Source organism: Calidris pugnax, unplaced genomic scaffold (genome assembly GCF_001431845.1).
Source record: "Calidris pugnax isolate Ruff unplaced genomic scaffold, ASM143184v1 scaffold13, whole genome shotgun sequence".
In the NCBI taxonomy this organism is placed as follows: domain Eukaryota; kingdom Metazoa; phylum Chordata; class Aves; order Charadriiformes; family Scolopacidae; genus Calidris; species Calidris pugnax.
In genome coordinates this window covers 5,190,859-5,333,155 of record NW_015090810.1, presented here as the reverse complement: position 1 = coordinate 5,333,155, position 142,297 = coordinate 5,190,859, and the positions used below count along the sequence as shown (strand labels likewise).

The 142,297-nt window shown below is 40.6% G+C and overlaps 7 protein-coding genes across 10 annotated transcripts in view; 4 read left to right on the top strand and 3 right to left on the bottom strand.

The window, feature by feature from the left end:
* Nucleotides 1-3,466, top strand: part of LPCAT1 (lysophosphatidylcholine acyltransferase 1) — a 67,377-nt gene extending 63,911 nt beyond the window's left edge. Inside the window, exon 14 of the mRNA XM_014938644.1 lies at nucleotides 1-3,466. This exon is cut by the window's left edge and continues 5,512 nt beyond it. The gene's annotated coding sequence lies outside the window, so the exon portion shown is untranslated.
* Nucleotides 3,467-4,699: 1,233 nt separating this feature from the next.
* On the top strand, nucleotides 4,700-32,833 carry CLPTM1L (CLPTM1-like). The gene is made up of 17 exons (XM_014938656.1): nucleotides 4,700-4,912; nucleotides 5,754-5,854; nucleotides 7,655-7,844; nucleotides 9,050-9,192; nucleotides 11,157-11,235; nucleotides 15,048-15,165; nucleotides 16,860-16,954; nucleotides 18,301-18,385; nucleotides 19,933-20,036; nucleotides 22,067-22,132; nucleotides 22,582-22,632; nucleotides 23,265-23,347; nucleotides 25,159-25,193; nucleotides 25,505-25,560; nucleotides 25,641-25,685; nucleotides 29,131-29,246; nucleotides 30,545-32,833. Exons 1-17 carry the CDS (start codon nucleotides 4,736-4,738, stop codon nucleotides 30,627-30,629), a joined length of 1,629 nt encoding a protein of 542 aa, XP_014794142.1. The 5' UTR covers nucleotides 4,700-4,735; the 3' UTR covers nucleotides 30,630-32,833.
* Nucleotides 32,834-38,619: 5,786 nt separating this feature from the next.
* TERT (telomerase reverse transcriptase) lies at nucleotides 38,620-69,118 on the top strand. Of its 3 annotated transcripts, none has more exons than XM_014938744.1 (16): nucleotides 38,620-38,981; nucleotides 40,005-41,901; nucleotides 44,525-44,729; nucleotides 46,272-46,461; nucleotides 49,835-50,017; nucleotides 51,333-51,494; nucleotides 51,882-51,977; nucleotides 54,000-54,085; nucleotides 56,776-56,889; nucleotides 59,392-59,463; nucleotides 61,328-61,513; nucleotides 62,974-63,100; nucleotides 63,434-63,495; nucleotides 65,136-65,260; nucleotides 65,641-65,778; nucleotides 68,627-69,118. In XM_014938744.1, the coding sequence occupies exons 1-16, from the start codon at nucleotides 38,754-38,756 to the stop codon at nucleotides 68,728-68,730; spliced, it is 3,975 nt and encodes a 1,324-aa protein (XP_014794230.1). In that variant the 5' UTR covers nucleotides 38,620-38,753; the 3' UTR covers nucleotides 68,731-69,118. The 3 variants fall into 3 exon arrangements, with proteins under 3 accessions (XP_014794230.1, XP_014794228.1, XP_014794229.1); XM_014938742.1 differs by having other exon boundaries at nucleotides 38,620-39,095; XM_014938743.1 differs by having other exon boundaries at nucleotides 38,620-39,095; nucleotides 46,272-46,407; nucleotides 68,627-69,086.
* A 3,920-nt stretch (nucleotides 69,119-73,038) lies between these two features.
* On the bottom strand, nucleotides 73,039-99,627 carry LOC106885942 (sodium-dependent neutral amino acid transporter B(0)AT3-like). Its single transcript, XM_014938467.1, has 12 exons — nucleotides 99,471-99,627; nucleotides 91,038-91,178; nucleotides 89,249-89,386; nucleotides 87,128-87,309; nucleotides 86,680-86,790; nucleotides 81,426-81,538; nucleotides 81,012-81,140; nucleotides 79,864-80,020; nucleotides 78,032-78,236; nucleotides 76,286-76,445; nucleotides 74,363-74,525; nucleotides 73,039-73,251 (listed from the first exon to the last, which is right to left on the bottom strand). Exons 1-12 carry the CDS (start codon nucleotides 99,625-99,627, stop codon nucleotides 73,039-73,041), a joined length of 1,869 nt encoding a protein of 622 aa, XP_014793953.1.
* A 3,946-nt stretch (nucleotides 99,628-103,573) lies between these two features.
* Nucleotides 103,574-127,938, bottom strand: SLC6A19 (solute carrier family 6 (neutral amino acid transporter), member 19). The gene is made up of 12 exons (XM_014938464.1): nucleotides 127,682-127,938; nucleotides 118,467-118,607; nucleotides 116,774-116,911; nucleotides 115,226-115,407; nucleotides 114,351-114,461; nucleotides 113,475-113,587; nucleotides 111,043-111,171; nucleotides 109,035-109,191; nucleotides 108,113-108,317; nucleotides 107,537-107,696; nucleotides 105,006-105,168; nucleotides 103,574-103,808 (listed from the first exon to the last, which is right to left on the bottom strand). Exons 1-12 carry the CDS (start codon nucleotides 127,881-127,883, stop codon nucleotides 103,599-103,601), a joined length of 1,911 nt encoding a protein of 636 aa, XP_014793950.1. The 5' UTR covers nucleotides 127,884-127,938; the 3' UTR covers nucleotides 103,574-103,598.
* Nucleotides 127,939-136,613: 8,675 nt separating this feature from the next.
* On the bottom strand, nucleotides 136,614-141,480 carry CCDC127 (coiled-coil domain containing 127). 2 transcript variants are annotated; one of them, XM_014938559.1, is made up of 3 exons: nucleotides 141,342-141,480; nucleotides 140,781-140,909; nucleotides 136,614-140,133 (listed from the first exon to the last, which is right to left on the bottom strand). In XM_014938559.1, exons 2-3 carry the CDS (start codon nucleotides 140,899-140,901, stop codon nucleotides 139,460-139,462), a joined length of 795 nt encoding a protein of 264 aa, XP_014794045.1. In that variant the 5' UTR covers nucleotides 140,902-140,909; nucleotides 141,342-141,480; the 3' UTR covers nucleotides 136,614-139,459. The 2 variants fall into 2 exon arrangements, with proteins under 2 accessions (XP_014794045.1, XP_014794044.1); XM_014938558.1 differs by lacking the exon at nucleotides 141,342-141,480 and adding an exon at nucleotides 141,302-141,331.
* A 103-nt stretch (nucleotides 141,481-141,583) lies between these two features.
* The window catches only part of SDHA (succinate dehydrogenase complex subunit A, flavoprotein (Fp)), a 15,319-nt gene continuing 14,605 nt past the window's right edge, over nucleotides 141,584-142,297 (top strand). Inside the window, exon 1 of the mRNA XM_014938557.1 lies at nucleotides 141,584-141,731. Within this exon, the coding sequence (XP_014794043.1) occupies nucleotides 141,666-141,731 (66 nt within the window). The 5' untranslated portion in view covers nucleotides 141,584-141,665. The remainder of the gene's footprint in view (nucleotides 141,732-142,297) is intronic.

Here is a 142,297-nt window from a genome sequence, read left to right as displayed (position 1 = left end):
AAGATCTCCTTAAAGGTAAAACTCTCCAGCACCACCTCAGAGGAAAAAAGATGATTGTTCTGTGCTATAGCTAAGGCAGCAAACTGGGTATACGCGTTAGTCGTGATCAAAACGTGCATAAATTATACAATATTGAGGTAAAACTACTGAGAGAATGCAGCAGCCCTTAGGCGTGCCTGGACCTGCACCTGGGAATATTTCCTGCATCTTGTAGTAACCAAGACAGTTTCTTTCTCTAGGAAACCCTTCAGATTTATTTCAAGATATTAATTATTTTGTCTTCCATGAGTAGAGCTGTTTGCTTTGTAGAAAACAGCTTCTTTTTCCCCAGATGGTATCGTGTGCTTTATCATGGGTAATGGGATTAAATTCAAGTGGGTGATATGAAGAGAGCGGAGGATTTGAGAGGCTTATAAAACGGAGGGGCTGTGTTTCTGTGAAACACACTGAGACCTTTTCACAGCAATTGACACTCTGTCTTGTAAATTCATTAGGCAGAATAATTTTGCTGCTTGTTGCATTTTCTTTAGCAAAGTGGCAGAGCAGAGAGCACTCCTGTGCGGGTTAAGTGCGGGAGGCAGTTAGATGTATTTGCAGTTTCCTAATGGTCAGTCTCTGGGAACGGAAACAGTGGAATCACCTTAGCACAGGTCGCACCCAAGTAAGTGATTCTGTTAATTATTTTAGTTGGTTTCAGGTTTGGTTTTTTTTTTTTTACCAATGTGGTTGTCATAATTCTGTATTCTGAACTAAATTGCACATGGCCATACAAACATCCCGGCTTCTTTGAGGTTGGCTTGGGGATCTCGGAAAAGGTGCTGTATGATGATCTGTGGATGTAGCACTAAGCTTCAGCTCTCACTTTGGTGAAAAAATGTTAGAAGCAAGAAGAAAATCATAATGACTTTTGTTATTTTAATAATAAAATGGGAATATTATTTTGATACTATGAATGGGCTGATATTTGAGAGTTCTGAGCCAGAGTCAGCTGGAGAAAAATGAGGTCGAACTTCTGGTCCTGAGCCAGCAAGTAGTAAAGCCCATCAAGGCTCGTGTGGCAGCGACACTGTCACTGTGCCGCTGGCCTTGTCCCACAGTAAAGAAGGACCTTTTCTGCCCCTTGGGCTGGTGAATTGGGTTGTGTGTGTCCCTAGCTCGTGCTTCTGCTGCCTGTTCTTGTAGGTGTGCTGCAGCCTGAGGGAGGCCTCACTGCCTCTTCAGCTGAAGTGACATTCGTGGACGTTCCTCCCTGAGCTGTAAGGAGCTGGTGGATATTAAAGTCACATCCTGGTGATGCCACCCAAAGCTAAGGGCTCCTTACTGCTTCAGCAGTTTCCTTTTCCTGCACTTTAACCATTGCAGGTGTGTCCAGGTGACAGCAGGTCTGAAAGAGCTTAGGAGATTCTCCTTGTTCCTATGAACAATAAGAAATTAAATTTAGAAATATAAATAGATTAAACTGGACTGACTTCTGACTCACTATGTCACTTTCAGTGTGCACCTGTTTACTTCCAAGTTCAAATGCAGCATCTATAAATGTGATAGCAAACAAAGTCTAAGTCTCCTCATGGACACTGAAGAAAGCAGAAGTTCAGACACTTTTCATCCTACCATGGTACTGGAAATTAAATTCATCTGACAATAGCTTATTTCTAAGTCTATGAATGTATATGGGGAAAACCCAAATACATGTCTTTTATTCGCTATCCAGCATGAAGACAATTTTGTATTTTAAATGCTGAAGAAATAAACTTGTAAAGATCTTGTAAGCCCTAAGTATATATTTTTGTCCTACGTTTTCTTTTATAATGAAGTTCAAGCAAAATATTTCTTATATTTCAGAAGGGAGGTTTAGGTTAGCCAGTGCTGTACTTTCCAGACTACAAAAGCAGTTTTTAAGTAAACATGTAAAAATGAAATTGTATTTTTCAATATGTGGATTAGCACCCTTAAGTTAAACATTTCTCCTTAGCAATTGTATATACTTAGACAAAAAGCAAAACCGTTGCGGCTGCTTGTCTGTAGTTGTTTGTGTTTGGTGATTTGTTTATATTGCTTCCTCTAATTGCTCTAAGGGTATTAAGAGCTCCGTTGTACATCAGTAACGTTAGAAATAGAAGTCAGAAGTACATTTCTTTAGGAGTGATAGGTTTTGTTTCCTGGAGGAGGACCAAGACGAAGCATCTGCTGACTTTGTATTCCGTACTACGCGACTTGGATGGTGCGGCATTGTGCTGGAAGTACTTGGCATCTGCTCAATGGGACCATTTTCTAAACCTTTTTGTAATTCCCAGCGTTTCTCCAGGTGTGCAACACATTTCTAATTTGATCACAGGTACTAGTTCATCTTTTTGGAAGAAGCAAATTGAGCTTTCAACAAGTTGAGAAATAATTTAGAAAAAATAAAAATGTTTTTGATCTCTTGAATTATTGTTAAACTTGCATTGAGGATATAATTTATATATTTTGGAAAAAATATTGCTATGTTTTTGAATACACTTGAGAATTTAAATGCAGAAGAAAAAAAAAAGTTAACCTTTTAAACAATCAGATTTTGGAATTTTCTCTGAACGGCTACTGACTCCCAGGTAGGCACTGCCATGAAGAGGATGCTTTTAGCTGAAGCCCTGTGCCCACAGAGCAGGCAGCTGCTGTGTGGGACCTCGCTGGCAGGGTGTTGTGTGCTTGTTCCATCCCTGCTGCAGCTGCTGCCGGCGTCCAGGCTGCTCTGGCAGCCCTGCGCCGCTTACAGACGTGTACTGGCCGCAAGCTTTTTATTAGAATAGCCCTTGGATATGCAGTGTAAATCTGTAATGATACATAGTGCTACTGGATGATGATGATAATCTGAATGCCTATTTTCTGCTGTAAATTTCCCTCCTATGGTTATGTGTACATAGACTATTACCTTTGCACTGAACTGCCTGTACTTCGCGACTGAAAAGCAAAACCCAGTAATGTACTAAAGATGGCTGTAGCTTGTGGTTCCAATTGGGGAAATACTTCTGCAGAATGAAAAGTATAGCTTCAGTGCTACAAATTTGATTTTTATATTTTTTATTAGCATGCATGGAAGACTAAGGATAATATTTTTTAAAAATGAACTTGTTTTTGTACATTTTTCAATGTTTAAAACTCTATGATTTAACATTACCTCTGAATGCCAGTGATCAGTAAATTCTTCAAGGAAATACCTCAATTTGAGCATTCTTTTCTTGTTAGTTGTCTGATAGGTTGAAATGGTCTATAGCGCGTGATGAACTGAGCCAAATGATGTAGAGGCTTGACCCATGCTAGATGAGTCATATGCTGATTTACATAAAGGGAACTAAATGATACACTACAGGTGTTGATGTGCAGTATACAATCATGGCTCATTCTGCCCAACTTGGACCCATTTTCCTTATGAATGGCTTGTAAATTGAATTTTCAGCGTGAAGCCAAATTAAAAATGAATCAAAAAAAAGTTTGGATTCCTCTGGATTTATTTTTTATTTAGGTTTAAGGTTTTCTTTTTTTATAAACAACAAGGTTTGCAAATCGTAATTGTGAATGAGACTGAGTCTATATATGTTTCGCTGTGAAGAAGGTATCCATCTTTAACTTACCCTGTGGTATTTCCAAGCTCTGTGCATCCTGCAATGACTTAGGCTAATGCCCCAGACTGCTCCGGCCCTTCGCGGGCCCCTGTCTTTGCTGGTGCCTGTTTCCCCACTTGTCTGCGTTGCAGGGCAGCTCCCTGGTGTGCCACCTTGCTGGAGCTGCCGGGGCAGTCATCTCAAACCCACACTTGTGCCTTTTCTGCCCCCACACACCTTCTGTCCAAAGAAGATGGACACACACACTTGGCTGTGGTGTATTTGAGGTATGGACCTGCATCACTGCCTTCTCCTGGTTGGCACCACATGAGCAGACAGGTGAAAACAACCAGAAACGCTCAATTTTTACTCCCAGCAAAGGGCCTGGAAGAACCTTCCGAGCTCCCCTGAGGGGCTGCATGTGTCAGCTCAGGTTTTCTGAGCCCAGGGCGGGAGGGACAGCCCTGCAGCAGCACTGCCCCTGGACTGCTTCCATCAGCCCCTTCCTTTCTCCTGGCTGCTGGCACCCCCTCAGGCTTCGCTCCTGCTGCTCCTTTCCTTTTTATAAATCATATTACACTACCTTTCAGTCTCTGTATCAGAAGTAATTTCTCGTTGGACTACTGAAGGATTTTTTTTTTATTATTATTATTAATCCTTTGCATTAAGTCCCAAACTGCCTCTTCCACTCTCCTCCAGTTACTGGCTGCCGGCGGCGGTGGGGGCCCAGTGCCGCACCGGGGCCTCCTCTCCCCCTTCCTAACCTGGGCTGCCCGGCCTCGCCTCTCCTCTCCTCGCCGGCCCTTCCCGGACCCAAGCCGTTGTCAGGGCCCCAAAACGCAACGCGCGCTGCCACCACGGCCCTGTCCCCTCCTGGAGGAGCCGCCGGGGGAGGTAACATGGCGGCCATTCCCCCCCCACCCCTACCCGCTCCCTCAGCGCCCTCTAGCGGCGGCGGGGGCGCCGCCCTCTGACATCCCGCCGCGACGCCCGGCGGTTGCTAGGCAGCGAGGCGGCGCTTCCTCCGGCGGCCGGAAGTGACGGGCGGGTCGATTGGCTGCGTGGGGGATGCGCGAGCGGCGGCGGCGGCGGCGGGGCGGCCGGGCGGATCCCGAGCGGGGTTGCGGGGGCGGGGGTCGGGGTCGGCGGCCGCCGCCATGCTGAGCCGCAGCTCGTTCACCAGCCTGGTGGTGGGGGTGTTCGCCGTCTACGTGGCGCACACGTGCTGGGTGATGTACGGCATCGTCTACACGCGGCCCTGCCCGGCGGCGGGAGGCGGCGGCGCGGCGGCCGGCTGCGTCTGGCCTTACCTGGCGCGGCGGCCCAAGCTGCAGGTGAGCGGGCGGGTGACGGGCCGCGCCCCGCCTCGGCCCCTCGGGGCGGACCGCAGGCGGAACGGGCCGGTGGCGTCCCGCGGGGAGCCACGGCGGTGCCCGCTCGGGCCCTGTCGGCGCCGCGGTGACAGCCCGCCTTCTCCCCGCGGCGGTGGCGGGGGCGGAGGGCTGCTCCGGGCGGCCGGGCAACGTGGGCGGCGGAGGGAGGAGGAGCGCGTTGGGTGTGCGGGTGGCGTGTCTCTGTCGGCGCGGGCACCGGGCGGAGGAGCCGGGGGGGAACGGGGCAGCTTGCTCACGGGTCTGGGACTCCCACCTATAAAGGCGTGCTATAAACACGGATTCGGGGGCCGTGTCACGGTGCGTTTCTGCCCCCAGAAGGAGGGAACAGTTAACTGAAAGCTATTTTAGACTTGTTCTGTGTGAGTTGTTTTCCTTCCCGGTGTATATAACCGTCACGTGACTAGGAAATTGGCAAAGCTGGGACACATACAGATCTATACTTTAAGCCTAACGATGCATGAACTTCAAATGAGGGGTAACGGTTTTAAACTGAAAGAGGGCGGGTTTAGCTTATTAGATATTAGGAAGAAATTCTTTACCGTGAGGGTGGTGAGGCACTGGAACAGGTTGCCCAGAGAAGCTGTGGATGCCCCATCCCCGGAGGTGTTCAAGACCAGGCTGGATGGGGCTTTGAGCAACCTGCTCTAGTGGGAGGTGTCCCTGCCCATGGCAGGGGGGGTGAGCTAGATGATATTTAATGTTCCTTCCAACCCAAGCTATTCTGTGATTCTAACTTATTATTTCTGTACTCTGAATTCTCCGTGTTGTGTTTTGGTTTCAGTTAAGCGTGTATACTACCACGCGGTCAAGCATCGGTGCTGAGAGTAATATAGATCTGGTTTTGAACGTGGAGGATTTTGATATTGAGTCCAAATTTGAAAGGTAGGTACCCAAACTATGAATTATTTCTTTGATTATGAAGGTTGTATCCTAACTGGTAGTCACAGATACTGAAGTATACATGAAGCAAAGTGCACTGTTTGTTATAGTTGTGTTGAAAGAGTAGAGTTGTTGTTCTTGCATTCTTTGTTTTGGGGTTAAAGCTGGTTTTGCATGTTCTACAGGCTATTCGGTTCACACTTGTTTTTCATAAAGTAATAACCATATTTGCCATGTTAAGGCAGGAAAGATGTTAGTTGGATTCCAGCCTTAGAGTTGAGGACAAAGTGCTGCTGTTAATAAAAGAAGTCTTAGAATATTTCATTAATTAAATATTGGTAAAGTGCCCGCCTTGGTGGAAATGATATGCAAAGTTCACCTGGCGCCGAGGAATATGCACTTAGACAAACTTTTCTCACCTTGAAAATCACCTCGTAGTTGCAAGAAACAGAGCTTGCAAAACAAAGCTATACCAGTAAATACAGAAATGTTTATTTCTCTCATGTAGATTTTGCAAATCTTGAATGCTGACCTATATTGTCTATAATAATAATAATCTGAAAATAGATTCCACTCTAAACATTCATCTCACTAGCTGTGCTAGATCAGTAACGTACACATATTGTGCTAAACTTATGTATTGGTTAGTTTGGATCAGCATACTGTTTTCAGCTGCACAGGCAACAGTTTTACAGAAGTATGCTTTGCTTATAATAGTACAAATAACTTTTTATTGGGAAAATCAAAGTCAAAGTACCTGGAAGTGCTTGAGAATTTCCTCTAATAACTCGTAGCTAGTGTGCTAGCTGCAATGATGTTCTTAATAGCGGTGACTTCAGAATAGAATTTGGAAGGCAAACCATGTTCTTTTTTCTTGTTCTGTAACTGTTTCAGTGCTAATAATCATAAAAACAAACTTTTTTTTCTGGTAGTTCAGGGTTTCAAGATCTTCTGAAGGGGTGTTGCTGCTAAGATGGAATAAGATTGTGCTGTTAGACAAATTTCTGAGTATAACACCATGCTATACGTGTGCATCTATACAATTAAAATGATTAGAACTAATTGTTTGTGCTTCATATTTGCTGCCTCACTTTTTTTTTTGTTGAAGATAGTCGCCTTATTTTTGACTCCTCTTGCAGAGTCTCCCCGTTTCTTTCCCATTCTGCCTTTCCTGTAATTAAAGAACATGATGGCCTGCAGTTTAGGTCATATTGAACTTTATCTCTGACAGACTTGAAAATATAAGAGTTGTTTCACTGATACGGTCTGCTAAGCCATTGAAAGTATTCAGAGAAAGATAACCCGAGCAAATTTACAGGAATACAAGATGTATTATGCAAGGTTGCAAGTGGGATGATTTCTTGGCTTAACACAAGGGGAGTGAGTTCATGCTTTGGGGCTCTAGTAATCTAGAGTTCTGTGCTTGGCACACCATGGCTGAGAGGACGTTTTATTAATGCAAAACGCTTGGTAAAACTTGGTGATTTTTCTCTTTAAACTTTTTATTGTGTATACATATATACATATTCAGCACATGGAAGGATATTTTCTACAAGTGGTGTGATAATTTTGGCCCTATGACCTATTGGCAGGGGAAAACAAGAAAAGATCTGGTGATGCAGTCCTGTGTTGTCTGGGGTAATAAAGGATTAATTGGACAAAGATTAAAGTATCTTAAGATAATAGTGAAATTCAGGAAATGCAAGTATTATGATACATACTGGAGTATATAAATTGAAATATGTAAATAGAAGTTTCAGCATGTGCTATGTGATCTCATAATGTATTTATTTTGTATTTTAGGACAGTGAATGTCTCTGTACCAAAGAAAACACGAAATAATGGCACGTTATATGCATATATATTTCTTCACCATGCTGGCATTTTGCCTTGGCATGACGGTAAGCAGGTCCATATAGTAAGCCCTCTGACCACGTACATGGTACCTAAACCAGAAGAGATTAATTTGCTCACTGGAGAATCAGCCACACAGGTAGGTGATTTTTCCATCTGTAGATGAAGAACTGCAACAGAAGTAATTTCTGTTGTAGACGCTTCCAGTGTTGGTATCTGCTATGCTTGCATCTTTACACTAATGATGATATTAAAAAAAAAAAAAAATTACAAAAAACCAAATCAAAACTCTTGATTATCAATAATAGACCATTCAGCACAGCAGAGGTGTAGAGCCCTAACACTGACTGCTATTAAAAGCTTCCCTAGTTAACATTAGTTGCTACTTCAAGGATTCATTGCTTTTGGTAGAAACACTGTATTCTTTTGTGACAGTATGATGCTGCTTTCTATAGTGGGTTGGATTCATGTGAAATGATGTGCTTTGCTTTTATAAAACAGAGTTGCAAGCTTGATTTTGACATTGGTGAGTGACCAACGTGAAATTGCGCCTTTTCCTTTAGGATGTTCTTACTTTTCACTTCAATTCAAGAGAATAAGATAGTATCCTTTAACAAACACTATGATTACTCAGTGTGTGGGGGAAATGTAGTGTTACTTAACGAAATACTTGTGAATGGCTGTTGTACCTCTTGTTAAGTGGAGCTTGAGAATTTCACTGTTTTTCGTTGGAATCTGTAATACACCTGTAGCCAGCGGTGCTGTTTCTAAATCCTGTAAGAATAAAGTTGAAAATAAGTTGAGGCTGGAGTCCAACACTAAAAGTCAGAACATGTGGTGTTCATTCAAAGAAAAGCAAGTAGAATGCCTTGGTGATAAGCATCTGCTGAAAGCTAAGGTTGTACTTGGTTTCAGCACTGCTTTACACAGAAGTTCAAAGCAAATGGTCTGATCTGTTTACTCCCAAAAATTAATATAGTTGATCATCCCCATCCTTTTGAGTGTTTTGAAGTAGCATCAGATAACTGTACAATCCTTATGTCAAAGTGACCTTTTTTGACTAGAATCCACATTCCTAAGGTATTAAGGTTAATTACCTGAATATTCATTCTTGATGAACAAGGCTGTGAATGGACACTAAAGTTTTTTCAGAGTCAGATTATGGTAGGCCTTTACAATCCATTCTATGGTATTTGAGCAAAATACTCAATCTGCTCAAAATTAAGGTAAAGTGTTTCTTAGTGATATAGTTTGTGACTCTATAGTTTCTGCAATTTAGACCGTTATCCTATTCAAAATTCCATATTGTTTATCAATATGTACATATGTGTTGTATTTTTAAAGCAAATTGAAGCAGAAAAACAGACCAATGCTCTAGACGAACCTGTCTCTCACTGGAGATCAAGATTAACCTTGAATGTCATGGTGGAAGATTTTGTGTTTGATGGATCATCCCTTCCTGCTGATGTTCACCGTTACATGAAGATGTGAGTTGATGACTTAATTTTGCTAGATCTGTTAGTATAAACTTACTGCACATTTCTGCAGAAATCCTCCCTGGCCTCCTTTAGTATTTTATGTTTAAATTGGCACTTAAGACACAAGGATATTCTTAATGCTTGTATTTCAGTAGTGACAATTAGTAAGATATTACGTACTAGAAAACTTTATTGGAGATAGCTTGTTCCTGGGCAGCTCAGAGTTTAGAGTATGTTTTTGTATAGAGTTATCATAGTAAGAGAAAACAGAACTACAAAGAGGCAAGTAAAATGCTACAGCAGACTTCATACCTCCTTGTTCTCAAATCATACTCTGGCCTTCAAAGCAATTACTGTCCCTTGACTTTTCCACTTACACTTCATCTGCAAATTATCTATACAAACTGCAAGTGCAGAAGAGGAGCAGCTGATCTCCTATGTCATCTTTTTTTTCTCCCTTTATGATTTGCTTTATTTTACTTTGACAATATGTGTTCCTACGTTATGTCACTTTCTCAAGAAAATACTAAAAAGCAGGGATAGGTTTTTAGGCCACTAAATGCGGGCAGTAGCTTCTGTTCACAGCTTGTTTAAATTACTTCTGGCATTAACCATGTAGATAATGCTATGTTGACTTGTGCTGCTATATGTTGATGCCTTTCTCTCCAAGTATCCTGTTAAATCCAGAAGCAGTTGCTTAATCGGCAGACCCTGGGGTTCTGGGATAGCTTCCCAGCCAGAATGGATAAACTTAGCAACTCATAAGATAGGCCCATGACAGGAAGGGGTTGATGAACGAGGATATTTTTTCTGGTCGTGTTTAGATACTCATTAGTGCAGTTTTGTCATTGCATTGTACAGGAAATAGTTTAGATATGAAGTAGCCTGCTGCAATTCCGCTAGCAGTAGCTTTAATTGTAGTCGTTATACAGAAATCTAAACCTCTTCAGTTAATTAACCAAGCAGTGTTTCTGAGCATCAGTTTAGTACTTTTCTGTATCACTGTTGCCCTTTGTATATTTAATATGCAGTCTTTCTTAGCAGGCATAGAGACTTCTGTCTTTTGTCAACAACTAAAATTCAAATTTGGGCTTTAAAAAGCTCCATTATGCTAGTTCCATAGACTTTTGCCAAGATCATCACAGTGTAGATAACTGCCTTTCTAGTGAGGAACTTTAAGAATTTGTATCTCTTTGGGCATTAGGCTAAATACTTTCCTAAGACAGTGACAAAGCAATTGTATATAAGTCATGATTTGGTAAATACCTTTCCAGTGGTCAATTTTGTAGAGGGCTCGAAGGCTGGGAAGTTTCTACTGGTTCCATGTGGGTTGGTGAGGTGGTAGAGCAATCCAAAGAAGAGCTTCTGTCGAGGAGAAGGCAGAGAAGATTTCTGCTCCTCGGGCACTCTCTCCAGTAGTATGCAGCCTTCTGGTGTGTGTACCAGCCATTGTGTTCATAGTCCCAGTCTAGCTACAGCATGGGCTATTGCTGACCCGATGTTATTGGGGGTGCAGAGGAGTGGGGGAGGTGGTGAAGAGTTGACCTTGTTGCAGTAGGAGAGGGATACTTGAGACAAAGGATACACATATACGGTAGTAAACTTCAGCACATTTCTCTTCAATTAACTTTAAATTTCCTCTGCCCTTTGTCATGCAACAGCTTCAGCATCATCACAGCCAATGTCATTTCTCTTTCTTTTTTTTTTGCTTATTCTGTCTTTCTACAGAAAAGTAAAAACAAACTAAAAAGAGAAACGTGACATGCCTAATTTTTTGTACAGACTTCTCTCAGAGAAAGGCTCTGGGCTAGTGGCTTCTTTTTTCTTGTGTATTAAAGGAAAATGTGCCTGAAAAGGTGGTGGGAAATATCTACATGGGTAGATGTGAAAGTGATGAATGAGTGCTAATTTGAATAAAAGTAGTTTTCTTTTTAGATCACTACAGTCATAAAATCCATGTTTAAACATCCTAGGGTTCAGTTGGGGAAGACAGTGCATTACCTTCCAATATTATTTATTGATCAGCTAAGCAACAGAGTGAAAGATTTGATGGTGAGTAGTAGAATACCTTTAATTACATTTCACAGTTTTAATAGTAATCTTCAATGTTTTTTTAATTAAGATTTTGTCATAGGTTGTTTGCTGTAATGAAAAAGTATAAATTCACAAAAGGACTCTGCCAATGACTGTTACATTAATGTGGTCGAGTGTGGTACCTGCAGAGGGTGGATCTGAGTTTTGAAACTCCTCTCTGACAGAGGTTTCTGCCAAGCACTCCCTTGTGTTCCACCAAAAGGTGCTTGGATTCCACTGCTTTTGCCTTTTGGATAGATACAGAGGACATCACTGCAGCAGCAGCTGTGGTGGGAGCAGTCTCATGAGCAATTTTGACTCCCTAAGCTAAAGAAGTTCCTTTAGCATTGCAGAGCTGCTTCTGATAGCTTCTAGGGAAATGACCATACTGAGCACAGCTGATACTGGAGCTACACTGAGATAAGTCAGTAGCTGTTCTCTTATCTCCAAAAAATTCACTCATGGTTACATTTCCTGGTGGTGATCTCTATCATGTTAGAGTAACTTGGACACCTGACAGTTTGGTGTTACATCCAGTGATTTTGTTCACTGAAACAAATCAGGGCTTAGAAGTTTCAATAATGGAATTACAGCAGAATAAGGCTGAATGAGATTTCTGGGGGTTGTTAGTCTAACACCCCTGCTCTAAGAAAAATCACCTCGAGTGGGTTGCTCGGGACCTTCTCCAGTTGGGTTTTGGATGTATCCAGGGATGGAGATGCCATAGCCTCTCTGGGCAACCTGTTACAGTGCTCAGTCACTGCTGCAGTTAAAAAAAGGCTCTTTCATACATTTAAATAGAACTGTCTGTGTTCAGTTTTTGCCCAACTATTCTCTTGTGGGAAATTGTGCCATTCCTTTACTATAAGATCCCTTGCATCTAAGCTATGTTCATCTTAGCAGCTCTTAGTTAAGCCCTGCAGTTCTTTTCAGTTGCACTGACTAGAATTTAGCAATCAGAGTTTCTGAGACCAAAAGTCTTGCGGAATGTCTCAGAACTGTTACATGAGTATGCCTGGATTCAGCACCTTCCAGATGGAAGTCTTTCCATAGACCTCCTATGTTGTCTTTCCAATTCATTAATTTCAGCTCAGACAAAGAATTTTGTTACTTTTTGTTGGGGAGAATCTTCTTTAAGAATTGGTATCCTCACCCCCAAGCTTTTCAGCAAAACAAACTCCTGAGGATTTGTTGCAAATCTTGGTCACAGATAACTATGTCCAGTATTTCTTTGGATATACTTTTGTGATGTCTTTATCAGTGGTCATTGTCCTTTTTTAAGTTTCTTACCGCAACTTATTCAGTTCAGTACATTCATATGAACTTCTAGCTGGTCATGTAGCCTGTTTACATATAAAGGCAGTATTCTCACATTATTAATGACATTCCTGCAGTTGTCATGCATGTCACAGTTAATGCTGTCATAACTCATTGCCTTAAAGTTATTAAAGATCCTGGGAAGCACTGCAAAGACTATTCCACCAAAACCAGCAAACTCCCCCTTCAGCACTGACTTAACGTGACTTCTCAGCAGTGACTTGCCAAACTTTTTGCAAGCCCTGCAGAAGAGTGGTCAGTCTAACAATATGCATAGTGTGAGATAATGAGGGGAAAGTGAATAAGGGAAAGGATAAGGGAAAAAGGTGATACAGCTTTTTTTGGAGCAAGGTCAGCATTTGACTTTAAATAAGGGCATAGACCCTCTCTGTTTGATATGCCTGACCTAAAGTCATGGGGGAGAAGATGTTTTCTCTGCTTGTGCTAGGCTGTGTAGATTTTGACTGTTATTTTGACCCAGATAGTAGGTCTTCTGTGGTAAGTACTATAGTCTAGAGGTTATGTGTTGCTCATGTTCTTAAACGTTCTTGCCAATGCTGAGGGTTTAGAGATTGCACAGGATTCTGATTTAACAAAGAGAAAACTTGAATGTGATGTTCTGAGGCCATACTACAAGAGTAGATTGTATTGCAGAGGTTTGATAACTAGTTTTCAAAGGCTTAGCAACCATCACACTCAACTAGGCTGTCAGGCAGCACTTGTGGACTTCTAATCATTCATTGAGAGAGTTCATTCTTCTAAAATATATGTATCTGTTCATGTAATTTGTTTTTGGTGTTGAAGAATTCCTATCTCTGTCTTGTATTGCAATCTGATTTTCTCCCTACCCAGCCCCTAACCCCTTAGTAATGCTTTGTGTAGAGTACAGTTGCTGCGTGTTACTTACCCACACATTTGCAAAATTATTTTCTAGCTGTCCTGCACAGATAAAATTTCTTTCCTTTTCTCCCAGAAATGTTGATGCTGTCTTTGAGAGACTGAGAAATTGGAATGATAATGGAGGGATTACAGGCATCCTTTTAAAAAGGAGAGGAAGCCTGGAAGATGTTTATGTAGCTTTTGGTAAACAGCTGTAGAATCTTGCCAGCATTCTCTACTGTGAGCTCTAACCAGGTTATTTTCACCCTGTTTTGTTGTTGTGTTGTTTTTTTTTCCAGACAGTTCAGAGATCCCAGATACCATTCTGGTTTACCAAATTTCCCCCTGCTGTATTTATAAAACTTACTCCGCTTCCTTTTCTCTCCCTTGCACGCGTGCAGGCATGTTCTGCCACTCTCTGAAAAGCTTTTTGGGTCTTGGGAGGGTGGTGAGACTGACAACTGTTGGTACTCACTGGAGGAAAGAGTGAAGGGGAGAGTGAACGTAATCCCCAGTTCACACCTGACTGGTACGTGGCGAGGTTAAAAGCATGTTCTGTAACATAAGGATCAGAAAAAGCTTGTTCATCTCAGGTGTCAGCTAACTAATTACTGTAGAAACAGATACAGTGTAGAGTAGCAATTCTGAGATGGGAATTATGATTGGGTGGTAATTAGGAGCCGGGAGCAATAGATCTTGAACTGTTGCAATTCAGAGTGCCTGCCTGTCCCCAGTCTTGAGCTGTCCTTCAAAGTGTAAAACGTACTGCCTGAACTTGTACCTATTCTAACATTTGTGAGGACAATTTTATTTTTTTTTGTTTTAAACTTATTTGAGAGACTATCACCTATCGTGCCGAAGGAGCTGAGCTGAGCCAATTTAAGACCTTTTTTTTTATTTTTCTTTCTTCTCCCCAGCTTAAGGGTGCTCCAGGTAGTTCTCATCCTAACAAGTGTAGATGATAAAGAAAGATCAGCTGAGCAGGCAGGAGATTTCTGTGACACCCTGTATACATACACATACACACAGGGTAACTTGCATGTGGTCTCTCACCAGTCTAAGCAAGTAGGACCATCTTGCTTCTCCACCTTTTGTTTTGAGTTGCTGCAACTTTAATTTCTCTCAAAACCAGCCTCAATTTAGTAAAGTTCTGACTGTGGCCTTTGAGATATGATTTTTTTTATTTTTTTTTTTTTAAATCTTCTAGCTTAGGTAATCTTAGCATATATATTCAGAGAACTGTTAAAAGAGAGAATTACCTTAAACATGCTTTTCCTGCTTAAGCTAAAACCAGCAAATGTCAGACCATGTAAATGTCTCAGAGGTATTGTATAGAGTAACAGCGGGATTGCTGTAAGAACTTGAAGAGAACAAACTGCTAATTTAACATTTCTTGGCAAAAAAAAAAGCCAAAGACTTCAAGCCTAGTATAGAAGTCTAAGATTTTATTCCCTTTCAAGAAGCAAACTGAGCTCTTTAAATTGTGCGATTAAAGCATAGTGTGATATAATCACTTAATTTAAAAAAAATTATTAGAAATAATTGTTGCAATTTTTCTGCTATTAAAAATGAAACTATATCTTTTTGAAATACAGGTTATAAATCGTTCAACAACAGAGCTACCTCTTACGGTGTCATATGACAAAATATCTCTTGGAAAGCTCCGGTTTTGGATCCACATGCAGGACGCCGTGTACTCCCTCCAACAGTTTGGTATGTTTTTCATCTTTAATGATGTTAGGCCAAAAACCCCACCAACCCCTCATGGTTTTTTTGCTTATAAGTACATAGGTGACACTTAACCCTTTTTTCTGGTTAGCTGGTGAAAAGTTTTAACGCTACAAATCTTACATTGTTTTATCTAAAATAAAGATGGAAATAAAATGTTGACACATGGTAGGAAACAAGAATACAGAAGTGAAATAACTGTTTTTAAAATAGGTTTTGTTTGGACAGTACTACTGTAAAAGCATAAGAGGCCAAAACAGAGGAGAGGATTTTTGCCACAGGTTTCCCCTATCATCCATGGAACAGAAAAGCTGCATCAGTGTTACATAAACTTTGATATAAGCTATGTACAGGTGGTTGCTGTAGCCATATACCTACAGTGAAATATAGGCAGGCACAGCATAGTCTTTAGGCTCAAGCTGACCATGAAGCAAGAAGCTAGGTTCTTATCATACTCCTTCTGACACTTCAGAACTGCCTGGCTCAGTTACAAATTTATTTTGTAAGTAATTTCTCCATAAATTTCTTTGAACCTTCTCAGAGTGGTGTAATTGAAATTTTCATGTTCTGTGTCTTGGATGGACACGTATCAAGACCTGTGATCCTAGGAATACCTCCTCTGCCTGGAAAAAAAGCTTACCTAAGATGCAGCTTATTGTCTATAAGTATGCAGATAGTGAAATGTAAGGTATAAAATTTTCCTTTTGGAATAACTGAAGAAAAGGTCGCCTTAGCAAAACTGCAAAATCACTTGAAAATTGGAGAACTTCAGATTCTACTTGCTGTGATGAAGGACAGACAATACGACAAAGTAAATTGGTACTGAACTCAGCAGTGTCATAATTAGCATCATTTCTGTAAACACAGCATTGTGTATTTTCTGAGAACGATGGACTTAGTGACAGTGGCTGGAACTTTCTACTTCATGTAGAAAGCATCTTAACACTGTTTAAAGGAGTTCAAAGCGATGATGTGTATTCTGGAGAGCACACTTCTTGGTGCTGGCAACTGTATTTATCAGAGACAGGCTCTAACTTTTTTTGAATGGATAGTTGTCCAGTGCATAACAAGAAACCAGTGTTCCTCCTTTAGGATAATTGACAGTAGAGAATATGTATTCAGCTTACAGATAGTGATTTCTGGAAGATGCTTTTTCCATTTGTCAAAGAGAAGCTTCCAGGTTAATTTTGCAAGGGCTGTCAGAAGAGTTGATGCCTAAATTGGGGTCTATACTGTTGCATGTAGGGACATGTTTCCCGTTGACCTTTGTTGTCCTCCACAGTATAGTCCTTTTCTCATTTTTTGTTTTTAATGTGAAGCTTTCTTATGTACCAAATTAAACCTCAGAGGCCAAGTTGAATAATCGTTTCTCTTCCCACTCAGGCCAGAATGACAGTGACTTCCTGTGTCTTGCCATTTGTATTCAGCTTGGGTTGTAGTTACACAACACGTTAAAGGCACATCAGCCTGCTTGTAACTGATGGGCTTTGTTTAAGGCAAGCCAAATAACTAGCCCAGATATAGGTAGACTTGGGTTTTACCAATAAAGCTGCCATCTTGTTTGGGATTTATGATTCCTTCATGTGCAGGTGAAATAAGATTCTTTTCATACTGTACTCTAGCAGAACAGCAATTAACTGTCTAGTACTTCTTGCATAATTACTTGTTCTTTTTCTTAGGGTTTTCAGAAAAGGATGCAGATGAAGTAAAGGGAATTTTTGTTGACACTAACCTGTACTTTCTGGCTTTGACATTCTTCGTAGCTGCATTTCATGTAAGTAGAGAAATTCTGGTTTTTAAGAATTACAGCATAGGAAATTATTAAAAAAAAAAAGCGTGGGGGTGGGGGCTGAACTTCAGCTCTCTCCTTTATTGAGAACCGTTGTTGGAAATAGTAATTTCAGTAGAGTGATAGAAAAGGTTTCTGGTACAAGTCAGCTGTATTTCCAATGCCAAGTTAATATAAAAATCTCAAAGGAGATAGAAATATGAGAGAAAACTAGGTATAAACTAAACAGTCTTGACTGAGATACAACACATTTAACTTCATTATCATCACTGTGCTTTTAGCTGAACCAAAGCACCCAGAACTAATATGCCTGTCAACATTGGTTCACGTTTTCTGCTGTGTTATCACACAGTTTACTGCTGCAGTGGGCACCAACCAGTAGGGTTTGAGTCTCTGACTTCTAACCCCTAGAGAAATTTAGATCAGTTGATCTAGATTACTTCAAAAAATGTCACTGTAAAATGCAGAGCTTGTGGCTTTAGGCCTGGTTGGTTGTTGTCATGTCTCTCTGCCAGCATTGTGTGTGTCTTGGTTTAAATATGAATCTTTGTTTTAATGAACAATTTTTTTAGACTTCATAGGTCCCTTATGACTGAGCTATTCTATTCTGTCCTGAACAGAAATACTGAAAATGCTGGAAAAATACTTGGCACATATAAATTCAATGCCAAAATGTCCTTGATACAGATCAACTTCTTGGTGATGAAGTAGAGAGGAGAAAATTACTTCTGTATTTTAGGAAAGTTTTAAAAACTTTGTTACTATTCAAGCCTAACTTTATCAATTCTATAAAAGCACTTTGAATCTAATTTAGGGTGGCTTGCCCTGGTCTGTCAAGGAGGTGAGCAATTTCTCAGAGTCCTCAATTCTTCGTTCTCTATTATGTGTTACTGGTACTGTGTTTTAAAAACTTTGTTACTATTCAAGCCTAACTTTATCAATTCTATAAAAGCACTTTGAATCTAATTTAGGGTGGCTTGCCCTGGTCTGTCAAGGAGGTGAGCAATTTCTCAGAGTCCTCAATTCTTCGTTCTCTATTATGTGTTACCCTGTATTGGATCACTAACTTTTTTTTACCAGATGTAGCATTGTAGTAGTAGCAGTACCTGGAATTCCACCTGCCATTTTGCACTGCTTCTGAAGCGTGGGCTTCTAAAACAGTTTTTCTTTTCAGTTTTTTTTTTTTTTTGTAGTATTTAATTTTATATTTCTGAGGCTTCTAAAACAGGTTTTTCTTGCAATTCCCTTTTAAATGCATTTTTACCAGATCAGCTGGTAGTTTTTAACTACTGCACATTTGAACAAATGACTGTGTTTCTTTCTATTTGCAGCTTCTCTTTGATTTTCTTGCATTCAAAAATGACATCAGTTTTTGGAAGAAAAAGAGGAGCATGATTGGGATGTCTACAAAAGCAGGTATGGGCCAAATTTGGAGTGTGCATGTGCTATCTAATATATACTGTGTGTTTTCAGTCTTACTCAAAGTTGAAACTTTGTAGATTCACCAAGATGGTAAAATGAGATGTGTTTGTGTGTGAAAAGATGGCTAACAGGCTGGCTCTAACTTTGCTAGCACTGTGCTCAAGTATCACTTGCTTTTAACCACTCACGTCGCTTCTGAGGTTTGACTGTAGTACAATCAAGAATGAGTTTAATACTAAGTCAATCACCAAATTTATACATTGAGAAGAGAATGAGGACCAGAAAAAAAATCCTGTGGGTGGAGAGAACGTGCTGTCATGGGTAATGCTGCCCTGTAAGTCCTATGTGTTCCTTGTAGATAACTACAGGTTCCAAAATATTTGGGAGGGAAAACACAGTAGTGTAATGCTGTTTTGGAATTTGGGCTTCGGTGTAAACAGGAGCAGTAAAAGCTTCTGGGGAAGGGGCGGGGAGAATGGAAGGGTTGAGTTGACTGTAGGAAAGATGAGAGAAACTTAGTGGTCTGACATCCTGCTAACCCTTCCTAGAGACAGATGAAGGTAGCAGCCAGCCTGGATGCTTGAGGTTTTAACGTACCACTCCCCAGCCTTGTTTATTGTGCTAATACTTACTGCTAGTTTTTCTAATAGATTTTTTTTCTGTTCTAATTATAAATCAAAATGATAAATCTGGAGTCACTTGACATCTGAGACTGTCCTTCATTTTATCATATATACAAATTGATTAAAACATGTGAGGAGTAGCAATATCAGGAAAAAAATTAGGCATTGTAAATTATGATGAACAGCAAAATGCTTTTCTTATGTGGAAAATCTGTTGATTGCCTTTGTTTCTGTAAGGCATTTATACTGCTGTTGGCATATGTATGGCAAAAAGTTAGTAAAAATTAAAAACGGTCCATGAAATTTCAGAATTAAGTGTTGATTGCCAACTTAAAAAGTGAGTAAAGTCAAATTGGAAAGACTGAGTGGCAAAGGGTTTTTTTAACCTTACTATTAAAGTATCGCTCTTCAGTCTCCAGTAATTGATGGCTTCGTGCTGTCTTTAGCAAGCCTTTGTCACCTTTCTGCCTTTTCTCCTTCTTGCCCTGAGAGAACAGTGTGACAGGCAACTGTTCTGGAATGGTTCAGTGTAATTGTTGGTGTCTGAGTGTGTTGTAACTCTTCTTTCTTTCTGTTCCCGCTTAGGGGGGTGGATATTCAAATCTAAGAATTAGTTGATAGACACTTATAAGCATCCAAGGTTTTGCAAAACCTGAAAAATAACCTTAAAATATACTTTTTAACATTTACAAATATTAAATATTTTGTGGTAAGGATTTCATAAAATGTTTTTGTTCCTTATTTGCCTGGAGGTATATAGATCACTGGCTGTTTCTAGAACTGCTTGATATATCAAGATGTGTGTAGAAGTTCATGCTTAGACTGCATAAGATGGAATTACAGTAAATAGGCCAACAGTCTTTTGTGATCTCAGCTGTTCATTTAAATATTAATAAGCCTTTCATTTTTTCTGTCTAGTGCTTTGGCGGTGCTTTAGTACTGTGGTAATATTTCTTTTCCTTTTGGATGAACAAACAAGTTTATTGGTACTGATCCCAGCAGGCATTGGTGCAGTGATTGAGGTGAGTTCTTAAAGGTCTAGAACCAAATACCAGCATTTGCAGCAACATCCATAGTTTTTTGTAGAAAAAGAGTGTTAAAATAGTTACTGGAATACTATTGCTGTTATAGTATGCTACCTTAGCAACGTTGTTTAACTGGCTTTCAGTGGAAAAGGAGATTGTGCCCCTTTATCAAATAACTAAACAGCAAGTATCAGGTTTTTCTGGCATGGGCCAGCATGTATTAATGGAAACCAGAGTTACGCTGAAGTTCCTTCCTATCACAGGATCTGATAGGCATGGCTCCCAACCAGGCATGTATAACCATGTCAACAAGCCTTCACGCAAACATTTGTCAAAGAGCAGGCTGTGTGCCATCAGGCAGTGGCACAGGCCTGCACCTTTCTCCCGGGCTGTGACTGAGGTGCTTGGGGAAGGAGGGAAAGGAGGAGACTGCTGGCTGTGTTCGTTATTCCAGCAGACCATGTCTAGTCCCTGGGTTGCAAGTACTGCTTAGAAGCCTGCTTTATCTATAATAAAGCACAAAGTCAACAGTAATGGGAAGGGGAGATCTTTCTACCTAGCATTGCTTGCAGATCTAATCACTTCTCAGTATTTAAAAATAAGTCCAGGAGTCTCATGGGAAATTTTTGCCTACGCATCTGTTATAGTTGCAGATAATCCCTGTGGAAACAGAACAGTTGAGAATTTTTAGTTAGTGATTAAATTGTTGCATGCGAAGTCACAAAGTGATCCTTAAATTTCAGCTTACTGTAGAAGGCAGATTAAGGTCTTGTGAAAGCTACGAACAGGGGTGTCCTAAATAGTACCATTTCACTGACTGTAGCATTTTTCAGTAAGTTGAAATTTTTAAGTCTGGTGTATGTTAAGTTTTCTGTGTCAGATTTGCCAGTATGTTTGTTTCTATAAATAGAAATGTAGTCTTAGATTTCAAACTTTCTTTAGCTGTCTGAAATTTTAACAGTTTCGGGGATTGCTTTTGGATTGCAGGCTGGGGGAACTGGGTTGAAAGGATTATATAGGAACAGTGTGTGGGACACAAATGGAGGGGAAGTGTTCGGTAGGTTCTGTTGCAGTAGCATTGCTCCTTTCAAGTAATGGTGAGATAACATGGTTGTCTCAAGGTGAGAATGACCATAGGGACTACACATCTCCAAGGAATTTGTCTGATGGAAGAGCTTTTTTCACAGCTTATTCCTAACACCTGTTTCTCATGCAGTACTAATACTGACATTGCTTCTGTAGTAAGCCATTTTCTCACTTGCATCAAAGATCATCTTTACCATATTGCACTTTTTTGTTTGGAAGGTATGATGGGTGAGAATATTGGTGTAGTTAAAGTTTAACAAACCCTGTCCACCAAAAGTTTCATGAAGCATAGCTCTCCTGGTGAGCTTACTGCATTGCCTAAGTTGTTGAATCTATATAGCAGGGTGGGTACATGAGTAAATTTTCAGGTGCACCGAACCTTTGGTTACATTAGGGTCAAACTGCTGTGGCATTACAGTAAGCAGCCAAATAATTAAGTAATTCTTCTGTCTTTCGCTTGTAACCCACTACTGAAATGTAATGACAGTTTAAGTGCCCGCTTGATTGCTGCTAGAAGTTCTGAGGTACCTTCATCTTGCAGATCCCAGCTGACCTTGAGGGCATGTAAAAACTTGCTTGGCAGGTGGTTACTGGAGAATTCCCTAAATGCTTGACCTGGGGGTGCATGTTGGTGCCAAGAGCAGCTCACCCCCACCTGAGGGCTGCAATCCAGATGTCCTGGAAGGACTACATTATTTCACTTAAAGTACATCATCTGATATGGAGTTTTAATAGTGCGTGCTCCCAATGTTGTACTTGTGTGGTGACACAGGATTTGGTTTGTATAGGGATGCAGGCAGCGTGCTGAAGTCAGGCTGTTGCTGCTTTATGTAGTGGGTGCTTAAAATAGATATTCCAGGGTCTTGATTCTGAGTATCTGAATCCTGCATAAGACATTCCTTTGGATAATTATATGCACGTTTTGTTTTTGTTAATCACAGCTCTGGAAAGTGAAGAAAGCTTTGAAAATGACAATCAAGTGGCAAGGCGTGAGACCCAAAATTCAGGTATAGTAGACATTGGCCTGTTAACAATTACACTCTTGAGCTTTCCACCTGTTTCCAGATTAGTCTGCAACTTGGCTTTTAGTGAAATGAAGATTTTAAAAAAAACTGTAAAGGTTTTTCCTATGTATATCTTCTCTTTATTGGTGGCTTAATCCAAAAGTTGGCTGAGCATTTTCAAATTATGATTTTTTACGATTAATTTTATAGAAGAAAAAGCTATTTGTGTGTACTTATTGCAGGAGAAACTTCAGAACCCCTTTGTCAGTCCTGGTAAATCTTAACAGGTGTGAGTGTGCTCCTTCCACTGTGTTGGAAAGCCACTCTTATCTGGCATTGTGATTTCAAGTAAGAAACTGAGGTTTTTATGAAGCTGTAGGTATAACTTCTCCATTGTGGAACTAGTAGATGATGAGATTCTGACTTGATAATGCATTTTATATGTGTTGCAGTTTGGTACATACAATGACTCTGAAAGGAAAACTGAGGAGTATGATACCCAGGTAAGAGGGAAGCCTGTGACTTCTGATTCGTAAAGTTTACATTTGTGGCCTGTTGATTGACTTGTTTGCAAGTTGACTTGCTGCAAATGCATTTCCCATTTTCTCACAGTTGTCAAGAGGATCATCATTATGTGGATGATCAAATAGTGATGGTTCATTCTAATAATTTATGAAGAAAAATAGTGAAAGAGTTGTTAGCTGAATTAGGTAGAAACATTTCTCTGAGAAGCAGAATTGCAAGGGACTTGTCTGAAGAGAGGCATCTTGGAGAGTCTTCATTCACAAATTTGAAAATTTATATTTGTGCTTGTTACTTATACTGGAACAATGTTCATGTGCTTCCTGATTTCTGAAAGGAGTTGAAGACATCAGGAAGTTAAGCAGAGAGCTGCTCTGAGCTTCTGACCTTCATGCTCCCTCTTATTGCGTATGCTCTGAGATCCTTGGTGGTCTGAACTGAGCACTGGAATTTTCATTTCTCTAGAACTGGAAGCATACTGGAAATAATAGTAGATATTTGGAAAAAGAAAAGATTTTCAGGGAAAAAAAATGTGACTGTCTTGTAGTTAATGCCGTGACAAATCTGCTGTATATAAAATGTAAGCTAACAAAATATTTTCATTGTCTATTAGGCTATGAAATACTTGTCATATTTGCTTTATCCACTATGTATTGGAGGTGCAGGTTACTCCTTGCTGAATGTCAAATACAAAAGGTACTGTAAATCTATAAACGATCTTATACAGAATTGAAACATTCCCCACTTTTCCCATATTAATTAATTAGAGGTGACGGGTTAAAGAAATCAGTTTATTTTGCTTGATTCATAAGCTAGGAACTGGAAACTTCATTGCTCTATATGATCTAAAGCTGAAAATCTAGCTGTTTTTTTAATACCCTGTAAGCTACTGGCTGTTGTATTTAGCAAATAACCTGATATTACTGCAGTATGGAATTCAATAGCTTACCTACATGAGTAAGCTGTGAATCAGAAGAGGAAGAAGTAAGGTTCAGAGAACTGATAAGATGACAGGAGAGGTGAGAGGAATTCAGTGGTTAAACCTGTCCAATAACAGAGAAGAAAAAATGTCCCCAAATTATTTGCTCTAACCAAGAGGTTCCTAAATATGATAGCGAGGATGGCAACCAAGCAAAAGAGTTTTAAGAAAGGACTCTGTATTATTTCCCTTATGGGCCTTCCGCAACACAGTGATGCTTCAGCAGGAGCTGAAGACTCTGTTTCATGAAAAGTTGATACTCCTGTCCACTTTCACTCAGAATAGTACAGCTAGTTCATTTGGTATTGGAGAGATGCAAGCAAGTATGCAGCCACGAGACTGTGGTGTAGAAAAAAATCTGCAAATACAAGTGTGGTGATGGCCACGTAAACACATTCTTTAATAGTCTTTAGGCCCCGAAGGGATGGGAGGGAGAGCAAGCAATAGCTTGAAACAACATCAGAAAAGAGCTGCTGTTGCTGCATACATGGGCTGTAGCACTTGTACTAGAAACTGGGGCAATTTCTGGGCAATTAGGTAAATAATTTTTTTTCAAAAGGTTCCTGTCTTGGTAAGGAGCTAACAAATATGTAGTATTTAAAATTCCGCTTGTCTCACAAAATTATTAAATTCATTCAGTACTGCAAAATATTATATGCCAGGTGTTCTTAAGCTGTAGCTTAAGGAAGTGAAAACAATTGATATAATGGAATTTTTTTTCATTGTTAAATCTATTTGCAAGGAAATGTGATGGAACAAGTAATCTTAACAGTGGATTATCCTTTAATCTTGCAGGCGTTTTCGGATGCATTTTTTAAATGCTTGTGGATTAGTGGAATGCTGCTACAGCTGTAATGTTACTACTAACAAGTCACTAACAGAGCCTTGCAAGTTCAATTTTAAATGATGGAACTTGAGCATCACAATTGCTGGCTGTTCTTACTATAGCAAGCAGAAATATGAAATTTGACCGCTAACTGTAACACTACTCTTATGTTTCTAAGATTGTGCTCCATTGAACGTCTGGGAGGGGTTTTAGTTGTAAGGAGGGGAAAAATGTAGATTCCTTGTATTTACCTTTTTTTTAAGTGCCTACTATAGTGGTTTATACTGAATAGTATTTGTTGTTTGAAATTTGGTAAGTCCTTGCAGTGCCGTATTGTCCCTTTAGTATTTAGAACACAGTGTTGCCTTTTGCAAGCCTTAATGCAGTCAGGGTTAAGTGTGCAGCATTATCTGATGCCATTTTGGGTGCAGACACTTAAGCATTCTGACAAAGTCTAAAGGCAGTTGGTAAAGTGCTCCAAACTTGGTTGCATGCACTGATAGACATCCTTTGCTTCAACTGTTAGCACCTTCTCTGGAGCCCTTCCTAATCAAAGGAAGATGGAGGTATTTAGTTCTTGTGTAAAGTAATTCACGACACAGCCATTTCTTGGAGTAGTCAGCGTGCAGCCATGTAGAGGATTACAGGTACATATTTTGGGCTGAGGTGAAAGAATAACTGGACTGTCTTCTTTCTTTGTAGCTGGTACTCCTGGTTGATTAACAGCTTTGTCAATGGTGAGTCCCTTCTTATGTTTGTTTGGGTTTTTTCTGTTCATATTTCTTCAAATGGAGGTCAAGACTCAAAAGTAGAAAATTAACTGCTCTCAGCTGGATCATTGTAATATAGAGCAATAACTTCACTGTAGGTTCCAAAATTACTACAGTGATTGAGAAAGGGAGAAGAATCAACCCAAAGTGAAACAAAAGAGTTAGATGCATCTTCCCTCTTTAGGAAAATGAGTGTAGATCTCTGATTGTGAAAGTATAGTTGTGTGGTGTACTGCAGTTGTCAATTTGTCTGTAAGTTTTCCATCTTTTATCTTCAGGAGTGTATGCTTTTGGATTCCTGTTTATGCTGCCCCAGCTGTTTGTAAACTACAAGGTAAGATTGAAAAGTGATAAAAGTCTACTTTTTTAGTCTCCTCTTCTAAAAATATTACAAATTGTTATTTTTAATCCTAGATGAAATCTGTTGCACACTTACCATGGAAGGCTTTCACATACAAAGTAAGTAAAGCTCTAATTTAAAGATTGATGGAGTCATTTTGGAAATAATTTTCTGTGAGAAACAGTTTAGTATTATGTAGCTTAAAGCTGACAGTGCATTGTTTGTTTTAAGAACTACACTGACAGTAAAACCAAATCTGTTTGCAAATGTCTTTAAAAAAAAACCCCAACAAACAAACAAAAAAAAAACCAACACCCAAGCCAAAAAAAGAAAAGCTGATTTCCATTTTTCATAGTGACTTCCATATAATGAGAGTACCTGCATTCTAGTTTTGATGCTGATATTGTTTTTTCTACTGTCAGCTGTCTTGCCTGGGTGCAAAAGTTGGTCCTGCAAATAAACTAATCATTCTCAATTTAATACATTATTTTAGGAAGAGAGAGATTATATTAACAAAGGACAGTTTTCAAGAAAGAGATAGGACCACTAAGAGACCGTATTTTGGCAGGTTCCAGGAGCTACAAGAGACTGAAGTAATGTACACACTGTTCTGTGCTGGGGTAGTAATTCTGGGGTTCTGGGCAGTAAGTGACAAATGTGTGGTGGGTTGTTACACGGTGGGAAAGGGGCTGTGCTGTGGTGTCCCCGCTGCCTAGACTGCCCCTGTGGGAAATAGTGTGATGCTGTAGCAAAGCTTAACACCAGACCTTGGAGGAGGGGAAGGTGAATTCGTTCAAAACGAAGTCAACTTACTAAAACTTTGATACCTGCATACCCACAAGCTCCCGTGTGTGTCTGAGTGGTTTGTGTAGCATTCAGGCACCAAGATGGATGTACCTGAGTATCCTAGTCAGAATTCCCTGCACTGATACGGAGGACAAGGGATACCCACTCTTGAGTTCCTCTGTCTCCTACATTCTTCCTCACTCAACAGCCACGTGCTAGTTTTGTTCTTGTACCCCTAAAGAGCTGATGATATTTTGACTCCAACCTTTTCCCACCTCTGTGAGTCATCAGGATTTTTGTACTGTCATTTTGTACTGTTTTCCTGAGCATTGTGTTCTGAGAAACCCTAGATGGATACACTGGAATTACCAAGACCTTGATGCCTTGATCAACACATGCCATGTTTTCTTCTGCTTCCACTCAGTGTTTTCATTTACCCTTCCTTTGTGCCGATGTATTGGAGTTCTTCAGAACATCAGTACTTTAAAAGACACAGTGTTAAAAACTGCTCAAGACATGGTGTCCAATTCTGAATAGATGATCTGGGACAAGAGAACTAAAATCTTAAAATTTGAAGTGCATTTTATAGCTTTTCCATTTCTGTGAGCCTACAGCAATTGCCCAACGTTCTGCTTCCCTAATATTTTTAAGGACTCATGGGACATCTAGGAAAATAGATTGAAATATAGCTGACAGCAGAACAGCGACTAAACAGTGTTCAATATGGAAATGTTGTCAAAAATAAAAATAAACATCTAGTGTTTCAGACATACATTAGACAAATCAGCATGTTTCTTAATAGAGGGGAGTAAAAGGTATATTAGTGAAGTAATTTCACAATTTTACTCAAGCAACAAAATACAAAACTGAGCAGAGATATCAGCAGTTAAATAGACAACAAAGGGACAGTATTCAAGCAAGTAACCTTTAAAGAAGTAGCATTCTCTTGCTGAATAGCCTTTTCTTACAGGGCATTTATGGTTCCTCTTAAGATGCCGGAGGCTGCCCACAGCAAAGGCTTGTGTATATGTAGAAAGAAGTAGATGATGTTTAACGTGTATATGTAGAAAGAAGTAGATGATGTTTTCAATTATGTTTAATTTACTGGTCTTTGAAGCGGGTAATTTACTTTTTCCTAGCGGATATTTAAAGTTGCTTGCCCTCTTCTGCACTTTCAAGAGTGGAAAGAATAGTCTGAGGTCTCATCTGCAAATGTTTTAGAAAGCTTTGGGTTTTTCCTTAATTTGAACTCTTCCCTGTTTTCCTTGGCAAAACTGAAGATCAGTCTAATTTTCCAGTTTCTCTAGTCTTTACCATTATGCTCTTTATCATATTTGAAGGTACTCATAAAAATGTATAATCTCAAAGGAAAACTAGCCAGACTAAATACTGTGTAAGAAACCAACCCAGGACCTAACATACTGTTAGATGGGCAGCCTTGATGCATGCAGTCTCAATGGTTTATGAGGACTTGCCTGAGTGCCTGAAGGATGGAACATTAAGCTCTTTCTTCCTTTCATCACTGTAGGTTCACTCACTTGGGTGTTGACTTGGAAAGGCTGCCTTTTCCAACTTGCCAAGTTTTTTTTTTGTTCCATGACAAATCTTCTTTGCACAGGCATGAGAAGTGCCATCCATATTCTTTGATCACTTCAGATTGATGGATTTGTTTTGACTTGTCAGAAGGAGCTTTCCTGTTGTACTTAATAAGAACTCTCTCCTGTCCAGCACCCCCATCTTCTGATGCTTTGTTTCATCTTATAAACATTCATTCATTTTAAGGAGTGAGTCCCCCTTTGCTTAGAAAATACATCATTTTCCCCATTCTTATGGTATGGATTAACATAAGGATTGCTAATATTGAAAGAAGAAGCCATGTTACTGACTCTGTTAACCCAACAGTGAATATTCTTTGCTGGATTTGTTTCCTGCTGGTTTTAGTGAGTTGAAACAGTTTATTGCACCATATCATCAGCACTGGAGCTGCTGCACTGTAGGAGCTGATTTCTAGTCCTCCCTGTACGCCAGATCCAGAGGAGCTGTCCTTCTGTTTACTTTCTTTACCTTCTGTGACAAAATATTGTTGTATTTGCATGCTGGTAGCCTGTTTGTGTTGCTTTCCCAGCAGATGTCTGGGAATTTAAACTTTCTTACTCAGGAAGAAGTAGTGAGAAAATATTTTCATTATTGCTTTAGAAACAGAACCTTTAGTATGCCTACTTGAGTGGAAATGGTGTAGAAAATTGTGTCTTGGATAAGGGATGGATGTTTACTTCCAGGAGAGCACTGAAAATATTTTAAAATCTCTCCAAGGCTGTCAAGTTAATGTTCTTAAGGGCAGTAATTTAACAAGTTTTTACACAAATTTCAAGTTACTACAGAAAATGAAAGTGAACTGACATTTTGTAAAGCATTTGAGTGATGAATGAATGAAAGGGGTTTTTTTGCTGGCTTCTTGTAAAGACTTCACTGAAGTTGAATCCATGTTTTTCCCCTTGCGTGACAATACTCTCACTTACCTGAAGTAGTCCTACTTCCTTTTTACTTGTAACTATAGTTCTGGGATCTGGAGTGGGCGATATGGTCTTCATTAAAAGAAAAAACTTTAAAGTTTGCATTAATTAGTTTTTCAGCATAACCTCTAAGTATTGTTATAAATATGAAAGTAATCTGTGTTCCTACTGAAAAACGTAGTTCTAGGAAGCCTGTTTCCTGTAACTCTGTATGACAGATGACTTCCTTTCTTCACAGCTGACTGAAGTATGTTTTTATTTGTAGGCATTCAACACCTTTATTGATGATATATTTGCTTTTATCATCACTATGCCAACATCTCATAGGCTGGCGTGCTTTAGAGATGATGTCGTGTTCCTGGTCTATCTTTACCAAAGATGGTATGTCTTTCTTTAGTACTCGTCAGAGTTTTTGTAACGCTGTAGATGGTTGCAGTCTTACTGCAGTAAAGAATTATGAAATAGCTTGAGACAGACTTCAAGTAGAATTTTTATACCATAGTAGTACATAGTATGGTCTGGATAATGGTAGTTGTGTATATGCCTAGTCAAGAGGATGTTGAGAATGACCCTGAAAAGGAGAACTCAATACAAACAAGAGGAGCAAAAGCGCTTTTCTCTAATTGACAGTGTTCTTGGACCCTTTTTAGCATGTGAGGAGAGTAGTCAAGAAATTCCTCTTCTCACAGCACTCACAGAATTTTTGCCAGTTACCCCTTCTCCCTCCCCAAAGCAGCAGTCCTCCTTTTCAGCAGAGAATTTCACATTTGCAAGTTAACTAAAAAAAAAAAAAAACAAACCCAACCCTGAAACATGAATACCTGAAGTAAGGTGAAGGAGAGCATTTCTTAAGCTTGTATTCACAAACCCTCTTAGGAGTTCTGGGCTTCTAACCCTTGCTGAGGGGCTGTGTGTCTACATCTGAGGTGTGCTTCCTGAGTTGCTCTGCAAGGCGCTAGCCAAGGATGTTTTCTGATGAGGGATTGCCCTGCTCTGCTTTCCTCTTTATCTAGTTTCACAGGATCACACAATCACAGTTGTCAGGTTCCCTTGTAATTTGAGTATCTGGCAAGTCTTGGATTCTTTAAGTAACTAAAATCAGATGGGGAAGAAGGCTATATGCAGTAATCATTGAAATACTGTTCATAAGTATATTCTTGTTCCCAATAATAAATATTTATCTGTGGAGCGAACAAGAATTTTAAGGCTAATTCACGTTGTACTGGAGTATATGGATGTGTATGTCTAATCATTAATACTAAATGCAAACTTCAGTTTTAGGTTTATATAATTGCACATAATTGTAATAAAATAGATGCCCTTCCAGGGTATTATTCTAGAAGTTAAGAGCTCAACAGCTTCTGATAGGGGCTGGACACTGGTTTAAAGTTTGAGAGGTATCCAGGATTGTTTGAGAAATAGTCCAGCCAAGCTTTAGGGGACCTAATACATCTCTTAAGAGGCCCTCTTGTGAGACAATTGGTTCAGCCTTTAGTGTGAAGAAGCTGATGTATCTGTAGCTAATCTTTAAAACTGTCAGGGGTTTTGCCACAAATGGGAATAGAGAATATGATAAAGAAATTAACTTTTAAAATCAAGTAGCACAGAACTGCTTAATTCCTCCAGGTAGCAGACAATATTGTAGCTAATCTTTTTTTTTTTTTTTTTTTTTTAACCAGGCTTTATCCTGTGGATAAGAGCAGAGTGAATGAGTATGGAGAATCTTACGAAGAAAAGCCAAAAAAAAAAGCTCATAGAGAATAATTAAGAATTGAAGAAGATTCTGACCCCTGGACTCTTACTGACTTCATGTATTATCTGGTCTTAAGGAAGGAAAAACTTATTTAATAAGAGTATTTTTAAAGCTTATGACAGAACTACATGGACAATACATCTTCTATATTGCCAAAATCTAGTTTTGATATCCTCCTATTTCAAGATCCTCTTTCGTCTTCACAAGGTCCACAGTCTGCCAGGTGTCATTAAGTAAACTTCCTGCATTTAAACTTCTCTTTGCTGAAAACCTAAGTGTACTGACCACTGAAATTAATATCCAAGTCTATGTTTTTAAATCAACTCACTAACTGGAAGTGTGATGCCTGTACCACTAGGCTATGAAAAGTGGAAAAACAAGCCATTGTGTTACAACAGAATCAAGCATTATTGCAAAACTCGAGGCTGTCAAAAATAAAATATATAATATTGGATTATATGCTAATTACAAATCATTCTCATTTGAGAATGGAAATACTAGAAATCATGATTAAATTTGTAAGTTGTACATGGGCATTTTAAGTTCATAACTTAAAAAAAAATGTTTTGAAATACAGGGAGAGAAATGGGGTTGTTAAAAATCAAGTTCATGGCAGAGGGTTTCACTTGTCTTAAACTGAACAAAGATGTAAAATAAGTGTGATATGATTTCCTTCAATATGTATCAAAGTTTATATAAACCCTTCTGCATTGTTGACAAACTGGATTTCTTGGCATAGCAGGTCTTCATATAATGCAAATCATTGTTATGTGCTAGGAAAGTCTCTTAGCACATCTTAAATTATTCACCACGTGATACTCAGTGACCTACTGGACCAATTCTCTTACATTTCACAGGGAATAATTCCTTGGTCTTTCCCCTCACCCTCTCTGCCCCCGTCTATTTATAAGACAAAGCAGCCATCATTCAAGCAGAATGATTTTGTTCAAATACAATACAGGTTCAACATACTACCTGGAGACAGAAGAAAAAGAAAACAGCCTGGTGAAGAACAAGTATCTTTCACACAATTTAAAATCCATATTCCATGGGAACAGTTCATTGAGGGAGGTATTTTGATCTGTTTCTTTTAAATGAGTAAAAATCATCAGGTTGAATTATTATACTAAAATTCAAACTTCACAGCTATTTCTAGAAATAATGGTTCTAGATTTTTTAAGTAAGTTTCTCAGTAAGTGAAATAAAGTGCATTCCTTTCAGCAGCAAATAAAGTGGAATTTGAAAATATCCAAAAGGCAGAAATCTAGTTTCCAATTTGAGTTTTGTTTTGGTCAGTAAGTTTACAAATTAACCCCAATGATTTGTAAGTTTCTTTATTAAATTGCATGCTGTTTGTGCAATGCTATTTAATTTTAGTGTCGTTGATTGAAAACAGTAATTGAATAACCTTTTGAATTGAAGAACACAGATCTACTCCTACAGTCTGTAACTACTTTATGAAGTGTATTTTATCCAGTGCTGATTCTGCAGAAGTCTGAACATAGAAATACTTGGGTCCCAAAAACATACAGAAATGTGCCTAGTTTGTTTTGTCACAATCTATAGTCTTTCTTACACTGAAGTCCTCATTAGATGCTGCTGGCAATGGAAGGGAGTCTTGAAGACAATTTTTGACTTGTGTTCATGTTAAGGTCTCTTTGCACTGTTAACTGGAACTAAGGAGGACTGCTGATTTTAGCATTAAACATACATAAATGAGTCTATGCAAAACCAGAGTTGCATTTCCTATATCTTGTACCTGTTTTGAATTTGGAGGGAGCTCTTTGCTATTCGGCAAACTCATTGGGGACTCATATTTCATAATAATAGTTGAATGTACGCGGATGAAAATTTTTCCTGATATAAATAATGTGTATAACAGATTCCCTTTTTGTGCCATTTCAGAACAATCAAGTTATTGGTTCTTCTAGAATAGTTTCTGAAAGTCCAGAATACCACATTTGGGTATTTCTAATGTTTCATCACTCATTTTTGTATGTAGCTGTTGAAAAATCACTCTTGCACCTTTACATACTGTGAGTTTATTGGTCTTCTGTCTTGCATTTCTGATGTCAATGACCTCATAATATTGTATACAGTAGTCATAAAGAATATAAAATTAGAACATTTAAAGTCTTTAAAATGAGCAAGACTTTCCTGTTCAAGTCATTGTTTTATGCATTCCATTTCCAAATAAAAGACTTGGCATACGGGATAGAGAGTTACCTCTTGTTTGAAAGGTGGTGAAAAGCTACCTAAGCAGTGTAACTTTGGAGATATTAAAGGAAATATTTTAGCTTTCTAGTTGTGGAAATGACATCAGTGTAAAACAAAACGCAGTTCAATATGCAGTTAGTACTGGAGAAAAACTTCCTATATATAAATTTCATTAAACGTATTGCAGCTCATGCCAGGTTACCAGTATCTGTGATAGAATCATAGAATGGTTTGGGTTGGAAGGGACCTCAAAGATCATCTAGTTCCAACCCCCCTGCCATGGGCAGGGACACCTCCCACCAGACCAGGTTGCTCAAGGCCACATCCAGCCTGGCCTTGAACACCTCCAGGGATGGGGCATCCACAACTTCCCTGGGCAACCTGTTCCAGTGTCTCACCACCCTCGATCTATTTAAGAGTAACTTAAGAACTTCCTCACTTTTAATAAGGTTAACTGCAGCGAGCAGCTTGGCGGCCATCTCATGTTCTCATCGTTGTTAGGCTTGTAATGGCATTGGAAGTTAAAAGATTGCAGTGATTTGGGGGTGGGGCTGTTTTAGAGTTAATTGTGCAAATCACAGTATCATAGAATGCTTTGAGTTGGAAGGGACCTTAAAGATCATCTAGTTCCAACCCCTCCGTGGCCTCAGAGTGGGGAAAACCAGGATCCCAAGTCCTAACAGGACCTGGGCTTGCATAACTGATAAAAAGACCCTTTGAGATCTTCTGGATCGCAGTGGACTGTGGCCAGTTTCTCCCTAGAGTTGAGATACCTCGAGGTTGATGACACCTCAAGGGCAGGGCGAGAGAATCCAGCCCGTTGAGGAACACCAAGGCATTGTGAGTATTTGCCCTAAATCCGAGAAGGGGAAATTTTAACTATAGGCTTAGCCTCTCTTCCATACACCTCTCCACCTGTGTGCTGGTGAGGTACACATTAGCTTTACAGATAATAACAAAGCAATTGTAAGGAAAAGAAAGGGGAAAAAATAACAGAGAGGAAAATAAAGCCCAAGAAAGAGAAGTGATGCAAAGGAAAACAACTGCTCACCACTGACTGACCAATGCCCAGCTGGTCCCCAAGCAGTGCCCCCCCCTCCCAACCTATCCCAGGTGTTATTGCTGAGCATGATTTCATATGGTATGGGATATCCCTTTCACCAGTTGGGGTCAGCTGTCCCAGCTGTGTCCCCTCCCAACTTTTTGTGCACCCCCAGCCTACTGGCTGATGGGGCAGGGTAAGGAACAGAAAAGACCCTGACTCTGCATAAGCACCGCTCAGAGGTAAAAAAATAAAACATCCCTGTGCTATCAACACTATTTTTGGAGCACAAATCCAAAACATAATGCTGGCTACTATGAAGAAATGGAACTCTATCCCAGCCAAAACCAGCACACACAGAAAATTAATTTCCCCTCAAACTCTGGAATAGTGAAAGGCAGCGTGAAGCAGTGAGGAAGAGCGTGCCCGAGGGAAAGCAAATGATGATGCACTTGGGCATGGCTGGCTGCCAGCCAAGAGGCTGAGAAAAGGATCAAAGGGTTGGTAGAGGAAATACTGGGACTGAGGAGTGAAAAGCAGCACTGAACATTAATTAAACAGAATTGAAAAGTTCAAAGTTTTACCGGCACAGAGTGTGCCTGACACAATGAGGACCGTGACTCCAAGGACACAAATATAGAAGGAGAAGGAAGCACTAAATATCTTTTTTTTTTGTTTTTTTTTTTTGTTTTTTAAAGAGCAACAGGCAAGCAGGGAGAAGCTGAATCAAATAGAAAGGCTGGGGCTGATGTGAGAAGAGAGACACACCATTCTGGGACTGTGACACACAGTGGCCTGGAAAAAGCAGTTAAAAGGTGGAGAAGGCACCACTGCAACTCTCAGGGAGAGTCTCAACCCAGAGGATTGGGGTGGAGATACACAGGAAGAGCCAGAGCCGTGTCAGTCTGGTAACTGTAATAATGATAGTCCTAGAAAGGGCTTGTTCCCTGACACCACATGCCCAGCTGCAAGATGAGCTCTGCAACTTGGGGAGCTGGCCAGATACATAAATGGCACCTCCATTTACCAAGACCACTGTAAAGACAACCAAGGCTGAAGAAGCAGCCCAGCAGAGAAGAGAGCAAGTCACTGTCCCAGCAGTCTTCATTCCGCAGAAGATGAAAGCTGTGACAGGCGATGGGTGCCCCAAAAAGGGATTACAGCGAGTCACTGGTTAAACTGGAGGGATGTCCTTGATTAACAGCATATGACTCTAGGTTCTAGCTTCAGGGTGATACCAGGACCAGGATCACCCACATTGGCTGAAGATCCCCTACTCAGTGATAACTCAGGCGGATGGCTGTGATGGATCTTTAAGGGGTCTTACTCTGACAAACTGTATTGTGTCCAGATGAGACAGTCACCTTTCTTCATAGCAACCTGTGAGGTGCTGTGCCTTGGATCTGTGACTAACAGTGCTGTCAACATACCAACATTTTGGCTGTTGCTGACAAGTGCTTGCATAGTGTCAAAACGTCTCTTTTCCCACTCTGCCCCCACAATGAGTAGGCTGGGGTGGGCAAGAAGCTGGGAGAGGACACAGCTGGGACAGCTGACATGAAGTCACCAAAGGGATATCCCGTACCATATAACCTCATCCTCAGCAAACGTAATGTTGACTCCTCCAATATGCAGTAGTTATCAATGTGTCCACTAAATCCATTCTCTATTATGGAGTTCGTCAACTTCCGCAGCAGAGTCCTCAGACCTTTGGGATCCTTGATGCCATGTTACGTATTTTCATAGCTTGTGATATTAAAACATTCTGGCATATATAAGTAGTTGTTCAGTCACTGAGTTCCTTTAAACTCACTGGTAAATACCATCTGTTCACAGAGACTCACTGGTTTTTGAGCATTTTTTTTCCTCTTTATTGAACAATATAACTTGGAGTATTTGAGCTTGAGACAGATCTTGCTGTGTGCAAAGGTGTGCCACAGGTCCCTCCTCACACTCCTTATTGCCACGATCGCCCTAGGTGTTCCTTCTCTACTTTTACATTACAGACTTCCTGGCAAGCCATCCCACTTCTGGTGTTTGATGTTTCTTTCAGCTGTGGAAAGTTACTCATCAAACTATTTTGGTTTTGTTTTACTAGGTTTTTACTTGTCTGTTTGAATAAAGTTTCAGGTTTTTGAGATTACTTTATTTTTCTTCTCATGACACTTCTAATAACAGTCTCCTTTCATCCTTTTCACAGGGAACTTTAAAGAGAGAGACACATTCGCAATAAGCTTGTGTCTTTCAATAGTCATTACTGAAGCTAGACTTTAACATAACATTTTCTTTCACTTTGCTATTGGATTATAAAAATGGCATTTTATTTTTATCACTGCACTATCTTCATCCATTGCCAGGAACTCCCTTTCACAGAGTTGGTCATAAAGCAGGATGTGGATAAGATTAAGTCTGCTTTGAAGGATAAATTTTGTTGAGGAGAACTGCGACTTTGTTATTTGTATGGTTCTGGGTTCCCAGTACAAGAATGAGATGGATACACTGGAGTCATCCCAGCCAAGGCAGCTGGGGTTGTTTAAACTGAAGACACAAGAAGAAAAGGCTCAGTGGGGATCGTATCAAAGTGTATAAATAGCTGATGGATCCAAACTCTTCTCAGTGGTACCCGGTGACAGGACCAGAGGCAGTGGGCACAAATTAAAATACAGGCAATTCCACTTCAACTTGAAAAACCTTTTACTCTGATGGTGGTAAAACACTGCAGCAGATTGCCCAGAAAGGTCATGGAGTCCCCACCTTTGGGGATACTCAGAACTGATTAGACATGGCACTGACTAAGTGAACCTGCTTTGAGCAGGGGCTGGACTAGACACCTCCACAGATCTCTTCCAGCCTCACCTATTCTATGATTCTGTGATTTATTCTCTTCCTTATTCATTCTCATAAAAAATAACTTTAGTCATTTTCCATGTCACTTCATTCCCCCACTCCCCCCTGAATTCTCTTCCCAGCCTAATGGTAGACACACAGAAAATCATGTGGTACCTGTGAACAGAAAAAGGAGGAAAGAGACCCCCTTAGCCTGGCCGCAGCACCCCTCCTCTCCCCCTCCACCATTGCTGCGGTCATTGCCACCAAGAAGGCATCAGCAAGAAGCAGAGGCACTTACCGAGGGACTTGCCAACAGTTGGTAGAAAGGGTTGAGACCTCTTCAGAAATTCAGCCTGCAGCACCACCTACAACCCAGCCATCTGCGATGAGTATGACAACCAGCTTTGAGAACATGGATCTGCCACAGCCAGAGCTAGGGCCAAGTAGCTGCAACTTCACCTGCAATCAGGATGTTCTCAGCTGTGGGCACATCCTTCATGACCACCACAATTGAATTGCTTCCTTGTACACTGGTCCTGGCACTGCATCTCCTAAGGAAAACCCACTGGTAGAAAGGTATAGATCAACGTCCACCTCTTCAAGGAGATCAAGATCTCACAGATGGTCCTCCTTACCCTCATGCCCTTCCTTTTTCCAGTGTCACCCTGCTGGCTGCTGAGGAGGACTCCAAGGTGGCAGTCAGGTGTCAGGTTGTCATTTTCAAGATTAATTAACCCCTATCTCTTTCCCCTCCTCTTCCTCCATTTCCTCCTCCTCTTTCTTTCTTCCTGAACATGTTCCTCACAGGAAATGGTGAACCTTGTGTTTGCCTCATGCCTAGCTACATTAGACATCACTGTTGGATTCTACCTTGAGGGTGCTGTCACCTTTGGAGCAATGAGGGGAGGGGAGAAATACATGAAAATAGACCCACCAGAGGTCAGACCAAGGGCATCAACCTTACTCCCCTCTAGGTGCAGCTGCTGATGAATCCAGCCCCATCTCCAAATCCCCCGCCCTTCGGTATGCAGCGGCAGTACAGTATTTCGGTTACAGCATTACTGAGGTCCCATGGAGCTTTCTGGTGTTATCAGTCTCCTTGGGGAGTGCCATTTGGTGCCCATCATCTGTGTCAAGGGGTAAAAGAGTCTGGCCAGCAGGCAATGCTGAACTGGGAGTGATGTAGGAATGCCTCAACTTAAAGGCAATAAGGTGCCAAGGAGTTGACTCCTCAGCCATACTGATGTCAGGAGATGAGCTGCTGCTTTGCCCCCTGGAACTCCACTGCAATCCCTTTCACAGTCCACCATCAAGTTTGCTACCATGAAGTCTTCAGATACCAACAAAAATTTTGAGTAAGAGGTTACACACCGCCATAAGTGATTTGGCTTCTTCATTCATGAGTTTGGTGTGTAAACCCAGGACCAGCCAGTTGGTTATTTGTTCATCTCCACCATAACCTTCTCTGCAGTTGCGCTTGTTTCAGACAGATCCTCTATGGAGTCCTCAAAGGGGTTCCTTGGAAGGGAATCTTCCTGGTTTCCTCCAGAGGAAACCTGCCTTAATAAACCAGCAAGACTCGCTTAAAAACTCCTTCAAGACCTTCGGGAACTTTCTTCCAACGCCTTCCTTGCTTGTAGCTCACGCCACCCCGAGCATCCTGGAAACACACGGCTGGAATTACCCACCAAAAACAGGAGGCTAACACCCACCCCGTGGCAGGCCGCCCCGCTTCTCCGCCCCACCGCCCGGGCCCGCCGCCTCACCGTGCGGCTGCGGAGCTGGACAGCGGCCTCCCCGCCCCGCCCGGCCCCGCCCGGCCCGGCCCCGCCTCGCCCACCGCCCCTCAGCAGCCACGTTGGGGCCCGGCGGCGCGGGGGCGCAGCAGCGGGAGGGCGATTTTGTGAGGGCGTTCGCTTAATTTTTATTTTTTTTTTATTTTTTTTTAATTACTTTGGTAAAGAGCAGCGCCCCGTTGCCCGGCGGTGGGGTGCGGGAGGGGGAGCGCGGAGCCGCCCCGGCTGGCGGCGTGCTCCCTCGCCACAACATGGCGGGCGCGGAGCCCTTCGCGGCGGTGCTGGCCGCCCTGCGCGGCTGCTACGCCGAGGCCACCCCGCTGGAGACCTTCATCCGGCGGCTGCGGGAGAGCGGCGCCGGCGAGGCCGAGGTGCTGCGGGGCGACGACGCCCCCTCCTACCGGACCTTCGTGAGGCAGTGCCTGGTGTGCGTCCCCCGCGGGGCCCGCGCCATCCCCCGGCCTTTAACCTTCCAGCAGGTAGGAGGCCGGGTGCCACTGATGGTGGCCCGGCTCGCACCTGCCTCGGGCCCGAGGTCCGCCCGCCCCCCACGGCCACCCGGCTGGCGGAGCGGGGCTTCCCCGTCGGCAGCGGTAAGGGGCCGGGGGGTGGGCTCCGGTCGCAGCCGTCCGCCCTAGCAGGGTGGCGGGGCGTTCCCCATCCTCCATGCCGGCGCGGGGGCGGCCGCCCTGGGCCCCTCGTGGCGGCCGGGACTCCCCGCCGGGCCTCGGCTGCCCCCTCCAGCCGCCTCGGCTGGCGGGAAGAGGTGGGGGATCATCCCCTGCCATCCCCCCCCCCCGCCTTCCCCTTCCTGGGGGTGGGCGAGCGAAGCCCTGGCGCCCGCGGGTGGGCGGGCGGTGACAGAAGGTCTGGCCTGGCTGGGGCTCCCCGGCTCCCTTCTAGCCCTGAGGGGTAGGGGCGAGCGGACCGCACATGGCCGGGCAGCAGCTGGAAATGAAAAATGCCACTTTTCCCCCCAACTCTGAGAGGATAGAGAAGAGGGGGAGGAGGGAAGTTGGGGCGGGGGGTGGTGGTGGTGTCGGTGTTTAAGCAGAAGGAGCTTTTTCAGAGAGGAAAGGATGCTTTGCTCTTGAGTGCACAAGCGAAACCACGCAACGGTAGGAAAAAACCCCCGCAAGCTCCTTGAGCGGGTTTTAGAAGTGTGAGCCGAGTGGTTTAGTTGGAGCTTTTCTTTATGTAAAAGGAGGTGGAGGCTTCAAGCAAATCAGGTGTTTCCTGGGCATGGAAACCAGGATCAAAAGGGTAGACGTTAAAAAGACTTCCTTAAAGCCGTAGGCCCGTGTTGCTGTATGTAAACATCTTGTGGTACACTTGAAAATCTTCCTTTTTGGATGTAGCACTTGTAAATCATGAATAGTGCCTTGAAAGGTTTTGATCTGAAGCTGTCTAGGACTTGCGTGCCCGTTTATTTAAAGTGTATATTGTGGTTTATGGAAGGGTCAGTGATAGCAACTAATTTTCTTTTTTCTTTTTTTCTTCAGTTATCTAGTCAGAGTGAAGTCATCACAAGAGTTGTTCAGAGACTGTGTGAAAAAAGGAAGAAGAACATCCTCGCATATGGATACTCCTTACTGGATGAAAACAGTTCTCATTTCCAAATCATGCCATCTTCAAATATATACAGCTACCTACCCAATACTGTGACTGAAACCATTCGTATCAGCGGCCTCTGGGAAACACTGCTGAGCAGGATAGGGGATGATGTGATGATGTATTTATTGGAACACTGTGCAATCTTTATGCTGGTTCCCCCTAGTAATTGTTACCAAGTTTGCGGGCAACCAGTTTATGAACTTATTTCACATAATGTAGACTCACCCCCAGTGTTTGTTAAACAAAAGTTTTCGAAGCATAAACGTAGTAGCTTGCTTGACTATATGCAAAAAAGACTTACGTTTCATAGACAGTATCTTTCAAAGTTGCATTGGTGGAAACGCAGACAAAGACTTGAAGCTAATGTCTCCAGCATGGGAAATAAAAACATTAGCAAGACACAAAGCCTAGAGTCCAGTTGCCAGTATTCTGCAAAAGTTGTTCCTAAAGCAAGCAAACAGATCAGAATGGTTAGCGAACATCTGGAAGAACAGAGTAGCTCCAGTTTATGTTTGTCAGCTACAGCACCATCTTTAAAAAGGAAGCTTGATAGGGAACAGCCTGAAATTCCAGCTAAAAGAGCAAAAGTAGAGGAGAAAATGAGAGAGGAAAAGGCTTGTAATCTCACTCTCGATGTAAACCAAAGCAGTTCCAAGAGATATGAAACTGGGTATGTAGCATCACATTCTGTAAGTTTCATTAAAGAAACGCACATTTCTCAAGGAAGTAACAGTGATATGTCTGGTCCTTCTTTAGTGCACACGTCTCGTGACAGGAAGAAGTTTGTGGCAGGTGAAAGCTCTTTTCTGCAAATTGTTCAGAGTAACAGACCTGTAAAGTCCAGCATTGAAATGGAAGCAGAATCCCATAGGAAAGGAGTAGAGATGCATGTGTACCAACCTCAGTTGGATTCTGTACAAATCAAACCCACGGAGGGCATTTCTTCAGTTTGCCAGAGGCAGGAAAGTCCCTTAGCTCCTTTGGCAAAGAAGTTGCCAAATAAGCTCTTGCGTTCCGCAGTATGCATTGACAGGAAGTTTCTTCTGTACTCCCACAGGAGTTTCCAAGAATGTTTTCCTAAATCATTTCTATTGAATCGCTTGCAGGGCTGTCAGGCAGGTGGAAGACGGCTTGTAGAAGCTATATTTTTAAGCCAAAATCTCTCAGAGCAAAAGCATAACCAAAGTCAGCCACATCACAACTGGAGAAAGAAGAAGCTGCCCAAACGCTACTGGCAAATGAGACATACATTTCAGAACCTGTTAAAGAACCATGGGAAGTGCCCTTACTTGGTTCTCTTGAAAAAAAATTGCCCTGTTTGGATATCTCAAAGCAGTGTGAGAAAAACTGAGCTGCCTTCTCAGGCAGCCTTGCCTGGGGAAGCGGAGGTTCACGAGCAAGCAGAACAGTTTGGGAAAGAGCCTACTAAGTGTGTGACAAGCAGCAAATGTGAATCTGGTCACATTGACAATTTGGGCACTCCTCTTGCAAAATCTGTGCCTGGGGAGTCGGTGAGTGAGGAGCAAAGCCTGGGGGAGGTGTGTGATGCCACCCTCAGGGATCTCCTGAGGCAGCACAGCAGCCACTGGCAGGTGTATACCTTTGTGAGGGAGTGCCTGGAGCGGGTCATCCCTGCCGAGCTTTGGGGTTCAAACCATAACAAGTGCCGGTTCTTAAAAAATGTGAAAGCGTTCATTTCCATGGGGAAGTTTGCTAAGCTTTCGTTGCAGGAGTTGATGTGGAAGATGAGAGTGAATGACTGCGTGTGGCTTCGTCTAGTCAAAGGTACTTACCTTAAAAAACTAAGTGGCGGGGGTTTCAGGTGTTCACGTTTAAGGTGGGACGGGGAGGGTATGGAATCAGAATTACTGGGTTCGTTGGTAGTAACCGTAGCTGATAGTGCAAACCTAGTAGTGTTTGTAATTGATGGTGGAAGAATATTTAAGCCTGTCTTCCTTCCAAAACTTAGGTTTCATTGTTTTCATTCATGCGTTTTGTGTTTAATAGGATGACATTTTCATAAACATTACTTCAGAACCTGGGCCTCTCAACAAAACTCTTTCCCTTCCACTCCTACCCTGCAAATTCCAGTACCTGACAGTTCATTGAACCTGAACCTGACAGTACAGTGAACACACTAGAGGAACGAGTTCAGAAAGAACTAAAGGCAAATCAAGACACTTGTAGTGGCATGTGTTCCTCTGCTATGGAAGTGAACCTTCAGCCCACAGTGTGTTTCCCCCTCACGCACATAACATCAGCCCTGCAAGAGGGATGTGCAAGAGTATGGGACCCGTGCAATATGGGGGTTGCCCACCATACGTTCTAGAGCCATTATCTAGGAACGAGAGCCCCTTACTGAGCACTGCTTCAGGCTGGGGAGCTGGTGGCGCAGAGGTCACCCAGACCGAGTGGTCCCTGGCTGAAAGCCATTGTGAGGGCGTCAGCTGACTGCTCCAAACTATATACAAATCCCTTCTGTTTAGTCCTCTTTTCAGATGAGGGGAGGTAAATCTTGCTTCCTGGAAGAAGCCTTTCTTCAGGTGCTACCCTAGGACTTAAATCTAGGCTGAAGCTTTGGGTCCGTGGTTGATTGCTGTAGGGTCTAACGCACGTTGTCATTTTTCTGTGCTTCCGTTCTCCATCTATACAATTTGGGTTGCACTTCCTTAATTGGTGTGTTTGCAGTATTCATTCCTACCTGGTGATGTACTTGGATCCTACTGTAATATGAGCTGAAAATTATTTTCCTTTTAAAAAGGTATGATAAGGTTATGAAATTGCTACAGGTTCTTTGTAAGGAGGAAAATAAAAAGTCTGATGTTTGAGAACTGATGTCTAAAATATGGGAGGTTACACTTCCACAAAAAACTTAATTCTAGCAAATATATTGATTCTTTCTTCAGAAAGTGTGGCTCAGAACATGGTTTTCAAAACGTTGAGAAGTTAAATATTTTAAAAAAATACTGTAAAATATACATTTGGTTCATTGTAATTTGGAATATCTTATCTTAAAAAACATGTAATACTCTCTTATTCTCTGGACTTATGTGGGGAAAAGCAACACATAGGCTTGATATTTTCATGAAGCTACTCCCTTGTGCTTGAAGTGTAAGCACACTTTGAATTGCTTTGCTGCACTGTAGGTGGGGGGTTTTTTTGTATCCAAAAGTAGTAGTAGTGGTGTCTTGTCAGTTCCCTGAATTGTAGTCATCGTTTGCGTCTACTGTCAAGAAGTTAGAAAACAAATGAAGTAGTTCCAGGACAGCTGCTTAACAACATCCTGGTATAATTTATGCATCACAACTGCATATTGCGACTCTTCAATTAGAGAATTTCTAACAATCATTGGATTTTTTTCATTGATGTTACCTGGCTTCTGTTGAAGTGAACACTGTTTTATCTCTTTATGTTAGTCTTTCCTTAGGTGCTGTAAGTACATGAAATTGTATCCGTTCTGAAGCGCACAAAAATCAAACAGGGTAGAAAACTGGAAACTTACTCCCATTTTATAAGCTTCAGTTTTAAGCCTCAGCTCTGTTGTGTCAAAATTAAGCTGCTTTTAACACATCTGTGCCATAGTCATGATTTGTGCTATTCAGCTAAACTAATATGTCTATAATTTCTTCAAATTATCCAGTTGTATTTTGCTAAATTCTACTCTTAAATTTAATTAGAAAGAGTATTATTGGAAGTTGGCAAAAATACAGTACTGTAGCACAGGGTTTTATTCCCTACTCGTCTACCCATATTTAGACATCACTACAAATCTGAAATTTGACAGTAGCTAGGAATACTCTGGCTTAATGATTTTTAGGCCATCTGAATGTGCTAAGCACTGATAGACTTAGGGTGGGGTTTTTTTTTTTTTTTTTTTTTACTGCAGCAATGACTTTTATATAGGTTTTCTGAAATAAAGCCTAACCCTGAAATTAATTTTCATGTAATTTGAAAATCTGAATATCAGTCTCATTTCCAAGTGAGCCCAGTTAAGTCCTGCTATTTTTACAGTACGCCTAAGTATTTTCATACTTTGGCTTGTGTTTAAAAATCAGTTTTATATTGTAGTAGACTTACTTCCATTTGACCTTTCCCTTTACAATAGTCTTGTGTTTGCGCATTAAAAATGTTGCACAATCAGTGTTGGAGGAATAAAGTAAGTCTTTGGGCTACTAATGGCATGCATTCGTATCCTGTATGTCAATTTGTCACTGCAAATTAATTTCTATGTTTCTACTTTAAGCTTGGGTCACATTATTTAACACCAGTGAAAATTTGGAGTGACATGTATGCAATTGTGCTTTTTTTTTTTCCATTAACCTCAAGCTAACCAAAGAGTGTTATGTGTGCTCTGTTTCTTTACTAATACAAGTAGTTGATATTTACTTTAACTACCTTTGAATTGTAGGTAGTGAAGGTGATCACTTTGTTCCTGCTCATGAACATTGTTTCCGAGAAGAACTTTTGGCTAAATTCCTGTACTGGCTGATGGATACCTATGTTGTTGAGTTGCTCAGATCATTTTTCTATATCACTGAGACCATGTTCCAGAAAAACATGCTTTTCTACTACCGAAAGTTTATCTGGGGCAAGTTACAGAACATTGGAATTAGGTAACATTAGAAAACTACTTGATCATTAGTGGAATATGTGGAAATCTCATGTTTTGTAGTGTGAAGTTATCAATGTGCTTTAATTTACTGCCCATTTATCCTTCTTTTATTTGCTTAATTTCCCAAAAGAAAAGTTTCCTGTTGTTGTAGTATGTGCAGCTCAAATTCAGAAATATTTTGTGTGAGAAAATTGTTGCAAATTTAGAATTCTTCAGTAGGAGAAGAGAAACTTTTGCAATAACAAAATCCATTATGAAGCAGTTTTTGTTTTTATAAGTCAATTTTTTATACCCTTTAGAAATGGGTATACACAGTGACAGAATCCCAAAGTAACCTTGGGAAAGTTAATTTTAAAAATACTCAATCTGCTTTTACTGCTTTAATTTAGAAAACAAAGCAAAACACCTCTACTGAAATGTTGTAATCCTGTATTCAGACAGTATTCTTGTGGTTTTGGTTTGGGTTTTTTTGAAGGTTTTTTTTTTTTTTTTTAAGTTAGGGCATTATTTAAGATCAAATTTTAAGCAATTGAGAAAATAGGAAAGATATGAAGGTGATTTTAATTAGCAATATTGTGCACACATCCCCATGGTTCACATCTTTTGGGTTTTCATTATTAATTGTTGGTGTCTGAGAGAGCTTTGGATCTGTTCAAAATAAGCATACTTGATGTACTGTGTTTTAATAGCTGTTTTATATGCTGAACCTTTTGCATTCACAGTGGTCTGTTGGTCTGCAGTGTTGTATGTGGGATTTTTTCCCTCCTGCCCCATCACTCCCTCATTTTAATATTGGTATCTCCAGTGCAGCTCTTCTGAATACGTGCTTGTATTTAATGGGTCCTCAGTTCTGTTTGCAGTTGTAGCACAGAATATGCAATTTAAATAGTAGTAGAATATAATTTTCAGTCCTGCATATTCTGTTTGTCGTGTCTTCAAACTAACAGCCTTAGTGTTGCAGTTAGTGTTTTATGTGGTTTTAATTTACTTCAAAGGCTACTTTTTGGCATAACATATCATCAAGTACTAACTTCTACATATCGGGTACAATGCTGGTTTTAGCCTGATATGTGACTAAAAGAAAATAGATTTGGTTTTAGCCTTTTTGTCCCTTATCCTGGTTTCCTAGAAAAACCCAATGTGTAAGGAGAAGGTGCTTTGAACTCAAAAGACCCTAGTGTAGGCTGATCCCGTTTTGTCTGATATCCAGCCACCTGTTGTCTTGCATAAAAAATATTTCATAACGTTAAAATGCACTTGGCTAATCTGTGCTTAAATTTTCATTTGTGTTAATTAAGTTGTTGGTTTTTTTAATTAACTTGATTTGCATCAAGCAGAAATGTGTAGTCTCTTGTTATTGTGTTACATTGTCATTAAGATACCATGAAATTTTTCTGAAACTCAGATTCCCGTGTCACTTTCTGCAGAGGTTAGTATTTGTAATTATCTTAGAAAAATATTTGGCTTCAGTTACCATAAAGAGATTAAATGTTTTAACTTACTGCCTTTCCTGTTGCTTACACTAAATGTATTTGTATTTTAGAAACCATTTTGCCAAAGTACATCTACGTGCTTTATCTTCAGAGGAGATTGAAGCTGTCCGTCAAAAAAAATATGTTCCTATGGCATCAAAACTCCGGTTCATTCCCAAAACGAATGGGTTAAGACCCATAGTAAAAGTGAGCAGTGTGGTTGAAGCACGAGCATTCAGCAGGGAGAGCAGAGAAAAAAAGGTTTTTATTTTCTTTGTTGTTTTATGTGGGTTTCATGTAGGCAGCTAATAAAGTGAACGAGGTCTTTTATGTTGATATAAAACTAGTTTTAACATGGTGAACTGGAACATTCAAATCAGAACGACTGAATTTGGTCTACCTGTTGCAACTTAGCTTCTTCCTTCCCAGTGCTTAATTACCATTAGCCTGCAATGCCAGAATCACATACTTCTGTTTGCAAGCCTGTCCTGAGGAAATTACTCTGACAGAATGGCATGGCCTGTCATGTTTTCTTTCTCTTCTATTTGGATCATTTTCCCTCAGGCTTGCTAACCTGAGGTAGGCATTGGCCATCTATGGGAGCAGAAGGATGGAAATACCAAATTTTCAGTGTTCTGAACTAACATGTCGTATTTGTTTGACGCACCAGAGGGTGAAGGACGGATGAGTCTGGCCTGTTGTGATTTACCTGAGCATTGACTGTGCACCTCTTGTGCCAGGTCAACCCAGGGGCACGAACAGTGGTGAATTAGGTGTGTTACAGAAGGTCTAAGAAGCACAAGGAAGCTGGATCAAGCATAGTAGGGGTATAGGAAGGGATCTGGGAATTACTGTAGTGTGGGAACAGGGACAGAACACAGAGTGCTCCGAATAATCTATTTAGCAGGCCAGTTAACCACCAGACATGGTGGGAACCCAGTTTCACTATCTTGCATGACTGTGTTAATTGTTTTTCCTTAAGGCTGAGTCCTCTTTAGTGCACACGATTGAATGTTCCCCAAATGGGTGAGAGGACAGTGGCTTCTTGGTACTTCTTGTTCAGTACGTGATCCCAGGCCAGATTTACAGGGCACTAGTTAAAGGCTGTTCTGAAGCATTATTTCTATATAGTCTTTCTGTGACAGTCAAGCTGTCAGATTTGAGAGTGTGCACACAGTTAATTTGGAAATAGCTGCAGTGCTTTAAGGGTGCTATTGCTCCTGTAACAGATCTGGCAAAAAGGATGATACGGATGTACTGAAGAAAATGAAAGTTCAAAGTCAACCATGGTGGCTGGTCAAGTGCTTTGAGCTGACCTGACTGCTCTGGAGCTGAGCAGAAATATCTCTATCTGCTGAAGAGTGCAAGCAATAGAGTCCTGTTGGAGAGTGCTGACAAACAGCTGAGGACACTAAGTTCTGCAGCTGTTAGGCCTCATCTGTCTAAACTAGTCACAAAAAAAAGCTAATGATTTTCATAAATCCATGAAAGAGAAGGTGGTGGTAGTATTACCTCTCTTCTCGCATAGTAGGCCGAGGCAGAATTCCAACCTAATGGAAGTGATGTAGGCTCTCTTTTTTCTTTTATTTTTTTTTTTTCCAAAACTTGCATGGCTCTTCAGTTTATTTCTGACATGGCATTTTATCCTGCACTCTGTTCCAGTTTTTTGTCCTCTACCATATCCAAATGTTCTCCACTTTCCTCCTAGCGTTTAAATTGTAGTAGGAAGATGATCTTCCAGTTCTTTCTGTTTGACAGTATTCCAGGTTTTGGAATTTGGAAGCCAGTTTGGAATTGTAGGGGTAGTCTTGGCCAGCTGCTGTAGCTCAACACTGGAATATATCCAGATGAATTGTCAGAGATAATCTCCCAAATTTCCAGCAAACCACTTTCTGATTCTTGGGCAACTCCCAAACTTTGCTGCAAAATACCTGGTGGAATGAGTCCAGTTCTGTGAATTTATCCTCAAATCACTGCAGATGTTGTTTTATTTCAAAGGTTTTACTTACTTACTTTTTTACATATTTACATATTTACTTTACATCCTTCTTCCTTTTTTGTTTGAATCAATATTTTTTATTTTTTAATGGGAAGCTTAAAGGACTGGAAGGCAGCAGGGCTCTAAAAGATCTGGTTTGTCTGAGAGTTTCTAGTCTTTTACTGCATTCTGCAGAGATTCCAGCAGATCTTTAGGTTTTGCAAAACATTAACAGTTCTGTGGATTGGACCTGTTCTGGGGAATTAAGAGGCTTGAGGGAATTCCTTCTAACGTGAAGGCGAGAAGCTACTATGAATACTGCAACTCCAGATCTCTCGGGTCTCATTCAAACTGGATTTGCAACCAGTCTCAGTTTTCTTTTGCTGACTCACTTGCTAAAACCCATATGTTCATCAGCTTTGTGAACAGATTAAGGCGTGCTTTCTGTGAAAAAAGCAACCATCCTGGGATAGGCTCATTAAGAAGGAAAGAAGTAACTTTTCTGCTGATGATTACTTTGGTCTTGCTGCTTCTATTTACCTTTGAGCTACATCTCTACTCTTGTGACAGTTTTTCTTAGGAACTATAACAGAAAAGATACCACTGCAATAATTCAGGCAAGTGTCTTAATTTTCAGAAATCTTTGTTTCATAAACTGGTCAGAAACATTTTTCCAAGATCAGCCAATGAATGAACATAATTACTTACCTTCTGTAAAACAGTGAAGTTGGACCAAGTTGTTTTGGAAGCAGTACCAGTAGTACACTAAACATTTTTAATGTGCTTTAGTTTTGCCAGCTTTTCACTGAAACAAATTGATTTTTTTCAGTGCAAAAATAAATGTTTTCAGATGAATTGGAATACTTCCATAATTAGTAGTTTCAGTGTATCAATATCATGACCACAATACCACCATTGAGAGTGAGAAACCTTTTATGTTCTTTGTATACAAAGAACTTATCTGAAATTCTAAACGGGATCCTAAGTGTTCTACGAGTGCAGTTTATTTATTTTCTTCAGTAGTATGGCTTGGCCTTTCAACATTGCTTTTTTGCCACGTCTGTCAATATTTTTTCTTTCTGTAAGGTGTTTGCAGACCTAATCAACCTGCACGACTTCACTGCCACTCTGGTGTATTTTAGTGTTCCCTTAGCTGGGAGTTAAATCTTTGCCAACGTACTTGTGGGAAGTACCTCCAGAGGCTGAACTGCTGGTGCAGCTGGAATCAGCCTCAAGTCTCAGGGCTCGTGTTCTTTTTGCTGTTCTTGTTGTGGTGGTAATCTTCAGCAGAGAATGAATCATATTTAAGAAGTTACCTTCTAATTGGCAGGTTTTATTTGCTGGAGTCCATCTGTTTGTCTCCTTAACTATTACACCTTCATTTCCAAGAGGCAACTACAGAAAAAAAACTTTTTTTTCCATAGGGTTTATATGTCCAAAAAAAAAAAAAGGAAATCTCTGAGACTCTTTTGTCACTTCCAGGTAGTTACTGCAACTATATTCAGGGTTTCTGAAAACTGCTGTTGACCAAAATAATATAGTAAACTTACAAAATTAATTGTTCTCATATTACATCCAAATGTGAAATCTGTGCATTGCATAGAATTTAATATGGTTCAGCATATTTTAAGGTGATTCTCTTTGGTCTCTTTTTAGATGCATCACTACAACACTCGGCTAAAAAATCTATTTAGTGTCTTAAATTATGAACGGACCATAAACACCAGTTTTATCGGCTCTTCAGTGTTTGGGAAAGATGATATCTACAAGACATGGAAGAAGTTTGTTACAAAGGTTCTTGAATCAGGTGGTGAAATTCCTCATTTCTACTATGTAAAGGTATGTTTTTTTAATTACATATTCAAACTAACTTTTCGAAGTCTACTTGTGCAGATACTTCGATAGTTGTAGTAGCTGTGATCTGAGTGCATAATTATGTCCTTTTCAAAATATTCAAAATAAACTTTTGTGCATACCTAACACAGACTCTGGTTGTTTTTTTGGGGTGGGTGGGTTGGTTGATTTTTTTGAGGAAGGGTTGTCCCTATAGTAGTGCTTCCTCTACTTGGACATTTTTCTGTCCATCTTTTCTGTCATGTAGCAGCTCTTGCTTCTACACATGCACTGGATTTTTGCAGTTACATTTACTTGGGTATAAAAATGGGACAAAACTCAGATATATTTTTAGGACCGTCTTCCCAAAGGAAAACCAGGAAAAACTTGCTATGTGCATTTGGATAAATTCATCATGTTTTTAAAAACAGGTCTTTTTCTATCTCAGTATCATTAATTTCTGTAGAAAGTGAACACTTGTACTCTAGTGTCTCTCCAACAGTTTTCTTCTCCCACTTAAAACAAATTAGTGCTCGTTGTATCCCACTGTTTGAAGAAGTTTCTTCTTAACACTTTTGTTTTTCAGTTACGTCAAGCAGGTGACCTTTGAGCTCAGTTCATACCTTAGAATTAGGGCGATTTATACAGACATACGTAAATTACACAGTTTTATATATATTATAGTGGGAATTCTGTCTTGTGTTTTCATATCCCAGGTGTCATACTTTCCTGAAATTACTTTCAGTGATGTCTCATCATCTTTCAAGCCAAAGAATCATGATATTGACACAGTTCTCTGAAGATTGTTGCTTCTTTAGAACGTTTTGAATTTTGACTGTGACAAGTAAAAGCAGAGTTAAAATAGCAGTATGAGGTTTAGGAAATGTAAAACCTGTGGCTTTGCAGCTTTTCAGAAGCCTAAGATACCATCTCTGTGATCATCTGGAGAGGAAGTATTCTTAAAATACTTAAACGTATAAAAGTATCAGCAATAAACTTTAGTAAACTGATTGAAGATTCCGTGATAGATTTAAGGTTACATACGGTATCATCTTCTGTTAATAACAAGAATTGTGCTAAAACTGATGGTTTGGTTATCCCTTGTAAGGGAAAAGTCATTAGTGAGCGAGGAGCGGTTTTGCAGATAAGCAATGAGTTTTTATTTTGTCACAAATTTGGACTAAAAGATGCAGTAATTTCACTCCTGTGTAATTTATCCTTCAGCCTTGTTTACGTACTACAACAATACTTTTTTCATACTACCACAGTGTTTACAGTGATACTGACAAATGCATAATGGAAGATATTTCTTCTGTTTCAGGCTGATGTGTCCAGGGCTTATGATACTATTCCTCATGATAAACTTGTGGAAGTGATTTCACGGATCTTAAACCCTGAGAAAAGAACTGTCTACTGCATACGGCGCTATGCTGTGATTATGATTACCACAAGTGGAAAAGCCAGGAGGTTCTATAGGAGACATGTATGACTTGCTGGTTTCTTTTATTTGCTGCTGTAGATACATTTTGGTCCAATGAATATTTTTGTTTATAGCTTTTTTTATAGTCACAATTTTAATTAGATAATTACTTCATAAACTCTTTTTAATAGTGTTGGATATTCTCCAGAAGTAGCAAAGCTTCTTTTTACTCCTTACTTTTTATACTTTTTATTTAACATTAAAAAGAATAAACATAAATGTGTTGTGGAAATAGAGATATGTGAGGGAGCTAATTCATTTTAACAATAGCAGAATTGTCAGATTAAAATAATGCAATAAGGCTGGCCCTTTGACCTTCTCTGAATAAAAGAATCTGGTACTGAATTTTCTATTGCTTTTGTCATTTATTTCTTTACACTCAATATGTAGGTTTCTACTTTCAAGGATTTTATGCCAGACATGAAGCAGTTTGTGTGTCAGCTTCAGGAGAATACCTCATTGCAAAATGCAATAATAGTTGAACAGGTAAGTATTGGGAGATTTCTTTTCAACTGAAAAAGAAAGCTACAGAAGAATTGGAGGAAGATTGGGATTTTTAATTGAATGTACATATTATGTGATGACACCACCTCTCTTCTAGTTACCCAGCAGCTTCTGTAGAAAATTTTTTTTCGTCTCTTCTTTGCTGTTTATAACAGGTTCTTTATTCAGTGGAAGGAATAAAACAGGCAAGAAATCTAACAAAATATCCTTCTAGACTTCTCCCAGATTTTCTCAGTGTTTCAGACTTTCCTACTAACCAGTGTTTTCTTTTTCCTTTCCTAACTCCATTGTTTGTTGCAACAGTTCTCAAGCGAGAACTTAACTATTCAGTAAAGCAGGGCTTCAAAAGTTGCTATCTCCAAAACATACAGAAGTAAGAATGACCAAAATGTATTCTAAGCTAAGTAGCTGAGGAAATGGATGTGGCATCTTGAATAGCAAACTGCACAGAATAGAAAAATGACCTAAAAAAAAAAAAAAAAGCAAGCTTATTTTAATGATTACCTGCCAAGGTTGATAAGAATGATCTCTTCTTTAGAAGAGTTAAAATGCAGCACAAAACAAGATTAATTCTTGTATTTTTTTGTTTAAAGAGTTTTCTCACTTTCAGTGAATCAAAGTAGGGCTAAAAATTATATTTATCTTAAGTTTACTCCAGCTGATGCTTTGTTTCAAGAAACAAGCATCCTTCTGTTGTTTTAATTCTTGTCCTGCAGAGAACTGTACTAATTGCAGATATTTGTTCTCAAGACTTCCTTCTGTTCAAGGAGCATGCCAGAAAAAGGCATAGAAGTATATTATATGCTCAATCGGTTTATTAATGCATTTTTTTTCTTGGCATCATGGTGTTCCATGATAACAACCTACAAGATTCCTGACAGGTATCTTCTCACAGACTACTTCATCTTTAATTTTTCTTTTTCTAAACTTGTCAGTGAAAAATTTTTATATAGGGTAATTTATGCTTCTAGCATACAAGTAAAATGATTTTATGTATCTATGGGTATAGGAGTAGAATATACTTTGTGCACAATTCCAGGATCCTACAAAGTGCAGAGAGCCTAGTGAGTACGTGAATGAAAATGAAAACTAGTTGGATCTATGATGATGATGCCTATGTAGGTTCTTTTTGTTCTTTTTTCCAGTGGACATCTGATTTAGATAACTATGGTAGACATTACGTGAACAGCAGCATCCTATTTCAAAATATGCTGCATTTGAAAACAATTTGTGTGTGTGATAGTACTTTTTCTTAAAAAAACCAAACTTATTCTGAGAAAAGTGTCATGTCAGCCTGGGCGTGGGTGCCACAGGTACATCGTGTTAGCTCTTCAATACAAATAACCATCATCTCACACAGCTCTTTTGAAAGCTGAGAGCATTCGTCTGATGTCTAATCTATGCAAACAGGAAGTAATTTTCCTTTAGTTCTCATGAAGTCATTATTAAAGGGGTTTAATCTGCTCTAAATTAATTTTATATTACACAATTTTTAAAACGAAAAACTTCACAAATATTGGATGGACAGTCAGTCAGTTTTGCAGCAGAAAGGGTTTTGCAGCAGAACTGGAAAGTGAGTGTATCTATACTTCTGGAATTGTAAAGAACATGACAGTTACAGAAATTGTCCTGCAGGATAGAAAGTGGCCAAAAGACTGATGTCTTATACATTGTAATAATCCAATATAATATACCAGCACTTAAAAAAGTGGGTTTGGATATTATATTTTCCCTTGTAACACCAATCAAAACTTCTTTTCTTCTGAAGCAAAACAAAAATGAACTGCACCATTCACTTCTTGGAGATGAGCAGCTTTTTAGTGTATATATTCAGTAAATATTCAGATATTGGTGTTAGATGTTTTGTTTCTTACCTTAGAGGTTTGCACTACTTCAGTCTAGCTTTTCGTAATGGCTTCTGTGTATCTTCTGAGTTTATACCGGATTTTTAGTTTCAATGAATTTCTGAAATAAAAATCTTGTTTTGTTTTGTCCCATTTCTAGAGCTTAACTTTTAATGAGACAAGTTCCAGCCTGTTTACTTTTTTCCTTCAAATGATACATAACAACATCCTGGAGATTGGGAGCAGGTAAAAAAAGTTAGTTTTTCCTTATATAGTGTGTTTGGGTTTTCTTGTTTGTTTTTTTTTTTTTTTCTGTTAAGCAGGATGCTTTTCATTGGCTCAGGGGATTTTTGATAGCTGTCTTTTACAGAGAGCTTTCTTATTTCACATTAATTTAAAATCTGTTTATCGGTTTAAGCTCCATAAAAGCATGAAGAGTTTGGCATCAAATTTGTATTTGAATAAAAATTCTCTTTCCCAGCTGGATGATGTTGACTATAAACAGAATGCATAATTCTAAAATCTGTAACCACCTTTATTTAAAACTGGAAATGTAATTCAAAAGAAAAATACTTTGGAATCCATAGTGGTGAACAAAAGCAAGGTAGCATCCAAGCAATCATGCAAAAGCCTTGTTAGTCATTTCCCTGTAGTGCAAAATTAACCCTTTTCTGCATGGCCTTGCTATTTGGCAACTTGCAATAAAAATAGGCAATAGCAGTAGGAATTAAAATTATTTGCAACTCCGAAACTAGGAATCAGATGTTAGAGAGAGGGTAGTAATGCAGATTTCTTCTTGTGTTGCTAGAAAAGCTGATTATGTTTTGCCTCTAGGTGGCAAATGTCTAGTTATGTGATCTTTATTCTGAGTGAGGTATAATAGCATGAATAGCTTCTTGTTTGTGAAAAAATACCTTTATTTTTAGAAAGCTTAATCTCACAAAGTTGAGGGAGTGGGAGAAAAGCTTTCAAGGAGGCAAATATAAGTGTGTTTATAGTTTTTTCTAGCACAGATGCTTACACTCCCTTTGGCAGGATCATGAAAACGCTGACATGGCATGCCATTAATAAGGACTAGCTGACACCGGTATGTTTATTAAAAGTTTAATGGTTTTAAGGAAAGCACGCCCTGACAAAGCCAGCTTCATACTTATTTAAATTCAGTCACAGCTTGGCTGACTTGGCTGAAAAAATACTGTTATGGAATGAATTTCCCCTTTTTGAGTAGCTCATTCTCATTTGTTCAAAAAAAACCCCAAAACTGCAAATAAGTTTAGTAAACGAATACACTCTTTAATCAATGGTTGTCAAAAAGCCATCACAGTTAGTCAACATTCACTTGATGTTTTGAGAAAAATGCTGATTGTTGAGCTGGAGACGTAGAAGGAATCTTTTAATACCATTTAATATATTTATCAAAAGTGGGGAAAAATGTAACATTACTGCTAGAAAAATTTGCAGATGACTCAGAACATAGATAAGATCACTGCTAGACTGTAGTATGTGGCTCTTGTGTCCAGTTGCATAATTTCATTCTCCTCTGTTTCACTAAACCATTCATGTGGTAATGGTAAAGTGGACATTATAATATCTCACTACTTTCAAGGAGCGTTGTGAAAATAATTTGCTTGAGTTTTGTGAGGTGTACTCATTCTACAAGGTAATGTGCAACTCTGTCTTCAGTTGCATAACTTGATGTGATCCATTACTATGACTAGCTTTATGTAAGTAACAAGACAGGAAGTATTAATGAACCTCCCCCGGCTATGTCCACATGAATTCTTTGAAGCCATGAGAAACGAATCAAGATTGACTCTTTTTGGCAACTTCAGTGAACTTTTCAAGGAGAAGGGGAGGTTGAGTATAATTGCAAATAATAACGGTTAGCATTTCACAGGATGGATTGTTTTTTTCCCAATTAGAAGTAAGATAGCTTCATGCCTAAGCAGTTAAATGAGGAAGTGAATGTGATTTACACCATAGCTGTGATGTATAAAACCAAATCACATGCTCTATTGGACTAAGCCATCAGGAATTTCCCTAAAATTAGACTGATGTTTATTTGTGGAAAAACAAAACAAACCCAAAACCAGAAGCCCAAGAAAATATTTTCTTTGGCCAGATCATGCTGTGCAAGTATAAACAAAGGATTAACATTTAAATTTAAATTAAATTAATATTAATTTAAATTAAATATGTGTAACTACGAAATAATTTCAAAAGATACTCTGACTTGTGCTGCTGAAATAGATTTCTTTTTTTTAATTTATTTTTAGAAAACTTAGCAAGGTAAGTGGTGAACATTTCTATTTTAATTAATTGTGGATGTCTGCTATTCCTGAGAAAAGTGGGAAATGTTCCATCTCCAAATCTACCTGAATTTAATTCCTGATGTTAACATACAGTATGAGCTTCAGACTATTGATTTTTAGTGGGCATCTGCTAGGAGCTGTTTGGATAATAATTAAAAATAAATAAATTCTAGTTTGAAAGGTTTGTCCATTGCACTTTGTTTCTTCTACAAGAACACTTGTTTTGGAGCTATGTAAAATGTAACATAAAGAATTACAAAGCTTAAATGAAGGGTAGCTCTGCAGCTGAAGGAGGAAGGAGGCATTGCCATTTGCAATTAGTTATAAAATGTCTTTCCTTTAATGACAGTTGTCTGCTGGAGTTTGTTAATAAGAAAGGAATATGTGTATTAGCGTGTTTTTTCACTGTTTTAACTTAAAATTTCTGGAGCCCTATGCAGATTCCTAGAGGAAAGAACAAACAAATTTAAGTAAGGCTAACTAGCAAGCACGTAGCATATTTCTTATTGAACATATACTTTACACTTGAAAATGCAAAGTTAATATTTAATGGCTATTGGAATCTTCTTCTTGCATGTTTTGAGGGTTTTTTGTTTTCTTTTGTTTTCTTTTGGTCTTTACTAGATACTACTTACAGTGCTGTGGAATTCCACAGGGCTCCATTTTGTCAACTTTACTTTGCAGCTTATGCTATGGAGACATGGAAAACAAATTGCTCTGTGGAGTACAGCAGGATGGGTAAGCGTGCTTTGTTCTGTGCTCTGTTATAGTAATGCATAATGTATAGTATATGTGGGTTTAGTATATACTTAGTGTGTATATTACAGTATACATGTTTATAATATATATAGTATAGTGTATGTGTGACATTTTCTCTGAAGTTTAATTTTGAATTTCAAGGATTTTCAACTCTCCATTAGGAAACATGGTGCACACAAAGATCTCTACAGCTTCAGTGTCACTGTGGTTGTTTTGTGGGGGAATCTCCCTGTTTGTCATAAGATTGGGAAGAAAAGTACCGAAAAGAAGCTGCGTCAGATTTGTGGATGGCAGATGTGTTCTTACAAAGAGCACAATATTTAGGGATGCTGTAAAGAGTCTGACAAGCTTGTCTTGTACATGTAGAATCATAGAATGGTCCAGGCCGGAAGGGACCTCCAAAGGTCATCTAGTCCACCCTCCGTGCAGTCAGCAGGGACACCCCCAACTAGACCAGGTTGCCCAGGGCCTCGTCGAGTCTCACCTTGAAATCTCCAGAGATGGGGCCTCAACCACTTCCCTGGGCAACCTGTTCCAGTGCTCCACCACCCTCACAGTGAAGAACTTTCTCCTCATCTCCAATCTAAACCTGCTCCCCTCCAGCTTAAAGCCATTGCCCCTTGTCCTGTCACTACAGGCCTTTGTAAACAGAATCTCCCCAGCCTTCCTGTAGGCCGCCCTCAGGTACTGGAAGGCCGCTATTAGGTCTCCCTGGAGCCTCCTCTTCTCCAGGCTGAACAACCCCAGCTCCCTCAGCCTGTCCCCGTAGCAGAGGTGCTCCAACCCCCTGATCATCCTCATGGCCCTCCTCTGGACCTGCTGCATCAGGTTCATGTCTTTCCTATATTGAGGGCTTCAGACCTGTACACAATACTCCAGGTGAGGTCTTACCAGAGCAGAGTAAAGCGGAAGAGTCACCTCTCTGGACCTGCCAGCAATGCATCTTTTGATGTAAGAAGTTTATAGCTCTCTCACACTCATTCCCACAGAAATTGTGGTCTTTTTCCCTCAAACAAGATACTATGTTGGTTACAGGCTTTCTGATACCCCTTCTGCCGGAAGGCTTTCCAGTCCACCATCTGTAGATCTTAACATGTTATCAAGGTCACAGCTTTATTGCCAACTCTTTACAAGGCATGTTGGTTCTTATTTGAAGTCCTATGTGGCTCTTGGTACATCTTCTAAGTGTTTGTGCCCTGATCATGCTCACTTCTTAGGAGCTTGACAGGAAGCTAGCTTGGTAAAAGCTCTACCTCTTTATGAGCCTAAAAACTGTAGGGTCCCTTTTACCTCTGTATAAACTGATTCCCAGCTGAATCCCCGATTAGGGTCTTTAGGCAAGAGATAGGTGTTGGTGAGCCCCCTGAAGCTTGTCTGTGTTCATGCATAACACAATGCTGTGAATTCTGTCCTAAGAAAGAATAAAGAAACTAAGAACATTTCCCTATGCAAGTAGTAGAGTTCTCATAGATATTGGGAAGCTGTGATGATATGAATATAAACAGCAATCGTTTGCTTTCAAAGGATTTTGTTTATACATACTGAAATTACGAAACTGATTGAGAAGAATGCACTTTTTTATGTAGCAGCTGTTTTTATATAGAGCAGATTGTAGACTGTTACTTAGGTGTCTGTTGAATGATTTTGATAGTTTCATTTGCCTTTGTCAAAAAAGTAACCTTGCTATTGACTTGGTTAGGCAAAGGTGCAGCTGATCTGATTGTAGTGACAGCAGTACTCCTGCTTTGAAAAGGAGACAGGACAAGATCATCTCCAGAGCTTCTTCTCTGTGATAGAATCATAGAATGGTTAGAGTTGGAAGGTACCTTAAAGATCAAGTTCCAACCCCCCTGCCATGGGCAGGGATACCTTCCACTAGACCAGGTTGCTCAAAGCCCCATCCAGCCTGGCCTTGAACACTTCCAGGGATGGGGCATGATATCTACTAGGCAGGATTTATCAGAAAATTATGGGCATGCTTGGGGCCTGAATTCTGTTGAAAAAGAAAATTCCTGCATTTACAGTGGTAGACTTCGACATTCAAGTTATAGCTTCACAAACAAGTTATTACATGGTAAACGAAGCTACAGAATTAGAGTACCTCAAGCATCCGGTATCTGCTTGTGTACCTGGTATTACATCTCCTTTCCTTGTATTGTGTATGAAGATACTGCAGTTTCTCCCTTGGAAAAGTGTAAAACCCTGCATCCAAGAAGCTGTTGTGGAGTAGCTTGTGTGCTGTAATTCCTGTCATGTTTCATGTAGCCAGCCCTTTTGCTTTCTTACTTTTATTTTTTTTTCATTTATTTTTAGGAAAGAAGCAGAACTGAGAATTTCTTCATGAGACTCGATTTGGAGATCATATTGGCCTCTACCTTCTTGTGAATTAAAACGGGCACGTTGTTGCTCTGAAGAGTATGAAAAAAATTTGAAAGGGTTATATATCAAAAAAATCTAACATCAGTTTCTTCTTGATTACAGAGTCCTAATACGTCTCATTGATGACTTTTTGCTGGTTACGCCACATTTAACACAGGCAAGAACTTTTCTAAGGTATGCTGTAAAATACATGGTCTTCAAATTAATAAGCATTAACACTTTTTAGGTCATTCATTTTGATCTTTATACATGCTTGTACATATAACTATATTTGTTTTAGGGGTTAAAAATCAAGGGCTGGTTTGGAGTCCTTGCTGGTAGCCTGTGCCTGGAAAGAATCCCAATAGCTACATAATGGATGGACAGCTAACAGTCTGGTACAGCTCAGATGATGGGGGATTCCTGCTGAGGTTTAAATTAGGGACCTAGCTACTGACCTTGATGGAGGTTCTAGCAGCAATTAGTAGTGCAGACTAACCAAAGCAGCTGACAGTTGTCTTTTAAGACCATTTTCACTCAAATGTTTTAGGATATCTTAATTACATTCTTAAAATGTTTTTATTGGGCTGGCATGCTGCTGCCTGATCCAATAATGCTATTCCCTGATCCAATATTGCTAAGAATTTTCTGATCATTAACATTCTGGGGTGAGTATTTGAAGATACTGATAGCACGGCAGCATGCAGCTCACACAGTTGTTTTCAAACAGTAATTTTTTAGATTCTTTAGAGTGCTTCAGAACTACCTTTTCTATAAAAAAATCTGGGCCTTGAACTGTGGATATGAACATGCAGTCAGTGTCCAAGCAGAGTTCTGCAGATGCCAAGGTCATTTTTAAGGATCCAAAGGAGAGTTCTTGAAGAAAAGCTTAGCATCTGCAATACAGTCGTGCATCATGCTTTACAATAGTCAGAAAGATGTAGTTCTGTTGTGAGCCTGAAAGGTGATGGGAACATCAATTAGGTAGAGTTTGAAGTATAAATTCTACTAAATAGTGAATAGTGTACTTTGAAGACTTCATTTGTCCTCATTTCCTTATCAGAACAGAAGGAAATTTCTAGGGATGTGCAGATGTACAGTTCTGGAAATGATAATTCAAACTAAGAAACAGGGGATGCCTCAAGCTATTAATCTCCATAACCTCTTTTCAGCATAATGTCACTTGCAGTAGCATTGCAGAAATTGTTCCGCTTGCTCTTTGGAGCTATCAGCATCTTTGTCCTATATCAATTTCTGTATCAGCTGCGTTGATTTTCTGTAGACAAGTAACCTCTTCTGTGCAAGCTTTCCAGATCTGCTTACAGATCCTATGAACTCTCTGCCACAAATAGAGTAGTAACAGCTTTTTTCTAATGTAGTATTAGAACTGGAGGACTCAAGAAACTTAATTTTGAGGAGACAGCATTATGATTATTACTCCCCAACAAGAAGAGCCTACCTCTTAGTCTTACTCTTTGAAAGGCTGAGAACTGCACATGAATACATTGCCGAGTAGGACAAACTGCTGCTTGTCCATGAGATGATGCTGCTCATCCAATGTCTAGTAGGTAATCAGCAGGCGTTCTGGCAATGAAATCATCTTTAGGGAAAACTTTGTGGAGAAAGCTCAAAACTTTTCATCGGATAAACAAGGTTCCTGTTATGTGGATTCTCCTTGTTTTCGTTAACTTTCAAAACCGGTAACTCCTCATCTGTCTTTTTCCAGAGATCTTAATCTCAGTGGTTTCTGATAATGAGGTTTATGTAGCTTGTCTCAAATGTTTTCATGGCTTAAGTTCTTACTTTGCATTAATTTGTAAAAGTTTCTCTCTGTTATCCTTGTATCCTTCAGCTTATTTATTTATGTATTTATTTACCTCTAATGTCTTCAATTTCATTTATTTCTAGCTGTGTTCCTTAACCTAAAGCATTGGCCATGGCTCCCTTTATTCTTTGGTTTCTGTCCTTTTATGCAAGATCATATGTGTCTTGCAGCATGGTGGGATTTTCTGCTTGCTTTTGGGGGGCGAATTAGACTAACTGGTTTTATCTGTTTTAGGACTCTAGCAACAGGTATTCCTGAGTATGGCTTTTTAATAAACCCCAATAAGACAGTCGTGAATTTTCCTGTTGATGATATCCCAGGATGTTCCAAATTTAAACAGCTGCCAGATTGTCGTTTGATCCCGTGGTGTGGTTTATTATTAGATATACAGACACTTGAGGTTTACTGCGATTACTCCAGGTAAATAGAATTGTATTCTCCAGTGTCAGCTTTAGACTATATCATACACAGTGTGAGAAGCACAAGGGTGTCTTGTGAATGGTGTAGCTGAATTAACTGCAAAATAGATTTTTACAATTCTGTTTCCTAAACCATAATTTAAACATTTTATTCTGCTGTGCAGGCTGCTATTTTCTTCATTCCATCCCAGTGGGATGTATGTATCATTAATGCCATCAAATGTAGCACAAGTCGCTAGTGACCAGAAGTCATATACCATATGGTGGCTATGTAGTTCTGATGCAGTTTATTCAATCACCTCAGTTCAGCTTCTTTAACCATTATGCACTGCATTGTACCTGATGTCATATAACTACATTTATTGCTCAGAAATTGTTAATTTTTTGTACCTTGCTAGAAGAAGCAGTAAGTATTACATGAATTACAGATTGGGATTAATTTTGTATAGACTAGAGGGACTAGTAATCCTTTCAACATCAGAGGTATTCCCTCTGGTACACTGCAGATGATAGTGTAGGGGGGAAGTAATCTCTTTTTAAACCAGCAACCTTGGCAGGAGCACGATACACAAAGCGCTTGGGACAATACACAAAGCAGCCTGAAGTGTCAGTATGGGACAGTGTATCCTACTGGAAAAGCTCTGTAGATCCTTTACAGAGATGCCATTGGACATTTGCTAAAGTTTTACAAGAAATAGCTGTTTAAACTGAAGGATAAAACCATATTTAGTATAAACAGACCATGCATACATTTAAGTGGGAAATTGCGAGGAGGTTTTCCATCATTGGAGTGGTAAAGTTGTCTTCCTAAACAGAAAAGCTTGGTCAGTTTAGGACAGGAATTTATATGACATGATTTTCTGTAACAACAGAGGACTAAAATCAGCAGCCAAAGAGATTTATTTACTAGCTGTGTTTCTAAAAGAAACAATTTGTGTTGATGAGGGCTTTCGTGCTACTGGTCTGGGAGACACTAAGCAGAACCTTGAGGGTACTTGTTACAAGGGCTGCCTTGCTTTTGATAAGCTTGATTTAAGTAATTGGAACGCCAGGGTGAACTGAGGTGGTTTCCAGCCTAAGCTCCTGTGTTGGAGGATGGATCACAGTGGAGTATAACCTGGTTGTCACTGGAGTCGTTAATAAAGGTCTGGCTAGGCCATGGGTTCTAGAAATACAGCTAGTTTGTGTTTAAGGGTGTTGGTTTGGTTTTTTTAGCAGGGTGAATTTATTCAGCCCTGAGGTACTGAAGTCACTCCGTAGCTAGTAGCCTTATTGCCACAATGCCTAGTCTCTTTCTAAATTGAATTTAGTTATAATCATCTTTTAACTACTGGCTCATTTACTAGCAGGCAATCTCTGTAACATGAGAAGTTAAATGAGGCTTACTTTGCCGAATTTGATTTAGTCTGTTAGCCCACGGAGTTTGTTTAACTACTTTTTCCTTTTTTTTTTTCTTCCTAGTTATACCTGCACTTCTATCAGATCAAGTCTTTCCTTCAATTCAAGTAGAACAGCTGGGAAAAACATGAAATACAAACTGATCACAGTCCTCAAACTGAAATGCCATTGTTTATTTCTTGATTTACAGGTGGGAATATGGAAACAGATGTTTGGAAATATTGTGATTAGTGATAAAGAGCATTAAAACTGCTTTGAGTTCTAACATAAAGAGTTGATTTTGAGAGGTAATCCACATAACTAGGAAATGTTGACATAAACTAACAAGTGGGGTCTCAGCACCTTCCAGAGCTGAGCCTTCACAACATTGTTAACTTAGGTACATAAAAGAAATCTTTAAAGTATTAGCATAAAATGTTTTTTCTCTAGGTCTCTAAATCATCTTATGTTATTGAACTTAAAAAAATCCTATCACAACCCTAAAATATTCCTATACCTCTGTTTCTGTTCTGTCCTGTTCTAGATCAACAGCCTTAGAACAGTTTTCATTAACATCTACAAGATATTTTTACTTCAGGCTTACAGGTATGTCACTATCTTCTGCAGTAACTCAGAATATTTCATTACTCATTCTTGACACAGGGAGGAGCTATGGATTAGGAAAAAGTGTGCCATATGAATGTGCAGTGGTAAATGTCAGGAGTAAGTCACATTATTCTTGTTTCAAGGCTATTTTTAGATAATATTGGGGGGTGTGTGTTTGTGACACTTTGCTGAATGGATTTTCAATGTCTCTTGGTATTGACAGCTGACCTCAAGAAAAGCAGTTTGTTTTACTGCAGAAGGATGACAAGAAGCCTTATCACTCATTAACCAGTTTATATTTAGAACTTTGTATCTATTAAAATCATATAGAACTTTGACCTGCATAACTTTGCCTTAAGTGAGGTTTTATTCTACCAAGTTAATTGCAGATTCTTAGCTGCTGATAATATCTTAATTGCTCCTTAGCTGGTAATATCGTGGGTTTTGTGAGCTGTTTTTGGCCAGCAGAGGAAGTGAATGTTTTAAACAAAGATAAAGGGAAGGAAATCAAAACTGATAAGCAAGTTGGGAGAAAATACTAATTTCTGTGCGTCGAAAACTTTGAATGATTGGCACCCCCATTGTTTGTTTATTGTTTTAATGCAAAAAAAAAAAGGTATAAGAAGTGCTTTCCTCTTCACAGAAATCAGCTGTTGCTCTTTTGCTAGGCTCATACTTGTTAGGAAGCGACATTTTAGTGTTGTTCTAAAATTCAGCTTGATCCAAATTAAGCCTGTATTGTTCTTATGTCCAAGAGTGTAATTGGACTTGTCTACTGCAGAACTGATGTGTCCAGACTCTTAAACTTCGTGTTGTGAGTGATTTAGGTTTTTTCTCGTATGTTGGACATAGTTACTTAGTTATTTCCGTTTGCTTTTATGGTAACTCTCTAACAAAGGTCTTTATGTTAGAGTACCTTTAAAAAACTGTCCACTAAGCTAGCAACACATCAGGTTAATTCAGCCAGAGCTCTGTGATGCAGTGTGGTAATTGTTTATCCTTTAAATATTTTAAGATTTCAGAGTTTCTTGAAGTGATTACACTTATGCTGCGTTAATTTAATAAGCAAGTATATGCATTGTTGAGTAAAAATATGTTTACAAGTTCCTAAAGGGTAGGTTGAAGGATGATGGAGCCAGACTCTCTTCAGTGGTTTCCAGCAATAGGATGAGGGGCAATGGGCACAAGCTGGAACATAGGAAGTTTCACTTAAATCAGAACAGAATTTGCAAACAAATTTCATATGTGTTTGACTCTGTAGGGATGTGTTATATATAGGAGGGGAGTGGTACACTAACAGTGTTAATGTCATAGAATCATAAAATGATTGGGGGTGGAAGGGACCTTAAAGGTTCCAACCCCCCTGCCATGGGCAGGGACACCTCCCACCAGACCAGGTTGCTCAAAGCCCCATCCAGCCTGGCCTTGAACACCTCCAGGGATGGGGCATTCACAACTTCTATGGGCAACCTGTTCCAGTGCCTCACCACCCTCACAGTAAAGAATTTCTTCATGACGTCTAATCTAAATCTAAATCTCTTAGCTAAAGACTGTTGGGTGCTTTTAAATTTTTTATAGTGCCTAAGTTTCACTCAAAATTGCGAATGACTTGTAATTAAATACCCTGATTTTGTGAACAGGTTCCATGCCTGTGTTCTCCAACTTCCATTCAACCAGCAAGTTAGAAACAATCCTTATTTCTTCCTAAGGATCATCTCTGAAACTGCATCATATGGCTATTCTATCCTGAAAGCAAAAAATGCAGGTATAATATGTTAATGACCCAGAAGTAGCATGTTTGGGTTTGGTTTGGTTTGCTTTGCTTTGTTTTTTAGACAAATAAAATGTCTTGTATGTGCAGTCAGTTCATGTCATTTTGAGATAAAGACCAAGAGTGAAAAATATGGAGTGCATGATAGCGTACTAAAAAATGCACGGTGCATTTTTTTTCTTAAATTCAATTTCCTGAAAATAGTAAATGTTTCAGATTTTAGTTTTTAGTCTTCTGTTGACATGGGAGACTTCATTGACTAAAGAGGTTTTTCATAAAAAATCTTGGAGTGATTTTATGGAAAGAGGAGGGGTCAGACATACTTCTTAATGCTCATCATCTCCAGTGACATTAATTTCCTGTTCTGTCTCTAGGGGTAACTTTAGGTAACAAAGGTGCATCTGGCCTGTTCCCTTCTGAGGCAGCAGAATGGCTCTGCTACCATGCTTTCACTGTCAAACTGGCAAACCACAAAGTTGTTTACAAATGCTTGCTTAAGCCCCTAAAAATCTGTAAGTATTTGGTTATTTTTACAGTTTGAAATATGGTTAATGTCAGTAAAACTTGGAGTAAAACTTGGATTTTTTATGTTTTCTTGTCATAAAGTGTTGGTTTAAAATGTGGATTGATGAACTTTCTGATTTTAATCAAATTTACTAAGTATAAGCAGGCAAATGAAAATTGTATGTTTTTCAGCACTGCACATTCTAGAGCCATGTTCTTCAGAGGCAGCTATTGATACTTAGCACTCAATAAGCTTGTACAGTTCAGAAATCTTAATAAGATTGGGTTAATCATATAAGCATTCTCAGTGGGTTTAACTAAATGAAATACAAATGCTCAGTTTTCTTTTTTTAAAAAATGTAGATTAATTGGCAACTAAATAAGTTCCTCTTGCAATGTAAACTCTTTACCAAAATAAAAGTGTTACTGGGGTCACTTTGAAACAGAAGCGCTTGCTGCGCTGCATATTGCAATGGAGTTAAGTGGTGTTGGCAAATCTTTGGTTCTTCTACTCAATGAAAAAAGCTGTCTGCTCGTGGAAAGCTTGCTCTTTGACCAGTTGTGTGGTCTGTCCCCGGGCCAGCCACAGAAATAATAGAATTTTCAGTTCTAAGATACTGAAAATGAACAGCTGTAGGTTTTTCTGGAGCAGTCAGCACTGTTGTTGAATTTGGCTGCAGTGAAGGCCAGACTCTCAACACTGACTCCGTAATTCATGCTCTGAATGAATCATTACTTGGGCGGTTTTATTATACAATACTGAGAAATTCTTCCAACCTGAATACTTACCAGGGACTTACCAGGGACTGTAATTTTGAGAAGTGCTTTTACTGCAAGTATATTTGCTTCCCGCTTGCCTTTCGTCTTCCTTTATGAGTTGAATAAAATTTTAAAAATAATTTCAAACTGCTTTTGAAAAGGAGCTGAGAAGGCACCAGATGCCCCAGCTAGGGGCTGAGCAGGAGGGAAGGCGAGGCATCAGTGTGCTGGTACAGAGCTGTACAAAGACATCTTGTGATCTACAGTAATAAGTCATATGCATACCCTTGGTGTGAACGTGCGTCGTTATCTCCATGTCTCCAAGATCTCTGATCATAGATAAAGGCTGTTTTTCAGTCACCTGATCGTACATGGTGTTTGTACTTGTGTTTTCTTCCAAATTTAGTGAGACACTAAGTCTCCTAATCCTGCAGAAACACATTAAAATTCATTTAAAGAGACATCGATAGATAGTTTTCAACGCAGTTTTATAAATTAGTTTTGTTTGGCCTGCATCAGACTTTTTCCTGAGTGATGTTATTGTAATCAGAGCATCATGCTCTAGAGAAGGTTGCTACAGAGCTGAGCATTATGCAGAGATACTGGAGCTAATTTTAAGCACTGTCTTTTAAGTTTTGTCTTACTTCTGGAAATCAGGTGGCACGTGTGGATGTCAGAGTAGCTGTGACAGGAAAGCTCATGCTTCTCAGGTGTTGTCCTGTGAAATTAGCTCAGTATCTCTGTATGACACAGCAATCTGTAGCATAGAGGGAACCAAGGCTGGTAATAGTGCCTGTGTTAACCTAACCACTACACCTCGTGTTGCCATTTGGGAGTTCGTACCGGCTATATAGAACCTATTTCCCCTGCAAGATCACGTTGACAGGAATTGATAGAAACTTAATTCTTTTTGTTGTGTCCCTGTGCATGCCTTTCTGTTACTCTCCATGGGAATCGATATCAAGCTCATAGGTTTTGGGGAGGATGTTCTTCCCACTATTCCAAAACCTGTTAAATATCAATATCATAGGCTTGTCAGAATGAGTTGTCGTCATTCTTCAGAGTTAGGTATTTAAAGCATAGTTACTGTTTAACATCCCTCCTATTATTACCAGTGGGGAAAGGAGCAAGAGTCTTTCCTTATCATGATAAGATATCAATACATCATCTGTCTCCTTTCCAAATACAGAACAAATGTTTATTGAGCACTTCTGCCTTTCTGCACCATTGACAATTTTGCCAACTCTGTTTAGGTAACGGACTTGAACTGTTGCTAGGATTTTACACGTTCTTCCTAATCTTTAAATAGTCCTTTTTGTTGTCATTGGTTCTGTCGGTGGTAGACTCAACGACTTTCTGTGTTTCAAAAATGTTACGATTTAAGAGCCTTGCCTAGTTTCCAAAATTTTCCACTGCAAGGGTGGCTTTCCAGTTAGCCTCTCTTTTCTTACAAGGAAACACAGTGAAGAGAATTGCTTATGCCAACATATAGAAAAAAAGTGCATTTTCCATGTGATTTTATTTTTTTAAATCTTTTTATATATGTCAGTTCCAAGCATAGGCTACTGTGATGTCATACCTGAAAGTAGAGGGGAAAAGAAACACTGTGAGAATACCATCCTGCTGTAGGCAAACATAAGCAACCAGATAAGGATCTGTCCCTTGTCCTTTGCAGTGTTTAAAATAGGGTCTCTTGAAGTAACTGTGATTTGACAGTGGGCCTTTTTTAGTGTATATAGTTATTGAATAAATGGTCTTACGCTTTTCAAAATTCTTTAAAAATTCTTAAATCCAAACAAAGAAGTGTTACAAGGACATAGTAGGAGGAATGGAAAGGAGAAGGAATTTGCTACTTGCCTTTCTTAGTTAATATTTTAACATATGATTTTTTAACATTTTTATTTATTAGCCTGATTTAAAGGCAAAAGAATAGTAGCGTATTTTATTATAACTTTTTTTTTATCCCCATATTCTAGATGTTTCAACTTTTTAATTGGATTCAGCTAATATTGATTTAATTACTTTATTAGCTTTTTTCCTAAAACAGAATTGTTAGTTACTTGCAGTAGTAATGAATTGTTTCTGATATTTTGGTAGGTAAGATGCGGCTATTCAAGAAGATCCCCAAGGATACTATGGCACTACTGAAGACAGTGACAGAACCGTCTCTTTGTCAAGATTTCAAAGCTATCCTGGACTAGCTGATTTAAGCTTATTTCATGATTTTTCCAGGTTTGAAAAGGAATGTCTTTAGATGACTTTTCTCTGTAGTTTATTTTCGTAGAGTGGACCAAAAGCAACTTCACTCAAAAGTTCTCCATGTTTGTTTCCCAGATGCCACACAAGGACTTAAAAAGAGCAGACAATTTTGTTAGTACCTTCATGTTTTTGTTTTCCTGTAAATTCACGGGCTCTTTGAAGCAATTGACTTGTTTCGTTCAGTAATTCTCATCTTCTAGATGAAGATATCATTGAAGTATGTTCTGTATGAACAGATCTACTTTCTTGTTTCAGTGTGGTGTTTCTGAAAAACTGTTCTTTGCTTCTCTGTGTTGCAGACTGTTTTATAATAAATTGTTTGGTTAATTGGAGTAACACATACTTGTCTCCAATATCTTTATTTTATAGTGATCTTTAACATCCCACCCAGCTGGGTTATGTCCGGAAGGACAGTTACCCACACAGAGCAAGTGCATTTCATGGCCCTACTTAGCAAAATGTACAGGTTAGAAATTTTATGATTTGGAGAACACAACTAATATATGCCAAAATTTCAGTGTCAAAGTTTAGTGTATGTTTTATATATTTTGAACAGTTGGTGATATTTTTAGTGCAGTGATATCCAGAACAACAATGGTGCATTTATACCTACAAAACAAAGTTCTTGATTAGATAATATACCAAGTAGATTACTCTTCTATTTGCGTTTCCTGATCTTTATTTAGGATTATCTTTGGCTATATAATGTTACTGAAGTACTCTCTAGCCCTGGCGTTGGCATGTTGTACACAGCTGAATTTTGCCCTGTGGCTGCTCTGATAAACCTGCCCATGTTTTTTTTTTTTCTCTCTTCCAGGCTTGTGTGTTGAATTTGTGTTGCTCTGACATAGACTTGTTTTACTAGGATTTTTCTGTCTGTATTACAGGCTAAATAGCAGGTGCTGGAAGGTTTTCTCAAAACAGAGTGGGGATATCCTGCTGTTGTGAAACACAGTGTAGGCAGTGTTTTTAAAGGATTGACAGACCCACCACCACCCAGGGGTTGGTAACACAGTGTAACTGCACAGTCTACGTTGCAAGTGTTTCAAACCACCATGAAAGTCAGCTTGCTGGAGGCTTTATGTGGGGAGGAAGAGTGGCAGGGATGAAAACTGTTTTTAGTGTCTCTCTCAGGACAGGAATTTGACAGAAACCCCTCTAGGGGAAATCACAGCATCTGGATGTGTTCGTAAAACATATCCTTCTCCCCCATGCTGCCTTTTGGGAGGGGATTATGGACTGTGAATCTCAGTTTGAGGTAGGTATCAAACTTTGCAATGTGGGGAACTGCCTGCATTCCAGAAGGAATATGCTTTTCTCTCTGCAACTTTTCTCTATTTATTGTTTTATGATAATTTGGATGCTTCCTTATTTATAGTGCTGTTGCATTTCTGAGGCTTTCTTCCTTCAGTAGGTACTTGAGTTCCTTGTCTTAGGGCTATGGATTCTGCTTAAGGCTGAACATCACCATACCTGTGTCCATGTCCCTTATAGATTTATCCCCACAGAATCTGGGCTGTACTTACAGCCTAAACAGGTCTAGAAAAGTCTTGTCGGTCAGAACGGTATGAGTTCATGGCAGAATATTACAGCAAAGAAGATCTGATGGGATATGCAGATAAAAGATTGGGAGGAGAGTGAGCAGAAAGTAGAAAGTGTTTAGTATGTAAGACATCGACATAGATTCAGTTTCGTGTTTCCATGCACGTGCTTACTTAAGTAACAGAATCAGTCATGCTATTCAAGAGAAAAAAGTACCTATAAGATGCTGTGCTTCATGTGAAGCACATATGAAGGGGAAGATTGTAGCACTCATTTTGCTGTGCTAAGGTTACAGTTCTGGCATGGGAATTTTAGTAAGGGTCACACCAAAAGTGCACTGTGAACAGAAAAGCGATGTTCCCTGCAACAGTTGCTCAACACATTTTCTAGATGCCTCCATTGACTAAACAGTAACTTCAGCTGGTGTGTTTCCCTGCTGTGAGTTGTAGTTACTGGAGCTGAAAATTGTCTTCCCCCTGAGTCCCGTCCCAGGCTGAACTGTGTGTTTGGCGACCCACCAAGTCTCCTGGTGAATGGGAAGGGGCAGCTCAAAAGCCAAGTCTGTGAGTGCTGTGACAGTGAGTTGAGACAGATTTATAGATTTGAAAGTCTTGTATATGTAGTTTAATTCTTTTCTCAGCTTGTGTCTGTATTAGTTGGTTGTGCTTTTCTTTAAGAACAGATCTCTGACCAAATACTTAAACCTGCTTCACATACTCTGCATATATATGATTGTAATGAAAATCTAGCTATCTGTGGTCAGAGACATGAATATATAGAGTGTACATTTCAGTTAACTAAAAATTCTTATTTATGTATTTACATCTTTTATATGCTCAAAATTGCAGTTACATTGTTTTTTTTTTTTTATTATTCATTCTGTATGGAAGCCTTTTTTACTCATAACCTTTCAAATTTAATTTGCAACAGGCAGAGTGACAATTTAAATCCTCCTGTGCCATTGTCAAGAGTTTTTACCGTGCACAGCTGCAGAACATCAAGAAGTTTGCTTGGACATTTGTGACTTGTGAGGTTTCTGCTAACAGAAGCTGTGTTTCCATGCTGGGGTACCTGCCCCTCTCCCGGCTTGAGGGGCCGGGGCTGTTGGCAGGCTACCGTGGGGAATTGCAGGACATCATCACACGGACCATTGGCCAAGTCCACAGCTCTCAGAAATAAAAACATGCAGAGCCCAGGCACTTAACTGTTTTGCAGATGATACTACTCCTCCCACATAGTGGAAGGGCCAGGAGGCTCTGGCCTGGCGACTGCTGTGCACATGGAGAGTTTACCCCGTGCATTTCCTTTGATCCTCTGGTGGATCCCCTGTGACAGACTGGATACTGCTGCTTCTAGTACCACCACTGCTCCAGGAAAGTCTTACCTTCCAGGCTAGCTGCAGGACAGCAGATCGCAGCAGCAGCTGTGTGAGGGGCATACTAAATCTAAAACAGAAAAATCTAAAAAAAATTAATAATATATGTCTCTCTTTGCCCTGCTCTTTCCTTAAGCAGTGAGATAAAAATCATCCCCTCCTCCTTGCCAGGCTTGCAGTTCCACTTGTGCCCCTTTCAAGAATTCAGGTAACTGCCTTTTCTCTGCAGAGTTTGAGTTGCTCATCCGTCTTCACTGTGTGGCCAAATCCCTGTTACTACCTGTGAAGACCTACTAGTGTGTAGCCTGTCACAATGCTGAAATTGCCTCCACTTTCCTTAATCTTCCTCTCTTTTCCTTGACTCTTTTAATTACTCAGCCTAAGGGCTTTGTCATACCTTATCCTTACTTACTCTCCCTGTATTTTTTCAGAGACTGCTGGTTGCTTAAGTATTTCAGCAAAAGGAATTTCACCTCCATCGCTGCAGAGTGGCCAGGATCTGCAGGCAAGTACAGGAAAACCTGCCTTTAAGTAAAGGGTAACTTCATTGTCAAGTCATATAAGGTTGCAGCTCACTGAGAGGCTTCCATACACCTGCACTTTTATTACAGCATTGTTCAGTTACTGTGTTCAGTATGAGAAATTAAGGGGAAAAAATTGGGGGACATTTGTTTTAACAGTATTTTCCACTACAATAAATTTTGGAATGTGCTAAGGTAAGAGATTTGTGCAAAATTAATTACTCAGATATACTTAATGTACATTCTTTTAACTGCTGATACTTTATTTTTGCTCTTTGCAATGCTTGAGAATATGAAATAATCAAAAGATAACTGCTATTTAAATGTGTATAGGGATTTACAAAAAGCAGAGTGTAGTGGACAAGAGGAGTCTTACTCTTCAAGAGCTTCCATTCTGCGTTTCTCAGAAGGGGGTCAGTGAATAAAACTGTAGGTGCTTGTGTTCCAGTTTTTGTGTTGCTGATCCTTAGGAACAGACTGGGTTTTTTAGAATAGAAGTGAAGGAAGACAGAGAGCACTTGCAATAACTAGCAGGCTTTCCAAGTTTAAAGTCTGGATGGAGAGAGACATGAAGTTGATAATGCATGAGAAGGGGTTGGGATGTAGGATTCAGGACAGGATGTAGGAGGGACAAGATGTTGTGAAATTGGTTGAAAATAAAGGAAACATAGCAGCACTATTTATGGCGTGCTGGTGATTGGCTGTAAGTGTATGAACTGTGTAAACCAGGTTGGTTGGATGATACGATACTGTAACTGGTCATGTCTAACAAAGGCTGTCTGTTTTCACTTACAGACAGATACAATGGGCATTTATTCTTTTGGATGAGAAAAGTTGCTGTTAGCCCCCTGACATGAGAACACTTCTGGTGGTACACAGCTCGGGTCCTTGCTTCTGCACATTCGTTGGATCAGCTGGAAGAGCGCTACCAGGGGTACAAACACACATGGAAGGACAGCCAACAGCACACAAATGGCCAATACCCAAGGTGGATAAACTTTCTCCTCTTTCATAGGGAAGCCTTCCTATGGAGATAAAAAAGGTAAGCAAAGCAGAAGAAATAATTGGTAGGTACACTTACATTTTGCTGTGATTTACATTGGCGTTTTCTTATGCTGCTATAGTAAGGCTAGCAAAAGTTCTACTCTTGCTCTACAATAACATTCAGTGGCTATGTCCTCTGGATAGCCTTCTCATGGGTCTAAAGATGACTGTAAATGTTTTACGGTTTCAAAGATTTATAGCTGGAGGTGTGACACATTCCTAGGAATGCAGGGGTTGCCCAAAGAGTTACCAGACTTTCACCCTGGCTTGATTAAGCTCTGATTATTTGTGTTAGCGCTCAGAGCTCACATGGTTTCGGCAGTTACCAAGCGTGCTCTTTGCCAGATAGGGAAGTTTTATATGAGAGATTTCGAGGGAATGATGATAATGCAATTTCTGCAAGTCTATGGCTATAAATTTTATTTTGGGTCGACAGACCCTTAATGGGGTTTGGAGGAGACACTGCTGCTGTGTAATCCTCGGGCAGTTTAAGACCAGGATCCATCTTCAAACCCCTGTGCAGGGTGTTTGTGGGAGGGATCCAAGGAACTGCAACTGATGTGAGACAGAGACATCAAAATCAAATGCTCTCAGCATTGACATGTCTTTAGTGGTGAATTAACCAGCACTGTTCTCAGACCACTGCCTAGGGACTCTGTCTGCCTGTCAAAAGTATGCATTCATAGAATCATCAGGGCCCCAGTGATTAGTTATCCCTGAGAAATGTTTTTATCCCTGGCATCTGTTACACAGCTCTAAAGCTCTGCCCATGCTTTTGTTCCACCTCTGAACCCCCTGAGGGTATGAAGTGTCTGTGAGACATTTCACTTCAACAGGTTTCCGCATTGTATGCATCCATAAGAAATGTGGAGCACGGGGGATGTGGGAGCCTCCAGAAGAGGCTCTGTTAACAGAAACCCATTTTAGTATGTGTAACCCCTATGCACAGTGGAGCCTTCTCATTCTGAGCTTTGCATCACTTCAGGCTGGATTACGTAGGTAAGCAGTAGATCACAATTTAAAGGATCTGGTAAGAGAAAAATATACAACTCTAGCTTTTCTTAGAAGTTTTGGAAATATTTGGGAACATACATATTTAGGGTTCCAGGCTGCATAGCTCGGCGACTTCTGTATCTGAAGAGTAACAAAGGCCACAAAGACGATTAGCAGGAGCAGAGGGCTAATAAACCTCCATGTGATCTGCCAGTAGAGATTGAGTTTTCGTCCAGTCATCCGTTTCACATCTTTACTGAACCTTTTAAGAGGAGGCATGTATATGATGATGTCAGATCTAAATGGTTTCACTTTTTCATATTTTTCTGTAAGTTTTAAACACATGGTACAGCTCCCTAAACCTTTTCTGTTCCATACCCCTCTTTAATAACTTACTATAGACTTAAGTAAATAATAATATCAATAAAGTAGATCTTTATTGATCCCTACCAGGAATGAAAGATCAGTTTATGTTGCCAGTTTACATTACCTGAGCAGCCAGTCTAAAATTTCTAGGCAAAAATAAATGATGAGGATATTACAGCAGTTCTGTAGAACTATGCAAACATTTTAAAAAAGGCAAAAGTGCCAAGTGAACAAATCTAGATTATTAGGAAGAAGTTGGAATTAATCAGCACCAGATGAATCAAATCAAGTCAGGAACAAAATTATTGCAGCCTGAGCCAGCTTCCTGTGCAGTCCGTAGTGGCAGTTGTTTGGACATGGAGCTTGTCTTTTACATATGCCTCTTACAGTTTTGTACATTGAATGGGCAGTAAATACATGGTTCTGGGTTTGAGAGTTATATGATAACCTGTATCTATCAAGATGGAAAGAATTTTGTAATCTGAAATAGGAGTTGAGATTTTCGTGTGTGTGTGTGTGTTCAAACACCAACCTTTTCTTCAATTCTGTTAATGTAACTGAAGATATTAGAAATTTTCTTAAAAACTAGGAAAAAATGGTTTGACTATGCTCATATTCCATAATAACAAAAAGGAAAAAGTATATGTATACTAGCACAACGGGTAAAGTTCAGGTGCTGTGAAATCCAGAGTCTGTTGTAGCATGCGAAAACAGATTTTGTTGCTGCTTCTGCATCATGGAAAATTGAGACTAGCTGTGAAGGATGTGTGAAAGCATTTATGATGATAAAGCCTGGGAGTTATCACCATTTAACTTCAGCTGTAATTGAGGAAGATGTTTTTTTCTTTAGTTTCTAATTTTTAAAATCATAGCCTATGGTAAGACTTAAGTTGGGATGGTACTGAAACACCTTGATATGCAACATCACTGGACAAATGTAAGTTCATTACCTATACAGGATACAAACTGATCCATAAAACATCAGGACCTTCATGATCCCAGTGCCAGAGTAAGAATTGGAAGGGTGAAGTCCCAACATGTAACTGAGTGAATTATAGAGGGGAACAGATTAATCTTTATTAAGATTTGGGGAAATTTCTGGACTGGAAGGGACCTGAATAGAGAGAGGGCAGGTTTACTGTAAATCAAAATGAGATAAGGTTTCTGGCATTTACAATTACAAAGGATGTAGGAAAGCTTTTAAACTAAAGAGTGAATATAATTAGTGTCTGTGACTGCGAAGATTCTCAGCATGCAGGACCCCCTTTTAACATGGAGCAGTTACTGCCTGTTGCCTACTAAGAAGGGGAAAAAATAATGATAAACAAAAAGCACAAGAGTATACAAAGTAAAAGGGGAGTAAGAGGAGGATATATGAAAGATGGTATAACTCCTTTTTGCCAAATAACTACAACGGCTGTTGACTTTCTAGCTTTACACTTAGGATCCCCCCTTCCATTAGTGCTATGCAGAGATTACCTTTCCTGTTCTACAAATACAGAAGACTTGAAGCAAAGAATGGGTAACTACGTTCACAGAACTGGTAAGTGCTACAGAAATAAGTTAGTGTTGTGTACCTGTACGTAACATAGGTGGATTGAGAGGAAAATGCATTTGTCTCTTATGAGAAAAAAAATCTGTCTGTTTCCAACATACCTTTTAATTTTATACACATACACAACCCCAATCACTTCAAAGAAAGCGATGACTAGAAGAGGCAGTGAGCCTGCATAGCGGTCAAAAATGTCAATCCAGTAACTCCCCGAGCCCAGCGTAAAACACAGAGCAATGAGGAAGCAAATTAGACATATTATACCTGAAGAAAAAAAGGTATCTTTGTTACTGGAGTACTGAACTGAACTTGGAAAGTATATTTTTTTTCTAAATTACTTTTTGCTGTTTTTCTAGTAATTTTTATTCTCTCTCCCTCTGCGGAGCTACAAGCCACTGTTTTTTCCTTAGGGCAGTTAATATCATTTCCCAAACTCAGTTTTCTCCCTGTGTTTTGGCCAAGAGGCACCACTGTGTTGCAGGAGGAATGCACTGGTGGGACTCAGAGCATCCTTCAGTTGTTAGTGCTCCCAGCAGACGGCCTGGGCTGTGCTATGCTATTGCCCTACGTTCATTTTTGTACTGATATAGCGAGTTTTTCCATGCAATCAGAGGCTCAAAGCACAGACAGCCAGCACCTGAAAAGTATTAAGGGCTCCCTGGATTTCTGCTCCCTGTTTCCTCAGAGGGCCCAGAGCTACAAACGTGCATGTCCCCTATGTCCCAGCATGTATGATTTAGGTTTCACCACGCTTTTGGTACAGTCAGATCCCCTTTAGCCAAGACAGGGATTTGGGGTAATTGAGAGAAAAAGTGGGAAGGAGGGAAAGTGTTGCTGGATGCAGACATGGACTGCAAATCAATTTATACGTCCTGTGTTGTGTTACTAATTGCTTCTGACTCTGAGATGGCTTTTGCTTCAAAGCTGTGTAAAATTTGCTCCGGCCTTTAAAAAAAAAAAAAGGGAAAAAGCTCACAATTGGAAAACTGATTTCAAAATAATATAGTTACCTCGTCAAGTTTTAAATAAATTTGTTTCTACATAAAAAAATTACAAGGATATAATTTAAATGCATCAGGAAGTCTCTAAAAAAGGCATGACAGCAATGTTCCCCCTAAGAGTTTAAAAGGACACGTTGCAGAAGCGTTAATCCATTACTTCAAACCACCAGAAGTTTTTCTGGACCAGTTTCACAGGAGGATCTCTTAAGACTCTCACCAAGTCTGGTTCTTGAGGAGCAGGCTGGGTTCAGTAACTCCCTCTGGTTGCAAAGGTTCTGGGTTTGGTGCAATAACAGCATCTGATGCAGTCACTCCCCCGTTTCCAACTGCTAATTTTCTATTCTGGTGTGTTCACAGTAAATGTGAAATAATCTGTAGCAGCATAAACCTGAATGAAATAGGGGTGAATGACCTATTTTATAGTTGTGACAATGTGGTAAGTTCGTGCGCAGGTGGAAAACCAGCTGATGTCACTGGTTGTCTTAAAGTGACTTGTTTAGGTGCCAAAGGCTTAAGTGAAGACAGGGTTTTTCCTGATGTTTACAACAGCTCCCAGTGAACTTGACTCCAGGAGCAGCAATTTAACAAGGTTTCTCAGACTGCAGCAGCTCTTGCAAGCTAAGAAAAAAACTGGCAAGGGCAATATAATATTGTCATCTGGTAACTTCTGCTACCTCATCTATGTGCTTATCTTCTGCAAACACAATCCACGGCCCTTGCTAACACTATGAGATGGCTAAGTTAATAGTACAAATTCTTAATCTCTCTATGTTATTCATTAAGCATTTGGTAGTTAGCGCATCTTTAAAGAAGCCACCTTCTTTGAACAAAGCAAAGCGAATACCTTACCAGATAATAGCTCTTTGGGTACTGATTTAGATATAATTCGAAGCTCTAGAAGAGGAGTGAAGACTCCTTCGATGTTCCCAAACATAGAAGAAAGGCCCAAGCTGAACAACATTATGAAAAACAGGATGGCCCAGGCCTGGGAGCCTGGCATCAGAATGATGGCTTGAGTGAAAATGATGAAAGCCAAGCCAGTTCCCGATACACTCTGCAGAGTTTACAAACAGATAAAAAATATTTATTATGATAGTGTAAAGGTAGTTTCTCATGCATATCAAATTATAATACAGTTCTGTCCCTCCCTGGGGCCCAGGGTGCTGGTCAGCCTGTGGGGCTCTGTGACAGCCAGCAGTTGAGAAAGTGGGGAGCGTTTGTGGGGATTTTAGTTCAAAATGGTCTATCAGGGATGTGTAGACAACTATAGAATAAAAATTTCAGCTTGCACAGAGAGATGGGTCCAGAGTAAAGTAGATCTGAGAGCTGTAATTGAAATAGCAATTGTTTTGCTAGTGCCATCTTAAATATGTTTTGGTTTTTTTTTTTTAAATATCTATGATGTAATAGCTGCTGGAAGGAAAAAGGTGTAAATAAGGATATGATTGCCACTAGCAGCAGGAGAGTTGATGAACTGTTGATCACATAAAGGCCCAGTAATTACCAAGGCAGAAAAGGCTAATAGGGAAAAACCCAATTTCAGCCAGATTCCTTTGAATTCAGTCTCTCAAGGAAAAGGATATCTAAGCCTAAGCATTGAAAAACGCTAACATTGCTCTATTTTGGAAATTAAATATGTCAAACTGTAAATCAGAAATGGGTGCCATCAGAGGAAGCCAGACAAAACAGAAAGTGACTCATGTCAGGGCTGGAATGTCCTCCTTGGACTTAACCATTGTGTGAGTAAAATAGCCTGTTTCACCATCATTGTGTGTTAAGGCTATCGTGCACTAGCACACTCTGTCTCTAGCAAATGTAGCCACCCTTTTGTCCTAAGATTTGATTTTTTTTTCAAGCTCCTTTCTTATTCTCCCCTCCAACCATGGCCTGGTTCTTTTTTCATTAGGTGGGAAGGACTTGTAGCAAGGGAGTACAAGTGAGTGAGTAGTAAATCAGAGTCACAGGACTGGGTGGGATCACTGGAGCAAAGGGAATAATGTTGGAGAAACAAACAGAGAAGAAACATCTGTGTTTAGTGATAGGGGAAATGTTTAAGAGGGTTGGAAAAAAAGGAAAGGGAGAGGGTCGTGATGTATTTTGGCAAGGGGGAGGAGGGCTGGGGAGAAAAAAAATAAAATGTTGGTGAGATCCTGTGCAGAGAGGAGGAAAAATAAAAGGGAGAGGGCAAGAGGGAATAGAAAGATGGGGAAAGGAAGACAGAAGACAGTGATGAGGTATCTTCCTAGTGGTCATATATGTGATTGAAGGCAAACAGTGAACATTGTAATAGATTTTTTTTGATACTTTCATATATATGGATTTAGAAAACTCCCATTCAACATCTCTCTTCTATAATCTTTCAGCTAGATGTGTTACTTTTGTTGTGCTTATTCCTGTAAATCAAAGTTGGACTGAATCTAATGTCCACGGTAGGCTCCAGGTAGGAGCAACTTTTAAGATTAGTTTTGTGATAATAATGTGTGATCTTGCATGCTGTACCAAGCCAGCTTTGAGTTCAGACTGTCCTACAGCAGTGTTGTTACTTCATGTTTTGAAAAATTGTTTTGTTTCATGATTGTGTATAATATACTTGTTACAAGTGAAGTACAAGTACTTATAAGAAAAAGATACCTTCTACATAATTTTGTTAAGGCTTACTCTGTTAAAAGCAATTCTGGTACCTGATCAAGAAATTCTTGAAGGTCACAGCTTTTCAGTTTGAGTCCAGCAATTTTTTCTGGATATGATGAATTCAGGAAACTAATCCAGGCTGTATAGTTCTGTCGCATGATGCTTTCTTCCGGAAGATCGAATTCATTGATGATATTGATAATGTTCCTGCCAGAGAAGTCAACATCTGAATAATGGCAGGACCACAGGAAATGGTCTGAAGTTGCAGCAGGAGAGGTTTAGATTAGATATTAGGAAGAATTACTTTACTGAGAGGGTGGTCAGGCACTGGAACAGCCTGCCCAGGGAGCTGGTGGAGTCACCATCCCTGGAGGTATTTAAGAAACGTGTAGACATGGCTCTTCAGGGCATGGTCTAGTGCCCGAGATTGTAGAGGTTTTGTCTGTCTGTGGGTGGGTGTGGGGGGTGTGTGTGTTGGTTTGTGGTGGTGTGTGGTTTTTTGTTTTTGTTTATTGTGGTTGGACTCAATGATCTCAAAGGTTCCTTCCAACCATGAATATTCTGTGATTCTGTGATTAGTTTAAATGTTTGCAGGTGATGTGGCTGGAAATGCTATGCCATGTATTCACATGCAGATAGAAAGTTGTGTTTACTTTTTGTACTGTTATTTATAATATAAAAGAAAATATTAAATGAGGACTTTTATATAAAATAGTTATGAGGAAATATTCAGACTATTTAATGTCTTCTCTTTCAGGTACAAACCCTGGGCTGGACTCTGTCAGGTACAAACTCTGAGTACTTTATGCAGATGCAGTCTCTAGAACATCTCTATTTTTATTTTATCGGCTCTCCAGACCATTTCCACCACTTGTATTTAATAACTTAGTGAATTTGGTGGAATAGGAAAAGGTGTTGGTTTTTTAACTACTTCTAATGCTAGTCTGAGATTGAGATGTGATCCTTGATGCACTACTTGCAATGAATTGTGTTATAATTTGTCTTGCTTTTTACCAACACCACCTTGATCATTCTTGCCTCAGTGCCGTAATACTTTCTATTTTATATTAGACTTCTCCATACAGGTGGTTTTCCTTTTTAGTGAAAATAAATTCTCTAAATGCATGTTTTTCAAGTAGCACATTACCTATTTAGTCATTGAAACCACAGTATAACACTGGAAATGCACATTTCTTACCTGTCCAAGCAGTCCCAGTAGCCTGTGGTTGCTTTAAACCCCAAAACAGAAAAGACTGGGATGGAAGCATAGATGGATGTCATGCTGTTCACAATTGCTACTGTCACAGCATCCTTTTCACAGTCATTTCTAGAAATAGCATTTAAACAAGTGAATTAACTAAAAAAAATAGCAGTATTTTTTTCTGTGTTTCTCTGATGTATTTCTGCAAACATTTTATTTTTTTTAGATTTCTCCCCTCCTTCCTGTTAGAAAACGTATTTGGCCTTTTAGAAACACAGCAGCTGTTAACATCCTTTAGAAAAATTAAGACCCCTTATAAATATCCTAAGGATAGAGTTTTGAAAATTGCACAAAATTGCACAAAATGCATCAAGAATTTAGTGATTGTATAAAGGTTGTAGTTCTACTTACTTTGGTGGATTGTAGCTTGAGAATGCAATAAGCCCTCCAAAAGCCAAAGAGAGAGAGAAGAAAATCTGGGTAGCTGCATCAAGCCATACACGGGGATTTTTCAAGGTGCTTAGCTGAAATAATTGGAATAAATGCATGTATTAGGCATAAATTAAAATTTCTTTTTCTCTCCCAGTTCTCACAGCTCATCTCTTATTTCACTTCTGAAATTGAGTTGTGTTGCCATCTAAATACACTGAAAATGGAAATTAGTACAAAACATGTCAGTAAAGCAGGTGTTTCTGAAGGCCTAATTTGTTCTGTTTACATGTATGTAGGAATTACAGAATGTGTTTCATTGTACACCTCTTCTGTTTGATGATAAATGTGTGTTTCTAAATGACAGGCATTAGGCACACATTTATTTATTGTTGTTAATTTATTTCTTGTTGTTAATCCACACACTGGGTAACTTACAGTTTAAGAATATTATTTTCCTAAAACTGTATGAACAAATACTAACAATTCATTGTTTTAAAGACACGAAGTGATTCCATACCTTTCCAAATTGGCTTAAAAATTTTTTTTAAAAAGACTAAAAGCCCAAGAAGAGGATATTCAAAGTACTGTGAAAGCAGCAATAAAAGATAAGAGGGCAACATAGGAAAAATAAGGAAAAAAGGAGAAATTGACGGAGTGAAATTTCAATTTTGATGTAAGAGCAACATGAGAGAGGAAGCTAAATTAAAAAGTCAGTGATTGTTGGATTACAGAATAATATGCATTTTTTAAATAGCTGCACTAAGAAGGAATCTTACCATTAAAATCAGTCTAAAAGAAAAAGATGAAACGTAAGTAATTGCAAAAATGTAAGTAGTATTTATTATACTAGCTTCCTTCAGGAACTAGGGAGTGGTGTGTTATGGTCACATCCTGCCAAGTGATGTGTTCTGATCCGTTATCAAGTAGCGGGAATAGAAACCAGTATAAGTTCAGAATGAGTGCTTTAAAAACCATCTGGCCCAAGAGCAATGCCAGGGCTGTAGCGTATTTCACTTCGTTTTACATCAGTCGGAGTCAGATCTGCATCCCAGGCATCGTGCAGGGCAAATTGTGCACTTTCTGTGCCTGTGCTATTGATCCTAGTACACAATTAGGAACGTTTGGAGGAATGATCCTTCTAGGAGCATTTGTAGGAATGAGAGGTAGATATGCCAAAAGACTCTTTAATGGCATTTCTCTGGAACTGTCCTGAGCTTGAAGAGTGAGAATAAGGAGTTCATCTCAGTGTGGATGGGTGCAGTGAGTGCCATTACTGCAGGTGCTTTCTCCACAACGAAGCCAGTGCTTTGACCACAGCGGAACTGGTACAGTGTTTTGCACATCACAGCAGATGGGCACACCTTCCTAGAGGTTTATTTTGAGTGATCATAAGCAAACCCTCCGATGCCAGAGTGCTCACTGGTAGGACCTTGTGCAGGTGCAGAACTAGATTGCTATTGCAGTGCACAAGCTCGGCGTTCTTGCTCCTCATGACCTTCAGAGGTTGATTAAAAGTGCTGCCCAGTGAATTATCAGTGCTGATAGGCGTGACTGTTACAAGTCCAGATTTCTGACCGGGGACTTTGGCACATGAACCTGGAGGCAGTTTGGTTTGGTGCTAGATGCAATGCATTTATTAGCTCTAAAAGATACTAATTGACCCCCAGACTTGAAGAAATAGTGGACAGCCCAGCATGCCATGGCAATGTCATTATCTGCTCTTAAGAAAATAATTACGAATCTAAATGTTATTTTATATTTTCAGTAATGCAGCATACAGATTGCTGAAGTGTGTCTCCAGAAGAAAAAAAATAAAATTCTGCTGAAGCTAGAAACATGCGGATGAAGATATACAACCAGAATGTTAATGGATGAACATGGAAGTAATAAGGAAAGGAAGCCTAATTGCTCCCCACCAGGCGGGGAGATGTTTGGACACTTGAACACATGAAACACGGATGGAAACTTTCTTAAAACAGAATGAAAAAACACTGGGATCCCGGTGATGTGTAATTTTGGTGGAAAAACAGCTATTGCTTTCCTCATAAGCATGCGGCCAACAAGTAATACTGCACTTAAAGACACAGCAGTTCATTAAGGTAATGCTTTCGTTCTCCTTAATCCCAGAAACAATATGGACAGACCAGGTACCTTGAAAGGAGTTTTAAGTGTCCGTTCACAGTAATAGATCAGGTGTAAAACTAAACTGCAAAATAGAGGAAAAAATTACAAATTGCCTCTGTGACAGCGGATCTGGTGCCTGTGCTGCCTTTTTTCTTTTTCTTGACTATTCTCACTGCTCGTTAAATAGCTGCAGAACTCTGGGCACAGACATCAGTTTCCCAACCAAGTTCCTGAAATTGCCCATTGCCAGAGAACCCCCAAATATTTAAAGTCTCTGAAGCTCTTTCAGATGTTAAAGAGACTGGAAAAGGTGGCATTTGTGCTCCTTAGCTGACACAGATGTCCACAGAAGCTGAAGCTTGATGGGATCCCTTTTCCGCTGCCTCTGATGATTTTTTTTTCCCCAAGGACTTTTCCAAAAGTCTCTGGTCGAGCTCCTGTGTTGCTTCATCTTTGTACAACTTCTGCTTTCCCCTTAAGTGCCTGTGAGCATAATTTCAATATCTTTTTGTTTTCTTGCCAGCTTCGCTTTCCAAGTAGCCAAGGATTTAGAGAGCGTGAGTAAATCATCAGACTTCTCCATGTCTGAAAGTCGATGAAAAGAAGCATTCATTATTTGTTCTAGAATTTAAGGTGTGAAAGTGTGTCAGATGGCAAAAGGCTGACTATGTCTATCTGCATGAAAATAAAACCACAGTCTGCCTTATTTAAAATCCGTATGCATACACTTATTATTGGTGATATTAATGAGAACTAAAATACAGTCTTGAAAAGTGAATAAACTTAAACAATGGTGGTTTGGAAAAAAAATTCAAATTCACTTGGGTGATTATGACATTGAAACTAGACAAGATGTGACTTTTGCACTAGATACTACTTTCCTTCACAGATTTTCAAAAACAATGGTGAGGTGTAAGAGTTATCTGAGAGTGGATGTGGCAGCTATTACGGAGAAACTGCAATTTCTGCTGCACTGCAAAGTCAGAAAAAAAGATGGAAAAGATTCCTTCCAATGAGTGGAGAATGTCAAGAAGGTTGATTTTTTTTTTTTTTTAAAGCAAGCTGGAACAGGTGAGCTAACTTTTACTTTACTTTGCTTAAACTTTACAGGCTTCCTGCAAAAAGACAGGAATAGAAGAACATCACACACTTAAGAAATATGCTTTACAGCTGTGATCAGGGTGGGCCAGGTAAATCTTTGCTAAAAAAAACCTCACAAACTAAAAACCCCCCTGTACAACTTACTTCGGGATATCCCTTGTGGAGAAGTGTAACAAAAAACCCACCTGTATTTACTGATGGCAGTGGTGGGAGCAGTTTCTCATTCAACAGGCTAATAGAAAAAGGCAATACTGGTACTGCAGTTGTGGGCTAAGGGGAACCAAAGAGAAAGGAAATGTTGCAGTTGCGTGCTTACTGCCTTTTTGGAGTCTTTGAAGTGCCAAAATCCTCCATAGCAGTTGGCATGTTAGTTTAACAAAGCCATTTCTCTCCTTTGCCTTACACTGTAACTTTCTATGCAATAGCTACACCCTTATCAGATATCACTTACCAGCCTGTTGCATCAACTTTTCCATGTTTGTAGATAAGAACATAGTTTCATCACCAAAACCATCTTCAGATGACTCTTCAAGAATGTCCCCAGGGTCTGCTTCCTTAAGCTGACTAATCATTAACTGCAGGTTGATTGCAGATGGATTTTCATTCTGGCGCCAGTCTGCAAAATCATCTGGCTCTTCTTTTACGATGATCTGCTCCCCCTCAGCACTGCAATACCTCCAGGCTTTGTGAATCTACATAGAAATCTAGTTTTTTGCATTAAGTTCACTGTAGAGTGATCACAAGTCCTGAGGATGCTTGAGCTCTTCCAGAGAAACCCAATAGCAGGGCAGGCACCCAATGACAACAGGCCAAGCCCTGTTCTGGTTGTGTTGTCTGATCTGCTTTCTTCAGTTAGACCAAGTCGCACCAAGCATTTGTTGTCCTGTCTGGGCCCTACCAAAATGCAAGTGCACATCCCGTAAAGACCAAAGTTCTCCCTTTTGGGTTCTGACAGCGTTCAGATGGGTGCCCATGCCACTGGGCTTGCAGGAGGAGTGATTAAAAGAGTTGTCTCAGCTGAGGTTTCTTTTGCTGTTGTCCCTTTCCAGGCTGGCATTTAATGTATCTCCAGGCTTATTGGCTTATGTTTTCCTTAATGCTTGTGTTCCTGCTGTAGGAAGGGAAAGGGAAATACCTGGTACTCCCGTGGTGAGAAGCACTGCTGTGGCTGTGGTGGCAGAAGATGCTCTGAGACCATCTGTCAGCAGGTGCTGCTTTTCCTCCTTGACACTTAGCATTTTACGGAGCTTTCCAGAATGAAGGCAGAGCTGTGAGGAGCCTACAACTGATAGCAACTACTTGGTGGGACAATTTGACTTTGCATTCAGGAAGGCTGTTAAGGATAGTGTAAAGAGGTCCATCTGAAATGGCCAGGATATGGAGGCATCTGGGACTTCTGTCCCTTTGGGAAGATAAGAAAAAATGGTAGAGTATTCTCCAGCAGTTCTGTCTTAGGGACAGCTACGGGGTGAGGGGAGAACTTCAGCTATGGAGGAATGGGGATAGGAGAAAATTACTTTCAATCTTGAAAAACAAATCAATCACTTTGCAGTGTAATTCCTCAGTTATTTTCCTTGTGAATTCTTAAAAGATTAAAGTTGTGGAAATTTGTAGTGTTGATAGAGAACTGCCATCTTTATCATGTGTAAAAGAGAGAGAATTCTGTTTGTGAAGTGCATCAGTTTCACTTACACATTCAAGACAGAGGCACCCATAACGTACTTATACTCAATTTTCCAGTATTTTCCAATATGCTTATTACCAAACTGTTAAATACTTTGCTGCTTCTTTTCTTGCTACAGTATATTAAAATACTTAATCACTTCATGTCAGAAAAAAAGAGCTTAGCTCAGGAGTTGCTGGAAAATGAATATACAGTGTGAGATCCGAGGGGGAGAAAAAGGAAAAACAGTATTTCTGACTACAGCAGCAATACTCCAACTCCATGGTTGGACTCGATGATCCCAAGGGTCTTTTCCAAACTAAATGATTCTATGTTTCTACTCACATTAGGGGTGAAGAGGTAAGCCAGACCGTCAGTGGCTCCTGGTAGAGTGAGTCCTTGAATAAGGAATATAGTTAGGACCAGGTAAGGAAATATTGCTGTTACATAAATTGCCTAAAATAAGCAGACAGACAGACAGTTACTGACAACATCGATAAATCCTATTGAAGTTATTACAGCCTACAATCCTAATAATATTAGATAAGACAGCTACAGATGAACACTGCCATCTTTAAAAGGCGGACAGTTCTTGAGGGGACACTGGAGGGCAGAAGCATTTGCAATGGAAAAGGAGTCATTTTGAGCCACCTGTCTCATTGTTATGGCTCCGTTGGACAAGGAGCATGCTGAAACAGTGCTACTGGAGAAGGCTTTCCTTGATGGAGAAGCTCAGTAACCAGAGAGCAAGATCCAAAGTGTGGGATAATGAACTTTTCTGTCCTTTCTGTACCTTTCCTGTGGTTTCAATTCCGCGGATGGTGCAGAGATAGACGATGGCCCAGCAAGTTGCTAAGCACAAAATGAGCCACCACTGTAATGTGCCACTCTCGGTGACATCAGGTGTTATGTTCAAAGTTTTTCTGTACCAAAAATAATTTACTGCAGTACTTTCATAACATTCTTTGTTGAGCCCTGGAAAAGAAATGTGGCAAGTTTAAGGATAAATTTTAAAATTGGTAATATTTTTCCCACTCACTGTATGGTTAGGAAGCAATCATAGAATGGTTTAGGCTGGAAGGAACCTTAAAGATCATTGAGTTCCAACCCCCTGCCATGGACAGGGACACCTCCCACTAGAGCAGGTTGCTCAAAGCCCCATCCAGCCTGGCCTTGAAATTTTTTAGTTCTCTGTCTACAAGTTGGTGGAGCCATGGCAAGATTCAGGCACCTGAGGATACGTCTAAGCCCAGGATCCCCTGGCTATGTTGTGGCCCTGTAGTGGCACGAGACCCAAGCATCAGCCTATTTGGTGCACGTTTCCAGGATTTCTGTGAGCAGGACCTGCACCTACCTGTCCCCAGCCAGCCTCTGCACCTGGAGAAGAGGGGAGAAGAGGGAATCAGGAACACGATGTGTGCCACAACCCGTGCTCATCCCTCTGCCTACTTGCAACCTAAATGCCTGAAGAGGAGGTTGACAAGGATCTTCAGGAAACCTGCTGGCCTACTGTCTTTAGCTGGAAACCTGAGTTCCCTGGGTGCTACCTTTGCCCCTAGCCGGTATCAGGTATGTCCTGAGGGCAGGAGGCAGCCCTGTGCATTTCCAGGAGCTGGGGTTGCACAGAACAGAGCCAGCAGAGGCAGCAGTCCCTGTAACCAGGAGGTCCATCACACACCAAGACTTGGTGAGCACTTTCTCCTTTCCCTGCCTGATGAGACCTGACTGCATCTCTTCCTCTGTCTAGGAGAGCACACTAATTTTCCTGCAGCGTCTCAGTAGTTGGGACATCAGTATCCTGAGAAATGAAAGAATCCTGTTTCTTAATGTCCAAATAATATTCTCTACTTCTGTAACAAAGATAGGAGGTTATCTAATTGTCTTCCTACTCTAGAGTAGTCCTGAGGACTCCAAAAGAATGTCATCTTCTGCTATGTTTTGTCTTAGCCCCTTACTCAAATTATGTTTCTTGCTCTGCACTGGAACTTGTCATCTCTCTGGCACTGAACAAAGAAAGAAAGCTGAAAAATAGTTTTGAAGAACTGAGAGCAGTCTTCCATATCCTGCTTGGGTGCACTGTCTGTCTTTGGTCTTGCTAAAAGCTTTTGTAATGGGTAGTGTGATTTTGGTCTGAGCCTCAAAGAGTCCCTCTTTAAGAAGTTTCTCTGCTACCTCAAAAGTGTTTAAGTGTTTTGCTTATTTAGTTGCTTTTTTTAAAAAAAAACAACAACAAAACAAACAAAAAACCCAAACAACAAGTTATTTCACTTCCCGTTTTGAAATCAAGCAAAAGGGGTCATGGGCTTTCTGGCTTTTGTTGTTCCTGTGAGGATGATGAGTTTGAATAGGCTATCAAACTCTCATGGCTTTTTGACAGGAAAACAAAGCAGGTCTTGTGCACAACTCAGGGCCAGATCAAGCGTAGCTTCTCTTCTTGGGGGTTTCTTGGTTAGTTGCTCTAGGAAGCTGTCTGGTTGGATGCGTAAAAGCAGTCTTAGCAATCTACAGGCAGAAGCTAAAGTTCTCCCATAGGGTTGTTTCCTGCTCCAGCAGTTCAGCTGATCTTTCCCAGCACATCATGGCAAATAAGCTGCAAGGTTTCGGTAAGAGCTTGTTATGAGTCATCACCAATGCATCACCACCCTGTGAAATCTCAAAAGTCTTATTTAAAGCAGTTACTGAAAGATGTAGTCATATAGTTGGTTCTTAATTATGCCAACAATCTCACGAGTCTTGATACATAGTTTATGATAACATACAAATGTGTCTAGATAAAGGACTATTTGTCCACAGTCAGAGAGGAGAGACTGGTATTTGTATCACAGCACAAGCATAAAAAAAATAAACAAAACTTCCCTCGCTGGTCCCTAGACTCTGACTTTTCACTAGCAGTGACAGTTGAAGTGGTAGTTACCTGTTCTGTTTTCATTTAGAGGACAAACACTCCAAGGAAGAGGTTCTTGGAAGGAGTTTATGAAATACCACATCACCCAGGTTAAAACAGTGTTGTAGTATAAGCTCACCAGAACCGACACCATCCACGAACCAGCCCCTGCAGAAAATGCAAGTTCTCAGCTTAGAAAATCTTCAGAAAAAAATTATCAGTCACAGCATTTGCTCTTAAAAGCTCACTTTTCCTAATTTTCAAGATTTTCTGTTTCTCCCTGCCCCAAGATTTTCACATGAAAGTTGGGCATTTGTGTTCAGTGTCCAAATACTGGTGCACAGTCCCCCAGCTCACCAGCCCTGCTCCAAGAAGGCTGATACTATCCATTTATGTAGAAGATTAGGGCTGAAATCTTTGCTCTAGTATATAATACATTGTTTTCTACAACTTTAGTAGCAGAGTCCAAAAAAGAGACTGAAGTTTCAGTGTGCTGTAGCTGCATGAGGGCACTCTTTTGTCCCAAAGCATGCACATATGCCCTAAACTGGTAATTGTTTTTTGCTCCTGTAATAAGGAAGGAAGGACAGCAACCCCAAGGATTTTGCTTGCTTGCATTTTTGCAATGGGATGATGGACATGCCTAATTGTAGGAGATGGGTCTAGCTGGAGCCACCACCCTGCTGCCTGGCATTTCTTCCTGGTTGCCCTCTGGCCCTTAGATAACTGCTCTTACCCACCCCTTCTCCTCCCACACACACCCCCAGGCTTGGCTCTCACTACCAATCCCAGTCTCAGGCGCCTGCTTAAAGCAGGGCATGATCCAGCGGTCCTGGCTGGAGCATCCAAGGGTTTCTCCTTGCCTCTGCAGGTGGGAGGGTGCTATCATCTCCAAACCTGCAGAGCTGATGGTTCAGCCCTCTAACAGCGGCCGCTCCCATTCACTTTTATGCAACCTAACAGTATGCACAGGACACAAGATATGTTTTTTTCAGTGTGTATTAAGTTAAATAAATAGAAAAAAAATATTGCTAGTATGGAACTGCACACCAGTTTGATGCAGTGTAGTTTTTCCCTTGTGCCTAACCATGTAAATAATGTCCTTTCAGTAGTCCCACTGTGCACCCCTCTCATGGAGGGCAACTTTCCCAGCTGCTTTAGGCTTTTTAGGAGATGCCAGATTCCTGTTCCTGATTTTGTGTCTTCTGTCTGCTCTCCAGTCTGACTGTCCCTGGGCAGAGAAGACTGGCTCCTGGAAGGGCTGTAAGGGAGGAGCGAGAAGCACTATGGGCAGGCAGATCTTGTGTAAGCTCCATGATACGGTAGGAACAGGACATTGTTGGCCAGGAGAGCTCGTATTCGTAATGCTTCCCACAGCAGAGGTAGGAAGGTTTGCATTTAAGACTCCTGTGTGTCTGGAGTAACACCTTATGGGAGCAACACAGCAGAGGTAGGAAGGTTTGCATTTAAGGCTCCTTTGTGTCTGGAGTAACACCTTATGGGAGCATTATAGAATTATAGAATCATAGAACGGCTTGGGTTGGAAGGGACCTTTAAAGGTCATCTAGTTCCAACTGCCCTGCAATGAGCAGGGACATCTTCAACTAGATCAAGTTTCTCAGAGCCCCGTCCAACTTGATCTTGAATATTTCCAGGCATGGGGCATCTACCACCTCTCTGGGCAACCTGTTCCGGTGTTTCACCACCCTCATCATAAAAACTTTATATCCTAAGAAGCATCAGGCACAGGTCTGTAGGAAGTGAGTGCTGGGTGGGAGCTCAGCTGTGGTTCTTTGAGCTGGAACCCCAAAAGACGTACCGACTCCTCCGAGATAAGGTGAGATGGTGTTCCAGGCACCAATGCTGCCTTTCCTCAGGCACTGTCCTAGGGCCAGTTCAAGATGCAACAGTGGAATTCCTTCAAAGATTAGAGCGATGAAGTATGGGATCAGGAATGCTCCTGAAAACACAGTTAAGTGCAATTGAGCCACGTGATCATCTGCATCCAACTGAAATTACTGTTTGATAATTTGTCTGCTTTATGACCCTACCAAAGTCCTTGTAGGATGTGTTGAGGGAGGGAGCATTGCTAGGGATACCTGCCATCTAGCACCTGTTGCTGGTAATTTTGTTGGTGAAGATGTAGGAGGAAGGACCAGGATGCTTAGTGCTGCAGGATGCTTCCCCTCAGGCATTGCTACAGCCCATTATAAATAGCCTCACTATTTCCTCCATTTCCCTTTCTCTTAGGCATCTTTTCTCCCCCTGCTAATCAAGCACAAGGGTTTGCCTCTCCCCCATACCATCTGTTTCCCCTTTGGTGCATCGCCTCCTTTCCCTGCCCAAAGCTTGCTCCTCTCTCTGCCCTGGTAAAGAAGGATTTTGTACTGGAGACCCTCAAGAAACCAGGTTACTTTATTGCATGAAGTTCTGCTCAAAGCACAGAACCTCTGGCTCATGACAAACTGAAAGCAAGACTCAAGTGCTTCTGTGAGACGTGGGAGCACTGAAACCCCACTTGTATCCTCTACATCTTGCCTGTTTTTCTCATGGCAGCTCCCTTGGGCCAGAGGCAGCACGTGCTGCTGGCTGCCCGGGGATGGGCAGCAATCCTGGTAAAATGGTCCAATGGATTGAAGTTTGTTGCTGTGACCAACAGCCACTGTGATCATGAAACCTCTTATCTCTGGGGAAAGAAAGGCAGAAGTCCTCCCTCAGCCCCCTCCCAACCCTCCTACCAACTCACACCAACTCATGTGCTCCTCATCAGTAAACCTGTGCTTTGTTATACCTGTTAAACTTTGCCTCCAAATCTCATATTTGGGTCTGCCCAGTTCTGCTCTTCCAGCTCTGGATACCTGTTCCCCCTCCTGCAGGGTGGCAGGGAGAGCAGTGTCACTGTTTACCATCACCGTCTGAGAGAGCAGAGTGGAGCAGCTCAGCTCTTTGGCCCTGAGAGGGAGGCTGGGGAATGCACGGGGATTTTTGGTCTCTTCCTGGAACAGCTCCTGTGTTTTGCATTCACTGACTATTTAGAAAGGCTGGGCACATGAATTGAATCACTGGGGCTAGGTATTGCAGTAACTCTGCTACTTATTTCTGGGTACTGCAATAACTACCTCCAACACCCAGAGAAGGTGTGTTGTTCAATAGTTTAGCCCTTTATCAGGAAACAGATAGGAACAAAAATCAGCAAAGCTCTTCTCAATGAAAGACCGTTCTTAATTTACCAAAGGTGGAAATAAATGTCTCTCTCCTTATGATCTGATTAATTAAGATGTTTTTAACCGCTAAGAAGCAGATTTGAGAAAGGAATCTCACATTTAATTCCCAGTATGTTATATCCTTTTATTTGGATCCTCGATACCCCTGCTCGTAGTCCCCTTGCTTGGAGGCACCTCTAAAGTGGCTGTTATAAACCCCACCCAAGAGAGAGGTTTACAGAGAGAGTTAAAGACCACAGTAGTTTGTTTATTTTTAAGTCATTTACTACCTGATGAAATCTCACCTGGAGCTACCTACCCAAGCTCCCATGTAAATACTAAGGAATTTGCAGGTCTCCTCTGCAAGAACTCAGCAATCTCCTGCCATGCTCAGTCCTACACCATCCTTGAAACCTGCAGCAACATCCCCCCTCCACAGCACACCTGTGGGTGCCCACCCAGCCCTCCTGACAGCCCCCTGCCTGGGGCTGGCTCCTGGGAAAAGCAAAATATTCATGGAAGTGACTGGAGCACCACAGTGTGGAAAACTCTGGTTTTTTGCCCCACTGCCCATGGCCACACACCAACTCCAGTGAGAGCTGTTTCTCTGCAGTCCCTGCCGTGCTGAGCCCTTGCTGGCAGAGCACTCTGCAAGGGACAGACCTATCTCCCCTATCATATCTCCCTGGAAATAACTGTGTAATAATTAGTGCAAACTGTTCTCTGTTATCTCTCTCTCCCCTTTTGTGTTTGCATTGAGAGCAGAGCATGTTTAGATATTCTGCTGATAAAAGCCTGTTTACTTTGTACTGGTTTCTACGTATCTCCAGTCCTATTTACAGCAAGGCAAAACATAATGTCACACGTGGAAAGAAAACACTGCTTTTCTTTGAGAACAATACAAAAAGTGTGCTGTCTGCAAACAAGAAAACATGGCAGAAGATCAGGCTAAGAAGAAATAGTTAACAGAGCTAATCTTTCTCAAACCTTATTCATATAAAAGGCTTGTAGTGTAAAAATATGTTTTCAGTTATTCATTCCCTGGCTTTACAGTATTTTTAAGCAAAAAGGAAATATCAGGAAAAGCACAGAGAGTCTGCTCAAGCACATGATGTTTACTCTTTTCTACAACAAAATCCCCCACCCGTAGAAAGAAAAAGAATGCCAGGAAGGTATTTGGTACTTAATAGTGAGTAGGAACCCTCTAGCACACTATGGTCAAGGGCTAAGAAGAAATAGTTAACAAAGCTAATATTTCTCAAACCTTATTCATATAAAAGGCTTGTAGTGTAAAAATATGTTTTCAGTTATTCATTCCCTGGCTTTACGGTATTTTTAAGCAAAAAGGAAATAGTCAGGAAAAGCATAGAGAGTCTGCTCAAGCACATAATGTTTACTCTTTTCTACAACAAAATTCCACACCCATAGAAAGAAAAAGAATGCCAGGAAGGTATTTGGTACTTAATAGTGAGTAGGAACCCTCTAGCACACTATGGTCAAGGGATCTGTTTAATTGATAGAGGAGGATGTGCCAGAAGGCAGAATTTAAGTATTTTTTAAAAAAATAATTATGAACTTTTTTTTTTTAAATGCCATGAGAAATCTAACTGTGGAAAAGGCAAGAAGAAAATCCAAGAAGCAGAATGATGAAGTGAGCTAGTGCCTAACACAGAGCATGCATCACAAAACAAAGCGTTCAAATACGGGCACAGCAAAACCCTATCAGCACCCATCTGATGCACAGGTACAGCAGAACCTCAGTGGGTTTGGCTTCCATGAGGCATGAGAAAAGGAAACTTTATGATTGTTTCTGCTAAAGTACCAGCAAGCAAATTATTCTTCATATGGATATTCTAGGTATATTTAGATCTATGTGCTCCATGGTGAAAGGAAAATAAATGATGTACATAAGAAGCAAGCCCAGAGGGGAACCTCTAAAAACAAAAGTTTAGCTTCAGTAACTCTTTTTTCCTCTCAAAAAATGAATTAAAAAAAATGGTAGTGATCATTTTAGCCTGGAGAAATGACCATAAAAATCCAAAGTATCACCAGGGCACAATTTAGTTGGATCCCTGAGGCATGACCTAAGAAAATCTTAGTCTACACCATTCCTTCTGTCAGAAAGACACTCAAGATACATAAAGCATCCATCCTTCAGGTAGATACATGCACTACGAAAAGGTCACTCAAGATACATAAAGCATCCATCCTTCAAGTAGATACATGCACTACAAAAGAAGGCCAAGGAAAAAAAAAAAAACAACAAACTAGTCCAAAATCTACCAGAGTTAAAAGTTAATTTGGAAGAAGATCCTGCACAAGGACACCACAAAGCCAAGCAACAATCCCTGTGCACATGAAAAGGCACAGAAAGCCTAAAAGAGCTTTTTCAAATCAGGCTATCAACAACTGCAAATACTGCTCCTGTTGGTAGCTTGATTTCATTAGCAACGGAGTCCCAAGCGACAAGGAGCAGCAGCACGTAGCACAATCGATGTCGTTGCTAACTCAGAAGAACCATTAGAGTGGAGATAGCTCAATAGTCATGGCAGCAGACAAGAAAATGCACTCTGGATACACGGAGAGGTTTTAAAACCTGCCCCCTCGATTGCAATGTACAGGCAAATCAGGTCAGAAAAGCAGTGGCTCAACCATAGTCACTTTTCTGCCTGCAAAATGGGACTTGAAGGGCCCATTCTTTGTTATGTCACCTGCACATGACAAGCTGGAAGACAAGTGCACGGACTATAAGGCAGCCTGTTGGGAGCTGCTGATGCAGTGGAGGGCAGAATGACCAGGAGGCTAAAGGAGTGCGGTCTAAAGTTGAATCATGGCAACTGGCGAAGCAGAGTGAAACAGCCAAATTGGTTATGTCACAGGGACAAAAAGAGAGAGCAATCCACTCGACTAGTGGGAACGTAAAGCAGTTTGAAGTATAAGCCTCCTAATAACCCTGAAGTATAAGGCCTCCTAAACACAATGTACTAAGACCACCAGATGTTGTTGAGCCTCAGTGAGAGCAGTGAAGAAAACCTTTTGCTTGATGTTGGGATACCCATGAAGACTTCCTAAACAGTAGAGAAATAGAGGAGCTGATCCACATGCACAATAAAGCATCTTATTGGTGCCCAGGTAGCAGAAGTAAGGCAAGAAGTAACTTGCCTTAAAGACACAACAGCATTTGAAAGGCCTGAACATGAATAGTAAATTTCTTTCAGATCAGAGATTTAGAAATGGAAAAGTATAATTATAATGAAGACTGAAGTGACCTGGAAAGTGGCAAAAAAAATGCGTCTCTAAGGAAACGCATCTGTAGAGTCTGAAAAATTTGGAAAGCACGCCTCAGTACAATAACATTTAGAGAACCACTTCACCAGTTCTGTTGGTACACAGGAGAAATAGTGATGGGTGTGTTTTTCCAAAAGACTAAGAACTTAATGGAAAGATACCTGTGCTCATTTGTGTTTTACCTACAAGGAATTGCAATAGATAGTAACTACTTGTTTGGATACAGAGAAAAAGGTATTAGCTATTGAGCAGGGATTTTCAGACCTGTCCCCTTTCTCCATGGGAGAACATAGCAATGAATCACATCAAGACATCAGGCAGGAAAAAAAAAGCAGCAACTTAATCATATTTGCCCCTCTCTTGAAAACAGTACTTCATGATCTTTGTTATGTCTTCTGCACATGCCTTAATCCACATGAAAAATCTGAGCTACTGTAGATGTCATATTTGTGCAACATATTTGTGATGGCACTGATTTTGACTTACAGGTCACATTGCATATCTTACAGACTCCGAAATTTTGCAAGGTTGAGTTTCCCACATAAATGACCATATCTCCTTGAGCAGCAGTGAAAGAACTGGAGCCACATCCAGAAAATAAAAAGGGGCAATAACCATTTCAAACAAAGACAGGTAACTCCTGTAGATCAACTTATAAAATAACCTCGGTGAACTTCCCTATGAAATACTCATGACTGAAGGATGCAAGTGAGCAGCACCCATGAGCAAGCATGCACCAACCTGAGCTGTAAAGGGCTACCAAAGACAAAAAGTTATGAAAGGATCAACCCCAAATGCCACAGCTTTTCACCAATGACTTGAGCAGGACGTGATAACAACCCAGAAAACAAAGTCAGTTACTTGTAGTAAGATAATTCATTTTTCTATTATCGGAGACTGAACCATTCTGTTCTTCCTAACATACTTTTTTTTTCCCCTCAGTATTTTCCAAGTATACCTGTTGTTCCTCTCAGATTTTATTTTCCTTCTGAGGACACAGGACAATTAGCAAGTTGTAGTTCAAATTCTAGCAAAAGGTCAGGTATGCCACGTGTTACGAAAGTCTGTTAATCATTGCCTCAGAACTAAACGGTTCTCCCTTTTTAGCAGGACTTTAGTGTTTATGTGTATTTATTTTCCTAGAAAGAAACTGTATTTTATATTAAAGATATTTTTCAGTTATTCTGTAGGCTTGGGCACTATGCACATTTTTAATACCCATGGGTTAGGCAAGCATATATATACTAGCTATAATCGAATGTACAGCACTGCAGTAAGTTGCAGCTATAACTTGGGGGGTTTTTTTGAGGTATACTCAGATGAATGTATGTTTGAGTGTTGGTTTTACCTTACAAAGTATATACTGGGCCATTTAGAGATTTCTTTTCAATCCCAGTTGCCTGGGAACCTTTGCGTTTGTCTCCACTTACTGTGACAAACAACCTTCACATCCATTAGTCATGAAAAGTAAATAGCTAACTTAACTCAGGCAATAAATCCAAATAATCAGTAACGACAGCGGGTGATAAATGTCAGCAAAACTGATATTATATTAGATCTGAGTTACTGAGTAACGCTAATGTGCGATGAATAAGGTCCAGAGGTCTGATGAGAACAGCTGACATGAGACAAATATATAAGCACTTATATTTATCTCTTGTTTTTGAAAAGAGAAATTTTTTTTTAAAGAAATGAGGAAAAGTATATTGCCTAACTCTTAAACCCTTGGATATCACCTGAACCGGTTGTGAAACTGTGGTCTGAACCCCAGAAACCAAATCACATCACTGCCTTAAATTAGCAGAAGAAAAATGCAACCACATTATCCACTGGCATAAACCTAACAGCTCTGTCTTCTTGGTCATCTTTATGGCTCAAACTCTTCCAACGACAGCTTTCTGGGATAAATTATTCACAAACTCCACAGCACTTTGTTACTGAGTCCATCCTGCCGTTGAGCTCCCTCAGCCCTTTGCTAAAATCCAGTGACCAAACATTGGCCACACATCCATACATTGACATAGCTTCACCACTCTCTTGTACCACTGTTTGTGGTGATGCCAAGTATCTATAGGCCCTTACTAAGTCTGCCAGTTATTTTATACTGGCTTTTCACTGGAAAAATTGCTACTCATAATGCAAAAGAACGACTCAACCTTTGTTCTTGCAGCATTTTACTATTTTTATTATCTTTAAACCTGCTCTAAAACCTCTCTCTTTTTTTTTTTTTGTCCCTAGTGTCTCCTGTAGGATATAGCAGTGCTCAGAAGCTGGGTACACAGACAAAGAGACTTTCTGAGCACTGTGTGATCTGTAAGACAGGTCACCGGGGGTGTCCTTGCGCTCGGACTCACACTTTTCCTGGGGTGGTAGAGGTCTGTAGGGCAGGGACACAGTGGACCCAGGAGGGAAGTAAGGCTGGCATCTCTGAAGAGGTGAAAAACAGCTGGCCACAGCTAGACCCCTGCCTCCAGCACTGAGAAGTGAACCTTGGTGCTTCATGGGGAGGTGTGAGAGCCTTTTTTTACAGTCAGTAGAACAATATTTCCTCTTACTCTGTAATAGAGATTTGCACAAAACCAGGAAACACAAAGTTCATGCAGCCTGACACAGCTGGTGACCCCAGAAGCAACTCTGTAATGAGATGTGTGGAGGACCTGTGTCTTGTTATGGTTCCCCCTTTCAACACTCTCATTGAACGCTTCGTATTAATTGTTCATTATATTACAAAAATATTACATAATTTTAATTTTATGATGTTCTTTGCTAATACTGAATGTTTGTTCCCTTGCTCCAAGATAGAAAGGCCACCTGAGAGGCTGTAGAGAATTTGTCTTACCTACACCTCCTGCTCCAGAAGAACATCTTCCTTGAAGTCTCCATGCCATTTCTGCTGTGGGGATGTCTCTCTACAGGTGTTTATCATGTCTCATTGACACATGTATCATCAACTGAAGTGACAGGCTTTTCCCAGCCATTCCCACAGGCAAACACAGAGAAACAGCGGGCTTGCACCTATGACTTTCTAAGCACCCAGTAATGACACTCATCTGAGAGGGTTTCACTGGGTTTCACATTTTGCCAATAAATAATGGAAAATGTTAAGTCTCCTGGGAGGAATCTACCCTACTGCTTCTTCTATTTTTTTGTTTGAATTTGTTTAATTGTATCTTCAGCTGTTACTTGTTCATTGATAACGAGCTTCCTGCCACCAAAATAACTTTCATTTGCTCATTGCTCCTCCCTCAGCTGAGCATTGTAAGCAGCCTCACAGACATAAAAAAGTGCCATTTAGTTTTGCACAGGGGCAGTTCCAGACAATGAGGTAGCTCCTAAGAGCATCAGAGAAGGGAGAGGAACAATTTGCTCACCTTCCCAAAGGAAAGTGCAGAGACCATTTGTCTGGGGGCTGGATCACCCAGGCCTCCCCGGGACTTCTTGCTTTTCCTTAAGATAACGAGCTGCAGGTTCATTTTCCTGCTCCCATCAGGACCATAGCAGCAATGTAAGAACTTTAACATCAGGTTTGCTGAGAGTTAGCAGCAGTCTCATCTTACTTCCTAAACAAACACATCATTTACAAATGAAATATACTCCTATGGAAAAAGCTAATCTAACGGATGCAAAACATCTATGAGAGCTAGGTAGTTAAAAAAAAAAAAGAAGTGATGCAAATATATAAGTTCTGTGCCATTATAAGTTAGTATGGTTGTATTAGAATTGTAGTTTAATATTTCAGCAAAGTCCCATTTCAGTCTTACCGCCTCCATGTATCTGACACAAGTAGGGAAATCGCCACACGTTCCCCAGACCGACGGCAAATCCGATACAGCTTAAAATGTACTGGAACTTATTGTCCCACTTGGGTCGGCCATCTTCTTTAGGGATTTCAGGGGGCACTGCTAAATCTTTTGACATTTTAATGAAATGTCCGTGGCTCTTTAGCCCCTTTCCCTGTAAATGGGAAGATGCTTCACAATCTGTCTCTCCTACAGGTTTTATGTGGGGTGACCAGAGGATCCTGGAAAAAGAGGTGGAGCTTCCTTTTTCTGTGATGCAAAGGAACGTGTCATTACCAAAGCTGCAGTTTAAAGACAAAACCAGGAATTATTATTATATAGAGAGTTACCACTCGACTGTTTTGCAGCTCCTTCTATAGTTAGAGAACTTAGTAATATGTTGTTAATAGGTAACTCAGAATCAAACAGGTTTTTATTTTCTGTTCTTGTTCTGTTCTCAGGCACTTTAAGAGAAGTGTGACGCTGAATATAATTAAAAAGAAAGCTTTATAGCAGACTTATCAAAATTGTAAAATACTTGTAAAAATCTGTGAATTAAGTAAGTGTTGCCATTTCCTTTATTTGTTAATAGAGGTAAATGAATGAAGACATCTTTTGCAAGTGCAAAAAGTAAATTAAAAAAAAAAAACAAGAAAAGTTAGAGCATGTATGTTCAGATGTTAGAATTTGGTCCATTTTCACCATAGCTGCCAGGAGTTAATCACTTCCCACCTGTCAATGAATCCCAAGTGACTATTTTTATTGTTCATTAAATATTTACTGATGAATGCAAGAGCCAAGTGCTTTCCTTCAATTGTAAGTGTGTGAGAACATTTTTCTGTTGTCTTTCAGTTATACTTGGGTACTGTTATTTTGCACTCCAAATCAGTTCACTCCAGACTAAAGAGATCAGCCTAAGAGCTGATCAGACTAAAGAGAAGGCTCACTTCACTAAATCAACACTTTATACCTGGATTCTCCTTTTTGAAATGGAAAAGTGTCTAAGTGAAGATGATGGTTTGGTTTTTTTTTCCCCAAAGTATTTGGAAAAAAGCACCCTGCTTTGCAGCTGAGCACACAGATGTGGTCAGGTTGCAGATCATCCAACCAGAGGCTAGGCTCTGCAAACATCCAGATCCACAGGTGGAGCAACTCAACTTCCCAGTCCCTTGCCAGGGTCTCCCACAGGGCAGGCACGAGTTGGTTCACACAGTGTGGTTTGGCAGCACTTGCACAGCTTTGCTGCTGCCAGGGCACCCACCACCACTGCCCCCACTGCTGCCACGCTTCGGGCCAGGGGATGCCTTCTGCTCTTCTGGGACTGTTCTAACAACACACTTGTTTCCAGACCTGCCACCCACAGCCAACTGCTTCACACTTGGTTGTACTCATTCTTGGTGGCTGAGCTTTTTCTCAGCAGGAAAATCTGAGAAAACTGGGTTCTCCCATTACAGAATAACATCTTGAAATAGTTTAAATAATTACTCACATTCAAATTAGGCCTGTAACCAGCGGCGTCCCCCAGGGGTCAATACTCGGCCCAGTCCTGTTCAACTTATTCATCAATGACCCAGACGAGGGGACTCACTGATGATACCAAACTGGGAGGGCTGGCTGACACTCCAGAGGGCTGTGCCGCCATCCAGTGTGACCTGGACAGACTGGAGAGCTGGGGAGAGAAGAACCTAACGAGGTTCAACAAGAACAAATGTAAGGTCCTGCACCTGGGGAGGAAGAACCTCAGGCACCAATTCAGGTTAGGGGGTGGATCTTCTGGGAAGTACTGCAGAGGAAAAGGATCTGGGAGACCTGGTGGATGGCAGGATCTCCATGAGCCAGCAATGAGCCCTTGTTGCCAAGAGGGCCAATGGAATCCTGGGCTACATAGGGAGAATTGTGGCCACCAGGTTGAGGGAGGTCATTCTCCCCCTCTACTCCGCACTGGTGAGGCCACAACTGGAATACTGTGTCCAGTTCTGGGTTCTCCAGTTCAAGAGGGACAAGGAACTACTGGAGAGAGTCCAACGTAGGGCAACTAAGATGATTAAAGGATTAGAGCATCTCCCTTACAAGGAAAGGCTCAAAGAGCTGGGACTCTTTAGCCTCGAGAAAAGATGACTGAGGGGAGACCTCATCTGTGTTTACAAGTTCCTAAGGGGTGGGTTGAAGGAGGAGGGAGCCAGACTCTTTTCAGTGGTTTCCAGTGATAGGATGAGGGGCAACGGGCACAAGCTGGAACATAGGAAGTTCCACTCAAATATGAGGAAGAACTTCTTTACAGTGAGGGTGACAGAGCCCTGGAACAGGCTGCCCAGGGAGGCCGTGGAGTCCCCTTCTCTGGAGATCTTCAAGACCTGCCTTGGTGCAGTCCTGAGTGATGTGCTCCAAGCAATCCTGCTTTGGCAGGGGGGTTGGACTAGATGGTCTCTAGAGGTCCCTTCCAGCTCTGTCAAATCCGTGAATCCATGAAATAATTAAAAAAATAAAATTGAAATTGGAATGCAAATGAATTTGGTCATTCAAATACACTGACAATGCCTGGTATTTTACTCTCCATTTAGAGCAGATATACTACTCTAAAGATACACTCTAGAGTACATATACCCTAAATATCCCTACTTGTAAGAGAGTATTTTCATTATAAGAGAGTGTCAGGTTCTCAATTGGATCAATTCTTGTCTTGGAAAGAGGTGGAAAGTGATACATATTTGTTGCCTGTGTATAGGGACAGTTGGATGAAATGGACCACCTACCCAGAGGGGACATCTACACTGTCTGCCTCTGTCATTCATCCTGGGTGCTCTAGTGGTGGCTCTTTCTCTCTCCAGTGACCACATAAGGAATGGGACTTAGCTCCTCTGAGTTGCATGGAAATTAGAAGCCTAAAATAGTTGTAAGGCAGGTGTGCGTGTGTGTATGTGTACGTGCACTAGAGTTGCCCACCTTGACTGTGACAGATGAGGGCAAGAAGCCTTGCATCACTTGGGTGCCTTGGATGCCCCACCAGCATGAACCACCCAGGCAAGAGGTGCATTGCTCGCTCATGGGTGCCAGAGAAGACAGTTTTGCCATTTTCTGAACTGCTGTTGCCCCAGTGCAAGATTACCTCTTCTCTCATCAGGAAAAAGCAGTGCTATCTGATGGGAACTTGGAAGTAATAGGCAATTGTGGAGATGAGCCAGGGACTCCTGAGGTAATAGGAGCCAAGAGGGATACACCGATGAAATACCCCAAAGGAACTAAGAAGATGATACAGCCACCCAGCTGAAGTGCCTCTACACCAATGCACACAGCACGGGCAACAAACAGGAGGAGCTGGAAGCCACTGTGCTGCTAGAAAGCTGCAATCTTGTTGCCATTACTGAAAGTTGGTGGGCTGAATCCCATGGCTGGAGCGTGGCTGCTGATGGCTACAGGCTGCTCAGAAGGGACAGTAGAGGAAGGAGGGGCAGAGGTATTGCCCTCTACATCAAGAAATGGATAAAGTGTTGAAGATGTCCCTGCTCATTGCAGGGGGGTTGGACTAGATGACTTAAAGGTCCTTTCCAACCCAAACTATTCTATGATTCTACAAATTAGTAGAAAAAACATAATTATAAATAAATCAAAATATCATTCTCATACTTAGAAATGTTTTTATTAAATAGTTTAAACTTCTGCATGAGACAAATAATATTTGGTGGCTTTGTGCAACACAGTGGCATATAAACTAAAACAATTTAATGTGCAAGAGAAGTCAGTATTCTATTACTCTTCATATTGGCCACCAAACCGGAATGATTGGAAATGGAAGAGTCACTTATGGCATGTCAAGCGCAGTGCATCCCGAAACAGAGAAATGCAAGCCAGTTTCAAACAAACTGGCTTCAAAACCAGAAGCAGGACAAATGATTTGGCCTGGTGCTCCAATCACTTGCAAATGTGGCTGTTTTCCTCCAGGATCCAAGCCATTAACTCTTCACAGCGCATTGCATTGCTAAGTAAACAAATGTTTACCTGGGAACAACACATAGTTATCCCTTTATGAAAATAGAATTAACTCTGGATTCTTTAAATAAAGTATTTTTACTTTTCTCGCTGCAAAACATTCTCCCATATTTTTAAATGGCTTTATGCGGAATTCTTTAAGTTTCCATTAACAGAAGTCTCAGATATGGAGGTTATAAGGCCTGTCTGATCATTTTTTTTCTCACAGCAATTTCTGATGGCTTTGTAGATGGCAAAGACGGGGATGGCCAAACTAGGCACTCCAGCGAGGATTACAATAATAGCATACACCCAGTTGGGATATTCAATCTTCTGTGTTTTGGGGAAATCCACCTGAAAGAGCAAACAACCAAATTGTAGGAAGTCATGAGGAGCAAATACCTGGGAACATGCACACATTCAATAATTCAACAGATCAAAATTGTAATCAGATCAGTAGCTAGTCACAATAATTTGCCAGTTCCACAGTAGTTTCCAGCTAATGGGTTTCCAGTCTCATCTTCTTTGGACTTTTTTTTTCACTTAAAACGATGGAGAGAAGATGGCGTGAAAGAAGTTAGTGCCAGGAAAGGAGACTGGTGGGACTGCTCCTGGGACGCTTCCCAGGCACAAAGGAGTGTGGGGCTGTGGGGGGCTCACAGACCAGCAGGTCTTGGTGGCCAAACAGCCTTTGGGTGGGAAGGCTGAAATCAAAGGATGCGGTAGGGATGACACATTATTAAGAAGGAAGTGAGGTTGCCAAGGAGGAGAGAAGAAAGCAGTCCCACTCCTCCGTCTTACTTTCTCTCCCTTCTTGTCTTATGAAAATAAAAATCCATCTTTACAAATCACGTGTGCTGCATGACTGTTTCTGCTTTAAGGATGGCAACCGGTATAAGGCCAGAGAACAAAAAGCAGAGCTAGACAGGCAGGGAAGAGTTGGGGTGATGGAGAAAATTATGGGACCCATATTTTTTCTAATATACCCTTCTCTGTACCACATACAGCTTTTTATTTTGCAAGGGGAGAGAAAGAAAAGTAGGTAACATTGTGCAATTGTAATTTAAATCATACCAATGTGTTTGGAAGAGGAAAGAAGAAATCTGGATATTAATGTTAGTTAATATTAATTTCTTCTATCAGTGAAAAGTAACTAGCATGAGTGCAGTGCTGTGATTTTAAATGCATACAGAAATAAGTGCAATATCAAAATGTTTTAACAGATTTGGTCCTTTGTCAACATAGAAAGTTTGTGACATTTCTAGCTCTTCTATAATCTCTGCTGGGGAACTGCCATTTGTTTCAGTCTTGCCTGACAATGAGACTAATGTTTTGGAAAAGCTACTCAGGTGTCACTATATACCAGTTGCAGGCATCACAGCTGAATTTAGGAGTTATTTTCTAAGTGTTACTTTTTGTTATTTTATGTGTTGCAGTGAGCTTTTTATCAGAAAACTGTTTCAGATGGGAGATGAGTATAACTATGATTCTTACACTAAAGAAGAAAATATAAAATAATTCTAAATAAATATTTGGGGTTTATATACTTACGTAGCTAGGGTCCCAAACGCTGTAGAGCAGCTCTTCGTTGACTTTCACCACAAAATAAAAGAAGAAGATCACTAACATAATGAGAGGACTGACAACTCTCCAGGTGATCTGCCAGAAAATATTGGGCTTGTGTCCAATCATGAACTCAATGTCCTTGTTAAACCTAGAAAAAAAATCAGGAAGTTTGTGGCACTAAAGAGCTGGCCAAGATCAAAGGGTGCCTACTCGTAAACAGGAAAGTTCAAACTACACCTCGCTGTGCTTCCCTTTGCTAATGTCAGCGTGAGGCGAGGATTGACAACAACATCAGGAGTCAGGCCTGAGGAGTTCAAATTAAGGTAGATATCATTGCAGCCAAGTTAGAAGTTTTTAACTCACAGTTCTCAAAAGCAAGTCCGGGAAATTATTTTTGGAAATATGTTTTGTTCAAGAAGTATGTTAAGCGTGCGTGAAATAGTTTCAGCACAAAAGACAATGCATATGGGCTTTCCCTATAACGCAGTATTGTTTCAGCGTTTTTTGTAAGCATCTCAGAGCTGCATGAATTAAAAGGAATGACACAATATTAAAAACAAACAAAAGCAAATTGAAGTAATTTTAAAAATTAGATTCTATGCATAATGTTTGCTTAACTTGGATGCCTACCAGTTTTCTCAGGTTGAACACCGAAAAAATATTTAACTTTGCACATTATTAAGAAAACCTAAAAATGTGTTATTTGGGTTATTCATAGAGCATGCAATGGACAATGAGGCAACAATATCTCCACAAGAAGAAACAATCCCTGCATTGAGAGTGATACCGTCTGTATTGGTCCTCAACCAATTTATGAACAATACGTATGATGCAGAACCCCGTGCACACACTTCTTAGTTATTTTGGAAATTTGGGGCTTGAATTTTTAGTTCTCTTGTCTGGATTGCCTGCATACCATATGAAGATAAGTCTGAGGGGACTATTCAGTTGGTCCTACAACTATGAACAACAAACAGAATTCAGCTGAGGCTCAATTACTATGTAAAGTTATTTTATCTTTTCATCCCTAACTTCTAAGATCTAGGTATCATTCTGAAAATGATGTGGAGCACTGTGTCCCGCTGCAGAGCGCATACAAGTGGAGTTCGCGTGAGTGTCGTGGACAACACACACGTTCTCCTTCAAGCAGAAGTGTCATCTTTTTACCAATGACCCTTTCTCAGAAGAAGGTCACAGAAACTCATCTGGAGCAGATAACTCATCATTGTTGTCATCTGGATAATGCCACCTTTGGGCAGCCCTGAAAAGCTCTGTACTCAAAGAGAGCTACAGTGATGTGCACTGACCAGGAACATGAAAGTTTGGTGTGAAGCACTTTTCTGAATCAACCTCCACCCCTTTGTGGCCTCAGCCCATGTTTGAGTCCTGGAAATAGTTTTAATTTGACTTTGTAAAGCGTTCTGAGATTTTAAAAGGAAGAAAAAACACAGACTTTTCTGTCCTTAATAAATTAAAATAAGCCTTCGTTCTCTAGGGTACTCACTCTGCTCATCGGATTTACCTAAGTCTATTTATGCCTCCTCAGGTAATACAAAACTCAGATAATATAAAACTCAGGCAATATAAAGTAGGGAAGATGGGCCACAAGGGCATTCACCCCATGGCCAGCAGCAGCACAGCTGGAGGGTCTGGCACAAGTTCAAGAAAAACCTATGGATGATTGAAGTCCCCGTGCTTTTCTCATATTTCTTACTTACTAATTATGAACAGAAGGATGGTGAAATTTGATTTATTACATCTCTAGAAAGTTGATAGCATAATTACTGCTACAACTGATAAAGTCCTGAACCTGTCAGCTAAGGTCATATCTCAGTAGCCTTGGATTTGCATCCTGCTGTAAAACAGTATCTGCAGCCTGCCTGGAGATCCCTGCTTTGGACGGTATCATTTAGCATTCACTTTAAATGCTTTGCTTTAAACTTTCATCATAGTGTCAGTGCACTTGTACTAATGGGCTTCTGCTAATTAAATATTTTATGCAATTATCCTGAAAAAGATTTATTGTAAATGTCACCATGTAATGAGCTATAGTGGCACTTACATAGCTGCTGCAAATATGTACATTCTCATGCCTACCTTAACAAATAAATTGTTTGCATTCATATTATTATACTCTAGAACACTTGCTAATGCTTAATATTTTCTTGCAATGTCTTACAGATGTGTTTGTTTTAACTGACCGTTATAGAGCATTATCTATTATGATGTATTAATAAAGCGGAAAGCTTTCATGTACAAATAAAAATCCCTACTGCACTCTTGGCAAAGCATTTTTTCTTTTTGTCAAGAACTATTTCAGACACATAAACCAGGTTGCTTATATAAGCAACCTGAAACTAGTTGCATTATTTCAGTGATTTCTGTAACAGAAATTCTATACACTGAGGTGCAGCAAGATTGCAGCTATACAACTGATCAATTTATGCACTGGTCTGTAGTAATGTTTATTACTAGGCTAATGTTTAAACATTGTTAGTGTTTATTGTATTTCATACCTGTCTATTCCATAAATGTAGACGACTGCAAACATCTCGCAAAATGCAATTATTAGCAAGGGAATAGAGCCAGCAAAACTGTCGAAGAGAGCCAGCCAGTAGTTACCAGAGTTCAGCACAAAAATAAAGGCCAGCAAGTAAGACCCTGCACAAATGAGACCTGTGAAAAAGAAAGGAAAAAAAAGAAAAAAAGAAGTGAAGTATTTTCCCAGTAGCTAGAAAGCTTCACGGGTAACTTTCATTTCAGTTGCAGCCTGAGGATAACCGCTTTCTTTTCGAATGGTTCTCAGAGAAGGCTTCTATACAGGCAAAATGGCAAAACTCTCCTAGCACGGCGCAGGTGAGAGATGCTGCGAACAAAACAGGAGAAGGCTGAGGAGAGAAAACAGGTCCTCTTCCTCCGAGTCAGCCTAGTTGCACTGAGAGAAATCCTGTCTGGGTGAAGGACTTGGGCACTCCATCTTCCCAATGGAGGAGATGACAATCATCAGTAGTTGGCTGGAGGGTTGGTTTTTCAGTGTACAAGCTGTTCTCTGGGGAGAGGGAGGGTCACTTGTCTCTAAAAAAAGCACTTACCAGTAACCAGTTCCTTAGGCACATTGTGGGGTATAATCTTAAGATCTTGCAAAGGTACGAGCACACCTTCCATATTTCCAAACATAGATGACAAACCCAAGCAGAAGAGCATGATGAAGAAGAGAATGGACCACAAAGGTGAGACAGGCATTTTGGTGATAGCTTCAGTGAAGACAATAAAGGCCAGGCCAGTTCCTTCAACTCCCTGGGGAAGATTTCAGAAGCTTCAAAACTAGGCTCATTAACATCACGCAGCACTTAAATTTACATTGGTATTCACTAGATGTGGTGTATGCTACACTGTACCACAACACTTATGCTTTTTGTTTCCACAAAGACCTCCTAATGCAGCAACATATTTACTGTAATTACAATACAAATTCTGTTTCATGGACACCTATTTTCATCTGTAAATCCCCACCTTTTAAACCACAAAAAAAGAGAAGAGGTGCACTCGTTTAATTCTTCCTGTAACTTTTTTCACCCCAGTGTCAAGGTTCCATTCTTTCTGTGGTGTGACACACTCATACTAATCGGGACAGGGCTTGCTCCAGCTGGTTCCTCTCCCTGGCCTCTTCCCTAGTCATCTTGTCCCACCACGGCTGCAACCAGCTAGTTGCAGAGAAATACCTGCCGCTATTTTGCCAGCTACATGAGGTCAGCCTAGAACACTAATGGTTTTAGTTACTAGCCTGACAGATTGCCAACACTTTTCAGAGGAATTAAGTGGTTTATCTCTTCAAAAGCAAGATGGGGTAAACAAAAGTCTTCAGTCCAAGAGCATTACAAATGAACCGCAGTCAATCAGTGCAAATATATAAAAACCAATAACCTTGGAAGAAAAATTATTAGGCAATTTAAAAATTGCTCTGCATTCTTGCTGTATTTATGGTATCGATACGAGTCAGGGTGTTAAACTTACATCATTCAGGAAACTTTCCAGATCACAGGATTCAAACTTCAGCTTTGCAAAAAGATCTGGATTAGTCATGTTACATAGCTGCTGCATTTGTTGGAAGTTTTCTTGGGTTACATTACCTTCTGGCAAATCGAATGCATTCATCAGAGTAAGAATATTTCTGAAAAAAAATTACATACAAGTAATTTGAAATTATTTATTTGTAAGCATTCTCGGGATGCATTTTCACCATCAAGCAAGTTGTTAAGAGCACAATGTCTCTTATAAAGATACAAAGGAAGCAATGCTTCTGTTGCTCAGGATCAGATTTTGAAATTGTTTAAGTCCAGCAGTTTTGTGCATGTGCAATTCTTTCTTTTTGCTTCCAAACTGAGTCTGATACTGCGAGGATGGGCACTCTAGGGACCTGTGCAGAAGTTAGGTGCCTGTCTTTGCACTGCACCAGTTCCTAGACTGGGCAGCTTCTGGGAAAGTGTCAGGTGCCTGCAGTTATGTATCATGCACTTGTACAGCTGATGTGGAGGGACTCGATCAGAACCCGCAGCCTCTGGCAGTCGCAGTCAGAAGGGAGTCTGAATTGCTCGGGTAAAATTAGGTACCACTGATGAGACCTAAACATTTAAGCTCTCCAGGAGGCAACCTAAATACAGAGCTGCCAAAGGGACCAGGGTATATTACATTCATGCCATATCTCAGCTCAGCAGCCATCGATTATCATGAATTCTGATTTTTTCTTTCTTTTTAGAGTTTCTAGACAATTTTCCAGTGCTCAGTAGAGCTTCACCTAATGAATTAAAAGGGGTAGAATTTCATTAATTAATTTGGGTAGTTTCCCACTGTAGTACGCCGAGTCACTAGCACTACCTGAGGAGACTACACTCTGACAGCTGGACTGTCAGAACTGCCTGGTCATGGGGAGCTTTCTTAAAACGGGCAGTGTTTTCACTCATTTCACTCATTGCAAGTGACCTCCAAAGCAGAGCTGCACAGTTTGGCCACCATGTCAGGAGGCCTTTCAGGATTTGACATCAGTCATAGCAGCAACCTAGTATCCTTTTTTATTTTGGTTGGTCAGTTTTGAATTTGAAAATCTAGTTTTCACAGAACCAGTTTCATTGAAACTTGCCTTATCCAATTAAGTAAATACATTCCTTCAGGACATGTTTCATATCCATCATTGCAAATGACCTATTTTTCATATTTACCTCTCAAACTATAGACATTCTTGTATGTTTTAGGGAAATAATGTATCACAAACTGAATCTTATGTAAATAGAAATTGTTACATAAACTGCAGTTACATTTGAAAGAACTGTTTCAAAAAAACATATTAGAATATGGAATATGCTCTTCCTCCCTTATTACTTTTTGGAAACATCAGAGAATAATGTAAAATACAGTTGCTTACACAACATTTATCTAGGGAAAAGGGGACTCAAATAATTATCACTCCCTGTGGGGTTGATAGCACATGGTTTAAATTCTTTTTTAGTAGCAAGTGGCCTGATACCATGAGGGTCAGCAGCTGTAATTGTTCAGACATAATAAATCCATTATCATCAGGCTAACAGAGCTGCCTCAGCCAAAAAATCACCAATATTTTCTAGTTTTTTTTTTTTTTTTTTTTTTTATAATTTGTATCTCTCAACAGGCTGATGGGTGCTTTGCATCACCCAGGCTTGTTTTATCATACCATCACAAGCTCGTAGCAACAATTTTATGGCACGGCGCTGGGCTGGGGCGTAGGAGAGCTGGTTTAATTCCTGGCTGTTGCATCCCATGCATGCCCTCGGTCTTCACTTCACCATCTGTGATCTGGGGATGAGTGTTTCTTTCTCCCACACTTTGCATTTCTCTATAAAACCTCAGTGCTGTTGGAAGAAGGGGTTTTTCTTCAGCTTTGCCAGAGGAATCACCTTCTAAAAAAAAACCTTTCTTTTCAAAATTTTTCGGTTCAAAAAACTACCAATATTTTTTTTTTTTTTTTTTTTTTTTTTTTTCAATAACTTACTTGTCAAAACAGTCATCATATCTTTCTGTGGCTCTGAACCCAATGATGGAGTATATGACAGTTGCTGCATAGATGGATGTGAAACCGTTGATCACGGAGATGATCAGGGCATCTTTCTCACAGTTATTGCTGCAATTCAAAGAGGAAAAAAGAATGGATTTCAAATACATTCCCAAAATAAATACTAAAAGCTGGCTACCAAGACTAACAAAAAAGTAGTCTACAAGTGCATAGATACATCAGTATGCTCTCTAAGACTAAATAACTGTTAAAAACAGTTTTAATGAATTAAAACCTGGTGCCTTAAGCAGTTTAACAGCTATGCTTTTTTGTTTGTTTAGTTGGTTGGTTGGTTGGTTTTTTTCCCCTCAAATAATCCTATTTATAAGGAATAACTATCTGGCTTTTAATGTTTGGCTCATGGAAAGTAAACCTTAAAGGGCAAAAAAGTACATCTCCTCCTCTCCATGCCTGGTGTGCACGTGTGCAGACACACATTGGCATAAGCTGTATCTTAGCTGTAGGGTTTCTGCTGCAAGGTGAAAGATTTGGGTTTGAATTTGGACAGTCAGAAAGGAAAAGTCACCAAAAGTTTCCCTAGCAATTTGGTGTGGTGAAGTGTAGTAGCCAAGAGCCCGTGGGAACAGTTTTGTTTGATTGTTGGACAGAAGATAGTTCAAAATGTCCCCAAGTTTTGGAAATACATTGGAAAATTATGTTGATAAGGTCAGACAGACAAGCTATTATATTGTGAAAGTTAAACTGTTTTGTAAAGACTTCTCTGCTGCAGGCACTTGCTGGTGTATCTGCTAAAATGGAAAAATCTCAGAGCCAGTAAGAGATTTTAATCTGTGAGAGAAGATAAAGAATCAATATTAAATTAGTTAATGGTTTTATGAGAAGGCTGTAAAACTCCTGATAATGTGTTCCTCTTAGGCAAGAGAAAACTATTGAGATTAACTTAATGTTGTCATATTTAATTTTCTGATCATCTTCAAGAAGAAAGGAAAGACAAGTCTGTCCAGCCAAGACTGTGACACTATGGTCTTTCTCATTTATAGCATTGCAAATAGGTCTCTAGTGGGTGGGAGGTATAGAATTGAAATTCCTTGCTGTACTCTCATGTCAGTATTTTCACTGTAATATGAGATTCTCAATGACAGGCTTGATAAAAATATTTCATCCCATCAGAGAAAGTAAAATGCTCAAGCTCCTTCTGGTTATGAGTGAGTGAATCCCTGATGGCACTGAAACCTCTTGGTATTTCCTGAGATGTTTATACCATCTCAGAGCAGAGTCACTCACACCTAGTGCAGCTGGCACTGAACTGCCCGTGGCCAAACACCACGGTGTAACACTATGGTATGTGCATCTTTTCTTCTCATATCTCCCTGGGAATTCCATTAATTTCTGCAGTTTCCTCCTTAAGTTGTGAATGATTGAGAACTGAAGGAACGTGGCCTGGTGCCACAGCCCTGTGTGCTGGAAATGCAGGAGGACACTATTCATTTTCTTTGGCTCTTCTGAAAAGATGTAGGACATTCTCAGCCCTGCTTCTCACGGTTGTGGGAACATTGACTTGAACCTGAAGCAAGGCTTGTCACCTTGCATTGAGACTTGCAGGCATCAAAAAGTTCCAGAGATACTTTTGAAAAACACCTAAAATCAAGAGTGGTGGCAGGGATTTACATCAGTGACTGAAATGCTGGTATGGTGTGGTTGAACCTGAGCCAAAACTGAAACATAGATTTCCGAATGCATAGCCAAACCAGATAACCAAAACATAATTTGGAGACATTTATCAAAAATATTAGGGTGAGAGAGTGCTGCACAGTTTGTCTTTCAAGAGGACAGCGCTGAAAGGGTAGAAGGCACCAAGAGACACTGGTGGTTTCTCCAAAATTTTGGGAGGGTGAGTGCAGAATATAGCATGATGTCTTAATTTGCTGAGTTGGTCATTCCCTGGAAGAAGGGAGTTTGTACCCCATCTCTTCCCCGGCCCCATTGCATATATAAAGGAAGGAACTGAATTTGAATTTTAGAACTCCTAGATTTATCTTCTTATCTCTAAGATAAATATTTAAACTGTGGTCTGTAAATTGCTTTGAAATGTGCATACCATCACCCAGCCCTGATAGTGTGGAGACAAAGGGCAAACACTGAGCACTCCTGCAAAGGAAGCTCCTGATCATCAGCTGGTGGTGGCCAGCCAGTCCCCTTCTTTCTAGCCTGTGCCATCACATCTCTCTGCAGGAAATTAGCCAGCACTGGGACCTGAAATCTTGGCTCAGGAGAGCTAGGGTCAGTCAGAGATGTGTGAGGGGATGGTGTCCTGGTCCCAATTACTGTGCATTGACAGGGCAGAAGTGGACATGCTTCATTTGAAAGAATGAAATATTCATACAAAATTTGGCTTTTGCCTGGATACTTACTGAACAGAGTTGTAACTGGAGAACGAAATGAGACCTCCAAAGGCCAGGGAGAAAGAGTAAAACACTTGGGCACCTGCATCCAGCCACGTCACTGGGTTAGCCAGCTCGGTAACCTGAGGCATCAGACAGACAGCTTTAAGCATGTGTAACATTGCTCTTTAGGCTGAATATGAGGGATTTAAAACACTAATTGAAACAAGAACATTTACTGTGCTTACAGAACTTAACATTTTTGAAGAATGTTAACGAATATGTCAATATTTCTGTCAAATTTACCTTTTTTTTTTTTAAGAAAAGAAAACCTATCTGTAGGTTTTCTACAAGTATTTTGGAAATTGATAAACAAATTAATTTCCATAGCTGATAGCTGCCATACCTGTTTCCAGGAAAAGTGTTTATTCTTTAGCATTAATAATCACCACTCTGAGGTCTTCTGATGGAAAATGAAACCCCTTTTAATTTTGTTTAAAAGCTGTTTTGCAATTAAAACATTCTCTTAGGTCTTTTGTCCATATAACCATACTGATTAGATGGGTCTTACTCCCAACTGGATGATTTGTGCTTTAAAGTTAGACTCGTTCTTAACTACAATACAGGGAAAGAAAGCAAGCCCCCTTACAGCAACCCCATTGTATTGCTCTGTGATGATACTTCCATTTTTTATAACAGACTTTGATGGGGGGTGGAGAAAGACAGAGAGAGAATGCGTGTATATATGTATATTTTACATCTGATGCAAAGGATTCACCTCCCAGAATCAAGATTTTAAAGGTATCTGAGAAATAGTTAGAAAAGCACCAAAAGGAGGAGACTAATTTTCACCTGGTTGTTATTTACATGAAGTTTCATTAAGAGAGGAACCATGCAGTGACTTACATTAGGGGTGAAGAGATACACAATTCCATTAGTTGATCCTTTCAGCGTCAAGCCACGGATTAGAAAAATGGTAAGCACGAGGTAGGGAAGAGTTGATGTTACATACACAGCCTGCACAAGAAGCATGTAAATAAAACAGTTGAATAAAACAGAACACTGGAATAAAAACAACACTGCAGGGAAGAAAATAGGGGAATAAACAAGGTACAGTAACTAACAATAATGGCAAGTTTCAAGCAAGTCACAATTAACATACAGAAACTCTGTTCAAGGGAAACAGTATGTACAATACATCTGATATATAGATTTTTACAGTTATAGTGTTCTATTTAAGACAATTAATAATTGTTGAAATTCAACTCAAATCATTCAAAAGCAGCATAAAAAATAACCTACACCCTAAGATCAGGTTGATGCTGCCAATGCAAGGATGGGCTCTTAGGGCTTTGCTGGAGAGCAGAACATTGATTAGTCTTTTAGAGATAATAATAAAGAATAGCACAAACCCAAATAAACCTGTACATGTATGTTTTGAAGAGAATTGCCATAGCAAAGGCAGAGTCCCTTGATCCTGCATTAAAGGTTAATATTTATGTTAAGGTGGTAATACCTCAAGAATGCTTTACTAGGACCTATAAGGACAAGGAAGCCAAATTGCTCACAAAAATCTGCCCATCAGTCAAATTAAATCAAATTCCACTTCATTCAGCTTCCTTCTTAAAAAAGCAGCCCTGGTGCAGCAATAACAAACACGATGTTTTAGACATGGCTTTATCCAAGAAACAGACAGTTTCTACAGTATGATTAAGTCTGTATGAACAAGGAATCAAACCAGCATAACAAATATGATCTCATAAAGGAACAAACCAGAGTACCTTTCCTGTTGTTTCAATGCCTCTGATTGTGCACACGTACAGTACACCCCATGCACATGTCAAACATAACAGAAGCCACCACTGAATGCTGCCTGAATCGTCAATGGAAGTGGAGATGTTTAAAGTTTCTCTGTACCAGAAATAATCCACCGGAGAGCTCTTGGAACACTCTTCTATGTAATCTGTAATCACAAAGTGGTTGTCATTCTGCATGTCTTTTGTTTACTTGAAAAAAAGGAAATTAAATACCAAACAGCAGTGTTCTAAATTATATCACCTAATGCCAATGAATTTGTTACTGGCAAATTTCAGATTCTTAGAGGTTCTGTGATTCTGTCAAAAATTTAGACATTTAAAAGAGAATTGTTTAACAAGAATTTCAATATAGATTTTATTGTTATTTCTACTAATTCAACCATGCAGATAAAATCTTTGAAGTTCTCTCAGAGACTTTTCTATCTTTATATTTTTTCTTTTTTCCTACAAAAAATGTGAGGTTATGTGGCTCCTGTGCCAAAGAAAGCATGGAGAGCATTTCTGAGCATAAATGTATGTATATTGCATGGAATATTATTTTTTTTGTAGAAGAAAAGCAGTTAGGCAGATTTTTTTCCACGATTGCACACTTCCTACCTCATCTTAAAAGAAAACCCAACCAAAAAACTTCGGGCTTTCCACATTTATCCTGTTTTTTCTTTCCTGATGCCATGTGGGCACCCGCCCACAGCTTACTGCAGCCGGGCGGCTCTTGCCCTCCCACATCTCCTTTGGATCAGCAATTCTTTGTCCTTTTGTTTTGTGGGACAGCGTTCAAGGTCTTCTCAGCTCAGGTTGGATTCCCATCTCCCTGCAATGCGCTGGCCTCTGCAGTATTCTGCCCTGGTCTGCCCTTATATGAGGCTTTTAATACTTATTCTGGGAGGAGAGGAGCAAAGCTCTCTGAAGAGCTGTTCATTGCCCCACCAGAAAAATCTGCTTCATACAGTTTCATGCAGGGCTGACTATGGAAAACAAAGCTGCTGTTACCAAGCAGTCTCCAAGGAGCTATGGACGGTTGTCATATTGAGAGATGCAGGTGTTTCCATTGTACGCATTATGCATATATATATTTTTTTTTTTTCCTTTTCAATATGCTTACCAAGGGCTGTTGGTGAAGGGATGGACGAAACACATTGTCTAAATCTGGAAAATGTTAATATTTATGCTAGACTTGCACTTTTTGAATATTCTCTATGTTAACACCTTTGTCAAAATCAGCCCTGCAATTTCATATAAAAAGTCAAAGTATTGATCACATTTTATATAATGTGAATTTTTACAAAATGCAAGTATTAAAATAGAACTTCATATAAAAAGTCAAAGTATTGATCACATTTTATATAATGTGAATTTTTACAAAATGCAAGTACAATTTTTACAAAATGCAAAATGTTCCTGGCAGCATTGCCATGCCTTGCTGTTGTTTTACAGCAAGAGGTTCAATTAGGCTAACTGCTAGAAAAAGAAAAATATGCTGCCCAAGAATATACAATATTTCATAAAATATACCTGTTCTGTTGTCATTGAGGGGACAGCTGCTCCAAGGCAGGGGCTCTTGGAAGGAGTTGAAGAAATACCACATTACCCAGGCAATAATAGTATTATAGTATAAACCCACCAGGAAGGACACAAACATTGCCGCTATGCCTAAAAAAAAATAAATCAGAACACAATATGAATTTCAATGTTCTTGTCTTCAGGACATATCAAAATATATGGTATGAGCCTCATCCTTTCCCTGTTTTCCTTCCCACCCGAGTTCCACGGCTTATAGCCTTTCCCCTTTGGATGTGGGTTTAATCACTGTGAATTCCTTACGTGAAGTTTGGGCAGGTGAGTCCTACATGGGCGTAGAGCCCACAACCACTCTGGGACTGACTTAGGAGCCAGCATTATTGGTGGGCAGACACCACACAGACTTTCCTGTTGATATCTAGGGAGTTTGGGGTGCTGGATACATGTAAAGCTCAACTGACTTGGGATTTTGCCTAAATGAGACCCAGACTGCCTTCCCCTTCCACAATGTCACTGCAGAGGTCAGCAGATGTGTTTGGTTAATCTTTGTTGTATGGGATGGATAGCTGCCAGGAGGCGAAGTCTGTGAAAAGGTCTGGGATACAAGCTGGTAGCTCTCATTCTCCACTTGCTTCCAGCTAATCAACCTCTAGTGACTTCTCTGGCAGATGGTAAATGCTAATCATTAGCTCCTGTGGGCTCTTAGGTTCTGAAGAAGCTTGAAAAATTCCAGATGCAATGAACTAATGTCTCTTTTTTACAGATTTACAAAATTCCAGATGCAATGAACTAATGTCTCTTGTAACTGATTTACAGATGCAGTGGATCCCAACAACAGTCCTAACTGGCTGCATTTCTTCCCTTTCAAATCTGTGGTGATCACAGAATCACAGAACAGCTGAGGTGGGAAGGGATCTCTGGAAGTCGTCTTGTCCAACCCCTGCTCAACCAGGGCTACCTACAATTGGTTGCCCAAGATCATGTTCAGGTGGATTTTGAATATCTCTAAGGACAGAGATTCCACAGAATCACAGAAATGCATGAGGTTAGAAGAGACCTCCAGAGATTATCTAGTCCAAGCCCCCTGCCAGAGCAGGTCCACCTGGAGCAGGTTGCACAGGAACTTGTCCAGGCAGGTTTTGAATGTCTCCAGAGATGGAGACTCCACCCCTGACCCCGGGCAGCCTGTTCCAGTTCTCTGCCACTCTCAAAGTAAAGAAGTTCCTCCTCATGTTTAGGTGGAACTTCTTATATCCAAGTTTGTGCCCATTTCCTCCTGTCCTATCCCTAGGCACCACTGACAACCTCTCCTGGGCAACCTGTGCCTGTGCGTGGTCACCCTCACAGTTACAGAACTGATTTTGGGCACACTTAAATGTTCATCCTAATGGTAAAAACAGCAAATATCATAATGCAGGAATTATATCTAAAGCCTGAAATTGGTCTCAAATTAGAGAAGGATTCTAACTGGATCCACAGTCCCTGGGAACCTGGACACAAAATTATCATAGTGCCTTATCATGATTAATGTAACCTATCAATGGAGAGTTAGTGAGAAGGGAGAAGGAATAGATCCTGGAATCTCCTATGACACACCAGAATAAAATCCTGAAGCTTTGTTCTTAAGGTCACCAGTTCAGAGACTTGTGCTTTCTCAGGTGGCTTTTTGTATCCTCTTCAGACTTACCAACCCCTTTCAGGGTAGGGTGGATGGAGCTCCAGACACCCACACTGCCTTTCCTCAGCCTTTGACCAATAGCAAACTCCAGATGAAGCAGAGGGATACCCTCCAGGACTAGCAAAATCAGGAAAGGGATCATGAAGGCTCCTGAAATGGATAAGAAGAAGAAAAAAAAAAAGGTATTTCCCATCGGTGAAGTACTACAATAAAGCACAGACTTCAGTTCTGAGGGCTTTTGAAACAACAGGAAAGTTAAAACCTTGCTTGTGGAAACCCTTCTCCAGTTTCTAAACAATGGTTCTGCCTGATTGCCCAAGCAGGGCACTTCATTACATATGTGGTTTCAGGTTGGAATTCTTAATTCTTCCCAAGTGACAAACATAAACACAGATTATACGTTCCCAAGGTTAAACTTTGAAGAAGCTACTTATGGATTGCAAGTGGAGGAAAGGTTAACTATTTTCCTGGAATAACTTCCTTTTTATTCTGCAAAAGATTATGGTTTTATAACTGTGAATCATGCAGATTATATGAAATAGTTGAATGAGCTAAGCAAGATGCCTTGGAAGATTAGACAGGAGCCAGGGGATGTCTACATAAAGTAGCCAATAGCTTCCTGGCAGCTGTGTTCAACAGCTTTCGTATTGCATAGAGAAGACCTGATGTCCAGGGTTCAAAGGCTGCTTAGTACAGGACAAGTTGTTTGAATTATTTTTTCCCGGAGTAAAGTGTACCTCAAACATGGGAGATAACACATAACACCACACTGGAATACCAGAGTGCAGACTCAAATGCTTGAATATTGCTACGTATTGGAATTGTGCTTCTCTGTCATGACAAAAGGTCTTTAACTTCCTAATCATAGGCAGTAAATAATCTAAGTGGATAAAAAAATGCAAAACCATATGTGAATGGTTCAGGATTGGATATTTGCTGACTTTTTCCTCAGGTATGCAATGAAAATCAGATAGCAGGTGAGAGAGAAAATTTGAAGAATGGAAACTATAGTTTTGGATTCAAGGAAGTTGAGTGTTTTCTGGAAGAGCTGAACTGCATGCTTGTCTGCTGCATGGGGTATCTTCTTGATGTCTTCTACATCACAGTTTTAGAAGTGATCATTACTGCTAAGTCTTCATTTTCTGTGTATTTCAATAAAGCCTGCTAAAAACAATATTGTTGTATCAAGTGGCCGCTATTATAATGAAGTCAGCCAACCATACTTTTCACTTTCCACTTCTTTGGAATTCAAGTAATCTAGTTTTTTACCTGTCTTTCATTGACATGTTTAAAATTCACTAATCAAAATCAGTAGTTTTGAATACATCAAATGCTCATAAAATATCCAAAATGCTGAGCTCTTTGAAAATGCACATGCAACACATCAGGTGGAATGACTAATCACTGATGCACCAGAAAATATATGTTTTGTTGAAGCCAGTTGTGAAAGGTAGCTGTATAGACATGATTTCCTCAGACTTCTGCAACGCACGTAATTAAGAAATGCAAAAATTTCTTACTAGAAATTTAACACTTTTCAAAATCAGGGTAGCTCATCTTGCATGCATTAAAAGCTATCACTGTAAAAAAGGAGACAGACAAAGTTTCAAAGGAAAAACAGAAGAATAACTGGCTCTGGATATGTTTTTTTTTAGTGAAAAATTGAAGGGCTCACTGTGAACTATTTGTAGAGACTTTTGCTAAACTCCCAACTCTGCTGACTCTTCCTTTCTTTCTTCTGTGTCCATCTATCTCCTTGGGAAATGGATAATATGGGCATCATCACCAAGGAGGACAGCATCCCATTTGTTTTCTTCACCACTTCTCACATCTTGGCCACATTCTCTTTTCCAGAGGCCATGTAGTCCTTGCAAGAACACAAGCCTTACATTAGTGGGGAGCAGCTACCTGTTTGATCTAGGACCCTCAAGCTGGTACTCTCTCACCTTGGAGGGAAGTGGCTATTTTGTAATGTCAGAAAAGAGCGAAGGGTGTTTGTCCACCCTGGATTTGAGGAAACTGAATTCCTCTAGATGTAAATCCAAACTTAGCATTGTTTTCCTAGCTGAGATATCATTACAAATTATATCAGTGCTACAGTAATCACTTCCTGACTCATGTCTTTCTTAAATATGTATTTTCACATCACAAGTGTGGAACATATAGGACATATTTCAATTTTAGAGGGACTAGGATCACTTCCATAACAAGGTTCTTCCACTCTGTCTTTCCACCACTCCAGGGACTTCTACAAAATTACTGGCAGCAGGAGCTGCTGATGTCAGATGTAACAGGGCAGTCTTCTCCATGCCTTGTTGACTAGCTGCTAAAAGGCAACTAAGCCAGAAATGGTGATGTGCTCTTCAGCTGCCTGTGCTCAGGAGTTACTGTTGATGATACAAAATTCTTACCCAACTCTGGCAGAAGTTGTGGGGTTCATTGAAACTGTGTCAGACTTGATCACTGCAAGAAACTGACTCTTCTGCCCTTTCAGACAGTTTCTGGCATTTCAAAATGTTTGTCTCATTTTATCAGTATGGACTTGCTTAGCTGGGCTGGAACGTGCATTGGCGTGGACTTAAGGGCCCCTCTACATCTGATTAGACATGCGGTGCCAAAGAATTCTTCTCTACTGATATCACACCCTGTTTCTGTGAACAGCTTCTCCAAATTGCTTTACAATTTCACTGAATTTCACTGAATTTCTAGAGTTGGAAGGGACCATAGAGATCATCTAGTCCAACTCCCCTGCTGAAGCAGGATTGCCTAGAGCTAGAGCATGTTACTCAGGACTGCATCCAGGCGGGTTTTGAAAATCTCCAAAGAAGGGGACTCCACAACCTCCCTGGGCAGCCTGTTCCAGGGTTCCGTCACCCTCACCGTGAAGAAGTTTCTCCTCATATTTGAGTGGAACCTCTTATGTTCCAACTTGTGCCCGTTGCCCCTCGTCCTCTCGGTGGGAACCACTGAAAAGAGTCTGGCTCCCTCCTCCTTCAACCCTCCCTTGAGATACTTGTAGGCGTTGATAAGGTCTCCCCTCAGCCTTCTCTTCTCCAGACTAAAGAGTCCCAGCTTTCATAGAGTCTTGCTTTCATAGAAAACAGGATTTTTGTAGTGTATGCAATGAGTTCCTTCTCACTGTTGAGATCTGCCCCCAACATCCCAATGGCTTCCTTCCTACATGGGACGGTCAGTGGGACAACCTCCATACACAGAACCTCTGGCTTTTCACAGAGAAAAAGTTACTTATCAATGCACAGAGCTGCAAGCAACCAGAAATATGGCATGTTCTCCAACCTCATGTCAGTCTGGCACACATTTTCCCTCCTGTTGCACTGTCACAGAGCTCTCACGAGAGTAAAATGAAATAAGGACAAGATAATAGTTTGCTTATACCATCAATTTTTAGTTCCAGAACATTCCCTCTGATTTAAGCCCAAGACACCTCCTAAGAGCCTGAAACCTCACCCTACAGAGTTTATATGGCTGCTCCATCTGAATATTTTTATTTTTTTTTTACCTTCCCCTTTGGATGCTGCATAGGTCTCTGCTGTACTGCAATCTCACGTCCCTCTGGTAAAGCAATGGTAGTAATTAAGTCCAAAAGATGGGTCAGCTACCTGATCCAAATACTCCTCACTTGCACTCAGAGGAAGTCCCCATCACCCTTTGAAACTCAGCTAGTTTAGATTGTCTTGTGAAACTTAAGAATGAACTGGCAGTTAGTTCTGCTAAGGTACATTGCTCAACCATCTTTACTCCTAATGGAAACACATCACATGTGTTTGTCAGCTCACAGTGAGATCATTTAAGGACTTGATTAGAAATTCTCCTCCGGTCAAAGATCTTGTTGTGTAAGGAAATACACAGCCTTTATAGTCCTTTCAATCTATGACCACGTGTTCCTTATCATACCTATTGAAGAAAATATTTTTTTTGGTAGTTACCATCTCTGTTAGCAGAAGGGAGGAGAGATCAGGCCGTTTCCTATGAAGTGTCTGAAGCATTTTCTGTAGAAAGCATTCAACAGTAGTCTCAACTTGTCACTTTCAGTAAAAAGCAGGCTGACTGATACTCTGATTTTAGCTTCATTATTTCCATGATCGAGACATTCTTGCAACCCTTACATGCAAAGTGCACCTCCACTCACAGAGCTCTAGCAGTCTGGGTAGACATCACACTTCACCCTCCAAGACAGTGAAATTCAGCAACAGCACCCTCCCTACACTGCAACTCTCCCTGTGGACAGCACAGTGCACCAAATTTGCTGCAAGACTCTCAGAACCATCTTCTGCAGTGGACATGCCATGAGTGCTCTATGAACCTCAGGGGATTTCTGAGGTCTTGAGATACTTACAGACAGACCTTCATTAAGATGTTATAAAAAAAATCTTCAAGCCTGGTACATCTTTGACAGAGCAGTCAGATAAAGGGACTCCATGACCTTCCTCGTACAGCCACAAGGGAAAAGGATGCCTTTTGTGAAGCCACCTGTCATGTGAAAAACGTATCCTGCCCAGCTGTGTGCTTGCTGCTCCCCAGCTTCCTCGCTATCTTGGAGTCACTGGGAAATGAATTTCAGGTGAGGTTGGGTCTCCATCCACTCCTTTCATTATCACAGATGTAAAATACATAGTGTGAGTATAGAGCTGCAGTGCAGAATTTATATCTCAACAAAACCAAATACAACTAAACCAGCTCTAGCTTGAGGGCTAGCCATGTGTAGCACAGTAGCTTGATGATTTAAAAATGCAGAGTGTGATGTGTTAGAATGGGGAAATTAAGTAACACCACCTATATTCAGCTGCAGGAGTATTTGTAAATTCTCAAGAGAAATTAATTGTCAGTTCTCAATTACATGTGCCACTTTTTTCTCTTTCTTGGGTTTTTCTCTGTCCAGTGTTCAATTCTGACAGCCAGCTCAGAAATATGACTCTGCTGTATTTTCCATTTCTCTCAGTTTCTCCCCAACCTTTCTGAAAGAAGCTATAATGCAAAAAGAAAGTGACAACTCTGAAAAGCTGCTATATAAAACATATAAAACATAGGACAAAAAAACCAATGCTTTTTCAGCTGTCACAATTTTATGAACCTAACTAATGAACCGGTGACCTGCAAATAAATGCTGTATAGATATATATAAACAATTAGTAATCTTTCCAGTCTGAAAACCTTACAGATGACTTATTAGACTCTCCTCCTGTTTCAGTACGGTATTTCAGAACACATAATATTTGGTTTGAACGCCTGTGTAACTACTACTTTCTCATTGATCTAAGAGTTTCTGATGTGAAATTGGAAAAAAATGTTATTGCTTTGATATAATTCCTCATAAAGGGAAGACAGGTAGACTTCAGACGGAGGTGTTTTTCTATACTATCACATTCTTAGACCTCAGCTGTAGTGAGGGTACCAGTGAGGAACTGCTGGTGCCATTACCGTCACTTCGTTCAGTGTGGCATGCACACAGATGAAATAGTTCTCCCTCACACAGTGCCAAGGTTTAAGTTTACTGCAGACATATACAAGCTGCAGACTTAAAGATCATCTTTTTTTATATAGATGGCTTAAACATTAAATATACATGCTCTTCTTTATAATACTCATCAGGGCTGAAACAAAAATGTTTAACAGTTGATTAAATGACATATTGCTCAACAAAGATTAAACAAAAGCTATGTGTAATGTCAGAGATAATTATCAAATGAAAGGGAATTTCAATCTCATTAAGCTGGTGAAAGCACTGAGGCAAACACTGTAGCTTTTACATTGCGTGTATATTGAAATCTAGTTCGCCTGCAGTAATCATGTATTTTACAACTTTTAAGATGTGAAAAGGATAAAATGTGTTTTAATCTACTAAATTTTACTGGGGTAAATATTCAATTTTTAAAAAATGTAAACTCATTATCTATGGCAACAAAGGTAAGTAAATTACGTAACCACCAATTTCTTTCTGTATAGTTCAGTCTCAGAATGTTAAACCGCTATCATAGGGTAGTGTGCAGGAAGAAGCAGCCCTCAAATAATTCTAGATTTAAGTTCAAACATCTGAAAATAAGAGGTATCTATACAACTCAGTGTTTCTAACTATGTACACTACGGTCATTTTGCAGAGAAAAAAAATCCACCTTCCTTGAAGCCTAAGTGTTATAAGCAGTCCACCTTCCTTGAAGCCTAAGTGTTATAAGGGTAAATTTTATACTTCACTATAGTCTGCTTATGCTTCATGAGGGATATAAAATGTGCAAACACTGGTTCACAGAGTGGGTGGACATCCAACCTCGTTTGGGAGTGTCCTTGCTGGAATACTGACTACCTACACCCTTGTTACCAGACCTCACCTGTGCTAAATGACTCCTAACATTCATCCATATAACTCATATTTCAAAAAGAAAGAAAGTAAGATAGCAAAGCCAACCCTGAGAAATTAGAAACTTTTGACAAGGTAGTCTAAGCAACCTTGATTCTGCATGCACCTTACTAGGCAACCTCTAATTATGTGATCACACAGGACATTTTCTCAGCCTTTGCAGATATTTACTGTGTGGTATATAGCTGTATTTTTTTTTATCATCTCTTAATGCATGGCCATAATGCACCGTTGTATCCAAAGTGAGCTTTAGGACGCTAAAAAATAATCATGCCAGGGACAGACTGAGAAGCAGCATAATCCCCACTTCCAATGAAAAAGAAAGGATCCCTGCTGCTCTGCACCCAGAATTCAGTGAAGACATCTTGAAGACACAAAGTATCAAGATATTTACACCATCCAGGGTAAAAACACTGGTAAGACTAGGGAAAAATGGAGCTTCCTCAGCACACTTATGAGTGTGGTGTATGTTTAGCATTAGTTAACTTGGAAGAAGGTGCATAAAGTTGCAGTTTTCCCCCACTGTTACAGAGGCACATCTGTGTCCCTAAGTGGGCCACACAAATGCAAAGCGGAATGAATCATCTTGGCCACCATGCTGAGTGCCAAAGACCAAGGCAAAACTTGTCGAAAATGTGTAGTAAATAACTATTTCCAGCTGGAGTTAGCTGAAACCAGAGTTCAGAGTGTCTGTGCAATCAGAGATGCTGCAGAGTGCTGCATCTATCGGGTGTGTGCTGTGCTGTGAACACAGCTGAATGGGAGTTAAGAGAGGCAGGAGCCAGAAAATCTCATGAGGCAGAAAATGTGTCAACACCAAAATGTCTTCAGAAATAAGAACTTCAAGTTCAGTTTTTACGATATGGGTAGTCACATGCTCAAATTCAAAGCTATCTATCCAAAGAATAACAAGAGCCTTTGTCTTTTCTTCTCTTTTTTCTTTTCTTTTTTTTTTTTTTTTTTTTTTTTTTTTTTTTCTGATTGAAGGGAGAAGTTGGAGAACAGGCACCATAATGAGAGGATAGCAATGGTGGCAGGAGTTGGATTTAGACCTCCCAGAAGAGGCTGAGGCTGACCTTGGCAGGGAGGAAGGAGGGATTGCACAACATCTCTCCACCCTCATCCACGTGTGATGAAGTTAAAGTGTACTTTCTAGGAAGGCACGGGAAGGGACTGCTGCTCGCTGTTATGTACTGATGAGAGCCACAGCATTTGGGATTATGCAGAAGAGTTCATAGAGAAAGCATCAAGTCTGGCTACAGGGACACATCTCTGTACAGTTGCTCTAAGCCCACAGCCAACTACATCACTTCTTTGCTTTGTGCTGCCCTTCAACTTCTGCCTAAAATTTGAGTGAGAGCGTCTCAGGGAAGCAAGAAGCTGGGGATAACTGTTAGTATTCCCTGAACAAGGACAGGGCACAGGATGATGAGAAAGAAAAACAATTGCTGTCAAAGGATAAATTAAAACACAGTACTGACAGATACACATGGGCAATTCATAAATCTTCACTGATCAGTCAGAAAACCATGATCCACACCACGTTCTTTTTGTTTATTGGATGTTAATTTTTTCAGCTGCATTTCATATGGCTAGGGCATGAGGGAAAGGAAAGACAGACAGAAAAGCAGAAAAGTATCTGGGAAACAGGGCATGCCCACTTTCTAAGACTAAGTGGAAGAACTTGAGAAGCCAATGAGTGTCATGAGTTTTGGAGACATTAATCCACTTTTTCTAATTAAAAGTGTCACATCTGGAAAGGGGGTTATTTCTTTTTTCGTGTGTGTAGTCCTGTAGCCTTTTTGTTACAAGTAACTTTTTTGTTACAAGAGTTGGCTGTGCTGCAAATTACCTTCAGTTTGCTCTGCAAACTCTAAACAACAGCCCATAGCAGAAAAATCTCAATGTTAAAAGCATCTCTTCTTGCAACTGAATCTTCTGTTATTAAACATCCCTGAGTTTGTACCCGCAGCTCCCCAACAAACCCTTCTTCGTCCTTATTCTAACTAGGAAGAACAGTTTTTAAACATCTCACTATGTACATTTAATAAGAATTACTTAAAAATACTGTTCCTTAAGCCAAAAGTTTCCTTTCAAGATCAAACATCACAAAGGAACAAACACTTTTTACACATATCCCAGAGTGAAGTAGATAGTGGGCAGAAAAGGAGAAATTTATGTTGTCATATAATATTTAAGTTCAAGATCATCTTTAAAAACAAACAGCAAAACAGTGAAACAAAATTTTAATATGGTCCTTCAGTCCTAACCTGAACCCTAAAGAGTCACAGTAAATTATATAGTAAATAGCATACATTTAGATTTTAAATGACTTAATAACACCAACTGCTAAAAACATATTCTTAACATTAATACTTTCAAGCTGTTACTCCTATCATAAATTACACACACGCACACTGACCCTACAGCTGTTAAATAAATCAGTCTGGAACCAATGAAAACCCTATTATCAAAAGATAAATTGGGATCTTGATCAGAATCATACTCCCAAGTAGTTTATTAATATTTTAAAATATACCTTTTATATATATATATGCACTTATGCAAAGTAACATTAGTTTTGGATTGAGAAAATATAGTATATACATGACAGTGCAGGATTGATTTGATCAGTCCTGTCTTGAAATAAAAACAACCCCTTCCTTTTCTTCCATCATTACCATGACTTCAGTGGGTGTTCCTAACCTGTGAAATAACCTTCTCCATTAGACAGCCTTCTAGAGATGAACATCACTGTCCTTAGACGAACTGACTAGTTCTAAACATATCCCCAAAACAGAGATTAAAAGTAGTTTACAGCCAAAGTTAGTTAAATATATTAAAGACATACCTCCTCCGTGGCTCTGACAGAGATATGGAAACCGCCACACATTTCCTAAGCCCACACAAAACCCTACGCACGTCAGCATATACTGAGCCTTGTTATCCCATTTTGGTCTGGAGTCTGCCTCTTCTTTCTCAAGGACCTCAAGTTCTGAATGGGAAGGTATCCTGTCCTCCAGGCCAGGATTGGGCAACACTAGCTTCACCATATTTTAAACTTCCTTTCTGCCCCAGAGAGGAGATAATGAAGCAGGCAGCTAGTTAGAAATCTGCACAAAAAGAGAACATCTATTTGCTGTCTTCAGCTATATATAGCGAACCTTTGGCACTAAACCTGAAAGTGCAGGCTTGTGGTAAAAAGAAGCGTCAGCAAATCATTCGATTGACCAAGTCAGCTCTGACACTTATTAATGCTTTATCTGTCAGGGTTTTATGGAACAGTCTGTTCATCTAGCAGGAGACATCGATTTCAGCTAATGTAATTCAGGAGATAATTTGGCTATAAACTGTAATCGCCTATAAGATTATGAAACACCCCTTGCCACTCCTCTGTTTAAACTGACTTAAATACATATATAGCCCTAGCAAATACGGAGTATAAAGATTCCACCGGCCTCAGACTCAATATAGAGGTTTCATATTTTATCATGAAGATAAATTGCTTGTGAATCACCATCACATTCAGTTTCCCACAGTGTATGCTTACAAAATGGTATGTTATAACTGATGCGTGATAATTACCGCAACTTGTTCTTCCTTCTCTGTAAGTGATCTTACTCTACTAAATGCTCTGACAAAAAGGATGAAGAATGAAAGGTATTATAGAATTTGACCTTTAAAATCATAAGCATAATTTGCTTACCCTCACGCTTCTAATCATAGAACAAGGTCTGAAGAACACAACATCTTTCTTGTAAACAGGCTTGAAATCAAGGTCCCTTCACCTTTTCATGACCCTATGATGAATTGGTCAAAAATAAAAAAGATAACTGGTTAACAAACATCACAGACACTATTCACATCTTATTTCTTTCAGTACAATAATAACATACAATTATACTGCTCCATTTGTACCTCAGTGTAATCAAAATGTAAATACTTGCCACTGAAAACTATATATAAAATCTAACACAGTATATGTCATAAGAATTTTGTCAGATAAGCCATACAGGCTTATTGAATAGAATGATACTGGGTGGTCAAACTAAAGAACTAGAAGAGATCTTGAAAGTCCAAACCCTGCCAAAGAAAGTGGACGTATCACAGCATCCCTTTACAACCTTATCACACTGCTTCAAAACTGACTATTTCTTGTACTCCTCTTTTCTAAATGCTGGTCTAGAATTTCAGTCCTCTTATGCCCCAAGAAGGCTCTTTATTACCTCTTGAATAGAAAGGTTATCAAAAAGTCTTCATCCTTCACATAGACAACTATATACAGTAGCTCAGATGGATTTTCCTTTTGCCTTGTTATCAAGTATTAATAATTCCCTAACGTTACTTAAAATATCTCTATCAGTCTGCCTAGCAATAGCACTTGCCTTTTTCATGGTGCCGTCAGCTCTGTGGATGAGCTGTCTTCTGATTAACCACTGGATCAAAGCTTTTCTTCTCCTTTGGCAGTTCCAACTAATATTTCCCAACTAATATTCCCAGTGCATCAGAGTTTCTTTTTCTAAGTTACCAAAAGCATATTTTAAATTTCATCCAGCTACTGTGAAATCGAGCTACTCAGTTCATCCTGAATATTCTGAATATTTCTGAGTTGTGCTATAGTATTTTACCAACATGCTACTCCTTTTTATCCTTAGTCATTAGTGAAAGAATGACAAAAGACTGTTCCTAAACCGATCCTTGAGGAACTGCATTAATAACCTTCCCTTAGACCATCATTTCTGCTTTCAGCACAGCTTACCATCATCATCGGATCTCTACCTAGTTCTTTGTTTACTTTTTATCTCCTACTTAGCTCACCTAATACATTCAGTTGTGGTCAAGTAGCAACTGCTTTACTGAAGTCCAAAATGACTACAGTACTCCCCTTCTCTAGAAAAATCTATTATCACTTATAAGTGGCAATAGAGAACTTGCACAATTGCAGCTCTTCAATTTCCAGCTTTGCAGAAAGACAGTGACCTATTGGTCAACAGCAAGAAACAGCACGGTCCAGGAGCTCACAATTCATCTGGGTTATTATTCTGCCTACTGCATCATTGGAGAATAATCTTTGTGTTCATGCTAAGGGAACATGAGGCAGTAATAAAAAGCAGACAGAAGACAAATAGGGAAAAACCAACACCCTTCCTTAATTTATTTTGTAACATTTCTGCATTCCCTGACTTGTAAGCTTTAGTTCTACAGCTTCGCAAAGTCATCTGTAGAGCGTCTTTCGTCAACTGAATCAGATCATGATTACATGATGTCCAGGCAACGTAGCTTACAGCTACGACCTAATGACCCTATGTAATCAGAAATATTTTACAATCAAAAAATTCTGTATAGAATTTATTGAACCTAAAACAGCATGTTTCTTCCTAAGCACAATGCAAGCTGACATGGAAGGAATTAATGTAGCTTCCTTTGGGAGTCAAGTTATATGAGGACAAATCAATAGGATATGAAATAAATTCACAGTTGTATTAGTATAACCTGAAATTTTCTCTTTGCTAAGTTTCACGTGTGAGCAGTTTCCATCAGGATCCAAAATTACATTCCAGATTGCATTCTGCTAATTTAATCTAAAATGTCTTTCCGGAGATGTTTATCTTACTTTGGTAATGCCAGGTTCCAGTGGTTGTTAGTTATCTATCAGTTGTTAAATATTTGCAGAAGCAAATATGCTGGTATAGCATCTAGCTCAAATTTCTTTATCGGTGTAATTGCACGGCTAATGATCTTGGAAGGCACAGCATTTTTTTTCTGAAGGACCTGCGGTGGCAGTGTCACTAGCTCAAACATGACTGCAACTGCGTGGAGGAGCTGTCTACATTGCCACCCTGTGGACTTCAACAAACAGGCTGGGGCTGCTCTGTGGCAGTCACACACAGTCACTTGCTTATTTGATGGAGCCCTTTCCTTTGCTCTAAGGTAAGATTCTCCCTCAAGTGACACAGGGTTTAGGTGTGGCATGTCCCACTGGGTTTGTTATGGCTGGTAAACACCTACGAAATCAATCCTCTCACAATATAGGCTGCTAAACAACACATGTTTTGCAAATTGCTAATTATAAACGCAGGAGAAAATGGGTCTTACCTTTAGATTGTATTACTTGTATTAAACATTTCTAATGACACATTTGTATTTTTTTCCACTACCCCCATATTTTTAATGTACTATTTTTTCAAAAGTATACAAAAAATCAGGCCAATCTGTCTGTGAGTAACTCACAATTTTACAATACCTTGATTAAAAAAGGAAATATTCCCTTTTGAAAAGTCATATATTTTACTGGAAAATACACATATATACATTTGCAGAAGAATATAGGAGTATTTCTTTTATTGGATGAAAATGTCTTTCATCTTGCAGGATGATGAAGATGTTAGGAAAGAGTATGAGAGGGGGTAGCAGTAAAGAAATGGCATTAGAGGGGTATCAGGGGTGTAAATCAGGACAACAGCAAAGATAGAGCTGCTCGCTTCCCTCTGAGGGGCCAGGTCCAGCCATGGTGCCATACCTACCTGGGTTGAGGGGTTCCTAGCTATGGGCAGCCCCTGATGTGTCTATTGTAGCCTGTCTCCCTGGCTGAAAGACAAGCCCTCCTCTCCTGAGGTGCAGGTGGGACCTGAAACCCTCTCCCAGGCTGGGAGCCAAGAAGCCATTCCGGCTTCTGATCTTGCAGGGGTCTCTCTTCATGCTGGCGTGGGCAGTTCTGGGCCAGCACAGCTCATTTTCTCTGCAGGAAGCCACCCCCACATGGAGAAGGACAGGTTCTTCTCTCCTGTGAATGAGTTGAGTTGACTGACTGAAGGACCTGGCTGAAGAACCTGTCTTCTTCTGCCCTCCACCATGGGCTGGAGGGGACCGCACTGGGGTAACCTCTTTTGGCTGAGCCCAGTGAAGGAGAAGACAAGAAGCAACCAGAAAGACAGGGCAGGAGCCTGTTCTTTAAGAAACCCAATTCCTTTAATTTAAGGCCATTGAAAAAAGCAGAGAGTAGCAGCATTACATGTGGTTTGCATCCAGTCATAGTTTCAGGAATGAAATACAACATGGTCCTTTTCTTGTGATTCCATCATCACCGGTATGACATAGGACAAGTTTGTAACTCTGAATATTTACAGAGAGTTGCAGCTAAAGGCAATTAATCATAAACCCAAGTTTGTTCTCCGATCTTGCCCTACAATATTCCATGCTATTACAATCAACTACATTATTTTCTGACCTCTTTTAGTACCGTACCAGATATTCGTGTGAAATCTCTTACACTAGTGATTCTGTAGCAATATCTCACCAGCATTAATCAGTCATTTTCTCAGTCAGCTTCTACTTTGCAGCCAAAGTGATGTATACAGCAATCACAATTACTCTTGATTGTGTAATGAGCCTGAAACAGGAAAAGATAGAAATGTAAAGAGCGTGATAACTGTACAGCTAAATGCCTAAAGCACAGGATTCTTATTTGGAAGCATAGAATCATAGGATCATAGAATGGTTTAGGTTGGAAGGGACCTTAAAGATCATCCAGTTCCAAATCCCTGTCATGGGCAGAGACACCTCCTACTAGAGCTGGTGGTAGGAATAGAGTGAGGAAGATGTAATAAAAGTGAAGAAGAAGAAGAAAATTCAGAGGTTAAATTAAATGTTCCCTGACAGCCTGTCCCTGGCAAAATCTGCTTTGATCATCTTTTAAAATACGGAGAGAAAACACAAAATCCTTTTAGGAGCTGCCAATGGGTAAAATCCTCGACCAGGCATGCAAAGAGGGAGCACTAAACCCCATGATCAGGAGGAGACTCAAAATCCCCAGCCTAGGGCACACTAATGATCATATTAGAACAAGAGATGTGCAGGTAAAATCTTTCAGAGTCACTTAGTTTTAAGGCTAATAATCAACAGCAGGTGGTTATGGGGTTTACCTTGCCAAGAAATGTTCTGTAGATTTTTAACTTGATCTAAGTTTTACGCTCTGTTGTTCTAAAACTCTACCTGATTAAGTAACCAAAAGACACAGCTCCTCAGCTGGCATGATTTGATTTCCCATGTGTGTGTGCTCCAAGGCTGCTGCTATCAGCCCACAGCAGTTCAGGCAGGGATACCTTGAAGGCTTTGGAGAATCATGGAATCATGGAATTGTTGGAGTTGGAATAGAGACCATCTAGTCCAACTCCCCTGCCAAAGCAGGATTGCCCAGAGCACATTACTCAGGACTGCATCCAGGTGGGTCTTGAAGATCTCCAGAGAAGGGGACTCCACAACCTCCCTGGGCAGCCTGTTCCAGTGCTCTGTCACCCTCGCCATAAAGAAGTTCTTCCTCATATTTGAGTGGAAATTCCTATGTTCCAGATTATTCTCATTGCCCCTCGTCCTGTCACTGGGAACCACTGAAAAGAGTCCGGCTCCATCTTCCCTCAAATGGCCCTTTAGATACTTATAAGCATTAATAAGGTCTCCCCTCAGCCTTCTCTTCTCCAGGCTAGAGCCCTAGCTCTCTCAGCCTTTCCTCACAAGGGAGATTCTCCAATCCCCTAATCATCTTTGTTGCCCTGAAGTCCAATAAGCTTTGGAGGCTAAATTTCTTTCTGTACAATTATAAACTTCTCCAGATGGGAAAGAAGTCCTTTTGTGGCAGCAAGTATGACTGCAGAGAAGAAACTTCCACAAGCATCTTTTTCTGAAGTGTTTTTCTGGTGTCTGGGAATTTCCTTCAGCCTAGAAATTGCCAGTCTGTGTTTATTGTGGAAGTAGCAGCGTCTTTAGCCACAGAATTATTAAAAGCAACAAGCTATGAACATCATGTCTGTGCAGTTCATCCAGAACTGAGCTAACACTGATGCCCATGTGACACTTTTCTTCTTTTTATTGTCTGGAAATAGGCACAATCTTGATTTTTGTGTATACTGGTATTTTGCATAATACTTCCTTCAGTTTGTGTATAAATATTTCACTGAAGTAATATCAGCTCCAGCATCATCATCTTTCTTCTTTGTTTTGTTCCTTTCATTGACACCAGGGAGGGAGACATGCTGTCCTTAATATTGCACTGCATACATTTAGAAGACCCACAAAATATTGCTTTCATCTTTGAAGAATGAATTTCACCTTTGGGATCTCTTTGAGGGGAACTACAGGTAAGGTGGATAGGTGTAGAAATGCTTCTGTGGACAGCACCAAATCATCTAATCTCATGATGGCTAGCATCGCCCTGAATTTCTTTGCCAGTAAAGTGCTATAACTTGCATCTTTCTCATCACATGCATCTCTACCAGGCAGCAGAACATGTTGACAACTGTAGGTTGCTGCTTGCCGGGTTCATTAAGCAAGGAACAGTATTCTTTAATCAAGGTGGTTACTGTTCTCTTGTCCAGTGCTGTAGTATACAATGAGATGCTAATAGGTTGCTGAACTACATCCAGCTCCTGCATGTCACCTTTGCATAGAGGTCTACCGCAATACCCACTTTAGTGGAGACAAGTTCATTCTGTTTTGGTCACCAAACACCACGTTTCTTTCTCATCTTTCTCATTACTGTGCTGCAGTCGTGTTTGGACCAGCAATCCATGTAGTATTGGAGATGTGCTCTGGAGGACCTCATGGTAACAGAAGGTGCCGCTGAGGCTGCTGGCTAGAAGAGCCGTTAGCCACAAGGGGGAGGTGGTGGTTCATAATGCGAAGCACCCACCGCTTTAGCTGAGGATTTAGTTCTGATTGTGTACGTAAAGTTCAGAAGTGAGGCGTCTCAGAAATGCAACTCCTCAGGAGCAGCTGTAAAGAGAAGGGTGAAGAGGTGCTGTTCCAGCAGCTGGACGTCTCGGGCTGGGATCAGGCTGGAGCACAGGGCTGTTGGGGGTCCGGGACAGTGAAAGCCCGTCACAGCAGGTCTCACAACCCCTTTGGACTCTTCAAACTCTTCTGCAGATTCTTTGTTTCCAGGGGCACCATTTACTTTGAGTTATTTGGTTGTTGCCATCAGAATTATACACAGCAGCACTTTCAGGGCTATTTTACCACTAACCTTGCACCGGTTCACTGTTTGGCTGATATTGAGCACCTTCCAGCGGTTGCAAAGTGGCTGGCACATCACTCGGTCTCCTCCTCGCCAAGCTCCCCTGAATTTCTGTGAGTTACTTCTTTTCAGATCTGCCTGCTGTGGCAGCGACACAGTGATTAGCTGGAGAAGCCCTGGACCAGGCAGTCAGTTAATGACTTTGTGTCCTTGGCATGCACACAGGCAAAGCCTTCACATCCAGCTGCACCATCACTGCAATTACAAACTTGAATTTCATCCTTTTATCACAGCTATAGCTTAAATTCCATTGATTTGGCCACAATACCCTTGACCACTGTTCCTGCCTTGTATCCTGCACAGAGGAACTCGTGCTATTTCCTCACCCTCATCCAGGAGCACTGAAAGGGAAGAGGTAAAGGGGAGCTGGAGCAGAGCTGGCACTTCCAGAGTGCAGCATCCCTTTGAGCAAGAAATGTCATCGCCATGGTTTTCTGGCAGCTCCTACTTAGGCAAAATGAGCAAAAGAAGGTCAGGCCCTCTGGGCTACTCCTCTTCTCCCCAAACCCACCCCTCCCAGGAGCATTTTTTAAGGAAGATTTCCCTTTTCTAGCACTCAGTCCAAGTTCTGTGAAGTCCAGAGTGTGGTTTGTATTTCCCTTTGGGTTGTGTGCACCCAGGACAGCAACCGCACAGCACAACAGACACACCAAAAACAACACGCTTTTCGCTTTTATTGAAAGGATGAGATGTCTCAGGGCATCTCCTTGCCTCTGTCTGAATGTGGAAAGTCCCATTAGCACAGCTACTGCCCGGTGGGCTATGGACTGGAGACAAGTTAGCTGTGAAGTGGTGAAACCCATGTGTGTAGCTGCTCTCAGTGCACACTCCAGCAGCACTCAGATGAGGCTGAAGGCTTCCCTGAAGAACGTTTCCTTCTTGGATGTCTGTTGGACAGACATCTGGAGCCCACCCACCCAACCCAGCACCGCTATCAGGACCTCCAAGCACTGAGTTTTCTTCTGGAAAGCAACCTGCAGCCCTGGGACACCTCTTCCAACCTGCGTATTACTAACTTTCAGGGAAGGCCGTGACCCACAGATGTGTGACCCACCTGAACAATATATGCATTAAAAAGATACTCCAAACTCCAACACTTGGAACAGTGTAATAATTTTAAACTGGAGTTAAAATAACAAATCTAATACCAGCTCTTATTCTCAGTTTGATAACAAGCCTCTTTTCCTCATTTCCAGTATTTCACAAGGATGGCATCCTCCACGTGAAAACAAGGATGGGTAAGTGTAAAGGATTGTGTCAAATACAAAGAGACTCAAGATCTTTTATGAAGGCAACAAGGACCCCCAGAGTGTCTGAACACGGTCCTAGAGTGGCTGGGTTGTAGTTCTTCACAGAAAGCAGCAAAACAGGAAAATCCACACGGGGAAACAAAAAGGAGCTGATGTGCAGAATGAGACACGTGAGGGATTCTGGAGGAAGGCAGAAGGAATTACCCGTCTTTTGCCGGATGGTCATCTTTAATTGCTCATTAAAGCTGGTGCACTTACCTGTTTAACAATGCCGCACTTTCTGAAGAAAGAAAAACACCTTTCCAACATACTCTCTTCTCAGCACAAAGACCAAAAGTTTTACATGCCAATTTAAAAAACTGTCCAATTTGTAAAACCTTAAAATCGTGCAATTTGCTCAGAAAGTTGGAATAAAATAGCAAATCCCACTCCCACCCACCTTGCCCAAGTTACAAAACAGTTCATAAATATGCAAGGATTTTTATTAATGGTTATTGTTTGACAGGTGAGTGACCATTTTCATAACCAAAAAAAAGTTCATTAAATATTTTGAAAACAAATTATTCTTGCATTCTACATATACATGGGCATTTCCAAACAAATAACCAACCCAGAACAATAGCTGTTGGGCAAAATAAAGCTCACAACAGAACTTTCAACATAATGACCTACAAAAAGCGGAGTATTTCAAAAATTAACACACCAGCAAACAGGAGTTTTTGTAGAAACTAACAGGAAGGGTGCTTCTACACCAGTTACACACTTTAAAAAATCCTCCTCAAAACAAATTAACTCTTCAGTCTTAATATACTGATCTGCAAAGTGTCCATGAACAATAGTTCAACAATTAGTTGTACAAATAATTGGCACTCCTAAAGAAGTGAAAGCAAGTATCAAACATTTATTACTCTGCATCCAACCCTGTACAATCGAGCATATGATGCTTCAACTTACATATTTATACCAAAAAAAAGTCTTTTACCCTCTTGATCACATTTTCTTTAAACATTTTGAGTGATGTCAGTGACAACCATGAAAAAGCATAAAATATGTGATCTTTTAATACTAAGAACTCATGAATATGTACAAAGTCAAGGCATGAGTCTTAACTACATCGGCATTGATTCACTGGCTACTGTTTGTCAGCCAAGTTGCTCAACTGTCTGTACGTACATATGAAATGCACCACAGCTGTGTGGTCAGACACCTTCCACATCCTGGAGGAATTACACACATGGTAATTAGTTGTTCAAGCTAATTTGTTCTACTGGGCAATTAGGGCATGTGCATATGGCCAGTTACAGCAGCTTGGCTCAGGCTGTCACAGATGAGTAGTAACTCAATTGCTTTCTCATCTCCCATCCTGCATACTCTTGGCATCCAAATTTTGGCATTTCTGGTGTTTGTGACAGTATCTTTTTCTTTTTTTTTTTTTTAAGGTCTGTCTACTACAACTTTATTTAAAAAAAAAAATTAAAAAATCAGTACATAAGAGACTAATAAATCAAAACAACATTATAATTAGTACCACCAAGGTGAGCAAAATCACAACTGGAAAACTGAGTAGTTGGGAAACATATTCTTTTTAAGAATTTTGTTTCATGTTAGATATTTTTGGTGAGTAACTGTGTTAGGTCACACACACTACTTGAAAAGATTTATCTGCTGTCTTCTGTGCCTAGACTAAATGAATCTGCTGGAGTTCTCTGTTAAACTTGGATGAGCATTCACTTAGCCGGATTGCTTCTGAGCCATGCAGTAGCTGATTGCCTATAGTAAATGTGTTTGTCAAGTCTAGCCCTCAGGAAATAAGGAATTGCTAATTAAAGATCTGACAACCTAGCAACACTAATTAAAGTCAAGTAACAGAGAAGACTGGATATTATAAACAAAAGGGCAAACACTGCCCCTTTGAGGTCTAAAGCTGCATCAGAAAGGAGGAAGAAAAAAGTTATGCTCCAAAATACACGGCACAATTGAAAAGAAGGTGGTTCCTACTGCTACAAGGACCCAAAGTTTTTAGGGTTCTCAACGTTTAGGTACTCAACGTTTTTAGGGGCTTCAAGCATGGAAATGCAATGGGGTATTATTATTTTTTTAATATCTAGATCTGTTTATTTTACTGTGCTAACTAAAGTAAAAAGCCCTCTTTCTTAAAAGTTTGCAAAACTTGTGTATCTGTAGGCTTTTACTGGTCATGTGTACATGAAGTGGTGAGCCCTAAGCTCAAAATTTAAGAGTCATGGACAAGCACACTTCAGCTCTGGGAGAACTGAGACAGTCAGGGAGGGAGGCAGTGGTTACCAGTGCAGGCTGCATGTAGGTTGCTATCTGTGAGTAACAAACCAGACCTGTCCAAGGACCAGAGCCAGGTACAACGGCTGTAACTCACAGCAGGAGGTTCCTGCACGACAACCAGGTACTGGGCCATGCGCTGGGATGCAGAGGCAGCAGCACGGTGACATCCATAATGGAGGCACACTGCTAGGTGCCTCAAACCTTGACTGAAAGAAAAACCTAAGTATTCCTAACATATCTCCAGTATGATGAGACTATAACTTCGAGTTTATATACTCTCTGGTATTCAAACACAAATTCCTAGCTCCAATGAGACGTTCATCAATCTGTTCCTTTATGCATTATTTCAATTGACATCTTTTGGATGTTTCCGTGATAAAGTACTATTTGTGTATGAAGTTGGAAGACAATGCAAGACTGAGTAATTTGAAACATAATCATACTATTCCCCCCTCAGAATACTAATACATACATTTATACACAATCACACACATATATATTTATAGAAATGTACATATATACATTTATGTTGCTCACACAGTCTCTTCCAAGTATCTGCTTCAAAATCAGTCTTGCTTAAACAAACAAAAAAGATAGTGTTGAGACATAATGTAAAACATCAGGGATAGGGAGCACAATGCCCTACCCCACTTGGGGGAGACAGATCACCCTTCTCTGTTGATGGAGTATGACCATCAGCCAGATATATCACTCTAAACGTAGTTCTGTTTTGCTGCTTCTAATACCTATGGAAGTTGACATATCTCTATACTACATAGCAGTCTGCAATCCAAACACACTCACAGAGTTTAAGAGCATGCATAGCTCACCAGAGCATCTGGTGTTAAGACAGTGAAAGGAAAGGCACCAACACTGCATGTCCCATGCAAATACAAGTGCAACAAGGAGGAGAAACGGAAGCACAGCAGGAGAATTTAACAGCTTCAGACTACAACTGTGATTATCCCTACTATGCATGATGGATCACGTGAAATCCCATTAGTTCCCCTAATTACTGTTTTCCTAACATGGTCTTTTCTGTCCTCTTGAACTTCTGTAGTTCAATAGCTAGTTCCCAGTATCTCAGATACAGCCACATAAGTCTTCCATTTTGACTTTTGTTTCTGTTCAGCATATTGCCACAGTAGTTATCATGTTTGAAAATATCTTTTAAGCCACTTTCCATGTGTAGAGCCATAGCAACAGGATCAGTTGCTGCTTTAACTAGCAGATTTTTCTCTATTTCTAGTCTCTGGCTTCTGGGTACAACAAGACTGCAGTAGATGTCCTGTCTTTCTTTAAGTCCTTCTTCAAATTCCCTTAGTAAAATATTGGCTTTCTTTTGCCACTCTTCTTCCTTTGCCAGACAACTCTGGTACAAGTTACCTGCTGCTCCTGAGCGCAAAAGGACTTGTTTTTCTCGCTCTAACTTCTCCTGCTCCTGTTCTAGCATCCTTCTTTCTTCTACTAGTTTGCGACTCTGGGACACGAGGGCTTCACGGTAACTCAGGGTTCTGTTGCGTTCCTTTTCAAGCTCCAGCTCCAAGTGAGCAACCGTGCGACGATTTTCTGTGATTGTATCTCTGTATTTGGCTTCCAGGTCTTTTTGTAAAGATGAATGTTTTTTATAATATTCTTTTTTTTCTCTTTCTATTTCTTTTTGACATTCTCTGGTCCAGATCCAACCTATCATATATAAATGAGACTTCAGACATGAGTATAAAACATAGAGCATTGATGAGTATGATTAATTATGTCTCTAAAGAAGCTATTAAGTGGTAACAAGCTTTCGTTCCGGCCCTCCCCAGTGGTACTCATTCCTATTCACATGTCTCACAAAATGTATTTCAGTGGGTCCATGTTTCACAGTAAGTCAATCTAAATGATGGTGTTTTCCTTTGAAGTAAAATCTCCCCTAATCTTTTATTACTAATACATATATTTCTTGGATTAAAGGAGGAAAATAAAGGTATGGGGAAACAAACCGGAGGTTTCCAAAGCAGGAACCGCTCTGAGAAATAAATATACATCAGCAGTCCCTTTGGGTCGTTACCTTTGGGGTCTCCAGGACTTCATATGCCCACTCATCTGCAAGAATTTTGTAAACTGGAACTTAGTAAATACGGATTCAATTCCATGTGTGAAAAATGGCAGTTGCGTTACTACTATAAACTGTGCTTACTGTTTATAACATGATAAATGAGCAGACCAAAGAAAATCCCTAGGCAGGGTATCACTGTGCTGCCTCAGAGCATCCCCTTTGGCTGGTGGGCGAGACCCCTGGGCACAGCCAGGCCCTCCAGCCCCAGCAGACAGGCCTGGGCACTACTTACGGAAGGCGGCCAAGCCCAGCATGGGGACCAGCAAGGCGTAGTTCCATCTGCTGCCTTCATCCCCGGGCTCTCGCCGATTTGGCAGGATGTTCCAGTTGGGAGGGTCATTTAAGTTATTCATGAAGGCACCTTAGACGCACAGGAGAGACACCCGGCCTTACTTGTGCAGGAAGAGGGCTCACCTCTCACTGCACCACAACGAACTGCTGGGACAGTTATTTCTGCCCGAGGCCCTCAGACGCCGGTCCCCCTCACTCGGCAACTTCGCACGGAGTCGCTCTGACCCGGCCAGAAGCTCCCCGGCCTTCTCCCTAACTGTCGCCCCGGGCCCCCGTTACCGCCCACCGCCCTTCCCCGCCCCAGCGGCACGTTAGCTGATGTCGTTGCCACCGTCACCGCTGCCTCCCCCAAGGCCTCTAGGTCCCTCCGCGCTGCAGGCCCCGGCCCCGGCCCCGGCCCCGCCGCCAGCCCGGGGAGGGGCAGAGCCCAGCTCGCTGTCCCGGAGCGCGACCGCCACCTACCAGCCCGCAGCCAGGGCCCAGCGCTGCCGCTGTCACTTACCTGCCGGCCCCGCCCCCTTCGGGCCAGCCCATTCGCATCGGGAAAGAGGGGAAGAGCCCGGAGGGGACAACAAACGGTCTCACTCGAGTCCTAAGGGCTCTCGTTCGTTCAGCCCCGTCCTGCACGCTCGGATGAGGATGAGGAGGGTGAAGTCTGGAGGGAAAAGGACCCCGCATGCAGGCACGCGCGCACTGAGCCTGTGACTTCCTCCCCCCGTCCCCCCCCCAGCACAATTGGTCTCTCCCGCCGGGCCTTGCGGGTGGCGGCGCCGTTAGCGGTCGTCTCGCGCCTGCGCCCTCGCTCGTCCCTCCGGCTCCCTGCGAAATGGCGGTGGCGGTCGCGGCTTCGCGGGGCTTGACGAAGCGCTGGCTGCGGCCGGCGGCGCGGGCGGTGAGTGCCTCTCCTCGGCCCGTTCCGCTCCGGCCTGCCCTGCCTTCCTGCCGGCCTCCCGGCGGAGGGGAAGCGCTCAGGCCGGCGGGCTGGCGCGGAAAAGCCGCTTCGGGAGGGAGACGGGCCGGCTGGGCCCGGGGACCCTGCGTGTGTCCCGCACCACCTCCCCTCAGCCGTGGCGAGGAAGGGTGTCTGGCCCCTTCCTGGCTCCTTCTCCCCCGCGGCTCGGTGCGCGGCTGCGGCCGGCGGCGGCCCGTACCCGCTGTCTCCCCCGTGACCTTGGCGGGGGAGCAGCCGCCGCGGGGCGGGGAGTCGCGGCTGGGCTGCGGGAGCCGGGCAGCCGGGAGCGTGGGCCCCCTCGGCGGGCTCGATCCCTGCGGTCCGTTCTGCGGAGCGGGGCCGTCCTTGGGGCAGGTCTCCGGGTGGTAACTGGTGGTGGGCACGGCCGGGCGGCTCCTCCCGGGCTGGGAAGCGAGCGCCGTAGCCTTGGGCTGTGGGCGGGCTCCCCGCGGGGCCCAGGAAGGCAGCGGGCCCGGGGTGTGCTGGGGAAAGGCCCTCAGGACTCT

Excerpts from the sequence above, each read along its gene's own strand:
- CCDC127 (XM_014938559.1), bottom strand. The coding sequence starts at position 140,901 with ATGAATAACTTAAATGACCCTCCCAACTGGAACATCCTGCCAAATCGG. Across the intron at positions 140,134-140,780 it reads GCTGGGCTTGGCCGCCTTCC|GTTGGATCTGGACCAGAGAA; the intron begins GTAAGTAGTGCC and ends TATATATGATAG.
- TERT (XM_014938742.1), top strand. The coding sequence starts at position 38,754 with ATGGCGGGCGCGGAGCCCTTCGCGGCGGTGCTGGCCGCCCTGCGCGGC. Across the intron at positions 63,101-63,433 it reads GTTTATTTCTTGATTTACAG|ATCAACAGCCTTAGAACAGT; the intron begins GTGGGAATATGG and ends GTCCTGTTCTAG. Across the intron at positions 65,779-68,626 it reads GCTTAAGCCCCTAAAAATCT|GTAAGATGCGGCTATTCAAG; the intron begins GTAAGTATTTGG and ends ATATTTTGGTAG.
- LOC106885942 (XM_014938467.1), bottom strand. The coding sequence starts at position 99,627 with ATGTCAAAAGATTTAGCAGTGCCCCCTGAAATCCCTAAAGAAGATGGC. Across the intron at positions 87,310-89,248 it reads TCTAAATGAAAACAGAACAG|GGCTCAACAAAGAATGTTAT; the intron begins GTAACTACCACT and ends TTTCTTTTCCAG. Across the intron at positions 78,237-79,863 it reads TTCAAGAATTTCTTGATCAG|AGTGTATCGGGAACTGGCTT; the intron begins GTACCAGAATTG and ends TAAACTCTGCAG.
- SLC6A19 (XM_014938464.1), bottom strand. The coding sequence starts at position 127,883 with ATGGTGAAGCTAGTGTTGCCCAATCCTGGCCTGGAGGACAGGATACCT. Across the intron at positions 116,912-118,466 it reads CCCTACCCTGAAAGGGGTTG|GCATAGCGGCAATGTTTGTG; the intron begins GTAAGTCTGAAG and ends ATTTTTTTTTAG. Across the intron at positions 103,809-105,005 it reads GCGTTTGGGACCCTAGCTAC|GTGGATTTCCCCAAAACACA; the intron begins GTAAGTATATAA and ends TTGCTCTTTCAG.
- CLPTM1L (XM_014938656.1), top strand. The coding sequence starts at position 4,736 with ATGCTGAGCCGCAGCTCGTTCACCAGCCTGGTGGTGGGGGTGTTCGCC. Across the intron at positions 18,386-19,932 it reads TGGGATGTCTACAAAAGCAG|TGCTTTGGCGGTGCTTTAGT; the intron begins GTATGGGCCAAA and ends TTTTCTGTCTAG. Across the intron at positions 25,686-29,130 it reads GGAAGGCTTTCACATACAAA|GCATTCAACACCTTTATTGA; the intron begins GTAAGTAAAGCT and ends TTTTATTTGTAG.